At 38.5% G+C, this 144,179-nt stretch overlaps 2 protein-coding genes and 1 long non-coding RNA gene across 8 annotated transcripts in view; all 3 read right to left on the reverse strand.

Moving 5' to 3' along the window:
• Positions 1 to 4,508: 4,508 nt before the first annotated feature.
• On the reverse strand, positions 4,509 to 99,511 carry LOC311091261 (uncharacterized protein). Its single transcript, XM_084127079.1, has 13 exons — positions 99,429 to 99,511; positions 97,488 to 99,215; positions 89,151 to 89,222; positions 84,302 to 84,353; positions 83,199 to 84,038; positions 82,829 to 83,110; positions 82,178 to 82,433; positions 81,819 to 82,099; positions 78,221 to 78,384; positions 61,727 to 61,900; positions 50,538 to 50,711; positions 7,763 to 7,936; positions 4,509 to 7,214 (listed from the first exon to the last, which is right to left on the reverse strand). The coding sequence occupies exons 1-13, from the start codon at positions 99,443 to 99,445 to the stop codon at positions 7,199 to 7,201; spliced, it is 4,230 nt and encodes a 1,409-aa protein (XP_083983205.1). The 5' UTR covers positions 99,446 to 99,511; the 3' UTR covers positions 4,509 to 7,198.
• Positions 78,864 to 81,458, reverse strand: LOC311091401. Its single transcript, XR_014608064.1, has 3 exons — positions 80,776 to 81,458; positions 80,064 to 80,108; positions 78,864 to 79,937 (listed from the first exon to the last, which is right to left on the reverse strand). It is a non-coding gene; the product is annotated as an uncharacterized lncRNA (long non-coding RNA).
• A 25,231-nt stretch (positions 99,512 to 124,742) lies between the features above and the next one.
• The window catches only part of pde2a (phosphodiesterase 2A), a 168,688-nt gene continuing 149,251 nt past the window's right edge, over positions 124,743 to 144,179 (reverse strand). For all 6 annotated transcript variants that reach the window (XM_084127280.1, XM_084127285.1, XM_084127282.1 and 3 more), the window contains 11 exons: positions 143,380 to 143,580; positions 143,217 to 143,287; positions 135,735 to 135,857; positions 135,548 to 135,635; positions 135,406 to 135,453; positions 133,942 to 134,016; positions 133,657 to 133,756; positions 133,099 to 133,211; positions 132,905 to 132,943; positions 131,802 to 131,908; positions 124,743 to 130,403 (listed from right to left, as the gene is read on the reverse strand). In XM_084127280.1, coding sequence (XP_083983406.1) covers positions 130,169 to 130,403; positions 131,802 to 131,908; positions 132,905 to 132,943; positions 133,099 to 133,211; positions 133,657 to 133,756; positions 133,942 to 134,016; positions 135,406 to 135,453; positions 135,548 to 135,635; positions 135,735 to 135,857; positions 143,217 to 143,287; positions 143,380 to 143,580 — 1,200 coding nt within the window. In that variant the 3' untranslated portion in view covers positions 124,743 to 130,168. The remainder of the gene's footprint in view (positions 130,404 to 131,801; positions 131,909 to 132,904; positions 132,944 to 133,098; positions 133,212 to 133,656; positions 133,757 to 133,941; positions 134,017 to 135,405; positions 135,454 to 135,547; positions 135,636 to 135,734; positions 135,858 to 143,216; positions 143,288 to 143,379; positions 143,581 to 144,179) is intronic.

Below are 144,179 nucleotides of genomic sequence, written 5' to 3' on the forward strand. Positions count from 1 at the left end.
AAGTCAGTTCAGTGTTGATTCAGTTCAATAACTGTGTAAAGTTCATAAAATATGAAACGAGTTCAGTTCAGCTATAAAGCAGTGACGTCCTCGTCCAGCTCAGTTCAGTTCTCCTCCAATAGTGTCAGTGCCGTCAGATCAATAATAGTGCTGACTATGAAGTGTCATAAACTAAGCGAGCCGGAGGCGACAGTAGCAAGAACCCAAACTCCATCAGGAGACAGAATGGAGGAGAAACCTGACCAGTTCTCCTTTGGACAAACGAAGGAACATGGTGTGATTATGAGTCCAGGCTGCATCACAAGCCAGATTGTGGACTGATATGATTCAGAGTGTTTGAGCTCCTTCTGCTTGAAGATTGGGATCGATCACGCCAGCATTAGGTGTGAGGATCTGAAGCTGGTCGTCGGGTCTGTGTGGAGGACTTGTCTGGTTCTCCTGGTCTTTGCTGAGGATCTGTGCCGATGACTGTCGAGTCCACGAGGTCTTTACAGGCGCTTTGTCTCTAGGGCTCGTCTAGTTGTCCTGGTCTCTGCTGACCATGCTTTTATTACGTCTAGACTAGACTACTGTAACTCTTTATATGCTGGATTGGATCAGTCAGCTCTTCATCTCTTACAGTTAGTCCAGAATGCAGCAGCTCGGCTCCTAACTGGGACTGAAAGCGTGAGCACATTACCCCAGTTTTAGCCTCGCTCCACTGGCTTCTGTCCGTTTCAGGATTGATTTGAAGATTTTATTGCTTGTTTTTAAGGTTTTGAATGGGTTGGTGCCTTCTTATTTCTCAGAGCTTTTGCACGTGCGCTCTCCTGTCAAAGCACTGAGGTCGTCCAATCAGATGTTCCTCCATGTTCTGAGATCCAGGTTAACATAAAGGTGAGCGAGCCTTCTCAGTGCTGGTCCTGATCTCTGGAAGAGTCTACCGGCTCATATAAGAACAGCTCGGACTGATGACATGTTTAAGTCGTTGCTTAAGACCCTCCTGTGTTCCTTAGCTTTCATTTCCAGTGGAGTTTTGCTCCTGTGACATTCTCTACTGTGTTTATGTCTTTATTTGTGTGTATCCTGACATTGTTAAGCACTTTGGTCAACTGTGGTTGTGTTTAAATGTGCTATACAAATACATTTGAATTTTGACCTGTTGAACTTTGACATTCAGGGCTGCGTTGTGCTGGTTTTAGGGTGCAGGTCCACCATCTGATCTGGATACGGACCGGAGAACATAATCCAGATCTCGCCATATTAAAACCAGACCATATTTCTCCTGGAGGTGAAAAGCTGTCAGACATCAGACGGAGTCGAGTTTGAGCTTTTACACGCTTGCATTATATTATTCTGTCTTTTACTGCATATGATAATTCACACTCAGAAAGTAGAACTGAAGAGACATTCATTACAAGATGATTAGTAGTTAAAACATTACATAATGTTCCTGCATTGTTTTGTATTCTGTGACTTTCAGTCGAATAAAAGACTGTCATATATTTCATCACTGAAGATTTCTTAAAAATAGTGTTAAAATATGGTCTCGTCTCGTTCTCGTGAACCCAATATCGTGTCTCGTCTCGTTAGATCAGTGTATCGACACACTCCTAGAAGACACTAAATCTCATCTCAGCATTTCATCATTTACTCTCAACATCAACATTTGTGAGATTTATTCCATTGGAACAGTTTTGAGAAAGTTGGTGGTAAAATGTTCCTTCATTAATTAAAAATAATTCACAATAATAATAATTATATTAATTAATGCATTGTTATTTAATCATTAACTTGTTTTAAGTAATATTAGTAACCTATTAATATTATTTAAAAAAATGCCTTTTTTGTTAATTAATGAAGCAAAAATGTATTTATTACACATTATTGCCGCTTTATATTATACCGTAGACTCTATAAACTTCAGATGAAAGTCGGGACAAGATTCCCCTGAGAGAGTCTGAATTTAAATGTTTTTGTTAGTGACTTTATCATAACAATATTAAGGCACATTATTTAGGATCTATGACCTAATGTTTGAAAATAAAAACATTGTCTTGTAACATATTGCAATGATAACTATCAGAGAATAAGAAGCGAGGAAGAAAGAGAGAATCATGGAGAATCCTGAAGAGACGGTGGACAAAGCGAAAGAGAAGCGGAAAGGTTGAAAGAAAGACATAAAAACAGGACAACATCCCAAAAGCCTGAAATCAGCTCCACATGAAGCGCTGGTGTCGAGTCTGTCAGGGCTCTCAGTAATCTGGGCAACACGCGTTTATTCAGTGCAGTCGTGCAGGTAAAGCCTCAGAGTTTGAAGAATCACACATTCTGAAAGAGTTGCTGTTAAACGTGAAGAAGGTCTCCAGACATGAATGATGTGCTGGTCTCTTTCTGTTTGTATGTGTGTAATGTCCCGCCATGAGGAGCAAGTGCCTTGTTTATTATCAGCTGATGAACTTTAGCAATGGCCTTCTCCTGCTCTAGCACTCGTGCTTTCATTGCATGGCGAGACCCTGAACTGGTGGAGATTCTGTGATCAACCTGTGCTTTGGCAGCTTGAGCTCCTCTTGAGCGGCTGCTCGTTCTCCTTTCTTTTCCATGAGAAGGAAAAAGCACTGAGCACTTTTCTGCACACACTCATGGCTCTCTGGATCCTCTGGTCTCTCACACTTTCCTCTGATGATGAAGAAAACAGAATATAGTAGTGATGGGACGGTTGATGCCGGGGCTCTGTTGCTCCGACGCAGTTTTCAAAGCACTATTGTATCACACACTGTACCGATGCTTGTGTCGAAATGACAATACCACGTGATTGATGACGTCTGAAGCTTCGAGCGTCATGCAGGATCGGAAGGTCGGGACAGCTGGTCCTCATCTGATGCAGAAAAGAGAAATGATTATCGAAGAGGCATTATTTAAACGATTTAACACTACACTTCCCCATAACATCATTTATATATTTTTTAAACAGAACACAAAATATTTTTTCAATTGCTTCAATTACGATCACATACTTGTATATGTTATATTATTGCTCAATATGTGAATGCGTTGGCCAGGCTACACGACACGAGTTGTGTCTCATTGGCAGAAATTAATTTAGATGAGATTAGACAGAACTTTATTAATCCACACTTGTATGTCACCGACTTCCGAAGCTTTGTTTGGTCACGTGCTTTTCTGCTCTGTGTTGATTTGTTATATATAGTGGAGAAAACAAGTGTGACCACCAGATGTCACTAATGCGCATTGTGTTAAAAGCTTCGAGTAATGAACCTTTTTTCGGCACAATTTGATGAAAGCCTCATATGCTTCAGAAAGCCTCGGTTTCCCATCACTAGAATATAGGCTCATGTGTGCAAACTTTAGATGATTATAAAATAACTTCAAGTATTTTGTAATGATAAATTACAATGTTATGACATATTCAACATAATAAGAAACTACATTTAGACCACACTAGGGCTGTCTCTTTTTATCCCACAATTCTGAGTTCAATAAAGGCTAATTCACACGGCCCAAACAAACTGACATAATCCGACTTGATCACGCCATGACAACTTCAATGCTAACAGATGATGTTTTATTAAAGGACAATTCCAGTGAAAAATGAACCTAGGGGTATTTAACACATGGTTACCGAGTCGATCGTTCCCTGCGATGCGTTTTCATGAAAATCGAATGTATAGAGTTTTATCTTTAAAAACAGATTAGCTCATAGCAGTAGTATATGGGGCATAGAGTAAGTAAAATTAAATCGCTAGTTAATACCACTAACAAGGCTCAAAATAGCCTCACACTAACACGGTAACATAATGAGGGTCCTTACATACAAACCAAAGCATTGAGAACTTTGTAAGTGTACAGACAGTTTAATAAGAAGATACTTTATAAAGACAGTACATTACGCGTTTACATGCAGGATCCATCTTGGAAAACAGTCTCGACTAATCGAGCCACGAACGCCGTCGATAGGATAGCTGGTCGATAGGAGTTACGTTTGTGAAATCTAACGTAGCACGGCGTTCGTGGCTCGATTAGTCGAGACTGTTTTCCAAGATGGATCCTGCATGTAAACGCGTAATGTACTGTCTTTATAAAGTATCTTCTTATTAAACTGTCTGTACACTTACAAAGTTCTCAATGCTTCGGTTTGTATGTAAGGACCCTCATTATGTTTCCGTGTTAGTGTGAGGCTATTTTGAGCCTTGTTAGTGGTATTAACTAGCGATTTAATTTTACTTACTCTATGCCCCATATACTACTGCTATGAGCTATACTGTTTTTAAAGATAAAACTCTATACATTCGATTTTCATGAAAACGCATTGCAGGGAACGATCGACTCGGTAACCATGTGTTAAATACCCCTAGGTTAATTTTTCACTGGATTTGTCCTTTAACAATGTTCTGGAGAAGCACGTTCAGATAATTAACCTAATTAACACAGGAGGAGCACATTCAGTTAATCAACTCAATTAACCATAAAAGGTTTTGTTATAAAATATGCAATTATTCTATTATAATTATGCCTTTTTGTGTATGAAGCACTTATGTATTGTAGTAAACCATAATTGTAACCTTATATAATGAAAGTGTTTTTATAAAGCAAGACACCAGAAGTTGTTGTTAAATGATTTATTAAGGAAGTGTTATAAAGAAAGACACTTGTAATAATCATTGTAACCATATATGAAGAAAGTGGTTTATGAAGAAAAACACTGTAAATTGTTGTTGTAAAGCGATTTATTAAGAAAATGTATGGAGATAGAATTGTGTCTTTATTACATGAGAGAAAATAAATGATCTGAGAGAAAAAAAAAGTTTGAGAGAAAAAGTTATCACACTGATAGCAAAAAAAGCATTTCATGAGAGAAAAAAAGAATATTTGAGAGAAAAAGTTTTCATACCAATAACAAAAAATAATAACATTTGAGACTAAAAAAAGTTTTGAGAGAAAGTATTTTCTCATAGAACATAAAAAAATATACATTTGAAATTTTTAAAATTATTTCTGAGAAAAAAAATATCTCTCAAAATACTTTGAAAAAATTCTCAAATATATATTTTTTGCTATCAGTGTGAAAACATTATCTCTAAAAAAAAGTGTTTCTCTCAAAACGCTTTTCTTTGCTCTCGATGCAATTTCTTGCTCTCGTGTCAGGATTTTGCTTTCACTGTGAAAATTGTGTCATGGGCGGGGCCACGTTCCAATTGGCCAGTCGGGTGAGCATCTCCTTGTCTTGGGAGTCGAACCCCTAGGAGTCAAACTGAATCATTATATGTTCGGTTCACCGGCATAGATGCCGCCTCTGCCTTAGTTGAGCACGGACACTCCAATGTTTGGGTAAGATGATGAGGGCTGCAGTACTCGAGTCCGGTCTATGAACGGTGAACCGACTATTTACCTTACTTGTGAGCATCATCAAGCCACAGCAGGCTACAGCATACATGACCCTAGTCACTTGTGGTTGGCCTGGCCGTGCATCACTCAGAAAAACAACAGGCCAATCAGAAGAGAGGCTCATGAATATTAAGTAGACAGGCCAAAATCAACCTGTTCTTGGCAGAGCTCCTGAGAAAGGAGCTGTAAAAATATATTGAGATGGTTTTTGGTACTTACACTGCAAATATATATTCTTAAGGACATTAAAATAAAACTTCAGAAAGGTGTACAATATGGGACCTTTAATACAAATGTAATATAACTATTATTAAAAACATGTAAATGTACATTGTTTGTTTTCCAAAAGCGAGCTTGAACTTTTTTCCCCTCATAATTATGAAAAATGAATTTTTCATTAGTCTTTGTCTCCCTCTGCTGGTTTAAAGGGACAGTAAGTAGGAATTTCTCCCATCTAGTGGTGAAATTGTATTTTGCATTCAAACGAATATTGCTCTCCAGCGCCTCACTTTTCCAAATGCGCGTTGCATCTACGGTTGCCGTTACGTACCAAAAAGCTATGACAGGATGTCTTATAATAGCACTTCGAGTTTTTCTTCGGGGGTACAGGTTTGTTATTTCAAACAAACTGAAACTTGAAACAACGAAAAAAAAGAATGTTACAGTATAAATTACTGACTGTGAAAAACATTAACTATGGTAGTTAGTAGTAATAATGCCTTCTTTATTCGTTATATTTTTGAAGTACGTGCATTGTTGTCATCATCATCTGTGCCTTCTCTAACGTTACTTTACTCAATAGCTGCTATTCATCAAAGAGCCTGTTTAACTTACTATGAATAGAATAGATAAATAGATATAACTATAAATGTTCTACTGTCTATATAATAAAGTTCACAACAAAGCAATGAAAAAGAAGCTTGTAATTAAGACCGTAACATTGACTTACCTGACGAGAAGAAAGCAGGCAACTTTAGCATCTCTTTTGAAAGCTTTCTCCTGCATTAGCTATCCCGACATTAACCATTGTTTTTGTAATCTCCGGTCACGTTTCCTTTTACGGTCTATTTTTTGACGACGAGGACTCCTTATCCTGTGACTCATATGTATGTATGAATGAACGGTGTATAAATAACCGTGCAGTGCAGCCTTTTAAACTTGCCGAGGCAGTTTCAAGCGCCTCTCTCTGCTCTGCTCCTCCGCTTCTGTTGACTTCAGTCACGTGACGCTGGCTCTGAACGAAACGCATTGTGGAAACGCGTTGGCCTAGTACTTTTTGTCCCTCTCTGCTATTATAGTTTTTCAAGATGGCGGAACTACATGGAAGCCTCCGTGGACCTACCCGTCCCATGTATATAAAGATAATAAATTCTTCGTTTACGAGGATTAGTCTGATCATTGGCATAGGTATTTGTACACCATTGAGGGCATATTTATGAATAAAAATATTGATTTTAGATAATAAAATACCTAAAAAGCTACATATTGTCCCTTTAACAAAAACACAAACACATTCAGGCTCTATATTTTCTCTGTAACAAAACTCTAACCTTTTTGAGTTTATACTGTGTGTTTATACAAATAAAATGGTTAATATATGAATGAGAAACTGCAATTTTTCTGCTGTGAAATAAAAGGTGTTTCACTGCCGCATCATCAGGTCTGTCAGAGGATTGTTGAAATCTAAATGAAGTCTTAATTTATAACAGTGAAGTCACTGTATCTTCAGTCTCTGTTGATTCTGTTGACTGTGACTCTCTGTAGTGGATCCTTATTCACCATCAGATGATCATCAGAAGATCAGACTGTCATCCTAATCATAGTCAGTCCTAAAATAAAACACACAAACAGTCACATATGTAGTATGAGATATTACGTATGTCACATCTTTTCATAAGAAAACTAACTAGATAATCTATATTAATTCATTCTCAAACATGATAATATAGCTTATATCTGATGCTCAAAATCACTTTACAAAATCAAAAGCACATGAAAGGTCACTTTCACACAATGGACAGCTGATACAGAACCAGCAAAAATGATCATTACACTCACTACAGATTTAATATCAGTTAATAACAAACAACCCAAATATCAGATTATCTACAAATAGATACAGTTAAAGGGGAAAAGCTGGAAAAAAAAATTAATATTATTTCCCCAATCAGTCACAACACTATGAGCAGAGTTAAACTCATATTAAACACAGTTAAAAGTTCAGAGACCTGCAAAAATGAAGCTCAATTTAAGAATCTCAAACAAAATATTCACACACACACACACACACACACACACACATGGTGTTACTGAACCTGGTACAATTTCCTTTTATTTCTAGTGAGTAAAACAGCCATTTGTTCAGAACTATTCTTACCATAGTGTCTCCAGTTGATAATGTGGATCGTCCTCCAGATCCTTCAGCAGCTTCACTCCTGAGTCTCCTAGATTATTCTTAGACAGATCCAGTTGTCTCAGGTGTGAGGGGTTTGATCTCAGAGCTGAAGCCAGAGCAGCACAACCTTCATCTGTGACACCACAATCATACAACCTATAGAGAACATTGACATACATTAAGCCTATATCCAAAAATAAACATAACACTTAAAAAATAAACAGCATAATGCTGTCAATATGAAATATATACAAATACTCATTTGTTCACATTGTTAAAATATATCAGTTAGGATTAGGGGATTGAATATACAGTTTGTACAGCAACCTTCTTCCAATTCGTCTGTCTATTAAACCTTTGACAAAATCATATCGCAACATTCAAATCTGTGTTGAGTAAATCAGCTTTTGATAGAAACTTGGCACTTAAAATAACACATTTATCGATTATAATTTTTCGCCACTAGGTGGCAACAAGTGACTGTTAAAAAATGTATTTGTAATTGAATTATTTATTCAAGAGAATGTAGTACTGTATGATGCTTCTGAAATAAAACTCATTAATTCTGAAATAAAACAGAATTTTTGTAACTATGACTAATTTTATACATCATGTACAGTCTGTATAAGTGTATGATTTAACTTTTCCCCACGGTCTAGGTGTATCGTCCCAGCCCATGTGTGTGTTTGTGTGTGTGTGTGTGTGTGTGTGTGTGTGTGTGTGTGTGTGTGTGTGTGTGTGTGTGTGTGAGTGTCTGTGTGTGCGTGTATGTGTGTGTTTGTTCTTAATGTATTTGTAAACATTTTAAGGAACTCTTAATATTAATGTAAGTAATGTCTAATAAAGGCTGTATTAAAGCACTTAAAGACATTTTCTGATTTTCCGTGATCTTATCTAAAGTGATAACCATTTATCGTTAATACGTTGTGTGAGTGAGTGTGTCTCTGTGTGTGTGTGTGAGTGTGTGTCTCTGTGTGTGTGTGTGTGTGTGTGTGTGTGTGTGTGTCTCTTTGTGTGTGTGTGTGTGTGTGTGTGTGAGTGTGTGTCTCTGTGTGTGTGTGTGTGTGTGTGTGTGTGTCTGTGTGTGCGTATGTGTGACTTTGTGTGTGTGTGTGTGTGTGTGTGTGTGTGTGTGTGTGTGAGTGAGTGATTGAGTGAGTGTCTGTGTGTGTGTCTCTCTGTGTGTGTGTGTGTGTGTGTGTGAGTCAGTATGTGTGTGTGTGTGTGTGTGTCTGTGTGTGTGTGTGTTTGTTCTTAATGTATTTGTAAATATTTTAAAGAACTCTTAATTAATATTAATGTAATTAATGTCCAATAAAGGCTGTATTAAAGCACTTAATGGCATTTTCTGATTTTCCGCGACCTAATCTAAAGTGAGAACTATTTATGGTTAATATGTTGTGTGAGTGAGTATGTGTCTCTGTGTGTTTGTGTGTGTGTGTCTGTGTCTGTCAGTCAAGTCACCTTTATTTATTTAGCGCTTTTTACAATACAGATTGTATCAAAGCAGCTTCACAGTAATAACATGAAAATAATACAACAAAGTTTGTTTCTAGAAGAAAATTGCATCATCGTCCACCTTAAGTAAGGCAGATCAGTAATATTATTGAATATTAAATGTCCCCAACTAAGCAAGCCAAAAGCCAAGGCAACAGGCTGACGATGATGCAATTTTCTTCTAGAAACAAACTTTGTTGTAGAAATAAAATTTTATAGGTTTAATAGAAAATTGCGTCATCGTCCACCTTAAATAAGGCAGATCAATAATATTGTTGAATATTAAATGTCCCCATCTAAGCAAGCCAAAAGCCAAGGCAACAGTGGCAAGGAACCAAAACTCCATCAGGTGACAGAATGGAGAAAAAAACCTTGGGAGAAACCAGACTCAGTCGGGGGCCAGTTCTCCTCTGGCCAACGAACGAACAGTTTATGATTATGATCCAGGCAGCAGTACAGGTCAGAAGTCAGATTAGATCAGAACATTCCGAATATTATCCAGTTCCATCTGGTTGGAAGTCGGAGTCATCACGCCGGTATGGAGACGAGTTTGTTGAGGATCAGTGCCGATGGCTGTCGTGTCAATGAGGCCTTCACAGGGCTGATGAGGCTGGCACTTCAGGGATGCATTGTGGATGGGTCCAGGTGCAGGTCCACCATCTGATCTGGATATGGCCTGGATCAGGCTGACTTCAGTAAACCTCGGAATAAACAGAAAGACTAACATTAGCATAGATGCCATTCTTCTTATGATGTAACGAGTACATCAGGTGTTATAGGAAGTTATTTGTCCCCAGTTCTGCCTGACCTAATCTATGCAGCCTAATAATCATTTAACTGATTTGAATAATAGAAATGTATAATGTTCTATATGACTGCCAGGTAAAAGAGATGCGTTTTAGTCTAGATTTAACCCTCTGGGGTCTGAGCTGTTTTCTGGCCCTGGAGGTGTTCTGACATGCTCTGACATTTGTGCTTATTTCTGTTACTTGTGACATTTTCATGGCTAAAGTCTGATTACACTGTATTTAACACAAACTCTGCTACAATAATATATAAGCAGCATGTATGTAAAAGTTTGTAGTTTTGAGATAATGACATTTATGTGTGGTTTGTGAAAATACAAAAAAAAATTGTCACTGAAATAAGGCCATGAAACCCATACTGATTATTTATTCACAAGACTTTTGAAAATTGTATCACATATCCTATAATATTTGCTACAAAACTATGTGAAAATCATGCTGACTGCTCATTCGGATAAGACAATACATTGATTTAAAATTTGTAAGACGTGTTTTGTGTAAGAAAGCTTTATGCGAAGAGGCGTGATCACATCATTAATATGTATAGTTTTCACACCTGAGAAAGACAAAGACCCTCCCCTAATGGCCCTATTAGGAGCTATCAGGCCCTATCATTCTGAGCAACCTTGCACAAAGAATGAGGAGATTTAAAAAAGAATGGTTTGGATTTATTTACAACACAACATAATCCAAAGATACACAACAAATTACAAAAAAGCACACTATTTAAAACAATGATCCAAAGACAGAGACCTTTCTGACATTCATAAAAACATTGTACATACCTTTCATTTCCAAGGTGTTTGATTTTCACTTTACCATGTTCATGTACAGAGACTCATGTGAATGTTGAAGTCAGAAGGACTCAGTGGCATCTGGTCCCTGTATATAAAAAAATATAAAAAAATAAAAAAACTTTGAACATGCTGATATCAAACTATATAGAAACTATAGGGCTGTACGGTTAAAATGTTTTTTTTTCTGGTTAAAATTGCTTTTTAAAAATCACAGAATACACACAAATGTTTCCAACAAATATAATGAACACCAGGTTTGTTGTGCCTTGTAGGCAGGCTACGCGCAGTGCTACATAAAGTAATAATAATAATAATAATAATAATAATAACAATAACCTATAGCAGCCTATAAATCTTTCAAATGTATCACTTCAGTAACAACTACTAGAAAAAAAAAAATTGATTATCATATGTTACTTCAAATGTTTCCATTTGTTATGATGATATAATATGAAAAATTCAAACGCACAGCACGCTCCAAAATATGATACATTCAAATGCAGTGCGCTCCAAAATATGTTACATTCAAACGCAGAGCGTGCTCCAAAATATGATACATTCAAACACTGAGCGCGCTCCAAAATATGATACATTCAAACGCAGAGCGCGCTCCTAAATATGATACATTTTGGTTACTATATTATACGTTTGAGCAGATATCCACAAACAGTATTTAACAGTAAACACGGGTCTAAATATTATAATATTCACCATATATCTAGCAACAGTTCAACTGCAATGTGAAGTTTATGCAACAATAATATTCAACTAATATAATTAAGAATTTCTTACCTTACATCTTCCTTGTCTTCAAATCGCGTTCTTCTTCTTCTGAGGTAAATCCAATGTAAGCTCACGGCGTGTCTTCCAAACTCGACGAAAAGCAGAGACTTGTGAAGTTTTTTGGTGCTTTGTTTTTGAGGTAACGAGCGCGTTCGCGTTCCATGTGGAGATTTGCATGTGAATCTCTTTTGTATGCGTGGGCGTGGTCGAATTAAAAATAATGAGCAAGCGTTTGAGAAGCTGGACATCTTGTTGGTTTTATACAAATTACTTAAACAGAGAATATTTGTTTTCAGTTTGAATCCGATGATTTAAAAGTACACACTTAAATGTTTATAAAGATATATGGCTCATAAATGTGTGACAAGTATTCGCTGAGTTTTGTTTCAGTTTATAGACGTGCTCAAGAAAAAAAAGTTCACCGCGACGGAGAGGCAGAAAGCACACCCTGTTTATTTTCTTTATTTTACAAAAGCACAATGTTTTGATTTGATTTTAAGTGGACACATATAAAAGTAGACATCTCACAGATTCCTTTTACATATTTATTTTTTCTGTATGACCATAAATGACGGAGTAATTTAAGTTTATTGTGCTACAATGTGAAGAAAATCCAGCAAAACGCGCCCGCGGACAGTTTCTGGGTCCCATTGACTTCCATAGTAGGAAAAAAAAATACTATGGAAGTCAGTGGGACCCAGAAACTGTCTGGTTACTGACGTTCTTCTAAATATCTTCCTTTGTGTTCAGCAGAAGAAAGAAATTCATACAGGTTTGAAACAACATGAGTAGGGGTGCAACGGATCAAAAAACTCACGGTTCGGATCGTTTCTCGGATCAGAGTCACGGATCGGATCATTTTTCGGATGAGCAAAAAAAAAAAAATGTTTTTGTTTATTAACACTTTTAAATGATTAAAATAAAATATATAAAATCAACTTAAAGTGCACAAGGCATAATATCTTCTTTTTAACATAATTAATGAACAACAACTTAAAGTGCAACATAAAAGGCATAAACATTTAAATGTTTAAAACTTCCTTTAAACATGGACCAATGCTTGATGTGTTTCCACTGTCATATAGGGCTGTCAAAATTGCTCAAAAATGACGTTCGAATATTCCCTCTAAAAAAACACATATTCGAACTATTCGAACATCTGGTTGCGCATTTTGTCAATGACGCGCATTACGTCAATAACAGGACACATTAATACAAAGAGACATAACTACTTGTATAGGTAGTTTATTTAAGTTTAAACATATGTGACAACGTATTACATACACAAAAACAAGTAAATCAACTAATGGCCAAGACCGCAGACCTCTTTCTCTCTCTCGCCCTCACCCATGCTGTGTTCACACCAAACGCGAATAGAGCGTCTGGCGCGAGTGTTTTCAATGTTAAGTCAATGTAAAGACGCGTTTACACGCGTCTGGAGGTCTTGCGGCGCGAATGAGGCGTCACGCTCTCTGCGGTTCATAATGGTTTAACTGAACAACAAATAAGCAAATGTTGAGTGCTGATCAAGAGTTTTGTGCAAGCAATTTAAGGTCGCGACTCTTGTCCCAAATATAGCAGGCTTCATTCAGTGATTGAAACAAATATTATTAACATTAATTGAAGTTTTACAGTATATAGAACCGACACTGAACGCTCGCGAGCTGTGCTGTGGTAAACATGGAACTTTTCCTTGACGTGAAACGGTAAATAATCAAACCAGTGGAAGCCTGCAGACAGTGCATAAAAATACTGTATCTAACCATGCAATGATCATGCAATATCTATTCAGTCAGTACAGTAGCGTAACACTTTAGTAATGTTTCTGTTTAACGTTAAATAAAATGACCTGTCCCTGACCCCTCAGACAGCGCGCCCACTCGCAAAGCAGACAGCTACGCCTCTGCTACCGCGGGCGTTTTTCCACAATCCAATATTAATTTTCACCTTCGATATTCTGTTTTTTAAAACTATTCGAATATATATTCGAATTTAGAATATTCGTTGACAGCCCTACTGTCATATGGCTTTCTTGTGCCACAGTGCCTACACATCGTCACATCCACTAACCTCTTTCCTTCATCATTATATTTGACAGGGAAGCCAAAATGCTCCCATACAGGGGATTTCAATGACGCGGGGCGTTCAAGTTCCTCCGCTCGCCATGACCACGCTGTGTGTGGACTGAACATGCGCACAACTTTCTTTTTTTTCATAAATCAATCCGCGGATCACGTGTGTGCCGAACCGAAGATATTGATCCAAACGGATCACGGATCAATGATGATCCGTTGCACCACTAAACATGAGGGTGAGTATATGATGACAGAATTTTCATTTTAAAGTGAACTATTCCTTTAAGAGCTCGCTCAAGTACTGGGGAGCTAAACCATTTAATGATTTGTAAGTAGTCAGCAATATTTTAAAATGTATACAATGTTTAATAGAGAGCCAATGCAGTGTTGACAGAACGGGTAAGAACAGTAAGAACTCTAGCTGCTGCGTTTTGGACCAGCTGTAGTTTGTTTATTATGCGTGCAGGGCAACCACCCAGTAGAGCATTACAATAATCTAGCCTTGAGGTCATGAACGCATGAACTAATTGTTCCGCATTTTTCATTGAAAGCATATGGCGTAATTTAGATATATTTTTAAGATGGAAGAATGCGGTTTTACAGATGCTAGAAACGTGGCTTTCAAATGAAAGATTGGTATCAAAGAGCACACCCAGGTTCCTAACCGACGACGAAGGCTTGACAGAGCAGCCATCAAGTGTTAGACAGTATTCTGGGTTAATACGTGCAGAGTTTTTTTTTGCCCAATAATTAGGAACTCTGTTTTTTCAGAATTAAGTAGTAGGAAATTACTAGTCATCCAATTTTTTATATCAACTATACATTCCATTAATTTTGTGAATTGGTGCGTTTCGTCGGGGCGTGAAGAAATATAGAGCTGCGTATCATCAGCATAACAGTGAAAACTAATTCCATGCTTCCTAATGATATCTCCCAAGGGTAGCATGTACAGAGTGAACAGCAACGGTCCTAGTACTGAGCCTTGTGGTACGCCATACTGAACTTTTGATCGATAAGACGTCAGTAGTGATTAGAGACACCACCTGTCAAAAATGATTGATGGCTTTTTAATTAATGGGTTGACCTTTTGACCCAAGCGGTGACCTTGTGTGTAATTGAATAATAGGATAATAGGATAATAGGATAATATGTGTATGACCTCGTGAGTATAAGAGTATGTATTGTTTAATATTTGAACTTTGGCCCGATTATAAAGTCAGAGTATAAGGGGATGTATTGTTTAATATTTGAACTTTGATATAATGGAAGTGATGAAGGGTTATAGATATCAGGATGTGCGTCACATGCAAGTATCGGCATCGCGCTCCCTCCCACCCTCCACATTCCAGAGCACAGTGGAAGTGATAAAAAGAGGTTTTCTAATAATGCTGTATAAAAGTTTAAAAACATTCTATTTCTTAAAAGAATATAAATTAAATGGTTATAATATAAAATATTAAATAAAATAAATACCTTGCTAATTTAACTAAAGTTGAAAAACATTCTGTTCCTTAAAAGTGTATAAATGAAATGTTTATAATATAAAATATAAAATAAAATAAATATCTTGCTAATTTAACTAAAGTTGAAAAACATTCTATTCTTTAAAAGTATATAAATTAATTGCTTAAAATATAAAATATATAATATAAAATATATAAAATAAAATCACAGAGTGGTTCTCTCTCACAGCACCGTCTGTCGGTCTTTGAACCAGTGGGCTGTATTCAGTGATTAGAATGAGACATTTTGAATGTTGTGTTAGTGCTAAATTTATTTCAAAGTATAATCTTAAAAGTTTAAATTATATAAAGTCTTAATAAAAAAACAAAAATTCTACATCGATGGTCTGTGGAAAAACTTGACTTGAACTTAAAGTATATTTAAGTAAGTAAGATATATATATATATATATATATATATATATATATATATATATATATATATATATATATATATATATATATGTTTTAAATTAAATTCAATGAATTATTAAAAGTCTTAATAAAAACAAATATTATACAATGATGGTCTGTGGAAAAACTTGAACTTAAAGTATATTTTTTATTTATCAGGGTTATGTAAAATAATTCGAAATTTGAAGTGTCACAAGTCATCTCACACATGTGAAATGTTCAATAATTCCTTAAGTTGTATCTGTGAGAAAATTACCACATAGACCTATATTCAGGGAGAGAGAGAGAGAGAGAGAGAGAGAGAGAGAGAGAGAGAGAGAGAGAGAGCAACAATGAAAACATTTAGAAACTGTGAACCCTCAGGCTAGGCTGCTTATAAGGTACTTCCAATCAGTGCAGCGTCTTCTGAGAAAGAAGTTACTTGACAATAATGTCAGCTTCAGGATATAGGGTGACAGACCAGATGAGCCTTTGTGCATCATGTCACAGCGTATGTAATGTTAGTCTGCTAACGCCTTTCCAGAGCCAAAGTTTTGTTCATACTAAATTTATTTAAAAGCATAATCTTAAAAGTTTAAATATGATCTTTTAAAATGAAAGATTGTTTAAAATAAATCTTTAAAGTTTGAATACATACGCATCTTCTATTTATCTTTAAGAAGATTACTGTAATGATTTTGTTTAACGGTGACCTAAAGTATAATTGTTATTAAACAATGTCTGTTCAAAAACTTTAGATTGTTGAAAAACTGTACTTAGTCGTCTTAAATCTCATTTATATGAAAAGATTCAATCAGCATTTTTTTGTCCATGCAGGATTAAAATTTTTATGGTGGGGGCTTTCCATAGCCATGATGATTTTTGTACTGTAACTGCATATTCTATCCCATACACCTAAACACGACCATCACAGAAAACTACATTTGTACATTTTCAAAAATGAAATAAATAATTTAATATCATTTTGCGCACACACACACACACACACACACACACACACACACACACACACACACACACACACACACAAACACATACACACACACACACTGTAAAAAATTAAACCGTGATTTTTACGGTAAAAACCCGGCAGCTGTGGTTGCCAGTACTTTACCGTCAAAAATACGGTAGCAACGTTATTGGTTTTACAGACTTAACTTAAAATTTACAGTAATAAACCGTAATTCATTATCTGATATAATGTGAATTTAATGTCCTATTGAAGTATTAATATCTGTTTTGTACCATTGTAATACACTGATAACCAACAATCACAGCAGTGATGAGAGTCACATGATCAATCAAAGCTCATCACAAGCAGCTCTTCCACAAGAAATGTAATACTAATGTAATAGAAGCTGCACAGTGTCATTCACACAAACATTAAACACCATCACTGTAAATCATACAATGAGTTGTTCTTTTTCACTTTCAAAAACTGTAAATTTAACAGTATTTTACAGTAAAATTACATTAAATGTACCATTCGATCTATCACAGTTATTTACCGTATATAGTACGGAAACTTTCTGTTAACCAATTAACAGTTTTTCACTGTAGCATTTTAGTCTTTTACCGTTAAAATCACGATAATTTTTTACAGTGCGCACACACACGGTTCTAAAAAATTAACTAATCTCTATTTTTAAATTAAATTATTATAAATAAAATCTATAACCAATGAATAATAACATATGTTACTAAAATGTATTTAAAAAACGTAAACATGGTTTTAGCTAAATTAATATATTTATAAAAACACCTTACATTTCCAGAGGGGTGAAGAAGTTCTTTATGCAACGATAAAAAACAATCCAAAAAGCAAATAGTTTAAGTTATCATAAACAAAACAGCCCCAGATCCTTCAGGGATAAACTACAGTGTGAAATGAAGCTTCAGACCCATACAGAGACGAGAGGAGTTACAGACCAGATGAGCCGCGGGGGATAATGTCACAGTAAAGCTAGTCAGTGTTCCAGAGCATACTACATCCAGAGTTTTATACTAAATTCATTTAAAAGCATAACCTTAAAAGTTTAAATTATATATTTTAAAATTAAAAGACTGTTTAAATCAAATCTTTAAAGTTCTATTAAAATTGTATATTCTATTTATCTTCTAAGAAGACTTCTGTATGATATAAATGATTTTGCTTAAATTTAACCTAAGGTATTATTTTTACTAAACAGTGTCTGTTCAAAAACTTTAGATTTAAAAAAAGCAAAAAGTATGCTTAGGCATCTTAGATCTTATTTATACAAAAATATTTCAAACAGTATTTTTGTCCATACAACATGAAACATGTTGTCAAAGTTTGTCGCAATGTTTTGTTGTTGTTTTGTTTTTAAGAAATCCGAGGACTCCACATTGCTCTTATTTAGACTAAGTTGTATCATTTGGAAAATCACCACACATTTTTCAGAGACGCGATGTGCCTCTGTGGTCCATGGTGCGGCACAAGTAAAGTTTGTCTTGAGCGAATATTTCATTTTACTTTTCTTAATTCAAAGCATGATCTTACTTTTTCTATGGTAGCTATGATTTATTGCACGTATAAGATGTAAAAGATAATTTTTACTTTACTTGTATCTCCCGAACTATCCTTAATCAGTGTAAACACACAGGGTGAAACCCTTTACTGAGAATATACTATCGGTTATCTACTCAAAATATAGAATTTTAAAATGTTGCCATTGTTGATGCAGACTGTCTATTGGCCGCATGAACAGAAGGGAGAGCTGATGATACTACAGCAGGAAGCATGACCTCTGACCTCCTCAATTTTGGAGGCTTTTTTGTTAAAGACCCTACAAGTTAGTCCTTAAGGCGAGACACGGCAGGCAAAAACATCGTTTTTTTTTTTACTGGTCAATTTTGAGATTTTTGGATATTTGTCTTCAATAACATGTCTTCTTTCAGACTTGTGGTGAAAAAAAGTCCGAAATACACATTTAGGTCTTTATTTTACTACACTTTGTCTGTTTGCGTCTGTAGATTTCTCATAAATTCAACAAAAGTTGGCGTTCTTAATCAACATGCTGCTCCGCGATCGCTGTCTGCTCCCTGTCATCACATGCACCGTTAGGAAGCTCTCTCTCTCCTGTACAATCCTGTTGGATCCAAATATGGTCATTTTCTTTGTATCAGCAACCAATCGTGAAAGTAAAAGGGCTGAATGCGCAATCTCATTGGCTGATGATAAATCTTTAAAGCCCGTTTTCTCAAAATGACTGTTCTCTCATACTCCAAGTCCGAAATCTCATCTTCAGTATCACCTATATACACCAAACTTTCCAGTCTTGTACCTAGTTATATTATGAAGACATTTACAGAGGGATTTGTAAATATATTATTCCTAGCCTGATTTATATAACATTTTATTCCAAAAAACACGAAAATCATTTTTTTAAGGCTATTGACAGTATATTCTGATTTACAGGATAACAAAAGTAGATATCCATAAATCCCTCTGTAATTTTTTTCCCATCTAATATGTGAACACAATGAAAAAATAATTTTTAACCTGGCTTTATCCAATACTCAGATTTTGTTTTAAATATATGCAAATTAGCGCATATTTAATTAGATATTGCCTAATTTGCATATTTAAACATTAAATTACAGAAAACTTGTAATACATTTTTTTTCTCATCTTAATGTAGGTAATCTACTGGGAAAGTTTCATGGTGATATCTGCTAGTTAGAAATTTTACCCTATTCACCTGTAGTGTCTCGTCTTAAAGGTACACTGTGTACGAATTTCTCCCATCTAGCGGTGAAATGCTATTTAGCATTTAAACGAATAGTGCTCTCTAGCGCCTCGTCTTTTCAAATGCATGTTGCAACTACGGTAGCCGTTATGTGCCAAGAAGCTATGACAACATGTCTTCCAATAGCACTTCATCGAGTTTAACTATACATGTTCTACTGTTATGCTGCCTATATAATGATTTACACAACCAAGCAATGAAAAAAAGCTTGTAATTTAGACCGTAACTTTGACTTACCTGTCGAGAAGAAAGCAGGCAACGTCAGCATCCCTTTCAAAGTCTTTCTCCTTCATTAGCTCTTTCCACCTGAGTAGTTCATATGGGGGACTATGTGTCAAAAATGATTTATGACCCCTTGATTTATGACACTTCATGACATTGTTTATGACAGGAAGTCCTTATATGGGGTTTTTATGACCAACAGGTGGTATGTGAAATTTGACCCATGTGTGGATCCGGTGGGGAGGGGTTTATGGCGGTGTGTTTTATGACTGCAATAGTGCTTGGTGTGACATGTGAATGTTTTTTTGCAGGGATGTTTTTTCTTTATTGGGGATAATGTCCACAGAATGACGAAATTATGAACATGACGAAATCTGTCATGGATTTGTTTTTCAGATTTCACGGCTGCGTCCATAATGTCTGTGGGGCGAGAATGAAAACGGGTTTCAGAAATAGCATTGACAAACACATAAAATGATGACATTTATTTAAGTATATGTATTTAAAAGTAAGTTTTAACCTTTTAAACACCACATTATATGAGTTAAGAATGCAAATGTCTGTCTGATAGTCTCTCAGGAGTGTATAAATAGCCGATTGTGGAATTTTAGGAGCAGGAGAAAATATGTCAGAGTGAATTGTTTTCAGATTACACAGTCACATCCATAAATAAAACCATTTTGATTATATGAAACAAGATGTTAAATGATCAAGTACAAATATTTTAATCTAATACACAACAAAACACTGACTTACATAGATAAAACATAAAATAGTGAATAATAGTTCATATTATTTTAAATTTTAAATGATCAAGTATAAATATTTTAATCTAATATACAGCGAAATACTGCCTTACATAGATAAAACATAAAATAGTGAATAATATATTTGAAATGTTAAATTATCAAGTATAAGTATTTTAATAGTGAATATTAGTTCATATTATTTGAAATGTTAAATTATAAAGTGTAAGTATTTTAATCTAATACACAACAAAACACTGACTTGCATAGATAAAACAAAAATCGTGAATAATATTGCATAAAGTATAAGTATTTGAATCTAATACACAACAAAACACTGACTTGCATATATAAAACATAAAATAGTGAATAATATTTCATATTATTTTAAATGTTAAATTATCAAGTATAAGTATTTTAATCTAATACACAACAAAACACTGACTTACATAGATAAAACATAAAATAGTGAATATTAGTACATATTATTTTACATTTTAAATGATCAAATATAAATATTTGAATCTAATATACAGCGAAAGACTGCCTTACATAGATAAAACATAAATAGTGAATAATAGATCATATTATTTGAAATGTTAAATTATCAAGTATAAGCACTTTAGTGAATATTAGATCATATTATTTGAAATGTTAAATTATCAAGTATAAATATTTTAATCTAATACACAGCGAAAGACTGCCTTACATAGAAAAAAAATAAAATAGTGAATAATAGTTCATATTATTTGAAATGTTAAATTATCAAGTATAAGTATTTTAATCTAATATACAACAAAACACTGACTTACATAGATAAAACATAAATAGTGAATAAAGTTCATATTATTTTAAATGTAATATTATCAAGTATAAATATTTTAATCTAATACACAGCGAAACACTACCTTACATAGATAAAACATAAAATAGTGTATAATAGTTTGTTTTGTTTGAAATAAGATGTTAAATTATTAAAGTATTTTAAAGGTAGTTTTAAACATGTGTTGAAGTGAACTTACCATCGGTGAAATTAGGAGGTCTTATTGTCTCTGGATAAAATCATAGATCCTTAAATGTAGAATCCTTAAGCAGAAGAGATGTTTGCTCTCCGTTTGCTAAATTGTAAATGAGGATTGTTTTCATCATGGCAGGGGCACAGGCCCTCCCCTTCTTCTCTGCGTAGTTGCTATATTAGCATATGCAGTTTGTTTTAGAAAACATCAAGCAATTAAAAGATAGGCTGGACACCTGGTGTTTTACAATCAAAGATGCCACAGTCTCCTATCATAAAATCTCCTGATCTGAGCATTCCTGTCAGGAAGGGAGACCCCAAAATGTGCCCATTCTGACACTTCACAGGGACCAGGCTGTAAGATCAGTATAATTAGATGTATACCAGTGTCTTCAGGAAAAGTCAGGGGTCAAAACAAAAGAGCCAGGAATTTACATTTTATATAGCCTACTCTTATGGGATTTTTATGATTAGCTAAATCATCCTTCCTTCCTGGGGGTGCTGTCCCCCAACCTGTTGTTCTAGGAGAACGCGTGAAAGAAAGATAAAACCCAAAATGACACCTCAATTCTGACACCTTTTGAAGATCAGATTTCTTTTTCTAACATTTAAACTTAGAACACATTATAGAACACCCTTTGACTTTATAAATATACGCAAAAATGACAGCTTAATGATTTTTATATTTTGTGCATTTATTTAAAGACTGCATGTAGGCCTACCATTTTGACGCAATATTAAAGGTTTTATGAAATATTATTTCTATTTTTCAGCACATGCAGTCAGAGTTACAGAACATATTAGTAGTGCAACAAATAAGGAGATTATGTTTTATTTATTTTAATCAGGTATGTTAAAAGTATGCTTGAATGATGATAGTTCATCTGCGCTAACATGTATTTGCTATATCAATGAAAATATCTGAAAAACCTGTTAAAATCTAGTAATGATGCAATCCTTTAAATCTTAACTTTGAGTGCATCAGAATTAATTGGATGTAAAATTATTATCATGTGACATTTTACTTAACGTGACCGAAAACGACAGTGACACCAATGACACAATGAATCACCAATGACCCACATACGACCAAAGATCATTATTCTTTAACCATAATTAAGTAGATGAGACTAAATTGTTACATTTGGCATACAATCTAAATGAATAGCTTCAATAGAAGTTTATCTATAAATGGGAGTCACTGGTGTCACTGGGGTTCTCCCATAAGAAAAGAGACACCAGTGACAGCAACCAGAGTAACAGTTTTCATGAAAAATACCACATCTTGTCAATCATGGTATACTAACTAAATGAAGTTGTTTATGCCATAAGTATTCTAGTTTATTTTTATTATTTTTTACAACTCCCTAACAGTAAAGCAGGTCATACCAGTGAGTTCAACTAAAGCTTCATATGAAACCATGAGATAAATGAGAAGATTTTGATACCTGAAAAGAGGCCATGGGCCTCTCTTCATAGATATTCATGAATTTGGAAGAAGGAAGTTGAGTGATGTCATCAGTATGATTTTTATTTTAAAAAACATTAGATTTTTGTTTAACGGTAACACCAGTGACACAACTCCAGGGGACCACTACTTTCAAATATAAAAAATCAAATATTGCCACATAGAAGGCTCAAGACGACGTAATTGTTCAAATAACATATTGTTTTATTTTAAAATGTGAAGAAATTGTAACCCTAAAGTGTTTTTCAAGTGCGATATTTCTGTAAAGGCTAGGGACAGAAAATGGACAATGCCATAAAATGACCCAGAAATGATTTTGCATAAATTTTACCCAAGCTATTATTTTACACAACAGCATCTGTTGAAAACATTACAATTTTAAAGCAAAAACTGTGCTTAGTCGTCTTAAATCTTATTTATCCAAAGATATTCAAACAGTATTTTGTCCACCGACACATACCAGATGTATCCGTGGAGTGCGTATGTAACGTTATGTATGTATTTGTATATGTGTGCGTGTATGAAAAAGTATCCTAAATGAAAACTATGCAGCCCAGAAACTTTTCTAAACTATAGCAAAACAAAACATTAAACATTACTAAATCACCCACTTAACATTAATCTGGTACAAAACAATTTTAGCATTTACTCTCCCCCTTTAAGTGTCATGGCAAAGCATGCAGGGGAATAGAGATCCCAGCCCAGTTTCAGTTAAATTTAAGTTTGTCAAATAAAAAGAAACAAGTTCATAGAACTCAAATCAATTAAACAGTTCAACATAATTAAAATGTGTAAGTTTTGTGAACTCAAAAGAAAAGAAAGTTCTTAATACTCATAAAAGTTAATTTGATTGAACTAATGTGTACAGTACAATTTAAGTTGGCCCTACTCAACCAAGTCATTATTTTGAGTTTTTGTAATTATTACAGTGTATCTTTAGAAAATCAGCACACGTAAGCCTCTGTGGGTCATGACGTAGCATAAGTAAAGTTGTCTTGAGTGGATATTTAATTGTGCTCGTCTTAAGGTCTTCAGAAGTCATTACTTCAGGGTTCAGTGGGGATCCCGAGAATATTTAATTTCCCTTAAAACCAAAGATTAAGCTAAAAGACACTAGTTTCCAGTGTTCCCTACCAAAATCAGATAGTGTATACAATTTGTATTACACTTTTTGTTGTGTTATGACACAATGTCATTAATTGGTACTTTTTATTTTATAAAATGTACTTTTCTAACGTCTACACTGTTTCAATGTCAATTAATATCCTAGCAAGTATAAAGTAAAAATATGATAAATATGCCTGACGCAATGTTTTTAAGAAATAGCTGTTGCAATACTCCACACAGTTCCTCACACAATGACATCATTAAGAGGATGGTCAACGGCTCACGTCATTCGGTGAAAACACAGCGTGTGTAAGGTAGTTTTCCAAATATCCCCCCAAAACAAAGACTGTATGTTTTGTATTACACTTTTCAAAGAATAATCTAGCTTTAAAGTTAGAATAAAAAAGTAAATTTCCCCCTCCCCATCATGCTTTGCAGAGGTCTGGATAGGGGTGTAAATTTAAAATAAAACTTTATTTTATGTGTTTTTTCATCATCGTGATAAAAAATTGGTGACTTGTTAATGATTAATGTTCTTTAATGTTTATATTTAAAAGAGTTTCTGATATGTTAGTGTTTTTGGAGGTTACCATTGTGATGAAGTGTAGACCTTGTGCTTGGGTGAGGACGTGCTAACAACAATTAAAGTGGTTTTAATAATAATAAAAACAACTACTTCAGACATACATTGGATGCAACATAACCGTTTTCTAGCAAATGCTTAACATTAAGAGTCTTTACTACGGAGTAAAGATTTTGTAAAAGGTTTTCTTATTAGATGACATTTGCAAAAGTTGTAAAATTGTTGAACGCATTCACTAAATAAAAGAATCAATTAAACAATTGGATTATTTGTTTTAATTTTTGTTTGATATTAATTTTAGGATAATTGAACTTAATAGTTTTGGACGAAATTAAGAATGTTAACCTGAATCTACTAAATGGCACTGAATTAACCTTATGTAATAAACTTAAGTCTACTGAAATAAACAATGTTAATTAAATTCCACAAGTAAATCCACCATATATTTTTAATTTTCCAGCAGAATTTTGATTAAACATTACACGGTCAAAACATATGCCTGAATTGTTCGCAATATATCCATAACATACATTTAGATAGGATGGAATTTTCTTTTTGTGCCAACTTTAAGTTAACTTTTACCAAAGATTAAAATGTTAAAGTTCAGTCCCTGAAGCGTTTATTAAATTGTCTCTATAGTGAGATTAAAAACAATGTACCGTTTGTATATAACCCTACACGTTGACTTTTAAACAGTAGTCTAAATTCTGAAAAACACATTACGTCTGTAAGATTTGAGGTGTGAAAATTGGATCACGGTTAAACAAAAACAAAATAAACATAGAAAGAAACACTGAGATAATGTTGAGTAACAGAAAAACAGAGGCAAAAACTCGATACATTACAATATCATTCTACAAATAGTGGTTTTGCTGTAACACAATGGTCCTTTAAATACATGTTGGTGTTATGTAACACATATATGGATATAATAGACAGCATTGGAAGTTATTAAATCAAGCAAATTCATAATACTGTCGTATATGAACAAATAGAAGACGAGAAGACCTCGAGTTCACTAACATTACATAGGAAACAGATATCCAGGGGAAAGTGTAAAGAAAACACTACACAAACATTACAATCACACCCGGCATTACAACAAGAATGGTGATGTTAAGAATGAAACCGTGGTAAACAGTTTAAAACAGTCTGTTTTAGAAAAATGAGAACAAAATCAAAGAAACATAAAACTCAATCTCCATACTGCTACAACTAATTGCTGTTTTAGTTTTTTTGCTTCATAGTCAAAACTTTGGTAATAGCAAACTAATGTGACAGTGACATTCTGTAGATTATCTCTTCATTAGCATTTGGTAACAATTGAGCTGTGAGCTGATGCTAATCAATATTTATAATCGTGAAAAATTAAGATATGTTAAACAATTTTGGTATGCTGCTGATGTGGGACAAAGACTGTTTTTCTTAAAGAACCACACACTGTGAAGACAAACATGACAAATTGTCTATCTGTGACACCTTGACACTTTAATGCATAACTTAATTGATGGCTTTGTTTTAAGTGTAACAGTCGTATATGTGACAGAAAAACCATCAGGCCTCACTTTTCACATTGGGCCTGTTATGTGTCCTGTGACCGCTTCGTAGACAGACCTAAAAGAATATCACAGTTTAAATTTTAAAATTTATATAATTTTCTTATGCTGTATTTGTTCATTAATCCTATATGAACATGTTTGACAGTGCTCAAAGTGTAGTCTTCGTCTAAAAACTGTGAAAGAAACAAGATGTAAACAGTGTCATCCGCTAGTGGGGAAAAATATATAAATCACATTATTCCTCAAATGTGATTGCCTCACAATAATGTGGTACAGGCACTCTAACAAATCTGAAAACTGATCCATTTACATATTGTAAATGTTTACTACAACTATGGGAGGATCTGGGTGTGTTTTGTTTATGACAACTTAATAAAACATATAACCTTTGCATAAATTACTTCTTATTGGATGTTAAACCCACAGGGGTATTATTTAAAACGTATGATTGTCAAAAGAAAAATCATCTGTATTTTAAACACTGCTTTTCTTAAAACATTGTGTCAGATGTATTTGGTAGCATCATTCACTTGTTTCATCGTGTGTTAACTCTATATTTGTCCGATTGAAATTTGTAGAAATTAGATAAGTAGGCTACATTTATAACACAAAAATAACCAGTTAATGGCTTTGTGTCAGAACACAACAGGTATGAAGCTACAGTATGATTGTTTTTTACTTTTTTATTCTAACTTTAAAGCTAGATTATTCTTTGAAAAGTGTAATACAAAACATACAGTCTTTGTTTTGGGGGGATATTTGGAAAACTACCTTACACACGCTGTGTTTTCACCGAATGACGTGAGCCGTTGACCATCCTCTTAATGATGTCATTGTGTGAGGAACTGTGTGGAGTATTGCAACAGCTATTTCTTAAAAACATTGCGTCAGGCATATTTATCATATTTTTACTTTATACTTGCTAGGATATTAATTGACATTGAAACAGTGTAGACGTTAGAAAAGTACATTTTATAAAATAAAAAGTACCAATTAATGACATTGTGTCATAACACAACAAAAAGTGTAATACAAATTGTATACACTATCTGATTTTGGTAGGGAACACTGGAAACTAGTGTCTTTTAGCTTAATCTTTGGTTTTAAGGGAAATTAAATATTCTCGGGATCCCCACTGAACCCTGAAGTAATGACTTCTGAAGACCTTAAGACGAGCACAATTAAATATCCACTCAAGACAACTTTACTTATGCTACGTCATGACCCACAGAGGCTTACGTGTGCTGATTTTCTAAAGATACACTGTAATAATTACAAAAACTCAAAATAATGACTTGGTTGAGTAGGGCCAACTTAAATTGTACTGTACACATTAGTTCAATCAAATTAACTTTTATGAGTATTAAGAACTTTCTTTTCTTTTGAGTTCACAAAACTTACACATTTTAATTATGTTGAACTGTTTAATTGATTTGAGTTCTATGAACTTGTTTCTTTTTATTTGACAAACTTAAATTTAACTGAAACTGGGCTGGGATCTCTATTCCCCTGCATGCTTTGCCATGACACTTAAAGGGGGAGAGTAAATGCTAAAATTGTTTTGTACCAGATTAATGTTAAGTGGGTGATTTAGTAATGTTTAATGTTTTGTTTTGCTATAGTTTAGAAAAGTTTCTGGGCTGCATAGTTTTCATTTAGGATACTTTTTCATACACGCACACATATACAAATACATACATAACGTTACATACGCACTCCACGGATACATCTGGTATGTGTCGGTGGACAAAATACTGTTTGAATATCTTTGGATAAATAAGATTTAAGACGACTAAGCACAGTTTTTGCTTTAAAATTGTAATGTTTTCAACAGATGCTGTTGTGTAAAATAATAGCTTGGGTAAAATTTATGCAAAATCATTTCTGGGTCATTTTATGGCATTGTCCATTTTCTGTCCCTAGCCTTTACAGAAATATCGCACTTGAAAAACACTTTAGGGTTACAATTTCTTCACATTTTAAAATAAAACAATATGTTATTTGAACAATTACGTCGTCTTGAGCCTTCTATGTGGCAATATTTGATTTTTTATATTTGAAAGTAGTGGTCCCCTGGAGTTGTGTCACTGGTGTTACCGTTAAACAAAAATCTAATGTTTTTTAAAATAAAAATCATACTGATGACATCACTCAACTTCCTTCTTCCAAATTCATGAATATCTATGAAGAGAGGCCCATGGCCTCTTTTCAGGTATCAAAATCTTCTCATTTATCTCATGGTTTCATATGAAGCTTTAGTTGAACTCACTGGTATGACCTGCTTTACTGTTAGGGAGTTGTAAAAAATAATAAAAATAAACTAGAATACTTATGGCATAAACAACTTCATTTAGTTAGTATACCATGATTGACAAGATGTGGTATTTTTCATGAAAACTGTTACTCTGGTTGCTGTCACTTGTGTCTCTTTTCTTATGGGAGAACCCCAGTGACACCAGTGACTCCCATTTATAGATAAACTTCTATTGAAGCTATTCATTTAGATTGTATGCCAAATGTAACAATTTAGTCTCATCTACTTAATTATGGTTGAAGAATAATGATCTTTGGTCGTATGTGGGTCATTGGTGATTCATTGTGTCATTGGTGTCACTGTCGTTTTCGGTCACGTTAAGTAAAATGTCACATGATAATAATTTTACATCCAATTAATTCTGATGCACTCAAAGTTAAGATTTAAAGGATTGCATCATTACTAGATTTTAACAGGTTTTTCAGATATTTTCATTGATATAGCAAATACATGTTAGCGCAGATGAACTATCATCATTCAAGCATACTTTTAACATACCTGATTAAAATAAATAAAACATAATCTCCTTATTTGTTGCACTACTAATATGTTCTGTAACTCTGACTGCATGTGCTGAAAAATAGAAATAATATTTCATAAAACCTTTAATATTGCGTCAAAATGGTAGGCCTACATGCAGTCTTTAAATAAATGCACAAAATATAAAAATCATTAAGCTGTCATTTTTGCGTATATTTATAAAGTCAAAGGGTGTTCTATAATGTGTTCTAAGTTTAAATGTTAGAAAAAGAAATCTGATCTTCAAAAGGTGTCAGAATTGAGGTGTCATTTTGGGTTTTATCTTTCTTTCACGCGTTCTCCTAGAACAACAGGTTGGGGGACAGCACCCCCAGGAAGGAAGGATGATTTAGCTAATCATAAAAATCCCATAAGAGTAGGCTATATAAAATGTAAATTCCTGGCTCTTTTGTTTTGACCCCTGACTTTTCCTGAAGACACTGGTATACATCTAATTATACTGATCTTACAGCCTGGTCCCTGTGAAGTGTCAGAATGGGCACATTTTGGGGTCTCCCTTCCTGACAGGAATGCTCAGATCAGGAGATTTTATGATAGGAGACTGTGGCATCTTTGATTGTAAAACACCAGGTGTCCAGCCTATCTTTTAATTGCTTGATGTTTTCTAAAACAAACTGCATATGCTAATATAGCAACTACGCAGAGAAGAAGGGGAGGGCCTGTGCCCCTGCCATGATGAAAACAATCCTCATTTACAATTTAGCAAACGGAGAGCAAACATCTCTTCTGCTTAAGGATTCTACATTTAAGGATCTATGATTTTATCCAGAGACAATAAGACCTCCTAATTTCACCGATGGTAAGTTCACTTCAACACATGTTTAAAACTACCTTTAAAATACTTTAATAATTTAACATCTTATTTCAAACAAAACAAACTATTATACACTATTTTATGTTTTATCTATGTAAGGTAGTGTTTCGCTGTGTATTAGATTAAAATATTTATACTTGATAATATTACATTTAAAATAATATGAACTTTATTCACTATTTATGTTTTTTCTATGTAAGGCAGTCTTTCGCTGTGTATTAGATTAAAATATTTATACTTGATAATTTAACATTTCAAATAATATGATCTAATATTCACTAAAGTGCTTATACTTGATAATTTAACATTTCAAATAATATGATCTATTATTCACTATTTATGTTTTATCTATGTAAGGCAGTCTTTCGCTGTATATTAGATTCAAATATTTATATTTGATCATTTAAAATGTAAAATAATATGTACTAATATTCACTATTTTATGTTTTATCTATGTAAGTCAGTGTTTTGTTGTGTATTAGATTAAAATACTTATACTTGATAATTTAACATTTAAAATAATATGAAATATTATTCACTATTTTATGTTTTATCTATGCAAGTCAGTGTTTTGTTGTGTATTAGATTCAAATACTTATACTTTATAATTTAACATTTCAAATAATATGAACTAATATTCACTATTAAAATACTTATACTTGATAATTTAACATTTCAAATATATTATTCACTATTTTATGTTTTATCTATGTAAGGCAGTATTTCGCTGTATATTAGATTAAAATATTTATACTTGATCATTTAAAATTTAAAATAATATGAACTATTATTCACTATTTTATGTTTTATCTATGTAAGTCAGTGTTTTGTTGTGTATTAGATTAAAATATTTATACTTGATCATTTAACATCTTGTTTCATATAATCAAAATGGTTTTATTTATGGATGTGACTGTGTAATCTGAAAACAATTCACTCTGACATATTTTCTTCTGCTCCTAAAATTCCACAATCGGCTATTTATACACTCCTGAGAGACTATCAGACAGACATTTGCATTCTTAACTCATATAATGTGGTGTTTAAAAGGTTAAAACTTACTTTTAAATGCATATACTTAAATAAATGTCATCATTTTATGTGTTTGTCAATGCTATTTCTGAAACCCGTTTTCATTCTCGCCCCACAGACATTATGGACGCAGCCGTGAAATCTGAAAAACAAATCCATGACAGATTTCGTCATGTTCATAATTTCGTCATTCTGTGGACATTATCTCCCAATAAAGAAAAAACATCCCTGCAAAAAAACATTCACATGTCACACCAAGCACAAATTTCACATACCACCTGTTGGTCATAAAACCCCCATATAAGGACTTCCTGTCATAAACAATGTCATGAAGGGTCATAAATCAAGGGGTCATAAATCACACAGTGATAAAGACACATAGTCCCCCATATGAACTACTCACCTGGGAAAATCTATCCTGATATTTACCCTTGTTTTGAATTCACCAGTCACGTTTCCTTTTAAATAAAATTTTTGCTTTTTGGCTATGAGGATTCCTTCTCCTGTGGCTCGGCATAAGTATGATCCAGCACTATATTGTACCATGCAGTGCAGCCTTTCAAATTTGCCGGGGCAGTGACAAGCTTTTTACTTTATAAAATTAAAATTCAATGAGAACTAGAATTTTTTTTTTCTATATAGTGTTGATATGGCAACTAGTAAATACACAAAGTTTCGTCATCCAAGCATGTGCGGAAGTATTTAAAACAAGCGTGTTACAACTAACCGTGCCCCGCGCTCCCCTATCTACACATTTAATTCATGTAATAAATGAACTGGTTGAAAAGAGTAAATCTTATAGTCACTTCACATAAACATAGTAATGTTAAATAAATTTTAATCGAAAAGTATAGCGCGTTTGAATCCGCACATGCGTGTTTGGACAAGACAGTCTAACTGCCACTTTGGGTCAGACGGATTGGCGAGCTGCTGCGTGGCTGCTTTTTGTCGTGTTTAAGGTAAGTTTGTCTTTCTGTTTTACATTTAATAAAACATGGGTCTGTGTGGATTTTGATTGATGATTCTTGTTTACTTGACTCAATAAACATTAATGCTCATCTTATAACATGACCTCATATTAGTGTAACTCGTGTGGGTTATCCATAGAACATTAACGTTATAACCCTTACATTTCACTTCCTACATTAGTTAACGTATATTTAATCGAAAAAGTTTTCAATAGTTTTATAGATTCACAAAGCACTGTTTTTCGTGTAAAAATTTCAAACTGATTGGAAATTATTAGAACATATTTACCATTGTAACTGCTAGCTTGCTAACATTAGGCCTTAAAATTAACGTAATTAACATTAACCGCTTTCCTGCTGAAGTAACGTTATACTGTTGACTATGGAAAAGTTTGAATTTCCAATCGCACTAAATCATGCATAAATGAGGTCTCAAAATAAGCAGGGCTGCATTTCTAAAAGCATCGTGCGCTAAGTTGATTGTAGAGATCATTGGTGGCAATCATGGGCCTACGCAGGAGACAAGGTAATGAAATATACTTTTTTTTTATAAAATGTAAATTCGTTCCCCTAACTTTTGCAGAGACGCTGAAAACCTGAAATGAAAAGCAGACATTTTTTGCCTGATGAAACGTGAAGACAATAATAACGATTACGAAAATATATGGGTTGTGTATTTTTCAAGCAATCTCGTGGTATTTTTAAAACACTAAAGTAACGTGACATTAATAATGCAGTGCTAATTGACATAGCCTTTATTACAGTATAGAAACCGCTCCGGTTACGACTGTAACCTCGGTTCCCTGAAGAGGGAACGAGCGTTGCGTCGAGTTTGACGCTATGGGAACGCTTTGCGTGATGACGTCTTGAAGCACATGTAAAATCAGTCCAATGGTGTAGCGGGACGTCAGAGGCGGGTGACGTCACGTACCAGGAAGCTATAAAAGCCGGCCTGAAGCAGGAAACAACAGCTTAGTAAAGTCTGAAGTCGTGCTGACAGGCATGAAGGAGATATGGCAAGGTGACGCAACGCTCGTTCCCTCTTCAGGGAACCGAGGTTACAGTCGTAACCGGAGCGTTCCCTTTCAAGGGAACTCGCGTTGCGTCGAGTTTGACGCTATGGGAACGTCTATACCAACGCCTCCATAGCTACAAAAGTCTGTCCTGTGTGAAATCATGAAGAGCAGCACTAGGATGACAAAACATGAGACCCTGGAGCAGAGTCTAGATCCAGAGAGTAGAACCTGATGAAAGTGTGCGGTGAGGACCAGCCTGCCGCATCACAGACATCCTGTAGAGAAACTCCTGAAATAAGGGCCTTAGAGGCCGCCATACTCCTTGTAGAGTGTGACCGGACAGCCAAAGGAGAAGGCTGCCCAGCCGCCTCATAAGCAAGTGAGATAGCCTCGACCACCCACTTGCTCATTCTTTGCTTAGACACCGGCCCTCCCTTGTTAGGGGAGCCAAAGCAAACAAACAACTGATCACTTCTGCGCCACAGGGCAGCTCTGTGGACGTAGGCGTCTAACGCCCGAACTGGGCAAAGCAAATTATTAGCCTCCTGGTCCGCATTCTGGAAGGGAGGAGGACAGAAGGCCTGCAGAATAATAGGTCTGGCCACATTAGTGGGGACCTTGGGGACATAACCCGGTCTGGGATGGAGAAAAGCTTTCACCATACCCGGAGCAAACTCTAAGCAGGAAGGAGCAACCGACAATGCTTGAATATCCCCAATTCTCTTAAGAGAAGAAATGGCAAGAAGGAAAATAGCTTTCAAAGTCAGAAACTTTTCCGAAACCTCCTCAATGGGCTCAAAGGGGGCCAGGGACAGGCCTTGTAGAGCAATGGACAAGTCCCATGGCGGCACCCTAGAGCGGACTGCAGGCCTCAGCCTCCAAGTGCCACGAAGGAAACGAGATACCAGAGGGTCCTTCCCCACAGACATTCCACCCAAAGGAATGTGGTAAGCACCTATGGCCGCCACATAGACCTTTAAAGTGGACGGGGTCAGACCTGCAGTGAACCGGTCCTGCAGGAACTCCAGCACTGTACCAATTGGGCAGTGGACTGGGTCCAGCCGACGGTCACTACACCAAGAAGTGAATACTCTCCACTTCAGGGCATAAAGTTTCCTCGTGGAGGGAGCTCTGGACTGCAGAATGGTCTCAACAACCTCAGTTGAGAGACCTGACTCTATGAGCTGGGCCCCCTCAGAGGCCAAGCCCACAGGTTCCACAGTTCTGGGCGGGGGTGAAGTATTGAACCCCCTGCTTGGGACAGAAGGTCCCTCCTGACAGGTAGCTCCAGAGGAGGCCCGTCGAGGAGGGACACAAGGTCGGGAAACCATACTCTGCCCGGCCAGCGCGGGGCTATAAGAAGCAGGCAAACCCGGTCCCTGCGAACCCTCTCCAGAACTCCCGGGAGCAGAGCAACTGGGGGAAAGGCGTACAGACGAAGCCTCGGCCACGCCTGTACCATAGCATCCAGTCCGAGAGGAGCTGGATGCGTGAGGGAGAACCAGAGTGGACAGTGAGACGTCTCTCGAGACGCAAACAGATCCACTTGTGCTTGGCCGTACTCCCTCCATATCAGCTCCACCACCTCGGGGTGGAGCCTCCATTCCCCGGGCCTCGGCCCCTGCCTCGACAGAGTGTCTGCTCCTATATTCTGAACCCCGGGGATGTAGGCTGCTCTGAGTGACAGCAACTTCCCCTGGGACCACAAGAGGATATGGCGTGCCAGATTTGATAATGGGCGCGAGCGCAAACCCCCTTGGTGGTTGATATAGGCGACTACCGACGTGTTGTCCGTATGCACTAACACATGGTGTCCCCTGAGGTCTGTGACAAAGCTCCTCAGAGCCCGGAAGACAGCTAACATCTCTAGGCGATTGATATGCCAGGAACGATGATGGTCTTCCCACAGACCTTGAGCTGAGCGACCCTCCAGGATCGCTCCCCAACCCGTGAGGGAAGCATCCGTCGTTAGCAGTCTGCGACGACAAGAAGCTCCCAACACTGGGCCCTGGGACAGGAACCAAGGTTTCTTCCACATAACCAAGGCACGTAGGCATCGCCGCGTGACCTTGATTGTGCGAAATGGGTTGCCCCTCGGGGAAAACCCCCTGGTCCTGAGCCACCACTGCAGGGGCCTCATGTGCAGCAGTCCAAAAGGTATCACGTTGGAAGCTGCTGCCATGAGACCCAACAGTCTCTGGAACTGTTTGACAGTGAGTAGCTGGCCTAGCTTTACACTTTTCACAGCTGCAAGGATGGACTCTATACGTGGCGGTGACAGGCGCGCCTGCATCGACACTGAGTCCCAAACCACGCCTAGGAAAGTGGTTCTCTGGAATGGAGAAAGCACACTCTTCTTGGCGTTCAGCCGTAACCCCAGCTCTTTCATGTGGGCGAGAACAACATCTCGATGTTGAACCGCCAACTGATGCGACTGAGCTAAAATCAACCAATCGTCGATGTAGTTCAAGATGCGAATCCCCTGAAGGCGCAGAGGCGCCAGAGCTGCATCCATGCATTTCGTGAAAGTGCGGGGTGATAAAGCTAGGCCGAATGGAAGAACACGATATTGGTATGCTTTGCCCCCGAAAGCAAACCTCAGGAACTTCCAATGACAAGGACGGATGGAAACATGGAAATATGCGTCCTTGAGATCTATCGTGACAAACCAGTCCTCGGACCTGATCTGTGGCACGATCTGTCTCAATGTCAACATTTTGAACTTGAGCTGCATGACTGACTCGTTCAGAACTCGAAGATCCAAAATGGGACGCAATCCCCCGTCCTTTTTTGGAACTATGAAGTACCGGCTGTAAAACCCGGTTTCCCTGTCGGAGGGAGGTACATATTCTATGGCCCCTTTCTCTAACAGAGTGTTTACTTCCTGTTCCATAACCAGAACCTGCTCGGGGGCCACCACAGTGGGCAGAACCCCCATAAACCGAGGTGGGCGTTTCCCGAACTGAATCAGATACCCTTTTTCCACGGTCTGCAGGACCCAACGAGAAACATTTGACAGTAGCTTCCACGCTGTCAAAGATTCTACTAGAGGTACCAGCCTCTCGAGACTGGTTTCTGGATTTTGTTGTTGTTGAGCAGTCAATTCGACGCCCTGTAACGGCGCACCGGCAGGGAGCGACCGAACAGACTGCTCTAACACCCTCCTCGGAGGGGGCGGGCATCCCGAGGCCACTACGTTTCCGGGTGGTCCTTGAGATATGTGCTCGCCGGAGACCGCTGCGCCCTGTAACACCTGAGGCGGCAGGGTTGGCAGAACGGTCCCCTGAGGGTACCGAAGAGAGACGGGCACCGTAAAAAGAGGTGTTAACCGCTCTGCTTCGGGGGGGACTACCCTCATTAATCCTGAGCCCTCGGACGTCAGGATTTTTTCCCAGCAGCCTTCTTGGCGGTAATAACGGTCCGCAGATCCGTTCTACCCCTCGAAGACTGCTGGGTTTGAGCGCGCCCTCCGTGTCCCCGAGATTTTTGTGGGGGAGCACGAGAGGACACACTCTGTTTTTGAGTGGCACGGTGTTCAGCGCTCTTTTTAGAGGAGTGAGGCTGCTCCCGCTCAGCAGCCTCATAGAATGAACGGCGGGGGAGAAGCTTTTGCAATGCAGCTGCCTGTTTAGCAGCTTCCTGAGATTTAGCTACCGCACTGTTTACTGCATCACCAAATAAACCAACAGTGGAAACCGGAGCATCTAAGAGAACGTGCTTTTCTTTCTCTTTTATATCGCTCAGATTGAGCCACAGATGCCTCTCAGTGGCCACCAGGGCTGCCATAGACCGCCCGATTGATTTAGCGGTCTCCTTGGTGGCCCTGAGAGACAGATCTGTGGCTCTGCGAAGTTCAGCCACTGTGTCAGGACCAATTCCCCCGCCCTCCTCTAAATCCCCCAATAATTCTGCCTGATAGGCTTGCATAATAGACATTGTATGCAGACACGCTGCAGCTTGACCAGCGGCTGCATACGATTTATGAACCAGAGATGATGTGTATTTTACTGGCTTAGAGGGAAGTGAAGGAGCTTTCAGGGAAGATGCCGTTGCTGGAGAGAGATAGCTCGCAAGCGTCTCCTCCACCTTCGGCATCTCCCCATAACCATATTCTTTATATTTATGAATGGAAGAATAGTGGGATGTTTGTGGTGCATACACTCTGTATGAAACCGGTTTTCCCCACGATCTCGACACCTCGGTGTGGAGATCGGGAAAAAACGGAAGGCTTCTTCGCTGAGGCTGTGTACGAGATGGCAGGAAGCGTTCGTCGAGCTTGCTTTTCGAACGAACGTCCTGCCTATCCTCTGGCCACTCAATAGATAATCTGTGAACTGCTCTAGTGACAACATCGAGCAATTCCTCAAAAGCGTGAGACTGAGGTGGCGAATCCTCAGACTCAGCTTCAATACTAACAACGTCCAGCTCCTCAGAGCTGGACAATTGCAGTACTGGTGCCTCCACCGGGGGGGAAGAAACCGCAGCGCGTGCTTCCACACCCTGATGAGAGGCACTGGATCTATCAGAAGGATGCTGAGATAAGGCAGAGCCCGTCTCAACATCCACTGACAGATCCATCTGCGAACCCCAGGTCTGAGATCGACGCCGTGCCTCGGCAGCGGCGGGACCAAAGCCCTGGGGAACGTGGTCGGGATTGAACCGAGCCAAGCGGGATCGGAGCGTACGCAAAGGAAGCGCACAGCAATGCTCACAGTCACCACCCTCGAGTGCTGACTGGGCATGCTCCTCTCCCAAACAAACAACACAAAGAGTGTGTGTGTCACCTCCCGTTAAATAACGCGGGCAGGGATGGACACACACTCTAAACTGCTGCTTGCTCGCCATACTGAATAATATATATATATCAGACAACACCAAATAAGACAGACAGATTTCAACACAGAGCGCTACTGAAGACTCAGAAAGCTGTTGTTTCCTGCTTCAGGCCGGCTTTTATAGCTTCCTGGTACGTGACGTCACCCGCCTCTGACGTCCCGCTACACCATTGGACTGATTTTACATGTGCTTCAAGACGTCATCACGCAAAGCGTTCCCATAGCGTCAAACTCGACGCAACGCGAGTTCCCTTGAAAGGGAATCTAAAATATATTTTCTGCCTTATTCTGTTTTTGTTTTTTTTGTTTTTTTACATTGTATAAAATCAATGATGATTCAATGTACAAATGTAATAATAATATTGACTACAGTAACTGATTTAGCATATGAACAAAAAATAAACTTGAAATGTACTTATCTCAAAGTTAAAACTGAAATGCCAAATTAGTGTTTCTCTTTTTGAGTTGTAGCCTACATTACAAAAGAAAGTGCTGGATTGTTCATTCCACTATTGATATCTACAGTCCTTGTACAGAATTAACCCTTGCTCCCTGCATCAGACTATTTAACCAAATTTCTGCTGTTGTACTCTTGAATCATTTTGTCACATTAGATCAAGGAGGAATTCAGGAGAATCACTACAATTTCCCTGGAGCAGAGTTTCATGTTCAGACTTGACCAATGCACACCAAAACTTATTGCCCTGATGAAGGCCAAGGGAGGTGTTGTGGGGACCAAACTGAGGCCATTTCTGGACAAACTGAGTCAGGTGTGTTTGATCAAAATTGTACTTGTTCACATTTTTGTAAATAAGATGTACTTAATGTATTTCTCATACATGCATGCACATGTTGTGTTTATTTATATAGCTTTTTATACAATATAGATTGCTTTAAATCAGCTTTACTGTATTAAACAGTAAAAATAGTGCTAGTGTCAAAAGTTCTGCAATTACAGTAATTAGAATTTTAGTCATAAATTACAACTTAAATTTCGAATATAAAGAATCTACTGAAGATAATACAGTGTCAGCGACAGTTCTGCTTTGAACTAAATGTTCAATGACAATTATTCTAATTAAATACCAAAAACAATACTACGATAGCCTGGAAATCCAGACCTAAATCTAAAAGATTAATGGTCTGGCGTCGACTAATGAAAATCGGCCAGCTTGAGGGGCGGCACCAAAGCATGCATTTGAAAATCTCACTGCACGCAATTGGATAACACTACGACCAATCACAACAATAAACCCCATATGCTCTTAGCTACCAGCGGAGCTAACTGGTAGATTATACTCTTACCGTATCCGGTCGGCAAAACAGCAAAAACGTCCTTCATGCTAAGGAACGTTTCGAGCGGTGTCTTCTGTTCCTGTTTTAGATAAAAAGCCAAGTCTAACTCATTCATTGTAGCAGCCAAAGCCGTTTCAAACAACTGGTGTTCATCCAGAGCCATCTTGCAATATTTACTAATGACTTCGACTTCACAGCGCTGTCGTCATCTCGCCTCTGGCCCGCCTATATCAGATAACCCGATGTGATTGGTGCAGCTCAGATCGAGGGGCATATTTAATGAGCATCATTATTCGACACCAGAGTAACTCGCTGAGCAAATTCAACTTGTGCTCTCGCGAGAACTCTGGATTACCAGGCTAATACTCCGTTACAAAGCCATAGAATTGTAAAGGTGGAGAGACAATTTTATGGCTTAAAGTACATTAAAGCAATATTTAAAGGGATAGTTCAACCAAAATTAAAAATGGTAAAAACCTGTATGAGTTTCTTTGTTCTGGTCTTTGAACCTCCAAGAGAAAATATTTTGAAGAAAATTCTTTATATTGCCATTTTGAAAGTTTTGAAACACTTGACCCTCATTTACTTTGTTGACGTCCACAGGTCTCATTCTAATACTTCAGTGATAACTGGTGTTGTACCCCTGCATAATGTCTTGTAAAACATCTATGTATCGTCGGGAATTTGTAGCCGTTAAAAATCTCCACATACAACTTTTTAATGTTCTATTAAATCGTTCCACGACGCTGGCTTTCAAATCAGTAGCGGTGGCGAAATGATTAATTTTGTGCTTTTTCATCACATCTTGAAAATGTTTGTTAAAAAATTCCTTCCCCTGATCCGTCTGCAATTTCTGCGGCACACGTCCCTCTTTGAGTATAGACTCAAACGCTTTAGTAACCTCAACGCCGCTCTTATTCTTCAACACACGAGCCCATGCGTACTTGCTAAATACGTCTATGCATGTCAGCAGATATTTATTATTGTCATTATCCTTGTAATAGGCAATCATGTCGACAAGATCGGCCTGGAACTGCGTATCGACTCCGTACACAACCACTCTATTTCGTTTGTATTTTATAGGCGCTGTTTTGTGTAATGTGTAAGCATCCTCACCAGCCAGCCATTCTGAAACTTGTTTATCGCTTAGACGGACCTATCTTTTAAGACGGCGTCTTTTAATCGTTTTTTACCCCCTAAAGAACGGGTTGGATGGTGTATAATAAGCCTTTTTCATGAGCTCTGACATGTTGTCGTTTCAACCGCTGTAAAAGAATAACGCATACAAGTAGTTTGAATCAATCTTTTATTAAAAAAACGATATAATGACGTTACAGGATACACAATCTAAGTAAAAATGGATATAATGGAGTTAATATAACACAATCTAAGTAAAAATGGATATAATGGTATTAATAGAACACACTCTAAGTAAAAATGGATATAATGGTTAGTAAAAGTAAAAAGGTAATAATGACATCACTGATAGTCTAACCAGAAAAGAAAATCGTGGCAGGCCATCATGTTTTTGCCAAGGATATAATCGATAAACATTCCGACAATTTTGTCGATGGTGTTAGCCATTTCGACAATTTTGACAACGTCGTCCTCATCTTCAGAGTCATATTGTTTTGAGCTCAAGACCAACACATACATCCGCAACATGTGTACACGTACACAACACGTCTGTGATTCCGATCTCACCGCGTGATTCACACATCATATCTAGAACCTCTTTTATCATAACACATGGCGGATCGGTCCCATTAACACATTTGTCCATTAAATCATCCCATGAATTAGCCAGTCCTCTTATTAACACCATATGTTTCTTGAGTTTTGCCTCATCCGTAGTGTCATTATTACATGGAATATCGGGCTAGGATGGTTAATCGCACAACCCTCACAATCGTCCTTCAGCTTGTCGCCGATGAGATGTTACAACAACATCACGGTCGTGGCTTTTATGATTTTGAATCCAACGTCGCTGAAACATCCGTCTGTAGCGTCGAAACCGGGTTTAGCAACGGATTTGTTACCGCTACACACATCAGACAGGTAAGTCAGGTTGCGAGATCCAAGGTCTGTGCCTAATTTATTCAACCAGTCTTTGTGGGGGTCCTATGGTCCAGGGATGGCAGTCAGAATATGACCGGGTACATTGTCGTCAGGAGGGTCGAGAATGTAGTCGAAAGAGATGCCGCAGCTGCACACATGAGCGTGTTCTGAAGCGTAGTCTTCAGCCATGGTTTATAAATGAGGCTTGGGAGGGTCTGACATCCGAGCTTTATGATGACTGTAGTAAATGGGCGGGGACGGCAGAGAGCATGTACTGCTGCGTGCGCATCTCTCGGGGTGGAACAGCTGCACTTTAATCTTGTTGTATCCATCTTGCATGTCACACCACCTGAACATTTTGTTTATGGCTGCAAAAACGCTACTCAGCAGACCCACATCGCACCACTTGAACAAAAATTGTATTTCTTACAGATCGTGATACTCATTATGCAGGATGACCCCTGACCGAGTGCTGAGCTTTGTCTTGTCTTTACAGCAGAATATGTAAACAATCATTCAGCTTCTTTTTAGTATGGTCACCTACCACTCGGTACCGGACATTCGGCGTTACCCCGTCCCACTCCGCAATGTACAAAGGTTCTTCATTCAGATCCTTCCAGACACGTTTGTAAAATAAAGACCAGTCTTTATCAGGAAATACCAGACAGGTGTCTTCTCCCGGTATACAGTATACTCGCCGGCGCCGTCAATGGTGTAGAGCGTAACAACTCGAGATGGTTTATGAAATTTGTACCCGAATGCACGGTTACTACACATCAGAAATTCACCTTTAGTCCAGTCTGAATTTTCATGGAGAAAATTTGTCAAACGGACGTGTCCATACGTTTTTCTCTGAGCCATAGTAAGACTTTCCATCATCTTGCCGCTCAGCATAGCCTCTGGGGATTTAGGGGAGTATAAACCACCCATGGTAATGTGTCTCATTACTCTTTTCTGATTTTATAGAATACACTGGTCCCATTTATATAATCCCAACACTCAGGAATGCGAAGGGGTGGGAGGGAGCAGCATGTGACACACATCCTGATATCTATAACCCTCATCACTTCCATTATATCAAAGTTCAAATATTAAACAATACATCCCCTTATACTCTGACTTTATAACCGGGCCAAAGTTCAAATATTAAACAATACATACCCTTATACTCAAGAGGTCATACACATATTATCCTATTATCCTATTATTCAATTACACACAAGGTCACCGCTAGGTCAAGGGCGGGTCAAGGTCAACCCAATGGCAGGGTCAAAAGGTCAACCCATCAATCATCATTAATTAAAAAGCCATCAATCATTTTTGACAGGTGGTGTCTCTAATCACTACTGACATCTCTTCTAACGGTCAGATAAGTATGATTTAAACCATACTAATGCAATTCCACTGTAAAGTAAAGTAAAGTAAAGTAATTAAGTGTTGTTTTATACACCAATTGCTCAACTGGTAACTCTGCTCTATCAGCCTTTATATTGTGTACATATTTTGTATTCTTTTTACTAAAAGCAATTTATTTGTGTATTGTTTTTGATAGTTTCACTCTCCTTTGAAGCATACTGGAGTAAACATCAGGAGTTTTGAAAAATACACCCTGGCTCCAGTCTTTATTTGAAGGGAGTTTGGCTTGCTGCTAAATTGTGTTAAACTGCTAAACTTAGCCGCTGATTGCAAATCTGAACCAGACCAAGTAACGGATCAGAACCAGTTTACCTCTCAAACTGAACCAAATATAGTGCATGTGAATGATAACCAGTATGTCGTACTTGATGCATGTTCTTTATCTCTAAGAGTACCAAAACTGCAACAAGTAAAACTCCCAAGAAACATGAAAAAGGATTCAATAGAAACACCAGTCAGCAATAAATGGCAGCAACAGGCTAAGTGCAGTGATGTATCCAGATCTTTGCCACAACACTCAGAAACTTCAGGCATGAGGGACCTAGTGAAATATCTTGCACATCGTGAGCTGGTGAGCAGTGGTTTAACACGCTTTGATGATTGCCCTGAAAGTTGCAGAGCCTGGAGGTCCTCTTTTATCAACACAATCAAAGACTTGGGTCTTACAGCCAGTGAGAAGCTAGACTTGTTGTCAAAGTGGCTTGGTAAAGAATCTTCAGAATACGTGAGACGTCTCAGGGCAGTTCACATAGGAAACCCAGACACAGCCTTGAAAATGGTCTGGAACAGACTTGATGAATGCTACAGCTCACCTGAAGTAATCGAAAGTGCGTTGTTTAAAAAGTTAGACAGTTTTCCCAGGATTTCAGGTAAAGACAACCTCAAACTAAGAGAGCTTGGAGATCTTTTAACAGAGCTGCTCTCAGCCAAAGAAGACGGCTATCTACCAGGTTTAGCCTACTTAGACACTGCTCGCGGCATCAGGCCCATCGTTGAAAAACTGCCATATACTTTACAAGAGAAATGGATTTCTCAAGGCTCAAAGTTCAAAGAAGAATTTGGTGTCACTTACCCTCCTTTCTCATTCTTTACTCAGTTAATTTGCAATCATGCTAAAACACGTAACAATCCCAGCTTTGCCTTTTCTAGTAGTTGCCGCCCACAGTATGAAGGACTCACTGTAAACCGCTCTAACTTCAAGACGTCAGTGTTGGTACACAAAACTGAAATCTCTCATAGTGCATTTCAAGACAAAACGCCTTCTAAAGATGATCTAGCCAAATACTGTCCAATACACAACAAACCCCACCCTTTAAGGAAATGTCGAGGCTTCAGATTGAAAACAATCGTTGAGCGAAAAGCATACCTAAAAGAGCAAGGGATCTGCTTTAGGTGATGCTCATCCTCATAACACTTTGCTCGCGATTGCAAAGTCATTCTAAAGTGTGATGAGTGCAACAGTGACAGTCACAACTCAGCTCTACATCCTGGTCCACTATCATGGACACCCAAAATCCAAAGTCCTCCATTACAGCATGGCGGGGAGGATGCAGGAGAAAATCCAACAACACAAGAGGTGATCTCCCTTTGCACTGAAGTTTGTCACGGCCTTTCCACAAAATCTTGCTCCAAAATATGTCTCGTCAAGGTGTTTCCTGTGGGACATCCAGAGAATGCAGTAAAGATGTATGCTATGCTCGACGATCAGAGCAACAGATCTCTGGCCAGGTCAAGATTTTTCGACATATTCAACATCAGTAGCAAAGCATCTCCTTACAGCCTAAAGACATGTGCTGGGTTAATTGAGTGCTCAAGAAGGAAAGAAAATGGCTATCAGACTGAAGCGGCAAATGGTGGAATTAGTCTTGCGCTTCCAACACTAATTGAATGTGATGAAATACCCAACAACCGTGATAAAATTCCAACACCTGAAGCTGCTCTCCATCAACTTCACCTCAAGCATATTGCATCTGAAATCCCAGATCTGGATCCTGAAGCCCACATCCTCCTGTTGCTTGGACGAGACATACTCAGAGTTCATAAAGTGAGGAAACAAATTAATGGCCCACATAACACACCCTTTGGCCAAAAACTTGACCTAGGATGGGTTCTGGTCGGTGAAGTATGCCTAGGAGATGTGCACAAGCCCAGTGTTTCCAGTTTCAAGACAAACATCTTGGAAAATGGAAAACCCTCACTGTTTATTCCTTGTACAAGTCACGTACTCATTAAAGAAAAGATCACCAGTAGCTCTGCATACAGCTCATGACTTCGAAACCCACTGGAACATGAACAAAGACAATCTCGGCCAGACTCTATTTAAGAGATCAGAGAATGACAATAAGCCTGCACTCTCCATCGAGGATGAAGTCTTTCTAAAGATTATGGAGAAAGACGTTTTCCAGGATAATTCCAACAGTTGGGTGGCACCTCTTCCTTTTAGATCTCCACGGCCAGTTCTTTTAAACAACAGAGATCAAGCTTTGAGCCGCCTCTCTTCCTTACGACGTACCCTAGAACGGAAGCCAGATATGAAAGAACAGTTTGTAACTTTCATGCAAAAACTATTCGACAGTGACCATGCAGAACTTGCAGCTCCGCTACCAAAGGGAAATGAATGCTGGTACTTACCACTATTCGGAGTCTATCATCCCAAAAAAACAGATCAGATCAGGGTAGTATTTGACTCCAGCGCACAGCATGAAGTTATCTCTCTCAATAATGTGCTCCTCACTGGACCAGACCTTAATAACAGCCTCATTGTTGTCCTTATGCGCTTCAGGAAATGATGGCAGACATACAACAAATGTTTCACTGTTTTGTGGTGAGAGAAGATCACAGAGATTACCTACGCTTCCTATGGTACCGTGATAATGACCTTAACAAGGACATTGTTGAATACAAGATGAAAGTCCATGTGTTTGGCAACAGCTCTTCCCCGGCAGTAGTGATTTACTGCTTAAGACGAGCAGCAGAGAAGGGTGCATCGCAACATGGTCCAGGCACTTTGTGGAACGAGGATTCTATGTGGATGATGCACTAATTTCCTTGCCAACTGAAGAGGAAGCAATATACCTACTAAAGAGAACACAAGCATCCCTCTCCGAATCAAACCTGCGGCTGCACAAGATTGTATCCAACAGTCTACAAGTACTCAAAGCATTCCCAACTGAAGATCACGCGAAAGACATCAAAGACCTCGATCTCAGTGGAACAACTATGCCTACACAACGCAGCCTTGGTCTGAATTGGGAAACTGTGACTGATACATTTACATTTAAAGTATCAGTCAACGACAAACCATTCACCCGCCGTGGTGTCCTATCCATAATCAATAGTCTCTTTGATCCTCTCGGTCTTGTGGCTCCTGTCACTATACAGGGGAGGTTTCTACTTCGAGAGCTATCCATTGAAGGAACAGACTGGGATGAACCACTGCCACAAGAGAAACGTGGTGAGTGGGAATCATGGAGACATTAATTTGAAAGACTTGCAACACCTTCACATTCCTCGTCCTTACACACCCAACTCTCATTCAAAGGCAATTCACAAAGAAATCTGTATTTTCTCTGATGCGTCTACAAAAGCCATAGGAGCTGTAACATATCTAAGGGCAGTAGATGGAGATGGACAGATCAAAAAAAAAGCAAAACGTACCACAAGGCTCAGTACTAGGACCGTTGCTTTTCACTCTGTACATGCTACCCTTGGGAGATATCATTAGGAAGCATGGAATTAGTTTTCACTGTTATGCTGATGATACTCTGCTCTATATTTCTTCACTCCCTGACGAAACTTACAAATTCACAAAATTAACGGAATGTATAGGTGATATAAAAAATTGGATGACTAGTAATTTCCTACTACTTAATTCGGAAAAAACAGATTCTAATTATTGGACTAAAAACGTCCTCACACAATAATCTAGAATACTGTCTAACACTTGAAGGCTGCTCTGTCAAGTCTTCGTCGTCGGTTAGGAACCTGGGTGTGCTCTTTGATACCAATCTTTCATTTGAAAGTCACGTGTCTAGTATCTGTAAAACCGCATTTTTCCATCTAAAAAAATATATCTAAATTACGTCATATGCTCTCATTGACAAATGCAGAACAATTAGTTCATGCGTTCATGACCTCAAGGCTAGATTATTGTAATGCTCTACTGGGTGGTTGCCCTGCACGCTTAATAAACAAATTACAGCTGATCCAAAACGCAGCAGCTCGAGTTCTTACCAGAACCAGGAAGTATGACCATATTAGCCCAGTTCTGTCAACACTGCATTGGCTCCCTATTAAACATCGTATAAATTTTAAAATATTGCTGATTACTTACAAAGCACTAAATGGTTTAGCTCCGCAGTACTTGAGCGAGCTCTTAACGCATTATAGTCCTTCACATCTATTGCGATCTCAACATTCCAGCCAGTTGATAATACCTTGAATATCAAAATCAACTGCTGGGGGTCGATCTTTTTCCTATTTAGCACCAAATCTTTGGAACAGTCTTCCTAATATTGTCCGGGAAGCAGACACACTCTGTCAGTTTAAAGCTAGACTAAAAACACATCTCTTTGACCTAGCATACACATAACACATTATAGACTTTTATAATTCAATGTTAGGCTGCATAGATTAGGTCAGCCGGAAACGGGAACATTTCTCATAAATCCTGATGTACTCATTACATCATAAGAAGAATGGCATCTACGCTAATATTAGTCTCTCTGTTTATCCCGAGGTTTACCGCAGTCCGCCGGATCCAGGCTGTATCCAGATCTGATGAAGGACCAGCGCCGGCGAGGTGCATGATGCAATTCACGCACGCCAATGTGTGCATTGGCTTGTTTTAACAATGCTCGAAGATGACAGGCTCCCTAAGCGTGATCCCAATCAGTCGTTATGTCGACTATGTTTTCGTTCCCTCCTTCAGGGAACGAGGGTTACATACGTAACCGAGACGTTCTGTCCTACGACTACAGCGTCTCACGTTCACTCAGTTGCCCTGCTGCACGGGCTCTACAGCCGGAACCGAACAACGTACAGAGTTCACTGAGCTAGTCGCATCCAAAGCAGTATCTAAGTCTCTAAAGCCCTTGCATTCTTAATATCCTAGATTAAAGTTTGAATGCGTGTCTCTAGTTCTGAAATCTTCTCCGTCAGCCTGACTATATCCCTACATTTAACACATGTAAAGTCCTCGGGGCTGACAGAGAAGGCTATGCTATACATGTGACATGAAGTGCAAATGACAATAAGAGGAGAAGATGACATGACTCACCGTGTTTGTTGACTGATCCTACTCACCACAGTTGTTTGATGGACTCGAAAAGACGGCAAACAGTGATGGCAGATTAACAGGCTAGCGGAAGGCTAGCGCGTTTTGCGAGCAATAGTGATTTAGATTAAAGCTAGCGAAGTCAGATCAATGTGACAGACAAAATCAGATAATATCAGATCTCTGGTTGATGAGTACGATATGTTTAGCAATATAAACAACAAGGAATATGAAAGTAAATAAGAGATTCAAAACAGAAAACTATATGGAGCTTACACGCAAACCACACGGCACTGTGTGTGTGTGTGTGTGTGTGTGTGTGTGAGAGAGAGAGTGTGTCTGTGTGTGTGTGTGTGTGTGTGTGTGTGTGTGTGTGCGTGCGTGCGTGCGTGCGTGTGTGTGTGTGTGTGTGTGTGTGTGTGCTTGTGAGTGTGTGTCTCTGTGTGTGTGTGTGTCTGTGTGTGTTTGTTCTTAAAGGGATAGTTCACTTTGAAATTAAATTTTGGTATGTTTTAGCTTACCTCAAGGGCATCCAAGATGTAGGTGTCTTTTTTTCCGCAGTAGTTTCAATTTTGATATTTTTAGGTCAAACCGTTCTTGTCTGTCAGTCATATAATGCAGGTCTATGGTCACTGTCTCAAAGAGCATGCACAAAGTCCAAATTAAAACAATTCCCCATCGTCCAAATTAAACAATTCCCCATCGTAAGTACACATTGATGGCCTAAGACACGAAACGAGCGGTTTGTGTGAGAAAACGAACAGTATTTATATTGTTGTTACCTCTTGAACACAGCCGCGTCCAAATGATCTGACGGCGCGGGCGGGTATAGATATATACATAGATGTCGCCTTGGGTACGGTTTCGTTCCAATGAACTGCAGTAGCGAAGGCGACATCTAGTGTATATATCTATACCCGCCCGCGGGTGGGTATAGATATATACACTAGATGTCGCTTGGCTACGGTTCCGTTCCAATGAACTGCAGTAGCCAAGGCGACATCTAGTGTATATATCTATACCCGCCCGCGCCCTCAGATCATTTGGACGCGGCTGTGTTCAAGAGGTAACAACAATATAAATACTGTTCGTTTTCTCACACAAACCGCTCGTTTCGTGTCTTAGGCCATCAATGTGTACTTACGATGGGGAATTGTTTAATTTGGACAATGGGGAATTGTTTTAATTTGGACTTTGTGCATGCTCTTTGAGACAGTGACCATAGACCTGCATTATATGACTGACAGACAAGAACGGTTTGACCTAAAAATATCAAAATTGAAACTACTGCGGAAAAAAAGACACCTACATCTTGGATGCCCTTGAGGTAAGCTAAAACATACCAAAATTTTATTTCAAAGTGAACGATCCCTTTAATGTATTTGTAAACATTTTAAGGAACTCTTAATACTAATGTAATTAATGTTGAATAAAGGCGTTGATAATACGTTGATACGTTAATACGTTATTAAAGCATTATCTAACTTTTTACATAAGAGCTAATTAAACAATAACACTTTGTTAATTACAGTGACAATGAATAAATAACTCACTATTTGTATATAGTCTTTTAATATATTAACTACATTTTATATACTATTATATACTATACATTAACTATAAACTAATTGTTTGCAAATGATTTATAAGCGCTGTGTTACTGTATACTTGTGATAAAGTGTTACCATTATTTCAAACTTGTCATGTGGATGAAGGTAGATGAACCCAAAAGCAGACTGAATGCTCACACACAGTTTATTGTAGACAAAACAGAGAAAACAAAACCCACGAGGGGGCAAAACAAGACGAGAGGCAATTAGCCTTGACTAAGACTCGACTTGACCTTGACGATGACTATACAGCAACTAACTGCAAAACAATTCTCACTATATGTTAAACAGGATTCCAGACAAAGTACTCACAGAGGTATATCATAAAGATAGACAAGCAACGATAGACAGTGTTTGACAATGAACCGACAAAGGACAGAGAAACACAAGGGGGTTATAAAGGGAGGCTAAAAGTGAACACAACAGGTGAGACTAATATGGTAATAATTACAAAACGAAGATAACAAGGTGGCGGGGTTAGAAACAAGACAACGCAAGCACATGGCCCAAACAAATGGCCATGTGCTGCACACAAAAACATGGGTCTGTCATGATTCTGCCTCAAGACAAGAGAAAATCAAGAACAAGATGGCAGAATCATGACAAAACTGGTCGCATTAAGTGGGATTGTTCCTTTTGTATGTGATGGAGTGATTCTTCTTTCTCAAAAATAACACAAAATACACAAAGTAAAGACGAATTTGAATGATAGCATTATTCAATATTTAATTATTTCCATAGATATGGCGATATATTGGTATTGTGTGTTATTTTGGCCATGATAATCATATAGTGATAAATCTGATATGGTGACAGTCCTGGTTCAGGTGAAACACACACCACTTCCCTCTTTTCAGCTGCACACACACATTTTGAGGAAATGCTCATGCTTTTGCAAGGGTCGGTTTGCACAAGCATTACAAGTTGATTTACACCAAATATTTGTGATTTAAAAACCCTCTTCACTGTATCCTGCATCTGTTGTCTGGTTTGTAGTTCGTCCGGTTTATTTAACTGTTAGTTTTACTTTCTTTTGGGGGATAATAATATAGTAAGATGTAAATGTTCCTCTTCAGGGAGACTCCTCACCGCTGCCTTCTACCGCTGGCAGGATCTGATGGTTCATGCAGGAATGTGTCGCTGAACCACCGGATGGGGCTTACGCCAAAGATATATTGTATACACTATCTACATATTAATCCTTATTCACTCCGAGTATTTATGGTAGAGATGATCTTACCTCAGTATCTCCAGTTTACAGTGAGGATTCTCCAGTACAGCAAAAAACAGCTTCACTCCTGAGTCTCCTAGTTTATTACCAGACAGATACAGTTCTCTCAGGTGTGAGGGGTTTGATCTCAGAGCTGAAGCCAGAGCAGCACAACCTTCATCTGTGATACCACAATCACTCAACCTGTAGAGAACAATGACACACATTAAGCCTGTATCCAAAGATAAACAACACTTAAAAAATAAATAACATAATGCTATCAGTATGAAATATATAAAATACTATTAGTTCACATTGTTAAAATACATCAGTTAGGATTAGGGGTTGAATATACAGTTTGTATAGTATAAAAAATCATTATTTCTATGGAAAGTCCCCATAAAACATGGAAACCCAACGTGTGTGTGTGTGTGTGTGTGTGTGTGTGTGTGTGTGTGTGTGTGTGTGTGTGTGTGCTTAATGTATTTGTAAACATTTTAAGAAACGTGTGTGTGTTAGGGCTGGGAGAAAAAAATCAATTAACCTAACTATCGCAATTTTTTTTGTTTACGGTTTTAAAATAGATTTTTCTTGTTCCATAATCAATATACTGATCCAGATTAAATTGTTTTATTTTTGTCCTTGCTTATAGACGAGGTTGACACAAGTTAGCCACTCTTGTTCCAACAGAGGATGAAATGTGTCGTTATCTATGAGTGTTGAGTGACGTAATATCACTTTCAAGTGGACGTGTGGAAGCGATGTGAAACTGAACCAGTGTTGCCAACTTAGAGCCTTTACAGACCACTTTAGCGACAATTTTTCAAAAAAGCCACTAGCGACAGATCTAGCGACTTTTTGGACAAACCTCAGTAACCTTCAAATGTTCAAGGTCTTGCTTTCTCCCTGCCGTCACTCCAGTGGCGAAGCTACAGGTGGGCCCAGGTGGGCCTGGTCCCACCCACTTAAAGTTGTGGCCCACCCACTGGGCCCACCTGTCTGACCTGGATGAGCCCCCCATGCAACCTATATTGCAACGATTTCCATTCACAGTAATATCGGGAAAACCGCGATGTTTTTCATCCTGATGGTATGAGAGATTCGGCTGGTTGGAATACAGTACATCCAGTGATGCGGTTTTCTGTAAGCCCTGCAGGCACTTTCCTGAGCAAAGTGAAGCAAAATTTACGGAAGATGGATTCAAATATTGGAAACACCTGAGCCAAGCCTGTTTGAAGCATCAGGACAGCAAAGGACACCTGCATTCATAAGCTAAACTGGCCGCTTACAGACAAAGTCAACAGCCCAATGGCAGAGGTACAGTGCTCAATCAGCTAAACAGAGACGCATCAGAGGAATTTTTTTGGAATTGTTCCGTTTACTTTCAAACTATGATCAGGAAATTCAAAAGCGCCTTGACCAGCTGCCTAAAAATGAAACGATGACGAGCTCAGATATTCAGAATGATTTATTTGAGTCTGCCGCTTCCTTGCTGCTGCGCAAGATAAGAACAGAGTTGCATGCGACACCGAACACATATTATGCCATTATGGCAGACGAGTGTAAAGATCTCTCGAAAAGAGAGCTTGTTGCAGTTTGCATTCGATACTTGCATGGAGGACTTGTGAAGGAAAGGGCCATTGGATTTTTGGATACATGTGACATTTTCATTTTTTTTCATTTTACTTTATTTATAAAGCACAATTAAAACAATGTGATATTGACCAATGTGCTGTACAGTCACACAATAAAATTACATAATAAAATGTTTCTTTTTCAGACAGAACAATGACTAACAAACATATGAAAAGAGCCTCTTACTAGTTAACCTACTGAACCAAACGCTAATTCTAGCAAATGCAGTTTCAGATTTCGTTTAAAATAACCTAAGGAAGGAGCCAGTCTGAGATGTAGAGGCAGGTTATTCCAGCGCTTTGGAGCTGCCACAGCAAATGCCCGATCACCACTCAATTTGAATCTAGTCCTTGGAATGTCTAGGATCGTCTGATTTGCTGATCTGAGAGACCTAGAAGGTTTGTGTATATGAAGAAGATGCACAAGGTATGATGGGGCCAAATTATGCAAGGTTTTGTACACAAATATCAATAATTTATAATCAATTCTGAACTCCACCGGCAACTATTGAAGTGAGGCTAAAATCGGTGTTACATGCTGCTTTTTACGAGTCCCTGTTAAAAGTCTAGCAGACGCATTTATAACCAATTGAAGACGATTCAAAAGTGCTTGGCTGACACCAACATATAGCGAGTTACAATAATCTAGTCATACAGAAATAAAAGCATGAATAATCCTTTCAAAATCACTGGAGGACAAAAACAGTTTTACCTTTGCTATTGATCTTAAATGGAAAAAAACAAGATTTCACCACAGAATTAATCTGTTTGTCAAACTTCAAAAAACTATCAAATTGGACGCCAAGGTTTTTCACTACAGATTTACAAAAAGGAGCTAACTCACCCAGATCAAAATAATTTTTAGTGTCAGGGGCCCCAAACCAGATTATTTCAGTTTTACTTTCATTCAGATGCAGAAAATTTTCGGACATCCAATATTGAACTACTTGTAAACATCTCAATAGTGACTCAAAATATTTTTTGTCCTGTTTCCGCAATGGTAGATACACCTGAGTGTCATCTTGCATAACAATGAAAGGATACTCCATGCTTGTGAAAAATAGAACCTAGAGGTAACATATATAATGAAAACAAAATTGGACCAAGAATGGATCCTTGTGGAACCCCACTAGACAATGGGACCACTTTTGAATGTTGTTGACCAAAATGAACTGAAAACGACCTATTAGAAAGGAATGATTTAAACCAATCGAGTGCCATACCCCGAATTCCCACTGTCTTTTCTAGGTGGGAGACTAGAACATTGTGATCAATGGTATCAAACGCTGCACTAATATCTAGCAAAACTAAAACCTCTGAGCTACCAGAATCAATCGCAAGCAAGATATCATTTAAAACTTTCAACAAAGCCGTTTCTGTACTATGTTTTGATCTAAATCCTGACTGAAAATTTTCAAAAATCTCATTTTGTACTAGAAAAGTCTGTAGTTGGTTTAATGCAACTTTTTCAAGAAGTTTAGATAAAAATGGCAATTTTGAAATAGGCCTGTAATTAGATAAAACATTTGGATCCAAATTCGTTTTTTTCAAAAGAGGCTGTACTAAAGCATGCTTAAATTCCATTGGAACTACTGCTGTTTCAAAGCTTCTATTAATTAAAGTCAATATACTAGGACCAATAATATCAAAAGTCTGCTTAACTAATCTAGATGGAATAACATCACGGCTACAATTTGTAAGTTTTAACTGCCCGACCACCTCAACTAAAGAATGAAAAGAAATAGGTGAAAATCTATCAAACACAGCAGAGGTGAGACAAGTAACCGTGGGATCATATGAACCAGGTACAACTTGTGTCCTACTATCATCAATTTTCTGCACAAAAAAATTCAGCAGATCCTCACATGTGATGGTGGACAAAACAGGACATGTAGTAGAGGGATTTAACACTGAATTGATAGTACTGAATAAAATATTCGGAGTACTTTGGTACCTTAAGATTAGATCAGCAAAATATTTTCTCTTAGATGACTTAACTGCATTTTGATAAGCAGTTAAAGACTCACGTCGTATATCATAGGACACTTGTAATTTATCCTTCTTCCACCCACGCTCTGCCTTTCTACAAGCACGCCTCAAGCCCCGAGTAACCTCATTTAGCCATGGTTCTGGTTTGGCCTTAACACTCTTAACCCTCAAAGGAGCAATTGAATCCAGAATAGAAGAACATACATAATTAAAATGATCAAGTGACACATTCACATCTGAATACAAAGGGCTCTCCAAATTAAAATTAATATCAGATTCAATGTTTCCAATTTTAAACCGCTCAATAGTGGCTGCATTTAAGTTCCGAACCTGGTGAATTGGTAATGAAGTATTACGAATGACACAAGGCAGAGTTACAGTACAAGTAACGGGCATATGGTCAGAGAGGGCTAAATTATGAATTTTAACATTCCCAACAGAGAGACCATAAGTTAATGTTAAGTCCAAGGTATGTCCATGAACATGAGTGGATCCAGAAACATGTTGTGTGAGGTTAAAAGAGTCAATCATATCCAAAAAATCTTTTGCTAGCGCATTGGAAGGACAGCAAACATGCACATTGAAATCTCCCACAATTAAAAAAGAATCATATTTTAAACAAATCTCACCTACAAAGTCTGAAAACTCCTGTATAAAATCCTTGTTACATTTAGGGGGCCAATATATAATTGCACAAACAATTGGTTCTGTAGTGTTTAGTTGAAACAATTGCAGTTCAAAACTGGTAAACACTCTGGTGTGAAGAAAACGACAATTAAAAGATTTCTTAAAAATAGATGCCACACCACCTCCACGACCAGAGGCCCGAGGGGAATTCAGAAAACCACAATTTGGAGGGAGTAATTCCGAAAACGGGGTTAAGTCACCAGTATTTAGCCAATAAAATAAAAGACATAAAATATCCAGGCTCTGAGTATTAAAAAAGTCGCTTAAAATAAATGTTTTGTTTGCTAAAGATCGCACATTTATTAGAGCAAATCTTAGTTCAGTAGAGGCCTCCGTTACATCCAATTCGCGACGCAGAGATCGTAGATTTTGCGAAGTCATTCTCCGTCTACGAATCACAGGGGGCCGACGCAGCGGGGGCTGATCAACGAAGTCTGGGACAGGTGTAATCCACTGGAACGGCGTCTCCATAGAACGGACGGCGATAAAATAGTCATTCTTCTTAATTAGATCACATAAGGGTGAATATGGTAAAACCATCTGGGTGGATAGGCTTGCCTTCAGTTTTACTAAAAGGCCGCCTCGATTTCCGCGTCTTCTACGACGCTTTCTCTGGCAAGGTAAGCAGTACAGTCGACAAAGATACTTCGGGAACGGACAGCGGGTAGGAAGGCGATGAGTGTCGCATCCTGGTATGATGGTATGCAATCCTTCCGTCGAAGATTTAATGTCGAATAGAGTTTGACGATCATAGGTTAACACAGCTGGTAGACTCATAACAGTAGGACGTACATCAGCAAACAAAACGAAGACAAATACGCCAAGCAACAGACGGCAAGCCACATACACTGGCGCCATCTTGGTCTCCCCAATGACAGCTGATGCGATTTCAGAGAAAATACTTAAAGTGTTAGCACCACTTAACCTGGACCCTGAATTGTGCGTGGGATTTTGTTTTGACGGCGCCTCTGTGATGTCAGGTGCAAAAGGCGGAGTGCAGCTCATCCTTAAACTTACTTTTCCTTATGGCATTTATGTACATTGTTGTTCACATCACCTCACAACACATCACATCTAGACACGTGAATACGTTCTTTGAAACACTGAATTCTGTTCATGGCTTCATGACTGGAAGCAGTTGTCATGCTCGATTTATGGAAATTCAAAAGGAGTTGAATCCAGAGCGGCAGTGCTTGGAGTTAGAACGGTCCGTGGACACTAGATGGGGCTCTAAGTCGGGCTCAGTCCCCAAGATCTTGACACTACTCGATGTGATCCTAGAAACATTTGCTGAGTATTCCGAAACTAGCCATGGTCTAACTAAACTAGAAGCTGACTCTCTTTTGCAACAGATGCAAACAAAGAAGTTCTTGTTTCTTCTAGTAACATTTGGAAAAAAATTTGAGATGAGTGATTTTGCAACAAAAGGTTTACAATCACCAGCTGTATCAGAATGCTGTAGCTCGTCTTGTCTTCAACAAGCCCAAAATGGCCCACGTCACTCCTCTGTTCATCTCTCTGCACTGGCTACCTCTCGCTGCTCGCATCAAGTTCAAGGCACTGACGCTTGCTTACAGATCTGTCACAGGCTCAGCTCCCTCCTACTTTCACTCACTCCAACAAGTCTACATCCCCACCAGAAGCCTACGATTGGTCAACGAGCGACATCTCGTGGTTCCATCACAGAAAGCCACAAAATCACTTTCCAGAACATTCTCATTCACAGTTCCATACTGGTGGAATGCTCTCCCCACCCTCATCCGGAATGCAGAATCCCTGACAACTTTCAAAAGACAGCTGAAAACTCATCTCTTCCGTGAGCACTTAACCTCATAAAAAATAAAAAAAATCTTTCCTTTTCCTTTAATCCTCACTTATCGGGCTTATGCTACTCTGACCAATGCCTGAACTTCGTATTTTGAGCAATTCTTGCGTTGTATTTGCCTCTTCACGATGACTTGCTTTAATTTAGTCCTAATTTGTAAGTCGCTTTGGACAAAAGCGTCTGCTAAATGACTAAATGTAAATGTAAATGTATCGGTCACAAAGTGCATTCATTTAATTGAGGGACTGAAATCAAATTTAAAAGTGTTCAGGGACAACACAAAGCACAATTTTGAAAAAGTGCTGAAATGAACACAAGATATGATGGAAAAACAAGACATACACAAATGGGACATCACTGCCTTGTGAGAAAGGAAACTTCCTGCTAAACTGTCTGGCTCCGTAGTCACAAGCTCTCTTGGAAAAGGTGGCAACATTAAAAGTGATGAAGAGCTGAGGCATCTGTGGAATGAGGTGTTGGATCGACAAATCATGGAGCTAAACAGTGGTTTCCATGACGACACCTATGGTTTCATGCGTGCTGCTGTTGGCTGTTTACCTGGTGCAAACACTTTTGGAGACATTGACTCACTAACAGTTGCATGTGTAAGCTCGTCTACGATCGTCCCAAAGTCCGGCATCCGACCAGCGCGGAAGGTCTCTACGTGTTACTGTCTTTTCTCGTGGCAAAGTATTTTTGATTAAATGCAATACATTTTCTCATATGGATTTTCTCGTTATTTCATCTGACTCCTTAAATGAAAAGGTTTTAAAGATATTTGTGCATCATTAAATGTGAGCGAATGTTTGACTATTCTTTTTAACTCTTTAATGAAAATAATGTCAAAGTTAGTTAGATTAATCAAATGTAACAATTTATTATGTCAGGTAAATGTATCATGCCAATTACATAATCAATTCAAAGATAATCAATACAATAACATTGAATGCTCTAGAATAAAGAGAAAAGATGCAGACCTAACATTAAAATACATGATGCTAAGAGTTTTGGTAACTCTTAGCATCATGGGCCAACTTGAGTTACAAAAAGGCCCAGAGCCCTTTGCTGCATTCCATTATATAGACAGAAACTTCTTTCACATGGAAACATGTGCTAACAATGGGAATTTACATTCAGAGGTTACACCTTTTGGGGGTATGAGACCATTTGCCAGGAGACCACCTTCCTTTGTGTGCCAGTTATCTCTAAACTCTTAAAGGACAAGTTCGGTATTTTACACTTAAAGCCCTGTTTACAGATCGTTTCTGATGAAATAGAACGGTTAAGATTAAAATTTGGACAGATGCTGCTGTCCCGAGAATTTTAGGTTTATTTCGCTTTCCCAAAAACCTCTAGAATGGGTGTATAGGTGCACTCAAACAATCCTTCATAAAACGCATTAAACTTTCGTTTACAAAGACGTGAAACTCACCGAGTGGTCAGGGGTGTTCACTGATATGCTCACACAAAAATCGCTGCAAAAGATGCTTTCCAACAGGTTTTATCGTAGTTTTTGACCAACTCCATTGACTTGTATTGAAAGAGCTGTGTGAGGTACGGTATTACTCCGCCGCTTCTTCTTCTGCTTCTTCTGTGTATTCAATGAAATGCCAGCGGTTTGCTTGCAATTGGCAAAGGTGCATTATCGCCACCAACTGGGCTGGAGTGTCTATTATTCAAGCTCTCAACGGAAGAATCTACGGGTGTGAGACGTTTGGAAAAATAGATCCACAGTTTTACAACGAATGGTAAAACACCTGTTGGAAAGCATCTTTTGCAGCGATTTTTGTGTGAGCATATCAGTGGACACCCCTGACCACTCGGTGAGTTTCACTTACCCTTTAAAAACCTTATTACCTTTTGTTTTACTTATTTGGAAATGAGACATTTGTACCAGTCACACTGAGACATTTCAAATGATACTAAACATGTATAATACTCGATGATAATCATTCACATTAAACTATATATATTCTTGGGTGAATTCAGGTGATCTTAGCATGAGGGAGAGAGGGTGAGGGATGAGGGAATGAAATGTAGATTAGGATGACTCAGATGTGAGACTTTCGTCTTGATAGTGCACAAGCGGGAGTTCAAATATTAATTTCCAGCAAGGTCCTTTGTCCTCTCAGGGAGTGGTCGTTCCTCAAGTAGACTGCCAGTTTTTCCAGTCTTACACATGCAAACATTAAAGCATAGACATTGGTGATGCTGAGCTTGCAGTGTTCATGCAGCAACTAAAACGGAAGGCGGATGCTGGACAGGGCTTCACATCACTCATGGACGTATTGGATAACAGTCCTGAGGACATCTTTCCAAATGTTAACAAAATTATACGAGCACTGATTATTCTGCCATTACAAACTGCATAAAAACATGTCTACGGTCCTCAATGCTTACTGGATGCCTAAACAATTTATCTCCTTTGAGCGTGAACTGACAGAGACACTTGATTATGATGAGATCATCTGCGTTTTTAATCAAAAACCCCGTCGTCTCAGACTAATATTGTAGGAGCTGGAGTGGAGGACATGTAAAGGAAGGTAGATATAAATGTATGTAAATACAAAAAAATTCTCAAAATTATTAGTAAAGAAAATCTAACAATAATTCATATAGGCTAATATTTATAGGCCTACTTGACAGAAAATATGACTGTTATTGTGTTTGTTACAGTGTATATGTGCATATGGTGAGTATATATGTTGTTATTCGCTATATATGTTGTTATACGCTACACTGCCCACCCTGTTTTATGAAGGCCCACTCACTTTAACATTTCTGGCCTTGCTCCTGCCGTCACTCTCTCGCTGCGTCTCCCCTGTTCAGTGAATGGCTGAGAGGAGCAGCGGCTCATTCTTCTGTTGAGTGCACGGCAGCTGACAGACGTGACTGAGCAGTGTTTTACACTGACTTATGACTTATCGGCTTCTCTTTAGTTTTATATTTAAAAAATTTAGTTTGACCATTTTGATTTCCTTTCTTTTCTTGTGCTACTTTTGTGCTACTTTTTCATTACTTGTAATATTCACTATCATAGAGCTTTAGTTCGTCCAGTTCCCAAACTCAATTCAGATAATTTTACACTTATAAAAAATTTAGTCATTCATTATATCATAGCTACTCATTCTATTGTCTGACAAAATAAAATAGGAAATGAGAACATCTTTATTGGACATTCAGCTCTTTTATATTATATTAAAATACAGTATGTGAGCATGAATTTAGAGAGAAAACATTAGGCAGGCAGAACGCAAGTACGACACGATGACGTCATGAGTATGTAATTGACGTATGACGCCATCTAGCGACATTTAGCGACTTTTAGGGAAGGCGTTAGCTACTTTCCTTTAAAAATAGTTGGCAACACTGGACTGAATGCACTGAAAAGCCCTTGCACTACTCATATGCTGAGAGAGAGATAAGACAGTAGAGCTGCACGATTCATCTTTAAAATACTGTGATCTCCATTCAAACACTCACACAATCTTCTTGCAATTCCTCTGCCTATTAACCTTTGATAAAATCATATCGCAGCATTCAAATCTGTGTTGGCGCTGCCACTGACCCAGAGAGAGCTGTCATGAAACTTTTCAACTTCATAATAGTCTCATTATTTCTGTGTTACAATAGTTCACATTATCATTGAAGTACTGGGATAAAAGTTTAAAGGTCCCATATTGTACACCTTTCTTGAGTTTTATATTAGGTTTTGATGTCCTTAAGAGTATATATTTGCGTTATAAGTACCAAAAAACATCTCAATATATTTGTACAGCTCCTTAGGAGCTGCCAAGAACAGGTCGACACAGATAGAGTAAATCAGCTTTTATCAAATTACATTATTTCGCCACTAGGTGGCGACAAGTGACTGTTAAAAAATGTATTTGTTACTGAATTATTTATTCAAGAGAATGTAGTACTGTATGATGTTTCTGAAATAAAACTCAGAAAGATGTGATGAATTGTTTTTGTAACTATGACTCATCTTATACATAATGTACAGTCTGTATAAGTGTGTGTGTGTGTGTGTGTGTATGTGTGTGTGTGTGTGTGTGTGTGTGTGTGTGTGTGTGTGTGTGTGTGTGTGTGTGTGATTGAGTGTGTGTGTGTGTGTGTGTGTGTTTGTTCTTAATGTTTTTGTAAACATTTTAAAGAACTCTAAATACTAATGTAATTAACATAGAATAAAGGCTGTATTAAAGCACTTAATGACATTTTCTGATTTTCCGTGACCTAATCTAAAGTGAGAACAATTTATGGTTAATATGTTGTTAAAGCATTATCTAACTTTTTACATAAGAGCTAATTAAACAGTGACAATTTATTAATTACAGTGACAATGAATGAATAACTCACTATTTGTATATAGTCTCTTAATATATTAACTACAGCTTATATACTATTATATACTATTCATTAACTATAAACTAAGAGTTTGCAAATGATTTATAAGCGCTGTGTTACTGTATACTTCTGATAAAGTGTTACCATTATTTCAAACTGGTCTCCATTAAGTGTAATTGTTCCTTTTGTATGTGATGGAGTGATTCTTCTTTTTCAAAAATAACACAAAATAAACAAAGTAAAGATGAATTTGACTGATAGCATTATTATTATTTTTTCAAGACTTCCATAGATATGGCGATATATTGTTATCATGTGTTATTTTGGCCATGATAATCATGTAGTGATAAATCTGATATGGTGACAGTCCTGGTTCAGGTGAAACACACACCACTTCCCTCTTTTCAGCTGCACACACACATTTTGAGGAAATGCTCACGCTTTTACAAGGGTCTGTTTGCACAAGCATTAGTAGTGCAGTAGTGTAGTATTCCCATTTTTTTAGCTGTTAGGTTTACTTTCTTTTGGGGGTAATAATATATGAAGATAAATGTAAAAGTAAATGTTCCTCTTCAGGGAGACTCCTCACCGCTGCCTTCTACTGCCGGCAGGATCTGGTTCAAGCAGGAATCTGTCGCTGAACCACCGGATGGGGCTTACGCCAAAGATATATTGTATGCATTATCTACATATTAACCCTAATTCACTTTGAGTCTTTATAGTAGAGATGATCTTACCAGAGTATCTCCAATTTACAGAGAGGATTCTCCAGTACAGCAGAAAACAGCTTCACTCCTGAGTCTCCTGGTTTATTATCAGACAGACTCAGTTCTCTCAAATGTGAGGGGTTTGATCTCAGAGCTGAAGCCAGAGCAGCACAACCTTCATCTGTGACACCACAATCCCTCAACCTGTAGAGAACAATGACACACTCTTTACTCTCTTAGATCAGACACACAGATGGAATCAACAGACATCATTATTAAAAAAAAAAATATACAAATCACCATGTTAAATTTAAGTGAAATTCACCGTGACATTTGAGTGTGTTTGTGTGAGAGGGAAAGCTTATATAAAAAAGTTATAGAAATTATTTATATCACATTAAATAATGGGTAAAGATGATCACTGAAAAAGATGGATGTGATGGTCATTAACCCCCTGGGGGTTGGTGGGTGCGACGAGTTCGCTTTTTTTCTTATCAGTGCAAAAGAGACTCAAAATACTCTTTTGATTTTGATCTTACATATAAGTGTTGTACATCATTCGATCCTGTTAAGTGTCTATTTTTTTGTGTATACTCACAATAAAAACAAAGTGTTGTGCTTTTCGCCAAATAAAGAAAAATAAACATGATGCGAGTTCTGCCTTCTCTCTGTCAGTGAAGTCAGTATAGATGTTATTAAAGTGTTTGTTCCAATATACAAACTAATGAATCCTTAACTTTGAAAAACGTATGATAAAATGCATACTTTTTAAAAAGAAAGATTACACTTGAAATATTGTTAAAATTGTAATTGTTGTTGATTTACATGTGAAAACTGTTTAATAAAATAGCAAAACATATATTTACAAGGTAGATGTAAGCAAAATCTTAATTGGTCAGTATAAACCTTCTATTAAATTATTTATTATTGTTTTTAATTAATGACACATTTGGGGAGAGGATATATTCCAAAACTTTCTGAAAATACAGTATGAGAATTAACTGCATATAGTTACTAGAAATGTTTACCTTGGATATTATACAATTTACATACATTCAAAATAAATCCTCACATTCTTTACTTGTGGTACTCTCAGTGAAACACCTGAATGAAAGTCTCATTATGCAGCTCATTATGCAGCTCATTTTGCGGGTAATTGTCTTCTCAGGTGTGAATGAGAGCATTATTCATGATCGTTCACGCCCCCACGCATATTGCCTTTCCAAACTAAAAGTGTCTTACAAAATGTAAATCAATGTATTGTTTTATGTGAATGATTAGGCAGGAAGATTTTCAGATCATTTTGAGGCAAAAACTATAGGCGACAACATCCATTAGTCAAAAGTCTTGTGGACACATATTTAGTATGTGTTTTGTGGCCTTATTTCAGAAACTTTAATTTTTGCATTGCATAATTCATGCATAAACATTATTCTCTCAGAAATACAACCTTTTCCATTAATATGTTTATAAGCAACTGAAAAAAGCACAAATGTCAGGGCATGTCAAAACATCTCAAGGACCCCAAAAACACCTTAGACCCCAGAGGGTTAACCCCCTGGGGTCGGCGGTATCGCCGGCGATACCAGCTCACTTTTTTTCTTATCAGTGCAAAAGAGACTCAAAATGCTCTGTTGATTTTGATCTTACATGTAAGTGTTATACATCATTCAAAACTGTTAAATGTCTTCTTTTATTTGTGTACACTCATAATAAAAACAAAATGTTGTGTTTTTCGTAAAAAATAAAGAAAATAAACATGATGCGCGTTCTGCCGTCTCTCTCAATGTGAAACTCATTCTGAAACACGACCGAAAATGACGCAAAAGCGAATGTTTGTCACACAGACTTGAAACGCATGTCTATACAACGCTTGGAGTCTCTATTTTTAAAGTATGTAAATTATATAAAAAACAAATATTCTCTGTTTAAGTAATCCGTATGAAAGCAGCGGCATGTACAGTTTCTCAAACGTGTCCTAATTAACTCTAATGTGACCACGCGCGCACGAGCGATTGACATGCAAATGATCTACGCGGAGGAACACAGACCTGTAAACGCCCCATCGCCTCAAAACAAAGAATCAGAGACTTCGGTAACTTACTCCTCTGCTTTTCATCGAGTTTGGAAGACTGTGTTTGTGCTGTGCTGTGCTGTTTACCTTGGATACCTCAGAAGAATTAGAAGAACGCGATTTGAAGATGAGAAGATTTTTAAGGTAAGACATGTTAAACTGGTGGTGCCAGATTAAAATCTATGTTATGAAATGCGATTGGAGAAAAAACATGAAGCCTAATATCGTACATGTATATGTATCTATATATAGAAACATGTTGAAATGTGACCTAGACTGGTAGGCAACCTTTCAATGCTAAATGTATATACATGTCTGACACGAGGATGTTTTTATATTCTATAATAAAACACAGCATGATAAAAGTAGGCTAGTATGAGTGTATACTATGGTGAATATTATAATGTTTAGAACCGTGTTTACTGTTAAATACTGTGTTTGTGTATATCTGCTCAAACGTAGATGTATAAAATGGTAACAATAATTTAATAGTTTGGAGCGGCTTGATGCTTCCGTAACGCGTTTGTGTTTGAAAAGCAAAACGCTCCAAACAATATAGGCTTAATTTTTTTTTTTACTCCAAATGTTTATTTTCGTTATGACATTATGAAATGAGATTGAAGTAACATATGATAATCAATATATTTTTCTCTAGTGCAGTGTTACTGAAGTGTTCCTTTTAAATGATTTATAGGCTATTGTTATTATTATTTTATGCAGCACAGCACATAGCTTATGCCTACAAGGTACAACAAACCTGGTGTTCATTTTATATATATATATGCACTCACCTAAAGGATTATTAAGAACACCATACTAATACTGTGTTTGACCCCCTTTCGCCTTCAGAACTGCCTTAATTCTACGTGGCATTGATTCAACAAGGTGCTGAAAGCATTCTTTAGAAATGTTGGCACATATTGATAGGATAGCATCTTGCAGTTGATGGAGATTTGTGGGATGCACATCCAGGGCACGAAGCTCCCGTTCCACCACATCCCAAAGATGTTTTATTGGGTTGAGATCTGGTGACTGTGGGGGCCATTTTAGTACAGTGAACTCATTGTCATGTTCAAGAAACCAATTTGACATGGTGCATTATCCTGCTGGAAGTAGCCATCAGAGGATGGGTACATGGTGGTCATAAAGGGATGGACATGGTCAGAAACAATGCTCAGGTAGGCCGTGGCATTTAAACGATGCCCAATTGGCACTAAGGGGCCTAAAGTGTGCCAAGAAAACATCCCCCACACCATTACACCACCACCAGCCTGCACAGTGTTAACAAGGCATGATGGATCCATGTTCTCATTCTGTTTACGCCAAATTCTGACTCTACCATCTGGATGTTTCAACAGAAATCGAGACTCATAAGACCAGGCAACATTTTTCCAGTCTTCAACTGTCCAATTTTGGTGAGCTTGTGCAAATTGTAGCCTCTTTTTCCTATTTGTAGTGGAGATGAGTGGTACCCGGTGGGGTCTTGTGCTGTTGTAGTCCATCCGCCTCAAGGTTGTGCGTGTTGTGGCTTCACAAATGCTTTGCTGCATACCTCGGTTGTACAAGTGGTTATATCAGTCAAAGTTGCTCTTCTATCAGCTTGGATCAGTCGGCCCATTCTCCTCTGACCTCTAGCATCAACAAGGCATTTTCGCTCACAGGGTTGCCGCATACTGGATGTTTTTCCCTTTTCACACCATTCTTTGTAAACCCTAGAAATGGTTGTGCGTGAAAATCCCAGTAACTGAGCAGATTGTGAAATACTCAGACCGGCCCGTCTGGCACCAACAACCATGCCACGCTCAAAATTGCTTAAATCACCTTTCTTTCCCATTCTGACATTCAGTTTGGAGTTCAGGAGATTGTCTTGACCAGGACCACACCCCTAAATGCATTGAAGCAACTGCCATGTGATTGGTTGATTAGATAATTGCATTAATGAGAAATTGAACAGGTGTTCCTAATAATCCTTTGGGTGAGTGTATATATATATATATATATATATATATATATATATATATATATATTGTAACGAATACGACTTTGGGTTAATTTGAATTAGCTCAAGAATATAGAGAATTTTGGAAATATTAATAATTATGACTCATGGTCATAATTCATAAGTCGCATGTACATATATTTGATCAATTATCGAGATTACCTTGTTCTGTAACTGGTCTGATCATCAGTTATTCGTCCAGCGAATAAATGTAAGATCATCACAGTTAAGAAGGGGTATTTACAAACTCCGAGAAAGTTTTATGTTCTGGCCACGAACATCAAACTTTCTGAGTTTATTAATTAAAACTACTGAATGTAGTCTGTAATATCGAGCTTGTAGCTAGATCTTTTGTTTCATTGACTTTATAAAAGCGGGCTTTCAAACACAGAGACAGTTAAAAGTATATATGGATTTTAATAAATGTAACACTAGAGATTATATGAGCTACAAATACAAACGTACGTAAAAATACAAACAATAAAACAAACACACATTTAACCAAACAAGAAAATACGTGATCAGAATAAAATGAAATGAAAGAAAGAAAGAAAGAAATAGAGAGAAGGGAAAAGCTAGTAATTATTACATACAGAAACCTAAGTTCACGAGACACCTGGAACAGCTTTTATCAGATAATGTACTTGCCAGTTTCTGTGCTCTTTCTGGTGAGGCTGAGGCTGAGGCAGGACAGCGTGAACGGTGTCGATCCTGTTTCTGCTGCGTCTTCCGGTGCCGCGGGAAGCTTGAAAGGCTCACTGAATGTAACGTTACCGAGAAAGTTCAGATTCGTCTTCCGGGAGGGAAGAGGCAAAGATATCTTAGTTGCAGAAGAACGGCAGCTACGACTCGAACATGTGTTCGTCCGAGGAGAAGGCCGGAGAGCCTTTCCAGAAGTTCCTGGAGAAGCGTTGCTGGGGAGGAGAGGAGGAGGTCAGAGCGATCGATGAGAGAAGAAGAAGAGAGCAGGGATCAGAGAGGGATCAGAGAGCGAGATGAGGGGGTTTCTGCCTTTTAACAGACCTCTGTTTACGCCTTCTCTTTGGAACGACAGCGAATCAGATTGTCTTTTCTGAAGCGGCAAAAATTCTCTTTGTGTGAAGAAAAACACGCCTCCTTTGACCATGTGTTTTATAAGGGAAAGGATCATATTTAGAAATATGATATTTCCTGGAACAAATGCATATTATTGTACTTTGCAGTCAAGATTCGACTCCGTTAGATGGAGAGGATTACAGAGATATCAAAAATAGTATATAGACGTTGTAGCAATGCACAGATACATTATTATGCATTAGTATAGGCATTTTAGTTCTATTAATGTTACACTAGGACATATATGCTTTCCTATGGTTTACACACACCTCTTAACACAAAAAGGGATATATTTAGTACATTTAAGACTTTATTGGTGAAAAGTCTTTTCCTGTGGTGGGTTTCTGTTTGAAAGTCCACGAGTGTGTGTGTGTGTGTGTGTGTGTGTGTGTGTGTGTGTGTGTGTGTGTGTGTGTGTGTGGAATGTCACGAGGCTGTGAGGTTGGGGGGAATACCAGCCAAACTGGCGCTGGCAAATTGATGTCATTGTTGCTACAATTAGCCAGCAGCCATATCACCCTGTAGCCCAAGACTGGTTGCCCACTGAAGCTAAGCAGGGCTGAGCCTGGTTAGTACCTGGATGGGAGACCTCCTGAGAAAAACCAGGTTGCTGCTGGAAGAGGTGTTAGTGAGGCCAGCAGGGGGTGCTCACACCCTGTGGTCTGTGTGGGTCCTAACGCCCCAGTGTAGTGACGGGGACACTATACTGCCAAAAGAGCACCGTCCTTCGGATGAGACGTTAAACCGAGGTCCTGACTCTCTGTGGTCATTAAAAATCCCAGGATGTCCTTCGAAAAGAGTAGGGGTGTAACCCCGGCATCCTGGCCAAATTTGCCCCTTGGCCTCTGTCCATCATGGCCTCCTAATCATCCCCATGTACTGATATACTGATTGGCTTCATCACTGTCTCCTCTCCACCAGTAAGCTGGTGTGTGGTGGGCGTTCTGGCGCAATATGGCTGCCGTCGCATCATCCAAGTGGATGCTGCACATTGGTGGTAGTTGAGGAGATTCCCCCTTCTATGTAAAGCGCTTTGAGTGCCTAGAAAAGCGCTATATAAATGTAACGAATTATTATTAATTATTATTATTATTATATATATATATATATATATACAGTGAGGAAAATAAGTATTTGAACACCCTGCTATTTTGCAAGTTCTCCCACTTAGAAATCATGGAGGGGTCTGAAATTGTCATCGTAGGTGCATGTCCACTGTGAGAGACATAATCTAAAAAAAAAAAATCCAGAAATCACAATGTATGATTTTTTAACTATTTATTTGTATGATACAGCTGCAAATAAGTATTTGAACACCTGATAAAATCAATGTTAATATTTGGTACAGTAGTCTTTGTTTGCAATTACAGAGGTCAAACGTTTCCTGTAGTCTTTCACCAGGTTTGCACACACTGCAGGAGGGATTTTGGCCCACTCCTCCACACAGATCTTCTCTAGATCAGTCAGGTTTCTGGGCTGTCGCTGAGAAACACGGAGTTTGAGCTCCCTCCAAAGATTCTCTATTGGGTTTAGGTCTGGAGACTGGCTAGGCCACGCCAGAACCTTGATATGCTTCTTACAAAGCCACTCCTTGGTTATGCTGGCTGTGTGCTTCGGGTCATTGTCATGTTGGAAGACCCAGCCTCGACCCATCTTCAATGCTCTAACTGAGGGAAGGAGGTTGTTTCCCAAAATCTCGCAATACATGGCCCCGGTCATCCTCTCCTTAATACAGTGCAGTCGCCCTGTCCCATGTGCAGAAAAACACCCCCAAAGCATGATGCTACCACCCCCATGCTTCACAGTAGGGATGGTGTTCTTGGGATGGTACTCATCATTCTTCTTCCTCCAAACACGTTTAGTGGAATTATGACCAAAAAGTTCTATTTTGGTCTCATCTGACCACATGACTTTCTCCCATGACTCCTCTGGATCATCCAAATGGTCATTGGCAAACTTAAGACGGGCCTTGACATGTGTTGGTTTAAGCAGGGGAACCTTCCGTGCCATGCATGATTTCAAACCATGGCGTCTCAGTGTATTACCAACAGTAACCTTGGAAACGGTGGTCCCAGCTCTTTTCAGGTCATTGACCAGCTCCTCCCGTGTAGTTCTGGGCTGATTTCTCACCTTTCTTAGGATCATTGAGACTCCACGAGGTGAGATCTTGCATGGAGCCCCAGTCCGAGGGAGATTGACAGTCATGTTTAGCTTCTTCCATTTTCTAATGATTGCTCCAACAGTGGACCTTTTTTCACCAAGCTGCTTGGCAATTTCCCCGTAGCCCTTTCCAGCCTTGTGGAGGTGTACAATTTTGTCTCTAGTGACAGCTCTTTGGTCTTGGCCATGTTAGTAGTTGAATTCTTACTGATTGTATGGGGTGGACAGGTGTCTTTATGCAGCTAACGACCTCAAACAGGTGCATCTAATTTAGGATAATAAATGGAGTTGAGGTGGACATTTTAAAGGCAGACTAACAGGTCTTTGAGGGTCAGAATTCTAGCTGATAGACAGGTGTTCAAATACTTATTTGCAGCTGTATCATACAAATAAATAGTTAAAAAATCATACATTGTGATTTCTGGATTTTTTTTTTAGATTATGTCTCTCACAGTGGACATGCACCTACGATGACAATTTCAGACCCCTCTATGATTTCCAAGTGGGAGAACTTGCAAAATAGCAGGGTGTTCAAATAATTATTTTCCTCACTGTATATATGTGTGTGTGTGTGTGTGCGTGCATTTTGTACATTTTAAAAAAGCACTTTTAATCTGAAAAATCTAAAATGTATTCCCCAAATCATGCAGCCCTATAGTTTCTCTTGATATCAGTATGTTCACAGCGTTTGTTTTTTTCAGGGACCAGATGCCCCAGTGATGAGTCCTGCTGACTTCAACATTCATTTTGAGCACATCATTTTGAAAGAACAAAGTGTTTTTTGCGAAGAATCAACTTAAAAAAAATACACAGTGTAGCTTTAATGAATGTAATTAGGACTGTCACGATTCCTCAATAAAATTCAAGTAATCAATTTTTTAAAAATTATTTGATTGCAATTTATGTCGAGTAACCGACAAAATACCGGAAGTTACTCATTCCACAGACAAGAATCCATGAACCGCATTATTAGACCGTTTACTTAGGCTGCACGATATATTAAAAACATTTAAAAACCACAATACCATGGTGCTACTGCGAATTCACAAAGGCTGAGATTCAATTCAATAAATACAGTATATGCCCTGCGGGTTTAACCCTCTGAGGTCGGCCATCACGCCGGCGTGATCTGCTCGCTTTTTTCCTTATCAGTGCAAAGGAGACTCTAAATAGTCTTTTAACTTTGATGTTACAAACCAGTTTCATACATCAATCGATCCTGTTAAGTGTGTATTATTTTTGTGTATACTCACAATAAAAACAAAGTGTTGTGTTTTTTGCCAAATAAAGAAAAATAAACATGATGCGAGTTCTGCTTTCTCTCTGTCAGTGAAGTCAATTCTGAAACGCGTCCGAAAATGAACCATAACTCAGCGAATACTCAGTCAAACAGGCATACAGACACACAGGCATGAAGCTTGAATTCTCTTCTTTTGAATGAAGTTATTTATATAAAAAAACAAATATTCTCAGTTTATGTAATCTGTATGAAAAGAGAGAGATGTCAGTCGTTCTCATCTCAGCTCATTATTTTTAATTTGACCCCGCCCACGGAGAGCGCGCGCTATTCAAACGCAAATTATCTGAGGCAATCCATGCAAACGCCCCCATATCAGCTCGAGAAAACACAATGTACTTGTTTACACCGTCTCGCAGCGCTGTGAGGAATAATACTATCGTAATAATAATAATGGAAAATGTACCTCAGAAGTGCGGGTATTTCAAGGAGCAACGGATGCCGCTGAGCTGAGGAATACTGTAGTAATTTTTTTTCATTCTCAAGTGAATCGCATTTCTGTGTGTGAATGAATGAACGGCAGAGATGCGCACCGTTTACCACAACTCGCAAAAAGACGGTTTAAATTTGAATCGCGTTTCTGTGTGTGAATAAATGATCCGCTTTTATATTCCTTATAATAAAAACGAAAGACCTATGTTACAGACATATGAAAGACAACATTTCGTTGACTAGTTTTGGATAGATGACAAATTTGGGGAGAGGATACATATTATAAAACTGAAAATACAGTATGAGAATTAACTGCACAATTACTAGACATGTTTTCCTTGGATATTTTGCAAGCACAATTTGTGAAAAAAAAAAAAAAAATTGAGATGCTTCTAACTCTGAACCAATTTGGTAGAATATATATATCATTCTGATATGATTTTTTTTTTTAAATCAATGTTGGAAACCGTTGTGCTGCTTAATATATTTTTAAAACCAATGATACGTTTTGTTCAGGATTCTTTGAATACAATTTTGATTGCAATCTACAATTTTGATTATTTATTTTGCTCACATTTGATTTGCTTAGAGCCCGCATCAACGGGGCATAAGCATTTACTGTGAGATACCTGCCTTTACTTTTGTTTATTTATCGCTCACAATTGCTTTGTTTATAGCTGACTGATTATTTTTTTTATTTTGCTCACATTTGATTTGCTTAGAGCAAATTTAGAACATTTAGTTCCTCCACATAGAGGAATTACAATAAAACAGTTTGAAAAACAAAACCTTTGAATATCCTCTCATTCTTTGTTGTTTGTTCAGGCTGCCTCACTTGATGGCCCATTAGCCATTGGGGGAGTATCTATGTCACACCCCTGGTCTGAATCTCATTAATATTGATAGGCCATTACCACTCCCACGCATAAACCTCTTCTGACAAAAAAACTGACTTACAAAGTTTAAATCAATGTATTGTTTTTATGTGAACGATTAGGCAGGATGATTTTCAGATCATTTTGAAGAAAAAACTCTAGGCGACAACATCCATTAGTCAAAAGTCTTATTGACACATATTTAGTATGTGTTTTGTGGCCTTATTTCAGAAACTTTAGTTTTTAGTTTTTTCAATAACCATGCATAAACATTATTCTCTCAAAAATACAAACATGAACATATATGTTGCTCACATATTATGGTAGCCCTGTTTGTGCTAAATAGAGTGTAATTACACCTTTGCCATTAATATGTTTATAAGCAACTGAAAAAAGCACAAATGTCAGGGCATGTCAAAACATCTCAAGGACCCCAAAAACACCTCAGACCCCAGAGGATTAATCTTTCTCAGAGCTGCTATATTTCTCATCATCTCAGAGCGGCTCTGTTCACAGTAAATGCTGCTCGACATGAACTGTTATCATTTACATGAGTGGAGCGTCTCAAACTCCATCTCACCATGTGCTGTGAGTTTAGGTTGCTTATAACTGTCATCTGGGAACACAATGTGTGCCAGTTCCTCAGATTTGTAAGGTCAATCTTTTATAAACCTATGCCAACACAGGAGAATACACCAATATCTTTTGAAATATGCAAACAGCGATTTCTTTTTTAAAACAATTATTTCAATAGGTCAGTGAGTTTAACTGTTATTCTTAGAGATTATGACTATGTATGAGAGAGAAAGATCACTGAAAAAAGTGTAAATGCCTCAATATTACCATGAACATACTCTGAGTCGGATGAGTACCTCATACCTTGAGTAAGCAAGGTTTTGGTTTAATCAACCAAGAGTTCAGGGTATGTTTGACGGTAAGATAAGCTTGCTTTCTGGAATACACCCCAGGACATAGGCAGATATCAAAACCAGGAATAGCAGAAAACAAGGAAAACACTCAGTAATGTCGTGGAACTCTAGACAAGACTTTGCAATGAGACAAATAACTGAACTGGGTAAATAGGCAGAGAGACTTATGTGTGAACATAATGTAATTAACATAATAATGGGGCGGGATAAATGGTTGTCTTTCAAAATTCCTCTGCATGCAATAGGATAGCGCTACAACCAACCAGACCAACAAAGAAGGTGACGTAGTCAGAGCGACGGAAATGAGTCCATGGGGGAGTGTTCCACGTATGGTGTGTTGTGGAAAAGTTTGATGGAGAGATTCCTGTAAGCCAACAAATGTTATGGTAATGGAGCCCAACGACTGTTGCCGTTTTTGCGAAAAGAATATGAGAATTGCGGGCGTGCTTGTTCATTCATCAAGCATCTCCGAAAAACAGAAGAAACCCCAAAGTATTGCCGAGAGACTACTGCATGTTGTAGTGGTGGTAGTTAAAACACCGGCAAAGTCGAACAGAATTTGTCAGCGGTATCTCACCCTTTTATCGAGACTTGAACGTGACTTGCCGGTGTACTGGAGATGGGTGGAGGATGAAAAGAACGAGGAAGCCTCCGCAGTAGAAACCATGACAGGTCGTTCAGATAAACGAGACCGTGAGCCTACTCCGTTGAAGACACCCAGGGCCTTTAAAAAGTTCTGCCATAACCCTGCAAGTCCTGGAAGAGCTAATATTCGACGCAGCATCACAGAGGTATTTTAATTGTATTGTTACATATGTTTTAACATTCACGCAAAATCGTCTCAACTCTGCCGTCATTATGTTAAGCCTGCCCACCGACTCTATACACGATGTGATTAACCTGACAAGAGTTAGGTTTTTCCAGCTCGCAAGCCAACGGAAAGTTTCTAGACGACCCTGGCTGCAAATTACATTTGATGCCGCTAGGGTGCGTCTAGATTTCTAGGCTATAATGAATGTGTCATCAGTGTGAACTCGGCATAAGGGATCATGAGGTGATGTGAAACAGCTGCACATGATTACACAGATGACAGACAAAGCATTGTGGGAAACTGAGTCCATGATGAGTGTAAAGTGAATGGTAAGAGTGCCCTTTGCTGGCGTAAAAGGGCACTCGCAGCTGTGACAATATGAGGTTAGTTTCTTTAATATATTACAAATGCATAAGTGAAAATTATGCTAAAGATATTGATAACAGACATTCATGTATTATATGTTGTACTACAGCTAATCACTATTCTTTTTCTCAAAATCTATTAACCATGGCGAGAAAAACAGACAGAAAACTAATATTTTTAATAATTATAAACACTCACTTCCAGCCAATGGTCATACACGGGTTAATGATATCATCATGAAGCGACACAAGTGCGTTCTGAAGCTCACATGAGAAGTGATGCGGAAGCACAGATGAGCGGCATTCGTGTGAGTTTCACAATTTGCTTATATCACACTTCAAAACGTGCTGACGTTTAAGTCAAACATGAAATCATGAATGTGTGTATGCTGGCCGGAAGCAAAGGTTTATATTGTAAAAAGTTTTAAGTATTTGTATTTCTTACACCTATTATTTCACTTCAGAAGCATTGATTCATTAACCAGGCAGAATGTTCTCTCATGACCAAAGATATCATCGGAAACCCTTGCACTGAAAGACAGGGTATAGGAACAGCACATTTCCAGCAGTGGTCAAAGTCCACCCCTAAGGAAAAGAGAACCATGATCTAGGATGAAGTCCGAAACTTTGAGGAAGAAAGGAGAAGAGCTCCATCGAGCTCGCAACCCAAGGCGCCTGGATGAGGTGGAACCTCCCCAAGAAAACAATCACATGGAGTGAACTGTGGCGGCTGGAGCCCTTCCGAATATCCTTTCTACTCCGAGTAGTGTATGACACCTTTCCAACCCCAGTCAATTAGCACAGGTGGGGGATGAGGGAGGACCCACTGTGCAGGTTGTGTGGTGGGAAAGGAACAATGGCGCACATTCTGTCAGGGTGTAAGATCGTATTGACACAGGGTAGAGATACAGGTGGTGCCATGACAAGGTGTTGGCAGTGCTCGCAGACATCCAGGAGAAAGAAAGGAGGAAGAAACAACCTGCCAAAGCAAGACCACTGCTGAGCACCATCGCCTTTGTGAAAGAGGGCCAAAGACCTGTCATCCACAGCCAAGCCAGGCAGAATCTCCTGCAGTCAGCCCAGGGATGGGAAATGGAGGTTGATCTTGGGAGGAAACTCCACTTCCCCGAGGTGGTATTGTCCACAACTCTAAGGCCCGACATCATCATATGGTCTCCAGAGGGAAAGAAGATCATTCTGGTGGAGATGACGGTGCTGTGGGAGAAGGGCTGTGAGGAAGCTGCAGAGAGGAAAAAAGCCAAATACCAGCAACTTGTCCAAGACTGCCGGGACAAGGGGTGGACAACATGGCTGATGACGGTGGAAGTCGGATGTCGAGGATTCCCAGCTCAATCTGTGTGGAATCTATTGACAAAGGTTGGATTGAGAGGCCACTTGAGGAAAGCAGCCGTTCGTAGGCTGGGAGAAGTGTCAGAGAGAGTCTCCTGTTGGCTCTGGCACAAGAGAAAGGACACAAGCTGGAAGACTGGAGGAGAGGGGCAGTGACCTGGCCAGTCACTGCTGACCCGCCAACTGGAGGGTGTTGTGGTTAAGGGTCGAAACACCCAGTGAAGGTTGGGGACCACCTGATGACCTTTCTCCCAGGCCAAGGCTTCATCCATTAGAAATGGGTGTATGGTAGCATCGCAGATGTATTATACAACATCAGCTGGGGTTTATGGATTACCGTCGTGTTCACTTTGTGTGGTTTTTGAATCCACTTGCATTACATGGACTCACAGAGATGGATTATTTGCTAACACTACAATACGGTTTCATTTGTTACACATTAGTTAACTACATTAGTTAACATCAACGAACCATGAAAAATTCTTCTACAATGTTTATTAATCTTAGCTGATGTTCATTTCAATATTTATTAATACATTTTTTAAATCAAATGTTGTACAGATGTGGCCATTAAGGCAAGATTTGGCCCGTAGTGAAGATCTCTGGCACATGACGTACATTACCAGTAGGGGGCAGTCCTGTTTCTTTCTCAGTTATAGCGTGTACTGAACCCAATAATATGCAACAATGTGTTAACCTCTCTCTGGCGCATATTGACTGCAAGCGACCGAGCTCATAAACGTGTGAGAACCACATTTTTAAGTAGGCTTTGTTTATGTACAGCTAAAACAGAAATAAAATATAATTCTCACATTGTTTTTACATGCTTGTTATGGGAGTTTGTAGCATAAAAGAGTGTTACAATAACTTTTTAGTGAACTTATAAGTGCAAATATCCTATCCCATTTTAGCAACCCTAATTCTCACATTGTGGAATTATTTACACTGTGAATTTAACGCAATTCTTTGACATTTAAATAACCTATAAAAGGTATTTTGCAAGGACACAATGATGAAAATTGTACTTATGCAAGTCTAACATAAAATTATATTGCATTTTAATGTCTGTCTTTACCACAGACATGACCTGTTCAGACATGTTATGCTTTTTATCCTAAATCACTCACTAATTTATTTTATACAGCCAAATAATGTTGATATTTTAATAATATTGTTAGTTTATTGGCCACTTAAAGGGATGGTTCGGAGTAAATTCAACCTAGGGTCCGCACCATGACCTCAGACCAAACACCCCCCCACAAGCCTTTTTTCCCTTGGTCAAACATTATTAAAGTTAGAGCTTATAGAGATATCAGCCGAATGGTTCAGTGCAGGCGCTAATGGATCCAAGTTTGTATCTCGTAAATTATCCAACTAATAATGCCCGGAATGGTACCAAACTTCTACAGTAGTACAAATAGATTCTGTACTCATAAAACGAGGCATTGGAAAGTACATTGGGAGTTTATTTAAATAACACTTGCCTGATGGCTTGTGCTACCGCTAACCCAGACGTCAAGGTCACTTCCGTGATTTGGGAAAAGCCTGTACACTTTGGGAAAACCAACACTCATGGTTACTATCATTGAGTTCATTTGTCCCAGCTGTGTATGATTAATTATCTCATTTCTGTTTGCTATATAAGATGCACCCTTTCTTTCAGTCTTTGTCTGATCTCCGTTGCGTTTATGTGTGTTTTCCTTGTCAGCATATTCCAGAGTACTATTATTTGAGTTTGTACCTATAATCGGAGTCTTCAGTCTGTTCCTGAGGAAACCACAGTGTGACAACATTGTTTGTAGTTATTTGGATTTTTGATATAAAATATGTAAAAAAAAAAAAATAATTAAGTTAATCCAAAAAGATTGTGATAATTTGTGATTTAATCATGTAAAAAACATCTTTGGTTCAAAGAGTATTTTTAGTTTCAACTGACCATAGAAATTTGATTAAGTATATCGATTACTTGTAATAAGTTGAAGTATTTTTTTTACTTTCATCTGACACATTTTTTTCAGTGATTATATAAAAGCTGATATAACAAATTAAAACTATATATCACATACAAATATAGAAGGGGGAAACTGTAGGATTTTTATAGCTGACAGTTAAATTCCAACGAAATCATTGAACACAATCTGTATTTTCCCTTTAACAGTATAAATGTTTATATACATTCACTCTAAATGCATATTTGATGATCATTTTCTCATACAAATGTCATAAAAACCAGTTGCGTAGATCACAAATATGTGTACCTTCAGGACACTGACAATAAAGATGGATAGTGACAGAGAAGATAGAAATTCTCGTAGCTCTCCTCAGAAAAACACTTGTTACACACACAGTTTGATTGTGTCGGTAGTTTCTGGCCAACCAAACGCCCGCAGCGAGTCTCGCCCTGACAGCATCACGGGGGAAGCCTGCAACACCCTCAACTCTTGCACCATGGACACACACACTTGCGACCCATGAACGCATGAACGCCTCTCTAAACTACTGCGTGATTTTACAGTTTGAAGCGTCTGTCATAGAAAAACACCATGTGCTGTCATGAATAAGAGAAATGTCTTCTCATAGGATAAGAAAACACAGTCTCATTAATAATACAGACACTGACGTGTCATTGATGTACTATAGTGTTTCTCCATGTCATAATCTGTGACATTGACATGATATAGATTTTAAACCTGGTGGAAAATCTCTACAGTATCCAGTTTTCTCCTAAAATTAAAATGAATGGACTGTGTTAATCCTGACTGTGCTGAGATTGAGTGTGTTTAAAGTAAGGGTGTTAAACGTATATCATAATGTCAAAGTGTGTTTTTCAGTGTGACTATCAGTACTGCAGTTTCACCTTAATGAGGAGCAGCTCATGTGTCCAATCATTTACAGATCAAACACATGAACTCACAGCAGCAGGAGAAATAGACCAAACGCTTCAAACAGAAAAAGATGAATCCTCTTACATCATATGAACAGATGTGAAATTAATTTGATGAATTTGATCATGTTGTTTCAATAGCTTTGCTTGTAATTAATGTAATAAAAGTTATTTCCCTGCATTTTATTCCATTTTGATTATACTTTATGAATTCACAGTGACAGTTTCATGTGAGAGTCACGTATGATCTTACCACAGTTTCTCCAGTTTACAGTGAGGATTCTCCAGTACAGCAGAATACAGCTTCACTGAGTCTCCTAGATTATTATATGACAGATCCAGATATCTCAGGTGTGAGGGGTTTGATCTCAGAGCTGAAGCCAGAGCAGCACAACCTTCATCTGTGACACCACAATCCCTCAACCTGTAGAGAACAATGACACACTCTTCACTCTCTCAGATCAAAACAGAAATCTTTGTTTTTCTTAATTGTGTTTATAAATTGTGCAATATCTCTTTTTAATTAATTCAATATATCAGTAAGTTTAACTGTTATTCTAAGAGATTATGTCTCTATGTTATGGAGAAAGATTATATAAAACTGATAAAATGACATTGAATACATTTGTTTTCACTAAATATAAATGTATTAACATTTGAATTAAATTAAAATTAATATAAAAAAGTCTAAATATAAATGTTTATATACATACATTACAAATGCATATATTTGAAAATAAATTTTTCACACAAATATCATAAAAAAATGTTTAAGTAGATCACAAATCAGGTCAGATAGGTGGAGGATTTAAAAGCTGAAGTGTGACTCATTTTTTTTTAAACCATTAATTTATAATGTTTAAATAAGAAATGTTATAATGTTTTAACCCTCTGGAGTCTGAGGTGTTTTTGGGGCCCTTGAGATGTTTTGACATGACCTGACATTTGTGCTTATTTCAGCTACTTACAACATACTATTGGCCAACATGTAATTTTGTTGTATTCAGCACAAACTCTGCTACAATAATATGTGAGCAAAATGGATGTACATGTTTGCATTTTATAGAAAAAAAATATTATGCGTGGTTAGTATGTTTTGGGAAAAACATTGTCACTGCAATAAGGCCATTTAACACATACTGAATAGTTTTCCATAAGACTTTGGAATTACTATTCTTGTAGGCTAGAATTTTTTCTACAAAATGAGGTGAAAATCATTCTGACCACTCTTTCACAAACAACAATATAACGATTTTAATTTTGCATGTCAGTTTTTGTGTCAGCACTGCTGTATGCGTGGGCCATGAATATTAATGTGATTCACACCAGGGGTGTGACTAAAGACACTCCCCCCATGGCTAATGGGCCATCAAGGTGCTGTGAGGCAGCCTGAACAAAGAATGATGACCTAAGAATGATTCACTGATGAATAAAAAGTTAAAAAGAACAGCATTTATTCAAAATAGAAATCTTTTCTAACAATGGAAAGACTTAAAGTTATTACTATCACTTACATCCTTTCCAAAAAAGAAAGAAAAAAAGACCAAACTTTTGTTTTTTTATAAAAAAATATTTTTATTCAAAGAATCCTGAAAAAACTATTACAGGTTATAAAAAATATATATTAAGCAGCACAACGGTTTCCAACACTGATTTAAAACTCATTGCCGTTTTCTGTGACACACCACAGAGCTCTGTAATAAGTTGCTCCATAAACTCTTTATGTGACAAGTTACCATGTAGCTCTTTGTGCACAATGAAAGAGTTGGTGGAAGCAATGTCCAAGAAGTGTAGAAAAATCTTACTGTACCACTTCATGGTTATGTGCTGTGTTGTGTAGTACTGTATCAGCTGATCAGACAGGTCAACACCCCCCATGAGTTTGTTGTATGCAGTCACAGGTGCAGGACATGGAAATGTCTTTGTCCTCCATGTATCTTGTGTTTTCACCCTCATCTGCGCAGTGTCTCCTGTATAAGCAGAATGGATGGTTTTTGTCATTTCACACAAGAATAGGTAGGCTACTTTTATATTATGACGATGTAAACACAATTAGGCTACATTTCATCTGTAAAATATTACGTCTATGCACTTACTCTGTATGATTTCTCGATCGCACTGAGAACTGAAGGTTCACATTCCTAAAAAACAACATCAAAATAAAACTTTTAGCATACATTATACAAAGTAAACTGCTGAGCAAGTGATGGTTATGGACAAACAATGTATAGTTGATGGGCCATAGAACGGAGAAATATCTATTTATGGGCCATAGACCGCGTCACCGCGAGTATCTGTTGATGGGTATCCGCACGCATTTAGTGACACACGCAATGAACGGATCGTTCGCGAACGACACACATCACTACATTTCAAACATTTACACCTGTATTCACAAACATCTGTGCATAAGGCAGTATTGAAGCGTGTCTTAGGCTAACCAAAATCGAGCATTTATATAAAAATATAATGTAGACAGTAGGCTATATCACATATTTTACCGGAGGCTGAAACATATTTGCACTAAATCACATTAGTAGATATTCGCAAACAAGCTACATTACGCATAAAGAAGTATTTTAGCATTATTTCAGTGTCATAAGCTAATCAAAACTGAGTGAAATATATATGAAGTATATAAATTTAGCACTGAAAGGTTGCCTACCAGTCTAGTTCACATTTTAACATGTTTCTGTCTATTTATAGATGCATATACATGTACGATATTAGGCTTAGTTCATGTTTTTACTCCAAACTCATTTCATAACATACATTTTAATCTGGCATGACCAGTTTAACATGTCTTACCTTAAAAATCTTCTCATCTTCAAATCGCGTTCTTCTGAGGTAAATCCCAAGGTAAACAGCACAGCACAGCACAAGGTAAACAGCACAGCACAGCACATCTTCAAACTCGATGAAAAGCAGAGAGGAGTAAGTTACCGAAGTCTCTTATTCTTTGTTTTGAGGTGATGAGGGCGTTTACAGGTCTGCGTTCTGCCGCGTGGATCATTTGCATGTCAATCGCTCGTGCGCGCGTGGGTGTGGTCACATTATAGTTAATTAGGATGTGTTTGAGAAACTGTACATGTCGCTGCTTTCTTACGGATTACTTAAACAGAGAATATTTGTTTTTTATATAATTTACATATTTTAAAAATAGAGACTCCAAGCGTTGTATAGACATGTGTTTTAAGTCTGTGTGACAAACATTCGCTGAGTTACAGGTCATTTTCTGTCGCGTTTCAGAATGAGTTTCACATTGAGAGAGACGGCAGAACGCGCATCATGTTTATTTTTCTTTATTTGGCGAAAAGCACAATACTTTGTTTATATTATGAGTATGCACAAAAAAAATACACACTTAACAGGATCGATTGATGTACAACACAAGCATATAAGATAAAAATTAATATTAGAATTTTGATTTTGTTTGCACTGATAAGGAAAAAAAACGAGCCTATCGCGCCGGCGCGACAGCCGACCTCAGGGGGTTAACAGTGATCTGTCATGAAACAGAAGGATTCACACAGGTATAGTAATCAACAGGTTTATTTGCAGAACTATGTGATCGCAATGATGGAAGCAGGTGAGTAACTGATGAATATAGTGTTCAGGATGGATATCTGGATGAGTAATGGTCTTATCTGTTGCAGGTTCTGAAAAGTAGATCAAGGCAGATGACTGAAGACGAATGAAGGAAGCAGATGACTGAAGACACGTTCTGGTAGGTATCGTGCAGGTAAGGAGTCAGGTAAGTGTTCTTTGAGGGAACGAAGAGACCGGACAATGGTGAACTGCAGTGGGAAGAGTTATATAGTGCTGTATGATGATCAGTGAAGATTGGTGACAGGTGAAGGTGATTGGTACTCTGGTGACTGGGAACGAGTGGGTGGAGTGTAGAGGTCTGGTGCTGTCGATGTTGTTGACTCTGTGACAGTACCCCCTCCTCCATAGCCAGCTTCTGATGGCCGAAGTGGGTTGCGATGGGGACGGCCTCTGCCTCTCGGGGCTGGACGGTTGGGATGAGCATTATGAGCGACCCATGACCTCTCCTCTGGGCCAAATCCCTCCCAATCAACGAGGTCAGGGCAGTCGAAGACGGATATCCCTGGTTGAGAGCCAGACCTTTCTGGAAGGCAACGGGGAACCTTGGATATGGCGCAGACTGAGCATCCCTTAACATATCAGGAGACTTCCTGGGTCATACTGGGCCACCAGTAGCGATTGCTGATGAGCGAGAGGGTTTGCTGGCTGCCTGGGTGTTCAGAGCCCGGTGATGTGTGGACTATGAGGGACAGACGGAGATGAGTGGGGACATAGGTCCATCCCTCAGGACCTCCCGGCGGAGCAGGCTCTGACTGTGTGGCTTCAGCGATTTGGTCGTCGAGGGACCACTGGATCGGGCTAACGATGATGGCTGGAGGGAGAATGGGTTCAGGAGGTGCGGTGATGGATTCAGGATGCTATAACCGGGAGAGTGCATCCGCTTTCTGGTTCTAGTTACCAGCTCGGTACGTCACGGTGAAGTTAAATCTGGTGAAGAAGAGGGACCAGCGTGCCTGGCGGGTGTTCAATCTTTTGGCGTTGCGAAGGTATTCAAGATTGCAGTGGTCAGTGATTACTTCGAAGGGGTGTTGAGCTCCCTCCAGCCAATGTCGCCACTCTTCAAGAGCCAGTTTGATCACAAGTAGCTCCTGGTTACCAATATCATAATTTTGCTCCTCCAGGTACAGTTTTTTAGAATAGAAGGCGCATGGATGGAGTTTGGGAGGCTCACCCTGCCCCCCATTGGTGGAGGCGTCCACCTCGACGATGAAGGGGAGATCCGGATTGGGATGAACTAGGGTAGGAGCTATACTGAAGGCTTTCTTAAGTTGGTTGAAGGCAGTCTTAGCTTAGCTTCGGAGTTCCAGGACAGAGACTTGGCCCCATTGCTCAGTAAGAAGGTCAGTGATGAGCTGAGTTTACTGCAGCCATTGATGAATCGACGGTAGAAGTTGGCGAACCCCAGGAAGCGTTGGAGTTCCTTGATGGAAGTGGGTTGTGGCCAGTTCTCCACCGTCTCTACATTCCTCTGGTACATCTTTATGCCGTGTTGATCGATGATGTACCTGAGGAAGTGGACTGTGTCACGGTGGAACTACAGAGGTGAAGCTTCTGTAGGACCTGCGTTACGTGGTGGCGGTGGTTGGCCAGATTCCGGGAATAGATGAGAATATCTTCTATACAATGACAAAGCGGTGAAGGAATTCCCGGAACACCTCATTCATGAGCCCTTGGAAGACGGATGGTGCGTTGGAAAGCCCGTACGGCATAACCCGGTACTCATAGTGCCCTGATGGAGTGACGAACGCCGTCTTCATCTCGTCACCTTTGCGGATTCGAACAAGGTTATATGCGCTCCGCAGGTCCAACTTTGTGAAAATACGAGCACCACGTAACTGCTCTAGGGCAGCTGGAACCAGAGGAAGAGGGTAGCAAAATTTGACGGTTTGAGAGTTGAGAGCACGATAATCAATGTAGGGGCGCGAGCCTCCGTCCTTTTTACCCACAAAGAAGAAACTCGAAGCAGCAGGGGAAGTAGATGAACGGATGAACTCCTGCTGAAGAGCCTCCTCTATGTACTCCTCCATGGAAGGACAGTGGGGGAAGGACAGTTCCGGGAAGGACAGTGGATAGATCTTACCACGTGGTAGGGTGGACCCAGGCAGCAGCTCGATCACACAGTACCATGGTCGATGAGGTGGTAGTGTGGTCACCAACTGCTTGCTGAAGACATCCTGGAACACCCGATATGCAAGGGGGATTTCGTGCTGCGTTGTGGTGGTCGGACTCTCGATGGAAGTGGAACAAAGATTCACTTTGGGTGAAGATGAAGGTTGATGGCAGGTTGAGCGCTGGTAGGTGACTTTCTTAATGGATTGCAGACAGTGGTTAAAGCAGTTTTCGCCCCACTGTTGGATCTCACCAGCGCTCCAGCAGACAAGAGGCGAATGTTGTTGTAACCACAGGTGTCCCAGGATGATGTCAGCCATTGAGCCCTCCAGCACCAAGAACGATAACTTCTCCTAATGGAGACATCCGATGCGCAGAGTCAGTGATGGGGTACAGTGCCGAATGTGCCCACGGCCCAGTGGTTTTCCCAGGATCGAATGCACATGAAGTACTTGAGAAAAGGGTTTCTGACGGAGATGAAGGTTTCGAAGAAAGTTGAGTGACATGAAGTTACCAGTCTATGAGGGCTTTCGCTGAGAGATTGTTGATGGAAGATTAACATAACATCAGTGCTTTTTAGCGAAGATATGGGAGGTGGTAATTGGAGGGCACTCACCGCTGGACGTGGAGGTCGCACCGGACAGGTGGGCAGAAGATGTCCTTCCGCTCTGCAGTATAAGCAGAGACAATTTACTATGCGACGTTGACGCTCAGCATTAGACAGGTGAGTGGAGTCAAGTTGCATAGGCTCTGGTGCTGGACGGGTGACAGATGTTGAAGTGGGCAGAGGATGCAGCACGGTTTAATCCAAGGCACAGGCAGTGTGCCGTTGGGATATCCTGATGACACGCTGAATGAAGTTCTCTGGGCCAATGACGTCATCATACATAGCCATCTGTTGACGGATGATGCATGTCCCTGGCGAAATGCCGTGATCAATGCGGTCTCATTCCACTCGCTGACGGCAGTGCGGAATTGAAGAGCATATTCGTTCACTGAAGACTTCCCTTAATGAAGACGGAACAGCTGGTCATGAACAGAAATGGAACTGGCGGTTTTGTCAAATACCTCTTTAAAATGCATGGTTAATGCCACCAGCGAGTGAATGACCAGTCCATTAGCGTCCCACATGGCACATGCCCACTGAAGTGCGTTTCCTGTCAGCAATGAAATGATGTAGGCGTTCTTCGCACGATCATTGGCAAACTGCTGTGGCTGCATTTCAAAGAAGAGAGAGCATTGTAACATGAACCTGCTGCATTCCTCCGCCTCACCTGAGTATGTTGCTGGTTGGGCCATGGGACTGACAGAGGCAGATGGTGAAGGACTGATGACTAGTGGGTGAAAGGTATGGGTCGGTGTCAAAGGGCTTGAACAAAATCGGAAAAGGGATCCGGTGGAGGAGTGCTTGCATCGCTGGGATCGGTAGTACTTTGCATGTTGGTCTGGTCTTCTGTCATGAAACAGAAGGATTCACTCAGGTAAAGTAATCAACAGGTTTATTTGCAGAAGTATGTGATCGCAACGATGGAAGCAGGTGAGTAACTGATGAATATAGTGTTCAGGATGGATATCTGGATGAGTAATGGTCTTATCTGTTGCAGGTTCTGAAATGGAGATCGAGGCAGATGACTGAAGATGAATGAAGGAAGCAGATGACTGAAGACAAATCGTTCTGGTAGGTATCGTGCAGGTAAGGAGTCAGCACTGCTTGTGTGTTTTTTGTAACTTGGAACTTGTAAAATTGTCACAGTGTCTGGTTTATGTTCTTTGGGTCACCACTAGATGTCCTCCTTCCTCACGGTGTCCAGCACACTCTTGAACTACATTCCCCATGATCCTTGTCTTTTCATTGCACTCAGCTGTCCCTTATCACTGATCATTGCACTCAGCCTGTTTCCTATTATCATTGTCATTTCCCTGTGTATAAATACCCTGCCTGTTTAGTGTTTGTTACGGAGTCCTTGTTGTATATCACGCCACTTTGGAGTTCTGTTTTGCCCGTTTGTATTCTTGTTTTTGTTGGATTGCTACATTGGTTTTGACCCCTGCCCGGACTGTTTGATGATTTCGGATTGCCCTTTAATAAACATACTGCTTTTTTGGATCTTACCTTTCCTGTGTGTGTGGATCGTGACAGAAGGACTCCGTCACAACAAGGATCCAGCAGTATGTTTTCGGGTTTCTCTTCCCCGGCCGCCGAGCGGGAGAGGAGAGTCTTGTTTAGGGGAACCCGCCTGGTAGTTTTCCGTGGGACCCGTGGAGGTCGCGGAGGACTGGTGGGTCGAGGGGGAGTCCAGCACTGCTCTCCACCATGGCCCACCTTCGACTCTGGGATGGTGGAGGATCAAGTGGTGCCACCGTCTCGCCGTCGCGGACGGAGAGGGGACAAGATGGCCGCCGCCGAGCCTGTGTCTTCGGACAAGATGGCCGCCGTCGAGTCTGTGTCTGTTCCTGAGCCGGAGCCAGTGTCTGTTCCTGAGCCGGAGCCAGTGTCTGCTCCTGAGCCGGAGCCAGTGTCTGTTCCTGAGCCGGAGCCAGTGTCTGTTCCTGAGCCGGAGCCAGTGTCTGTTCCTGAGCCGGAGCCAGTGTCTGTTCCTGAGCCGGAGCCAGTGTCTGTGTCTGTGTTTGTGTCTGTGTCTGTGTCTGTTCCTGAACCTGAGCCAGTGGTGCCAGTTCCCGAGCCGGTGGTGCCAGTTCCAGTGCCCGAGCCGGTGGTGCCAGTTCCAGTGCCCGAGCCGGTGGTGCCTGTTCCTGAGCCTGAGCCGGTGGTGTCTGTTTCTGAGCCGGTGGTGTCTGTTCCAGTGCCTGAGCCGGTGGTGTCTGTTCCAGTGCCTGAGCCAGTGGTGTCTGTTCCAGTGCCTGAGCCGGTGGTGCCAGTTCCAGTGCCCGAGCCGGTGGTGCCAGTTCCAGTGCCTGAGCCGGTGGTGCCTGTTCCTGAGCCTGAGCCGGTGGTGTCTGTTTCTGAGCCGGTGGTGTCTGTTCCTGTTCCTGAGCCGGTGGTGTCTGTTCCAGTGCCTGAGCCGGTGGTGTCTGTTCCAGTGCCTGAGCCGGTGGTGTCGGTTCCAGTGCCTGAGCCGGTGTCTGTTCCAGTGCCGTGGCCGCCCGAGGGGTCGTCTCCGCCCTGGCCGCCTGATGGACTGTCGTCTCCGCCGTGGCCGCCCGAGGGGTCGTCTCCACCCTGGCCGCCCGATGGACTGTCGTCTCCGCCGTGGCCGCCCCAGGGGGCGTCTCCGCCCTGGTCGCCCGAGGGAAAGTCTCCGCCCTGGCCGCCCGATAGACTGTTGATTCCGCCCTGGCCGCCCGAGGGAAAGTCTCCGCCCTGGCCGCCCGATGGAAAGTCTCCGCCCTGGCCGCCCGAGGGAAAGTCTCCGCCCTGGCCGCCCGAGGGAAAGTCTCCACCCTGGCCGCCAGATGGACTGTTGTCTCCGCCCTGGCCGCCCGATGGGTCGTCTTCGCCATGGCCGCCCGAGGGGCCGTCTGCTTTGCCCTGGCCCCCGGCTAAGTCGTCACCTCCTGTTTCTGTTCCCCTTCATCGACCTGGCCCCCCGTCCCTCCCCCTGATCCTCCACCGTGCCACCTCCCTCCTGAACTCTTGTTTTGTTCCGTGTCCTGTCTTGGAGTGTCTGGGAGCCACTCCGTAGAGGGGGGGTTATGTCACAGTGTCTGGTTTATGTTCTTTGGGTCACCACTAGATGTCCTCCTTCCTCACGGTGTCCAGCACACTCTTGAACTACATTCCCCATGATCCTTGTCTTTTCATTGCACTCAGCTGTCCCTTATCACTGATCATTGCACTCAGCCTGTTTCCTATTATCATTGTCATTTCCCTGTGTATAAATACCCTGCCTGTTTAGTGTTTGTTACGGAGTCCTTGTTGTATATCACGCCACTTTGGAGTTCTGTTTTGCCCGTTTGTATTCTTGTTTTTGTTCCGTGTCCTGTCTTGGAGTGTCTGGGAGCCACTCCGTAGAGGGGGGTTATGTCACAGTGTCTGGTTTATGTTCTTTGGGTCACCACTAGATGTCCTCCTTCCTCACGGTGTCTAGCACACTCTTGAACTACATTCCCCATGATCCTTGTCTTTTCATTGCACTCAGCTGTCCCTTATCACTGATCATTGCACTCAGCCTGTTTCCTATTATCATTGTCATTTCCCTGTGTATAAATACCCTGCCTGTTTAGTGTTTGTTACGGAGTCCTTGTTGTATATCACGCCACTTTGGAGTTCTGTTTTGCCCGTTTGTATTCTTGTTTTTGCTGGATTGCTACATTGGTTTTGACCCCTGCCCGGACTGTTTGATGATTTCGGATTGCCCTTTAATAAACATACTGCTTTTTTGGATCTTACCTTTCCTGTGTGTGTGGATCGTGACAAAAATAAGGATAAGAAAAGTGTGAGCCAGGAAATAAGGTTTGAAAAAAACACAAATTGCGCTAAAAAGCTCTTCAGGTTGCTCCAGGCAGCTAACACAAATGTGCAGTCTCAAGCGCGTTATGTTTCTATGACATCCATAGTGGGACTTATTCCGCCAAGCCGCGCTTTACACTTCTCCAAACACTTCCTTACTACTCTCCCATTTTTATAATAATATGAATGAACCGTCTTGTTTAATCTTAAAGTTTTGGTGGTCAGACTCGGCGCAGAGAGCACAAAGATGATAGCAAATAAATAATGTTAACGTCAGCGGCCATGGCACTGAACGAGCAATCGTTATTATACTTCAAAAGGGCAAACAGTCAAAGTTATTTTGCGAGTACACTCGAGTCGAAATGCAAATCTGCAAAGTCACATTTGTCATCCGTCACCCTGACATCAAGTGGACTTTTGAAGCTGAAATAATGAGTGGATTAAGCTTGGAATAACGAGAGGAATAACATGGATAGAACTTTCTTGTTGGAGGATTGTAATGCATCACAGTCAGTCAGGTAACTTACAAGGAAGGGAGACAACGGCTAACGTTACTAAAATTAGGTAAGACAAAAAGTTTTATTTTTCGCAACTTGTGTGGAATATGTGACAATCGGGTCCAGTCGGGTCTGTGTCTTCCCGTCGGGTTCGGGTCTAGCTTTTAAATAATAGACGGGTCCAGGTCGGGTCCTGGTAGTACATTTATGGCATTTCTCGAATCTACACGGGTCTGGGTCCAGCATTTGAGATAATAGACGGGTCCGGGTCGGTTCGGTGTAGCACATTACGGGTCTCTTTGGGTTCGGGTACAATTTTTGGACCTGTGTAGACCTCAAGAGTCAGGTAAGTGTTCTTTGAGGGAATAACGAGACCGGACAATGGTGAACTGCAGTGGGAAGAGTTATATAGTGCTGGATGATGATCAGTGAAGATTGGTGACAGGTTAAGGTGATTGGTACTCTGGTGACTGGGAACGAGTGGGTGGAGTGTAGAGGTCTGGTGCTGTCGATGTTGTTGACTCTGTGACATGATGATTGTTCTCAGTGTTACTTACTGAGCTGATCTAGTTGCTGTAACCACAGGCAGCAGCTTCTGAAGAACTTCATCTCCGGTGTTTTGTGTGACACTAATTGAAAATAAAAAAATAAGTTAATTATTAATGCTTATGATAATAATAATTCATTATTATTTGGGGGGGGGGGGGTACTTACATTACACATGTATGTATTATACACATATATAAATATATGTGTGTGCATATATATATAAATATATATATATATATATTAAGGGACAAGACACAGAGAATATTACTTGCCTGACCTGATTAGAACAATGAAAAAAATAAACTAAAATTAATAACTAGGGAATCACTAAAACGAGAGAATTATTCTGATTTTATGATACACTCAAAATATTCCACAACAAAAGTGACACACTTTCAGTTGCCAGTTGGTGGCGCTAAAACTTTGACTCACAATAGTTATATCCACCTGATCGGCCTCTTTCATCAAGATCAGTTAATGTATGCAGAAGTTATACCCCTTCGTGTTTCTCTTTTCTCGCCATAAATTCGTTTACTCACCACGGCCAAACCGTTCGAGATATCAAAAATCCGTCTGCAATTTAGCATCCTCAATGTCTTGACTTTATGCACACCGAGTTTGGTGGGGATTGGATGAATTCTCTAGGAGGAGTATTTCAAATTCCACAGCAAGAGTTTTCCAAAGAACCCATAATAGCCGACTTCCTGTTGGGCTGGCGTAAAACTTGACCAAGGGAAAGTTGTTCTGCCCGATGAGATCTATATGTGTACCGAGTTTTATATTAATTCATGCAAGCGTGTTTGATATATGGACCAAGTTTTCAGACCCTGTTCAAGGGGGCGCTGTTGAGCCCCCCTGCCACGCCCGTTTCTGAAACTTTTCGCATGTCTACTGGCTAATAAGTGTGATGTGTCTTGTCGAGTTTCATCCAATTTCAAGCATGCTAAGAGTCTCAAAAGCATCCAAAAATAATATTAAAGTTTGATGCGTTGCCGCGGCAACAGTATCTAAGATATCAATAATCCTTTCACAGGTCTACATCTGCCATGTGTTTACAGTATACACATAAAGTTTGAAGCAAATCGGGTAAAAATAAGAGGGTGATTTCAAAGCATTTTGAAAATGACACACTTCCTGCTGCCAGTTGGTGGCGCTATAACTTTGACTCACAATAGTTACATCCATGTGATCGGCCTCTGACTACGAACACACTGCTGAAGTTTCATCAAGATCAGTTAATGTATGCTGAAATTATAACACACTTCCTGTTTCTCTTTTCTCGCCATAAATTTGTTTCCTCGCCACGGCCAAACCGTTCGAGATATCAAAAATCCGCTGGCAATTTAGAATCCTCAATGTCTTGACTTCATGCTGACCAAGTTTGGTGGCGATTGGATTAATTCTCTAGGAGGAGTTTTTCAAATTCCATTGCATATGTTTTTTAAACAACCCATAATAGCTGACTTCCTGTTGGGCAGAGCTAATAACATAGAGTGCGGAAGTTGTTCGGCCCGATGAGATCTATATGTGTACCGAGTTTCATACAAATATGTTCTTGTATGTGTCCAAGATTTCAGATTGCATTCTAGGGGGCGCTGTTGAGCCCCCCTGCCACGCCCGGGTACCAGCTTCAGCCCGGCCCTGATGGCCGCGGGTTCTGACCTGTGTGCAAAGTGTCAAGAGTTTTTGAGCATGTTAAGGGCCCCAAAAGTGCCAGAATAGTCGTAGGAAAAATAATAATAATAATAATTAAAGCTGCAAGCAGCGATGAAAGGGCCCTCGCACCCATGCCATCAACACTCGGTGGCTTTAGGAAGACAGAGCATGGTTGGGAAATGTACATTTAAGGAGGTATATATAGTAAGAGTATGTCAAAGTCAGTTACAAAATGTTTTGTATAATGGTGATAATAGCATGCTTCATGACTCAGCTAAGTGTTGCTAGCATGTTTAGTCTGTTTCTAGCATGCTTAGTACACAATAATTATGTGGTTAGTACTGCATTACTGTGTTAACCATGTCAGTTTCTGTTGCCAGTAGGTGGCGTTATGACTATAACTGAATATGACCATGGATGTGTGTTCAGGACAGAACTCTTATCAAACGTGTGAAGTTTGGTGCAAATTGGACATTGCCTTCTTGAGTAACAACAAAGTCATGTTTCATTGAATTAGCATTCTTTAGCACTTAGCTAAGCATTGTTAGCATGTTTTAACATGTTTCTAGCATGTTTAGAACTCAATGGCATTTTTAACATGTTGCTAGAACGGCATCAAAGTGTTAAACATGTCACTTCCTGTTGCCAGTAGGTGGCGCTATTACTATAACTGAATTTGAGCATAGACATGTGTTCAGGCCATGATTCTTATCAAATGTGTGAAGTTTGGGGCAGATTGGACATTCCATGCCTGAGTTACAGCAAATTCCTATTTAATTGCAATAATAGCATGCTTTAGCACTTAGCTAAGAGTTTGCTAGCATGTTTTAGCATGTTTGTAGTATGTTGTTAGCATGTTTAGCACTTGCTGGCACTTTTTTATATGTTATTAGGAGTCCATAACAGTGTTAAACATGTCACTTCCTGTTGCCAGCAGGTGGCGCTATGACTGTAACTGAATATAAGCATGGTCATGTGTTCAGGACAGAACGCTTATCAAAAGTGTGAAGTTTGGGGCAGATTGGACATTCCATGCCTGAGTTACAGCAAATTCATATTTAATTGCAGTAATATCATTCTTTAGCACTTAGCTAAGTGTTTGCTAGTATGTTTTAGCATGTCTCTAGTATGTTGGTAGGATGTTTAGCACCTACTGGCATTTTTTTATATGTTATTAGGAGTCAAGAACAGTGTTAAACGTCAATTCCTGTTGCCAGCAGGTGGCGCTATGACTATAACTAAATATGAGCATGGACATGTGTTCAAGAGATAACTCTTATCAAACGTGTGAAGTTTGGGGTAGATTGTACATTGCCTTCTTGAGTAACAACAAAGTCCTGTTTCATTGAATTAGCATGCTTTAGCACTTAGCTAAGTATTGCTAGCATGTTTTAACATGTTTCTAGCATGTATAGAACTCAATGGCATTTTTAACATGTTGCTAGAACGGCATCAAAGTGTTAAACATGTCACTTCCTGTTGCCAGTAGGTGGTGCTATTACTATAACTGAATTTGAGCATAGACATGTGTTCAGGCCATGATTCTTATCAAATGTGTGAAGTTTGGGGCAGATTGGACATTCCATGCCTGAGTTACAGCAAATTCCTATTTAATTGCAGTAATAGCATGCTTTAGCACTTAGCTAAGTGTTTGCTAGCATGTTTCTAGTATGTTGCTAACCTGTTTAGCACTTGCTGGCTCTTTTTTATATGTTATTAGGAGACCACAAGAGTGTTAAACATGTCACTTCCTGTTGAAAGCAGGTGGCGCTATTACTATAACTGAATATTCTCATGTAGATGTGTTCAGGCCATGACTCTTATCAAACGTGTGAAGTTTGGGGCAGATTGGACATTCCATGCCTGTGTTACAGCAAATTCCTATTTAATTGCAGCAATAGCATGCTTTAGCACTTAGCTAAGTGTTTGCTAGCATGTTTTAGCATGTTTCTAGTATGTTGTTAGCATGTTTAGCACTTGCTGTCACTTTTTTTATATGTTTTTATATGTCCACAACAGTGTTTAACATGTCACTTCCTGTTGCCAGCAGGTGGCGCTATGACTGTAACTGAATATGAGCATGGTCATGTGTTTAGGACAGAACGTTTATTAAAAGTGTGAAGTTTGGGGCAGATTGGACATTGCCTTCTTGAGTAACAACAACATCCTGTTTCATTGAATTAGCATGCTTTAGCACTTAGCTAAGTATTGCTAGCATGTTTTAACATGTTTCTAGCATGTTTAGAAGTCAATGGCATTTTTAACATGTTGCTAGAATGGCATCAACGTGTTAAACATGACACTTCCTGTTACCAGTAGGTGGCGCTATTACTATAACTGAATATTCTCATGTAGATGTGTTCAGGACAGAACGCTTATCAAAAGTGTGAAGTTTGGGGCAGATTGGACATTCCATGCCTGAGTTACAGCAAATTCCTATTTAATTGCAATAATAGCATGCTTTAGCACTTAGCTAAGAGTTTGCTAGCATGTTTTAGCATGCTTCTAGTATGTTGTTAGCATGTTTAGCACTTGCTGGCACTTTTTTATATGTTATTAGGAGTCCATAACAGTGTTAAACATGTCACTTCCTGTTGCCAGCAGGTGGCGCTATGACTATAACTGAATATGAGCATGGTCATGTGTTCAGGACAGAACTCTTATCAAAAGTGTGAAGTTTGGGGCAGATTGGACATTCCATGCCTGAGTTACAGCAACTTCCTGTTTCATGGCGAAACATCGAAATTTGTCAGGCCGCCGAGGACCCGCACTTCGACGAAAACTCAAGATCTTCGCAATTTAACGTCGCAAAGGCCTGAAGATTACACTCACCAAATTTGAAGATGATCAGATTAAAACTGTAGGAGGAGTTCGTTAAAGTACGAGGCCTGAAAATGGCAAAAACTGCACAAAAATCTGAGAGGAAGTTCAAAATGGCTGACTTCCTGTTGTGTTTAGGGCTACGCTCCAAGAGACTTTTTTGTAGGTATTAGGTAATTACATGTATGTACCGAATTTCGTGCACGTACGTGGAACGATGCGGGAGGCGCACTCCGTTGAACTTTTATAGGTGGCGCTATTGAGCCATTTTGCCCCGTCCAATTCTGAAACCTATATCAGATGTAAATTTTCGCCAGTTCTGACGTGTGTGCAAAGTTTCGTGAGTTTTCGAGCATGTTTAGGCCCTCAAAAATGCAATTCAATGCGGAGAAGAATAATAATAATAATAATAATAATAATAAACAGAGCAATTCCAAGAGGGTCCTCACACCATCGGTGCTCGGGCCCTAAATATAGCTGCGAGCAGCGATTACGGGCCCAAGCCGGTGGCACTGCAACCCCGGTGCCTTTAGGCGGTGCCGCCAGCTTTGGCCCTTCATCGCTGCTCGCAGCTATATTTATATATATATATATATATATATATATATATATATATATATATATATATATACATACATAAAAGACAGAAAATATTACTTGACTTGCCTTATTCTGATATTATGACACACTCAAAATATTCCACAACAAATCCTTTAAATTAATGTAAAAATAAAAACGAAAGTAAGCAATGTTGGGCTCACGTAACCCTCTCATTAGAATCAAAATGTTTCAACATTTGCGATGTATTTGGATGCTAAACTATTCTTTATCATAGGCTTTGTACTTCACTCACGTTCCAATATCGACTGAAAAAAATCATCCTCTTCACACGCACAAAAATGTGCTTGGAAACATCACAGTGGAGCGTTGCTTACCGTGAATGATACGAATTGTACTAATTACAATTTAAACAGAGCAGTGTAATTTTTATATGTTAGGTTGACTATTTTATTATTATTTTTTATTAGGGCTATAATGAAGGCTGTGATGTCAAGATTGCAATGCTGGAATGTGTGTGTGTGTGTGTGTGTGTGTGTGTGTGTGTGTGTGTGTGTGTGTGTGTGTGTGTGTATGTGTGTGTGTGAGTGTGTTTGTGGTGCGGGTGCGATTGAACAGTGGACACATAAAAATATACTCCGTCATAATTTTCATACAGGACATCATTCAAACTGCAAACTGTTAACTTATATTTGTGTACACTCGCAATAAAACACAACATTGTACTTTTGTAAAATAAATTCAAGCAATCCGTCCCCTGAAAGGCGCTAATTTTAACATTAAACTAAAATGCTCACGGCTGCACGGGCATTCATAACGGTGCGTGTCCACGGCGAGGAACGAGCAGAACAGAGTCAACGTTTTTTAGTTCATTCCTACTTCCATAGGAATTCATTGAAAACGCTCGCTCTGCTCCACACCATTATCAATGTCTGTACAGACGAACATATTTTACTTTCGTTTTTAAGTTAGCGATTCAAAAGCCCGCTGCGGTGTCACACGCCGATTAACCGGTGGTAATATATTCTCAGTCACATACCTAGTATATTTTTATCTAGATACAATAGGCCTACCTGATTTTGAACACAAGAGGGCAGTATAGCACTATGAATGACTTGATTTTTTTTTACTTTACTGTTTTTAAACTTAGAATAAAATTAGAATAAAATTATTTTTAAAAAAAGAATAAAATGGGTTTAGTTGTGATATTTGTATACTTTTATATAGAAATAAATGGTGTATAATTACATTTTTAGAAGATATGAGGCTTTTAGTGTTTTCTTTTTTGGACATTAATTTAATCCCTCACTATAGCAAAACCGTTTGAGATGTTTATTATCCGTTCACAATTTAGCATCTTTAATGTATTTTCATTATGTTGAAAAAGTTTGGTGGGAATAAAATAAACCACTTAAGAGGAGTGGGTAAAAATTCAGAGGCTGATTTTGCAAAGAAATCCACATTCAAACCAAAATATCTGACTTCCTGTTGCTCGGAGCTAATGACTGTAAATTAGAAAGTTGGCTCGATGAGACCAATGTACGTACTGATTTTTTTAACTGTAGGTAAAACTAACCCCGCCACTTTTGTCAAAAGCATTTTGAAAGTGACACACTTCCTGCTGCCAGTTGGTGGCGCTATAACTTTGACTCACAATAGTTACATCCATCTGATCGGCCTCTTACCACGAACACACTGCTGAAGTTTCATCAAGATCAGTTAATGTGTGCAGAAGTTATAACACTTTGTGTTTCTCTTTTCTCGCCATAACTTCGTTTCCTCACCACGGCCAAACCGCTGGAGATATCAAAAATCCGTCCGCAATTTAGCATCCTCAATGTCTTGACTTTATGCACACCGAGTTTGGTGGGGATTGGATGAATTTTCTAGGAGGAGTATTACAAATTCCACAGCAAGCGTTTTCCAAACAACCCATAATAGCCGACTTCCTGTTGGGCTGGCGTAAAACTTGACCAGGGAAAGTTGTTCGGCCCGATGAGATCTATATGTGTACCGAGTTTCATATTAATCCATGCAAGCGTATTTGATATATGAACCAAGTTTTCAGACCTGTTCAAGGGGGCGCTGTTGAGCCCCCCTGCCACGCCCGGGTACCAGCTTCAGCCCGGCCCTGATGGCCGCGGGTTCTGACCTGTGTGCAAAGTTTCAAGAGTTTTCGAGCACGTTAAAGGCCCCAAAACACCCCGAAACCTTGAAAAACAAGAATTTAAAACAAATCTCACTCAAAAGACAAATCCCATGCACCCATTTTTGACTAAAGGTGGCGCTACTGAGCCCCTTACCACAACTGTTTCTGAAACTATACACATATCTACTGGCTAATAATTGCGATGTGTCTGTCGAGTTTCATGCAATTTCAAGTATGTTAAGTGTCTCAAAAGCATCAAAAAAGAATGTTAACGTTTGAAGCGTTGCCACAGCAACAGTATCTAAGATATCAATAATCCTTTCACAGGTCTACATCTGCCGTGTGTCTACATTATACACATAAAGTTTAAAGCAAATCGGGTAAAAATAAGAGGGTGATTTCAAAGCATTTTGAAAGTGACAAACTTCCTGCTGCCAGTTGGTGGCGCTATAACTTTGACTCACAATAGTCACATCCATGTGATAAATAATCCTTAGAAGAACAATAGGGCTCTGCGCCCTTTCAGGGCTTGGGCCCTAATAATCCTTACGAAAAAAATAGGAGTCCTCAGAGTCCTCAGCATTAAACACTAGAATGAGACGCTCTAGTAAGTGTGCATGGATACGTCACACATGTACCACGGTCACGGCACAAACATACCATTAAAACTTCATTTAGGAAAAATACTTTCTATTAAATATCTTTATATAATAACTGGCTTTTAAAAGATAACATGTATGCCTTCATCTCCAAATACATTTTTTGTGTCTAACATTTCATAATGATCTCATAATGAACTCATAATTAACTTTCCATCAATTCTTTTACATGAATCGGAATGTGTGCAAAGGATTGTGGGAGATTGAAGAACACGAAGGATACACTTGATGCATCCTTCAAAATTAGCTGAATTAAAGACACAAAATGAAGTCTGTCTTCAAAACATCCTTCAAACTGAGACGGCCTTCAGAGGCGCTTGATGACGTGGCAGTCGAGATATGCAGCCTTACTAGGACACAGCCACGGTTTGAGAAACACCCGCAAATTATGTACAATATCCCAGAAATCAATCTGTGCCCCGTGATTTAAACACCTCTGATCTCTGAGTTTCTCTTCGTTCATAATGTTTTAGACTGTAATGATTGCACTCAGTGTTACTTACCGCTCATTTCTGCCTCCAATTAAGCTCTTCAGTTTAAACTCCTGCAGTGTCTTCTCTGAGGACAACAACACAAACACTAAAGCTGACCACTGAGACGAGGAGAGTTTCACATCACGTAATCCTCCATACGTATGAGTTTTAGCTTCGTTCACTAGTGAAAGATCACCCAGTTCATTCAGACAGTGAAACAGATTGATGTATTTATCTGGAGAGGGATTCTCACTGATCTTCTCTTTAATATAGTCAACTGTTTTCTCACTGTTGTGAGAGCTGTTTGCTGTCTGTGTCTTTAGTTCTTGTAAGAGACTCTGATTAGACTTCACTGACAGACCCAGAAGGAAACGAAGGAAAAGGTCCAGATGCCCATTTTTACTGTCTAAAGCCTCATCCACAGCTCTCTGATGGAGATCAGATAGGGAAACTTTGTCTTCATTAGTTGGTTTGGTAATCTGGTCAAACACATTGATGTTATTGTTGATAAAGGAGAGATGCACATATAGAGCTGCTAGATGCTCCTGAATGCTCAGATGAACAAAACAGAAGACTTTCCCCTGATACAAGCCCAACTCCTCTCTGAAGATCTGAGTGCACAATCCTGAGTAAACTGATGCTTCTGTCTCATCAATGCCACACTCTCTCAGGTCTTCCTCATAGAAGATCAGGTTGCCTTTCACAAGCTGCCGATAAGCCAGTTTCCCCAGTTTGACAATCATGTCTTCATCTTTCACTTTCTTCTCATAGTCCTTCTCATGTTTGATGTTGGTCTGAATGAGCAGGAAGTGTGTGTACATTTGAGTGAGAGTCTTGGGAATCTCTCCTCTCTCTGCTTCACTCAACATCTTCTCTAGAACAGTGGCTGAGATCCAGCAGAACACTGGGATGTGGCACATAATAAAGAGGCTCCTTGAGGACTTCAGGTGTGAGATGATCCTGTCTGCCAGATGCTGATCACTGATTCTCTTCCTGAAGTATTCCTCTTTCTGTGTGTCACTGAAGCCTCGTACCTCTGTCACTCGATGGACACACTCAGAGGGGACGAGATCCGCTGCTGCTGGTCTGGAGGTGATCCAGATGAGAGCAGAGGGAAGCAGATTCCCCACAATGAGGTTCGTCAGCAGCTCGTCCACTGAGGCTGATTCAGTCACATCACACAACCTCACATCACTCTGGGAATCCAGAGACAGACGACACTCATCCAGACCATCAAAGATGAACAACACTTTATACTCATCACTGGATATGTCCTCTGTTTCTTTGCTTTCAGGGAAAAAGACATGAAGAAGATCTGAAAGACTGAGTGTTTTGTCCTTCATCAAGTTGAGCTCTCTGAAAGCAAGTGGAAATATGAGCTGGACGTCCTGATTCTCTTTCCCTTCAGCCCAGTCCAGGATGAACTTCTGCACAGAGACTGTTTTCCCAATGCCAGCGACTCCCTTTGTCAGCACAGTTCTGATGGGTTTGTCTTGTCCAGGTAAAGCTCTAAAGATGTTATTGCATTTGATCGGTGTGTCCTCTGTTTCTGCTCTCCTGGACTGTGTCTCAATCTGTCTCACCTCATGCTCATTATTGATCTCTCCACTTCCACTCTCTGTGATGTAGAGCTCTGTGTAGATCTCGTTCAGGAGTGTTGGGTTTCCCTGCTTTGATATTCCCTCATACAAACACTCAAACTTCTGTCTCAGATTTGATCTCAATGTGTTGAGGACTTCAGCAGGTTTAGAGTCACGGCTGTAAGATTAAAATACCACATTATTACACAAGTTAGAGAAGTACATTGCCATAGATTACAAAATATTTTTTTTGTTTGCTGTATTATGGGACACTGAACATCATTAGGTTTCTGAAATGTTTCAATCATTAATCATGTGTTTGAGTGATGTGTGATGTGAATTGCAGCACCTAAAATTAAACAACATCAACATCAAAAGTCCTGCATTTTACCTGAAACCAGGATACATGCTTTCATTAAAGTCTTGTGGTTGAATCACAGGCTTTTTGTTTTTAACTGGTCTGGATAGAAGATTTGACCTTAAAGGGATAGTTCAGGATTTTAGACATGAATCTCTATAGCTTCCCCATAAGCAGTGTGGTGCATTGACCATGACTTACCCCCGACAGCGTCCTGTGAGCCGAGCTCCGGTCCAGTTTTGGTCAAGATGAAATTAGTCCGGCAAGATTGCTGGGGTCACGGCAATAAAGCTTTTTTCTTCTCAAATCAATATGTGTTCAAAAGAGTGATATATTTGCGTCACTAAAACGTTGTCTATGGAGAGGTCAGACCTCGTAATGGCTTGGCACTATTTTCTCCCCTGTCATATCACTGCGCGCTGCCGCTACCTACAGCCAGCTGCGAGCTGCGCAGGCGCACACCACTTTTTCAGTTGTTCGGCAGTGTTTGGGTCAATGACGTGACGCCTAAATTTTCTGTCCGATTGCATTTTTTCAGGCAAAAATGGGTTTAAATGCATAAAAAGATACTGTATATTTGTAGTACCTATCCCATGTATGTACTCACTTTAACTTTTCAAAAACCTTTACTTATTTGTTACTTTTTTTGTTATTTAAAGTGTCAAAACATCATGTGGGCTGTTTTGAAAACGTCTTTGAAATTACTCAACATTTATTCAAATTTATTTTCTGCACTATTTGGCATGATTTCCAAAATGTTTTGTAATCCTTTAAAAAAATTCAAAGCATTTGTATTTATATTTCCATCATAATATACAAACAAACTTTGTCCGATGATGTCCATTTTATGAAATGTCATGTGGTGCGACCATCAAAGAACTACCATTTTGGGACTTTTATGTTGAAAACTATTCAAACACAGGAAGTTACATCATAAACCAATTTACCAAGGACCCATGGAAGCAGCAAGCAGGTTTGTAATTCTCTCAAATTGGAAAAAAAAATAAACCTTTGTAATGGTTGGTATGTAGTTGCCACATTTGGATGTCATGTGGTGTGACCTCAAAAAAATTGTAATATTAAAGTTATTTCTACAAATATATATTTTTATTATAAATTTCATGGTGACCTTTTTTTGGCAAGCTAGCTTGTTTTGTTTAGGTGGCCAATTCTGTGCCTGTAAATTTTGACTGAATTTGAAAATATCATGTGGTGCGACCAAATATCATGTGGTGCGACCACTGCAGATTTTTTTCCATGATAGATATATGTCCTAGATTGGCAGTTTTATGCTTTTATATTCAATTGATGGTTTATATAAAAAAGTAGTTTACTTTAGTATCATTTGGAATAGATTTTTATGCAATTTGGGATATTTTTTTTATATATTTCCCAGTTTATGTTTACTCTTTGTACAATATGAGAAAAATGCAACCAAAAAAAAATTTGAGCATGTCATTTCAGTTTAGTAATAATGCATTTATTAGTAGTGTATTTATTATTGCCTATTTATTTATTTAAAACTATTTTAATCTATTTTACCAGATGCCACTGCCAAGCGAAAAAATTCTGACCCTGCAGCAAGAGCAGAGTACCTTGATAGGAGAAGAGTGAAATATTATTACAGTTTAAAATATCTGTTTCCTATGTGAATATATAGTAAACTGTAATTTATTTGTATGATCAAAGCTGAATTTTCAGCATCGTTAATCCAGTCTTCAGTGTCACATGATCCTTCAGAAATCACTCTAATATGTAACCCTAGACCACAAAACCACTCAATGGGTCAATGTCACATGGGTCAATTTTTTTAAATTGAGATTTATACATCATATGAAAGCTGAATAAATAAGCTTTCTATTGATGTATGATTTGTTAAGATAGAACAATATTTGGCCGATACAACTGAAAATCTGGAATCTGAGGGTGCTACAAAATCGAAACATTGAGAAAATCGCCTTTAAAGTTGTCCATTTATGTTTGCGATATTGCTATATTCACTCATAAAAATAAATGTTTATAAATTTATGGTAGGAAATTTACAAAATATAAAACATGATCTTTATTTAATATCCTAATGATTTTTGGAATAAAAGAAAAATCTATAATTTTGACCCATACAATGTATTGTTGGCTATTGCCACAAATACCCTTTACGACTTGTGACTGGTTTTGTGATCCAGGGTCACTAATGATTTGCTGCTCAAGAAACATTTCTGATTATTATCAATGTTCATATTTTTGTGGAAACTGTGATACATTTTATGTCAGGATTATTTGATGAATAGAAAGTTCAAAAGAACAGCATTTATTTGAAATAGAATCTTTCGTAACATTATAGCCTGCGCCTGAATGTGACACTGAATGTGTCCTTGATTAATAAAAGTATTAATTACTTAAAAAAGAAACTATTGACCCCAAATGTTACCTGTATATAATACTTTTATGAAATAATTTATATTTATAACATTATTTTTTGTTAGAAAGAAATTCTAAGTCAAGTTAAATTAAATGGTGCACTTGTGTTTGTGATGTGATTTTTATAAAAAAAAAGTTTATAAAATGTTTATGTTCAGGAAAATTCTGTGAAATTTGTATAAAATCTGGTTTAAATCTATTTTTTTTTGTATAAAATGTATTGTTCATTGATCTCTTTAAAAAGATTTTTAACTATATAAGGTCTTCGTGTCATTTGGAGCGACCACTTATCATGTGGTGCGACCAATAAAAGCAATCACTGTATTAAATTTAAAATAAAATATCTTATTTCTGTGGCTGAAATATGAATCACTGATACAGTATGCTTTAGTAAATTATATTTTTAAAACATTTCTATCAGTTTTATGTGATTTACAGGAAAAATAAGTCTGTTAACTAGATTTAAGAAGGCAACTCAGAAATTATAGAACAAAAAATGAGATCATTATTTACAAAAACTCAAAAGAAATGCAAATACTTGGTTTCTAAACACTTTAATTACCAAGAACTTGTAAAAAAAAATTAAGCATGTTAAGGAAATGAATTAATTTTAAGATAAATCATGGTCGCACCACATGACATTTTTTAAGGCTACAGACAATTCATCTAGATGAAAAAACACTAAAATCACTTAAATTAAATTTTTAAAATAAATTTAGGTGTACACAACATCCTTAATGTTTGAACAATTGCAACAGGTATTATTATTTTTTGTATTTTAAAATTGGCCTGTCGAAAATCCTTATACGTCATTGACCCGTTTACAGCAGTGTTTACGTGCTCAGAACAGCTACACGAACGAGCTAACATAGCTACTCACCAAGAGCGATCAGTTTGTACAAGCTTTGTAGAAAATGGTGCGGACTTGTGACTATCCGGACTGTACAAACAAACAAAGATGTGGCGCTTTCTTTTGTAAACAAAGTGACACGTGCGCGGCTCCCAGCTGGCTATAGGTAGCGGCAGCGCGCAGTGATATGACGGGGAAGAAAATAGTGCCAAGCCATTACGAGGTCTGACCTCTCCATAGACAGCGGTTTTGTGCTGCAAATATATCACTCTTTTGAACACATATTGATTTGAGAAGAAAAAAGCTTTATTGCCGTGACCCCAGCAATCTTGCCGGACTAATTTCATCTTGACCAAAACTGGACCGGAGCTCGGCTCACAGGACACTGTCGGGGGTAAGTCATGGTCAATGCACCACACTGCTTATGGGGAAGCTATAGAGATTCATGTCTAAAATCCTGAACTATCCCTTTAAATCAGAATGAAGAGGCTAAAGAATCAGACACACTGATATTGATGTAATTGTGTCATTAACTGAGTAACAGACCAACAGCTTTTACAGTGTGTGAATGTATTAACAATACAATACAGAGAGCTTTACACAAGAGCACAATGATGATCATTATTGACTGAAACTTACAGGATTTGAACTTAGAATTATTGGGGTTTAAATTCAGATTATTAAACTGCTGTATATTAATTAATAATAATTTAATAAAAATCAAATACTATAAGTATAACTTTTGATATACCTGAGATCAGACTGTGTGTTTCCACTCTTAAACACTGGTGGTGGACCCATAGAGCAGTTACTCTTCATAGACACACAGCTGGACTCTGGTTTTGATCTCTTCTGCTGGACTGAACTGGTTTTCAAACTAAGTAAAATAAAAAGCAGAAAGATTTAGAAATGTTGTGCACTTTTACAGGAAACTTCTGTCTTAGGAAAGACCAGGGAGTGTTGTAATACTTTTGCTTTAGTGTCTGTAACAGAGTGTGTTTTGCACTGTGTCTTAAACTTCGAGAAAAATGAAAATTTCTACTTTTTGACAAATTACCTTACTGGTTTGCAAATGTTAAGCATGATTAAAAATATGTAACAAAGTAATATTAGGAATTATGAATTCAAAAGAAACAAATTGCAAACAACTATAGAACTATAGAATGATTGAACATCAACCACGATCACATGACTCTTTCAACGGCACAATGGAGGACGAAGGCTCAACCGACTAAAGATACCAATGTTTTGCTGACCTTTAAAGATAAACCACATTACTGTACTCGTGTAACGATGCTCTTGGTGTGAAACATCACTGTTCTGACCAGACACTGTGAAGCTTTCAACAAATCTGAACCAGTGGTTACAAAAATCCACTTAATTTGACACCAATTTTACATTATATAAAGTAGGGGTGTGCGATATCATGATTTTTGATCGTGGACAATTAAATCCGCTATGTAGTAGTGATGTGTCGTTCGCGAACGATCCGTTCATTGTGTGACACATGACAAATGAACCAAACACTCGGAAGGTAAATTACATATTTATGTCCCCTGTAAATTATCTTTGGCTGCGTTATAATGATTTCTTAATTCTTGATTTCATAAAAATATGATCGAGATTGTGTAAGTGGATGTTTTCGTGGAATTTTGCTGTTAAAAGTATAACATTTAAAGCCACTTAAATGAACGATATGACTCAAATAAAGATTTGTTCATTTTGATGAACGAGAATGTTAGTAAAATGATCCGAACTTCCCATCAGTACTATGTAGTTGTCACGAATCTGGTCCATGCACTTCCGGTTGGTCACCACCAGAGGTCGCCCACGCCCACTCACAGCATGGACTCTTGCACTTCACTACAATCCCCATGATTCATTGCATTGACGACACACACAGCTGATTCCACAAATCACGCTCACACCTGAGAACTATCACACACTATCTCACACTCTTTATAAGCCTTGGACTTTCTCTCCCTGTTGCCGAGTATTGCATAGCGTTTAGCACTCACCTAGTGTTAGCTTCTCTACAGAGCCCATCCAGTGATCTTAGTCTTGCCTTGTCCTTTGTGTTTTCCTGTGTTCTGATTCTTGCCTGTGTTTCCTGGATTAACCCTTAACCTAACCCCTTTGGACTCTGTTTGAACCTTGTTTGGACTATTGCTGTTTACCTGGATTATCTCTCTTTGCCTTACCCCTGTTGGATATTGTTTGCCGGTCATCTACCCACGCTTGCCCTAAGGATTACTCTGTGTCATGCCTCTGCCATTCCTGTTTGCTGTTTATTGACCCTGCCTGTATGATGACCATGTTTTGGAATAAAGCCTTGCCGATGGATTCGCACGTCTCACGTCTTGTTCGCCCTGTTACAGAATACACGGCCACACAAGGATCCAGCGGCTTTCCCTGTGGATTTTGGCCAGGTATGGACACTGCACGAATGTTATTAAACCTCGAGCAGGGCTCGCGATTGCTCGAGGATTATATACAAGAGTATTTAGATCTCGCCTATTTTTCCGATATGCCGGACTGTGTGCTCATAGATTTCTTTTGTGAGGGCATTAATCAGCCGCTCAAATCATGTTTAATCTGTGAGGGTCCCCGTTCATCTCTCAGTCAGTTTATGGATTATGCTTTGTTGACTGTTGGTCCAGCGTTCACTGTGGGTGTCACAGAGGAACACGACTCATGTAATGGCGGCTGCACCAGAGCACGCTCACAAAATGGCGGACACAACAACATTCTGTTCCGTCATGGCTACCAATTCTGAATCAAGCCAAGTCACAGTTGATCGTCATGAGTCAAGTCACAGTTGATCGTCATGAGACAAGCCAAGTCACAGTTGATCATCATGAGTCAAGCCAAGTCACAGTTGATCGTCATGAGACAAGCCTAGTCACAGTTGATCGTCATGAGACAAGCCTAGTCACAGTTGATCGTCATGAGACAAGCCTAGTCACAGTTGATCGTCATGAGACAAGCCAAGTCACAGTTGATCATCATGAGACAAGCCAAGTCACAGTTGATCGTCATGAGTCAAGCCAAGTCACAGTTGATCGTCATGAGTCAAGCCCAGTCATGGTTAATCTTCACAAGTTAAGTCATGTTTCAACTGATCGTCACAAGTCTCTTCACATTTCAGCAGATTTTCCAGAGTCTCGTCATGTAACCGCTGACCAGCCAGAGTCTACTCGCGTCCTGTCTGCCACACCCAGATATTCAAGGTCAGTGCTTCGATTTCCCAGTCTGGTTTCCAGTGTGAGGGATGCACCGCTGGTGTCTGCACACGCAGCTGGTATCCCCAAACCTACTCACTTTAATCCTCCTGTTCCTGCACTAATTACCCTGTCTGAAGCACTTCCCATGATGGAGATCGCTTTATGTTGCATTTGGGCTGTGTACACCACCTTAGAACTGCCCCAGGCGATGGCACCCGCTGCAATTTCTCCAGAGGTGGCAGCATGTGCTGCAGAACCTCTCGAAGCGGCGGTGCTCGCTTCAGCCCCTTGTATGGTGGTAGTGCCCAGCAATGTCCTCTCAGCCTGTCATGTCACTGTCAAAGGAACCGTAGATGAGCATTGTACCTGTCCTGTTAATGAACTCTACCTGTTTCTTGATGCTACCACTGTAGAACCTCCAGAGGTGACGGCATCTGCTGCAGAACCTTCGGAGGTGTCAGTGGTAACCATTTATGAATCCTCACCCTGCCCTGTCACGGCTATGGAGGCCGTCTGTAAATCCTCGTCTTGCCCTGTTACGGATCCAGAGACTGTTCACATCACGCCCGCCAATCCAGAGACTGTTCACGTCACACCTGCTGAGCCAGTGTCTCCAGACAAGATGGTCGCCGCTGAGCCAGTGTCTCCGGACAAGATGGCCACTGTCGATCCAGTGTCTCCAGACAAGATGGCCTCCGCTGAGCCAGTGTCTCCGGACAAGTCACAGTTTACAAAGAAAATATTGAGAGGGGGCAGTTGGTACCCTGAACTGTCGTCTCCGCCCTGGCCAGCCGAAGGGTCGTCTCCACCCTGGCTGCCCAAACTGTCTGGTCCTCCCTGGTCACTTGAACTGTCTGCCATGGAAACTTTAAATGAACCTTCTATATGCCCTGTTAACCCTGTCATAGCCAAAGACAACATCAGAGAACAGTCTGCCTGTCCAGTTCCAGTCAATGTGTCTAATCCTGAGCTATCTGTTTCAGCCAATGGATCTGAATTTGCCTGTTCAGTTGTCGCTAATGCTCCTGATTTTGAATTGCCTGTCTGTCCAGTCACTGTCAATGAGTCCGCTCTTAGGCTGTCTTCCTGTCCAGTTCCAGTCAATGCTGAACTATCACTGTGTTCTGAACTAGCCAAGGTGACTGATTTTGAACTGTCTGTCCTGCCTGATTCCATCAAGGAATCTAAACTTAAGTTGTCTCTCTGTCCTAGTGCTGCTGTTGAGTCTGAATTTAAACTACCTGTTGGTCCTGATTTAAGCATTGTGTTTGAACCATGTGTTGGTCCCATTTCAATCTGTGAATCTGTTTTTTTCCCCACTAGTCCAGTCACGACCCCAGAAACCTTACCCGAGCTCTCTTTAGGCTCTAGTAGCCCTGTCACAGCCCAAAGACCTGTCGTTGAACTCTAAACCCTTTCTGTCATGAACTTTGAACTTGATTTTTGAAATGTTTGTCAGTCCAGTTCCCCTCAATGAGTCTGTTTTTGAATTGTCTGTTTTACCAGTTTCTGGCACGAAACGGTCCACTTCAGTCTCTGACAATGCACCAGATTTTGAACTATCTGTCAGTCCAGTTACAGTCAATAAGCCTGATTATGAACTGTCACGAATCTGGTCCATGCACTTCCAGTTGGTCACCACCAGAGGTCGCCCACTCACAGCATGGACTCTTGCACTTCACTACAATCCCCATCATTCATTGCATTGACGACACACACAGCTGATTCCACTAATCACGCTCACACCTGAGAACTATCACACACTATCTCACACTCTTTATAAGCCTTGGACTTTCTCTCCCTGTTGCCGAGTATTGCATAGTGTTTAGCACTCACCTAGTGTTAGCTTCTCTACAGAGCCCATCCAGTGATCTTAGTCTTGCCTTGTCCTTTGTGTTTTCCTGTGTTCTGATTCTTGCCCTTGTTTCCTGGATTAACCCTTAACCTAGCCCTTTGGACTCTGTTTGAACCTTGTTTGGACTATTGCGGTTTACCTGGATTATCTCTCTTTGCCTTACCCCTGTTGGATATTGTTCACCGATCATCTACCCACTCTTGCCCTAAGGATTACTCTGTGTCATGCCTCTGCCATTCCTGTTTGCTGTTTATTGACCCTGCCTGTATGATGACCATTTTTTGGAATAAAGCCTTGCAGATGGATTCGCACGTCTCACGTCTTGATCACCCCGTTACAGTAGTGTTTTATGTTTATATTTGTTCATTTAATTTCTTTCTTGTTACTGTTTAACCCTTTAAGACCGAGCGCCGGCGCTCCCGTTTGCGTGTGTCTGTTTAAGAGCCTATAGAAACTGATACCAAATCGCTAGCTCAATAACTCTTTTTGCATACAAAACCAGAGATGTAACATGTTCAGATGAAGCCTCCAACATGCTCCTGTTGCGTTGTTTTCACCCTCTAATGAGTCTGTACAAATTGCGTAATATGCGTTTACAAAAAAAAAAACACAAAAATGCATTGCACGTCTTTGCACACATGTTCTGTAGATCTGCGATTGATAGTTACATCTTCCGATGCTCATTGACGTATCACGTTCTGTGCACTATGACCCCAAAGGTTGTCACATGTTGTGACGTCACAAGCTGCGTCATTTGACCATGCGTTTGACTCCCATTTGCTGTACTAGTATGTATTTCTTTTCGTTATTGTCTTTTTATCATTGCTTCATTTTATCATTTATTTCTCCTTTACACACTCACAAATACACTTTTACAAATGCAAGCACATTCACGCACACACACGCGCGCGCGCACGTAACATAGTCTAAACGAAAGTACACGGACGCAGATTTTTGGCAATACTAATTGCGTCCGATGAAGATGAACTCTCCGTCTGCTCATCGGCTCCAGATTCCGTTTCAAGGACGAAACCGACTTTCTTGAAGGACTAGATCCATCCCAGGAAGAAAGCCAGGTGTGCAGCCAAAGAAAGAAATGACGTGCAGTGCATTTTTGTGTTTTTTTTTTTTGTTTGTTTGTTTTTCTTTTGTATTTATAAACGCATATTACGCAATTTGTACAGACCTATAAATGAGTGTATCTTAGAAACTAATTTATGTAAACAGTTCAAATCAATTCTGTATAGTTTTAAATTGTTTTATCAAGAAGAAAGCCAGGTATGCAGCCAAAGAAAGAAATGATGTGCAATGCATTTTTGTGTTTTTTGTTTGTTTGTTTTTCTTTTGTATTTGTAAACTCATATTATGCAATTTGTACAGACCTATAAATGAGTGTATCTTAGAAACTAATTTATGTAAACAGTTCAAATCAATTCTGTATAGTTTAAAATCGTTTTATGCACGTTTTTCACATTGACAAGTTTGAGGTTGGCATTTATCAAATTTCTGTATTGAATAAAATATGTAGAAAAAAAATATGATTTTTTTTCTTCCTTTTGTTTATTGCACTTTTGAGATATTTATCTAGTTACTATTGATTTATTACAAATATAGCCTATAAATTTGGAGAGTAAGGATTATTTTGATGTATGGCATATGAAAATGCTCAAAAGAATGACAGCACAGCATGTAAAAATACAAATATATACTCTGGCAGAACTGTTCTATGGTAGGTCATAAAGGGTTAATACATCTACTGTAGCTGAAAAAATAAAGCACTTGTTTATTTCATTTGTATATTATGTTGTGTATATAATGTGTACCTTTGTTCTTATTTTTTAATAACAAAAAAAAGACAACGATTTTATCTTCGCCACTTTGGCCTAAATGTTTGCCATTCTTTTTATTTTATATTTTGTTACATTGTAAGGCTCTGTTTTTAAAATAAGAACATTAGTTTGGCTGTAATGCTCAGTCACTTGCAAAATAGTAAAACCAACATAAAAAAAAATCGTGAAAAAATCTTGATTTTCCTGAAACAAATCGTGATATATTTTTGCCACATCTCAGCTTACATTTACTTGATGTCAAGTCACCATTTATATAGCGCTTTTAACAATATAGGTTGTTTCAAAGGAGCTTTACAGTGATAATAGGAAATTACAGTAACAGAGATTGTTTTAGCTTTATAGCAGCTCTAGTATAAAGTTATTCTCCAGCTAAAGTTAGTTTTGATTAATTCACTTTCGTTGCAAAGATCATTAGTTATTAACTTAGGGGCCTCTAACAGAAAACCCTTAATGCGCTCCGGCCGCTCATTCACACAACAACAGCGTTTGACGCTCGAGAACGCAAACCCAGAAATAGGTTCCAATGTGCAAGCGTTGAAATATTTAGAAAAACGTCATCTCCGTGTGAACTTCAAAAAGGTGAATCTGTGAAAGCGCTGATGGTGTGCACATGCGTATTACGTGTTTAGTCTATAGGTTTGCGCGTTTGAATATATATGTGCGCAGGTGTGTAGTCCTTAAATTGAACTCACCAAATGACTTGTCATTGATGTCATTGCTAGTATTAGACTGACTGACTTTGAAAAATTATGCTTCTAATTCAAAAGTGTCATACTTTAAGCATAACTTTTATAGAAATTATATACCTGAGATTAGGTCGTTTGTCTCCACTCTTAATATATATTGGCGGATCCATAGAGCAGTTACTCTTCATAGACACACAGCTGGACTCTGAGTTTGAGCTCTTCTGCTGGACTGAACTGGAACAGAGAACAGATTCAGTTTAATCCTTTAGATTACTGGGTAACACTTTATAATAACGTTCAGTTGTAAGGCATTTATAAGTGGTTGGTTAATGATGAACTAATCATTTACAGAACATTCATAAATGATTAGCAAGTGATATACTAATATTTTATGTATGTTTTGTAAATTCCGTTACAAGTCATTTACAATTGATTAGTTAATGATTAACTAATCATTTACAAAACATGACTATGCGTTCATAAATGATTAATAAGTGATATGCTCATTATTTTATGTATGGTTTGTAGATTCAGTTAGAAGTCATTTACAATTGATTAGTTAATAATTAACTGATCATTTACAAAACATGACTATGCGTTTCATAAATGTTTAATAAATTATGTTACTTTTTTTTTAATGTTTTGCTCACATCAGGTGCACAGTGGTTAAAGACTCCATGTGTTTCAGAGAAGACAGCTGTCTATACCCTCACCAGTCAGCACTGTAGTACACACTACACTACACTACACACTACACACTACACTACACTACACACTACAGAAGACAGCTGTCTATACCCTCACCAGTCAGCACTTACACTGCAGTGCACACTACACTACACACTACAGTACACTACACTACAGAAGACAGCTGTCTATACCCTCACCAGTCAGCACTTACACTGCAGTGCACACTACACACTACACTACAGAAGACAGCTGTTTATACCCTCACCAGTCAGCACTTACACTGCAGTGCACACTACACACTACACTACAGAAGACAGCTGTTTATACCCTCACCAGTCAGCACTTACACTGCAGTGCACACTACACACTACACTACAGAAGACAGCTGTTTATACCCTCACCAGTCAGCACTTACACTGCAGTGCACACTACACACTACACTACAGAAGACAGCTGTTTATACCCTCACCAGTCAGCACTTACACTGCAGTGCACACTACACACTACACTACAGAAGACAGCTGTTTATACCCTCACCAGTCAGCACTTACACTGCAGTGCACACTACACACTATACTACAGAAGACAGCTGTTTATACCCTCACCAGTCAGCACTTACACTGCAGTGCACACTACACACTACACTACAGAAGACAGCTGTCTATACCCTCACCAGTCAGCACTTACACTGCAGTGCACACTACACACTACACTACAGAAGACAGCTGTCTATACCCTCAGCAGTCAGCACTTACACTGCAGTGCACACTACACACTACACTACAGAAGACAGCTGTCTATACCCTCAGCAGTCAGCACTTACACTGCAGTGCACACTACACACTACACTACACACTACACTACAGAAGACAGCTGTTTATACCCTCACCAGTCAGCACTTACACTGCAGTGCACACTACACACTACACTACACACTACACTACAGAAGACAGCTGTCTATACTCTCACCAGTCAGCACTTACACTGCAGTACACACTACACTACACTACACTACACACTACAGTGTTCAACACCTGTTATAGATGTGTAAACGCATTAATAAATCATTTACAACTTTTTCTACATCCCCTAATCTAAAGTGTAAACTATTCATCACTTGTAAATGTGTTACACATCATTCGTAGATTACCACTTCAAGAATCAAAAAGGAATAAGATCAACGAATCGAATCTATGAATGTATATGTAAAACATTTACAAGTGATGAATAGTTTACACTTTAGATTAGGGGATGCAGAATGTGTTGTAAATCATTTACAACACTTTCTGCATCCCCTAATCTAAAGTGTAAACTATTCATCACTCGTAAATATGTTACTAATGATCTGTACATGTATTCAAGGCATTTACAGCACTTTCTGCACCATCTAATTGCTACATACATACATACAAAAAATACATTATTTATTAAACATTTGTATATGATTAGTTAATCATTTACTAATCAATTGTAAATGACTTCTAACTGGATCTACAAAATATACATACAATAATTAATATATCACTTATTAATCATTTATGAATGCATAGTCATGTTTCGTAAACAATTAATTAATCATTTACTAATCACTTGTAAATGACTTGTAACAGAATTTACAAAACATACATAAAATGTTAGTATATCACTTGCTAATCATTTATGAATGTTCTGTAAATGATTAGTTCATCATTAACTAACCACTTATAAATGCCTTACAACTGAACGTTATTATAAAGTGTTACTGATTACTGTTCATTCTTTATGAGAGGAACCATATTAATATAAACATTCATCTTTCATTATTTTATTTCTTCATGTTAGTTTTAAAACAAAAACAGGCAAAATAGGCACACTTCTTTTTTTTTTAAACTGATCTTTTTCTGTGATGTAATACAATATTTAACAGTGTTTGTTGAAAGTACCTGCATCCTGGAGAAAAATCTCCATCTCTGGATCCTTGTGAATCAGCCATGATGAAGATACAGAAGAATCTAATGAGTTTGATCTCCTCCACTGTCTCTGGATGAAGAAACATGCAGACACTAAATTAAATGATTAAACGAATTAAACAACCTTCTTAATTTAGCTGAACATATCTGGAGTGTGTGAGCAAAAGGATCATGTGACTGTGTTAACTCAAGCTCATGTTTACACATATGCTGTTAAACTCCTGAAGAATCACAGACATCATGAAACACAAAAGAAACATTGAAGTGAAAGAAACCCTTTATTAAAAGATTTCATATAAAACAATCACGTAAAATGTCCTCCAGAGATTCATATTAATATGAGGAAGTCACACATGAACACTCACCTTGATCAAACTTTCACAAGATACAGGATCTCAAATCCTCCAGCTTTAACATCATAAAGATACATGTAAAAATACAAGCAGGCTCAGGAAGGAAAATGCAATTAACGTGAAACTTCGCGCATCGCGTTCATATAGGCTCTTGTCTGTAGGCTATATAGTTTTCCTCCCATAGAGCCTATTATTATAAACAAAAGGCTTAACGTTAATGCAGTAAGACGGTGATATTAAAACTGTCACAAATCAAGCCACTGTGGTTCCTCCCACTCGCCACCAGAGGGCTCCATCTCCCGAATATTAACATTACACATTTTCACTCCATTTCCCATAACCCTGTGTCTGGTACTGATTATCTGCACACCTGCCACTCATCACCCAGACTATTTATACAGCCCTTCTCTACTGCTTCAGTGCGAAGTCTTGTTTTAACCTGGTTGACATTTCTGAGCGGTTTCCCTGTTTATACTGATTCCTCGTTTACTGATCCTGGACTGTTCTACTCGTTTCGACCCTCTGCTTAATGCCATTGTGACCCTGCTTTGTTTGACTGGATTTATGCTTTACTGTTTGCTGCCTGCCCTGATTATCTGCCTGCCCATCGACTACGATTGTGGACTGCCTCAGATATATCCTTTGCTGGTGATTGACCCCTGCCTGATTGTGTTACGTTTACCATTAAAGATACTGCAAATGGATTTCAACGACACTGCCTCATCATTACAAAAACTCAGCCTATACACCTTATTGAACATGCAATGCGCTATTGCACGTTAAGCATTATATAATGGTTTTCTATAGGTGTTGTTCATAATCTGATTTAATCTGTTTGCCTCTACAAAGTATGCTTTATTAATGAGGTAGGGCCTATATTGTGTACTAAATTTGGTGCTTCAATATCACTCACATAAAGCGTCTTAAATGGGGAAGAACGCTCGTTTACGGTTCCGTTGTGTGTTTTAGCAGCTACTGCCATCTAGTGGTAGCAGGTTTTCTCACACAACTGTGTGTGGATCATGCAAGGCTAAACCGGAGAAATGAAAGTCTCAAAATCCAAATGAATTATATAGGATCGACTCAGAAACGAGTAAAAGAATGCACACGTATCACCTGATCCACAAATACACATCTTACTTGTTGCATGCACAAATTATGACACTAATACAAAAGAAAACATTTGTATTCACAAAAATGTCTCTATTAAACAAATTGCTACACATTCATTCAATTTTGAATTTTGCACACACAAGTTGAAAAGCATTTAGTTGTGGATAGCAAAACATATCTGCAACATTAATCAAGTTCATTGATAATTGTGCTTGCACGTGTTAATCATTTTGATATTATATTCGTCCCATATAAGTAGATCCTGCTACAATGTTTTTCCGCTAGAGCACCAAAAGTTACATAGTTTAATTAATGCCTTTAAAAAGATCTTCATTTGTATTCCGGAGATAAACAAATGTCTTACGGGTTTGGAACGATATGTGGATGGATGATTAACGACATGTATGTCATTTTTGGGTGAACTAACCCTTTAAACCAGTTAACTTTCCTGTCCTGTGTAATTACATCATGGAGTAGATTACTTCACTGGAAGAACGTTTGATCAGAACTTTGCAAGCCAAAGTTTTTTGTTTAAAAGGTTTTTTTTTGTTTTTTTTTTGCTCTTTTTGTTCTTTCATATTTTTCTATCATATATTTTTATTTTGTTTATTATTTTATTTTTTTATACCCACTGCATTACACTCACACAGTCACGTGTAAATGGATTTATAATGTCCGTATTACTAAATGTATGTCCATTATTATTTTTTATTAATATTTTATCGCGGATATTTTGTTTTCTCAAAATCACAACATTAAACAGGCATATAACAAATGATAGACACTCTTGGAGAATGATGTTAAGTCTATATTTAATGTAATAATCTAAAAGCCAAGTCATATTTAATTTCACTCATTCACTTCACCTTGAAAGCAAATGATCCATGTGTCCCAGTGCACTGAAATATTTAATGAAAGTACTTACTATTTAGACGTTGGTTCTACGTTAATATATCATGTTTTCTTCTTCACGGCACAGCCTGAAAAACACCTTCAGTTGAACTGAACGTTGTGTTCAGAAAAGAGTATGTAGTCTAACAGGTTTTCCTGCATTCGGAGTAGCACAGTTATGGGAGTAAATTGATGCCAAAACCATTGAAAATGGACAGACTAAAATTCACAAATAGATATTACAACTTGTAAACACAAAATACAATCTACAAATAGATTAAAAATCCGCAAACAAAGTCCTCATGATCCGCAAATGTAAAACAAGATCTACAAATAGATACAAAGTCCTCAAACAAACTCTTTGTGATCCACAAATATAAAGCATGATCTACAAAAAGATTAAAAATCCACAAATAAACACATCCTGATTCACAAATAAAAATCAGTGACTTCTACTTGAAAACCAGAATTTGAATGAATGTAAAGTGACTTGTTTGCAGGTGAAGATCATGTTCTGTTTGTAGATTGTGTCACATTTGTTTTCAGAATTCTGACACTATTGTTTCGCTGTTGTGACAAAATAATGCCATAATCATTGTCATTAAAAATAATAATTTTTAACCTTTTTTCACGAAGATAGGCTTTAAGAGCTCATCAAACACATATTGTATATATATGAGGCAAATACTTGTTTTTGCTTAATTTCGTCTTAAAAATAGAAATAAAACAAATTATTAGTGATAATCGACACTTAAAGCTAAGAATGTAAAGAAACCTAAGACATTTTTTTTTAATTAATAGTTATTTTCCAGCACATTAGGGCCCCAAAAAGCATTATTTATTTCATTCATTCTTTCAATTTTACATCTTACATAGCTTATGGATATACAATTAAAATAGCTGGAGCAATTGCTTTGTGGTCAGGTGCCCTTTTAAAAAAAAAAAAAAAAAAACTACTAACAAACAAGATTGGTTTAGCAGGAAGAGTGGGATTTTCACAGCATTAAAATACGGACTGGTGAAATCACACTCCCCTCACCAGCACAGGTGTATAAGGGCATAGACTCACTCACCACACTACTGCCGCTGTCACATCTTGGTTTAGAGATTGTGTGGTGACAAAAGCATTTGATTTTAACTTCATTAAGATGGGTTTAGCAGGGGGAGTGGGATTTTCACAGCATTAAAATACGGACTGGTGAAATCAGTTGATTGTAACTCATTTTGTGTGAGTGTATACTGTACATGTTACTACATCCAAATAAAATGTATTTAATAATTTTATGATTATATATTTTTTTAATATCGATATTTTTTTATTTTAAAATATTTTAATAATAATTAATATACTAATTTAATAAGTAAAATATATGTATATAGTTTTACTTAGAAATTAGTTTTATGATATATTATATTAATATTATTATATTAATATAATAAATATAATAATTTAATAATAATTAAAAAATATGGTTTACTTGGAAATTGGTTTTATGAAAATATTATTTTTATTATATTAGTATTATGATAGATATTTTTATTTTGAAAATATATTTTAATAATAATTAATATAATATACTCTTATATATTAATTTACGAATAATAAAAAAAATATACATAATCGAATTCATCTACGGGCGGATGTGCACTTTGAAAATGTGAAAATTGAAAATGTGAAAATTGTGCACGCTAATTTATTCATAGCTAACGGTACCTTGTTTGCACACTTAATTATCACGTTGTTTTTCCAATGGATCCTGGGATTTACGAAGAATTTTTTTCCTACAAGTCCCATGGGACATACCCTGATGGGTTGAGCAAGACAGAAAAAAACACACTGCGAAAAAAGCGCAAAACTTTGAGATTGAAGGTAACATATATTTTTTTTTAATTGAAATTTTAACTTGTAATGTGATGTGATTTGTATGTATATATATATATATATATATATATATATATATATATATATATATATATATATATATATATATATATATAGTAATTGATATATTGTAAAATGTTTCATATAAATTTACATTGGCTTCACCCATTCAATATAGGCCTACCGTACACTTTATAGCCTACAGCTCATACACACCGCGTTATCAGGATTTAGTTCAATTATTTAATAGAACAGAATAACCGAATTGAGCTATAATAAAGAATACATCATTTTTACTACTTTTACTTCTAATACACACAACAAAATATTTTTAAATTATATTTTGTTTAAAATTCAGTAGGCTACTGCAGTTGTGTTAAAAGTTCCAAGTTTCCCAATTTATGTGAATATGTTATGTACAGATATGCATATGCAGGGGCGGATTATGGTGGTCAGGGGCCCATAGGCTGCTCTTTGTGCAAAAAAAAACAAACCCTTTTAATATATTCTAATTTTGTCAAGAATTATAAAATATCGGCAATAAGCTCATAATTTGTGCTAAAATAGTCTAAATGTTTAGTTTTAAAAACAATTTTAAAAAGCTGGTTATGTCTATTTTGATGTTTCTGCCCAAGTTCAGCAGACAGTGAGGTTCGGGTTTGTTCCGATCAGAGCATGTGAGCGGAGAGCGCATTTCTGAATATTCCGCTCCGCTCGCTCATTCCGCATGGTCGCTTGCTCAACCCAGAATGGCCTGCTGGTTCGAAAATATGTGGAATAAGGACTGCCTCCGACTAATTTTTTTCTAGTCGACTAGTAGTTGTTCATTTAAGCCATTCGTGGACAAATCGCCCCTTTATTTTAATGTAATTGCTTAGGCTATATACCCTACTATAGGATAATGAGTGTTTACCGCACGCATAAAGCTTGCCACAAAGAACCGGTAAAGTAATGATTATGAATGTGTCTAAAATAGCAAGGAGACATTTAACCCTCTACTGCATGCATTTTGATGGCACATGATAAAAATGAGTCCACATCATTTCTTTTGGCTCATTTGGGAACATTTTATTGATTTATTGAAAAATGTCCCTCCCCCAGCCCCCCCACCCCAAAATATTGAGGGCAACATTGTGCAACAATGGTAAAGAATCATAGAGAAAATTATCATTATACAATTCTCATAGAGCAATACAAAAATAAAAAAATAAATAAAAAATGTCAAGAAATCATTTAAGTAAAAAGGGAAAAACACTTGAAACACATCAATATATTTGATTTGATACAGACATTGGTGTGTATCATGTAGTGCGTCATGTCATATCATGTACTTCATGTATCCTAATCATCCCCATATACACTACTGTATATTGACAAAAGTATTGGGACACACCTCCAAATCATTGAATTCAGGTGTTCCAATCACTTCCATGGCCACAGTTGTATAAAATCAAGAACCTAGGCATACAGACGCTTCAACAAACACTCTCAGGAGCTCAGTGAATTCAAGCGCGGTGATAGGTTGCCACCTGTGCAATAAGTCCATTCATGAAATTTCCTCACTACAAAATATTCCACGGTCAACTGTTAGTGGTATTATAACAAAGTGGAAGCAATTGGGAACAACAGCAATTAGGCCACAGTGTGGGGTCAGAACATGCTGAGGCGCACAGAAGTCGCCAACTTTCTGCAGAGTCAATAGCTACAGACCTCCAAACTTTGTAGAGAGCTTCATGGAATGAGTTTCCATGGCTGAGCAGCTGCTTCCAAACCTTACATCACCAAGTGCAATGCAAAGCGTGGGATGCAGTGGTCTAAAGCACGCCGCCACTGGACTCTGGAGTGACCAATCACGCTTCCCTGACTGGCAATCCAATGGACGATTCTGGGTTTGGCGGTTGCCAGGAAAACGGTACTTGCCTGACTGCATTGTGCCAAGTGTAAAGTTTTGTAGAGGGGGGATTATGGTGTGGGGTTTTTTGGTGGAGGGGGGGTTATGGTGTGGGGTTGTTTTTCAGGGGTTGGGCTTTGCCCCTTAGGTCCAGTGAAAGGAACTCCTAATGCTTTAGCATACCAAGACAATTTGGACAATTTCATGCTCCCAACTTTGTGGGAACAGTTTGTAGATGGCCCCTTTCTGTTCTAACATGACTGTGCACCAGTCCTGACCTCAACCTGATAGAACACCTTTGGGATGAATTAGAGCAGAGACTGAGAGCCATCTATCACTCTGTCTCCTCTCCACCAATAAGCTGGTGTGTGGTGGGCGATCTGGCGCAATATGGCTGCCTTTGCATCATCCAGGTGGATGCACTTTCCTGAAGCACTTGAAGATGCTTTCCTGTGTAATCATGGAGTAGATGACGACACTGGAATAACGTTTGATCAGAACTTTTAAAGTTTTTTTTTTTCTTGCTCGTTTTTATTTGTTTGTTCATATTTTTATACCATATATTTTTGTTATTTAGTTTTTTCAGTTTTTTTTTTTTTAGATCCACTGTCTGCATTACACTCACAGTCACGTGCAAATAGATTTATAATGTCCGTATTACTAAATTTATGTCCATTATGATTTGTTTATTCATATTTTATCGCAGATGTTTGGTTTTCTCAAAATTACATCATTAAACAGGCAGTTAACAAATGATAGACACTCACAGAGAATGATGTTAAGTCTATGTCAAGTGTAATGTAATAATCTTAAAGCCAAGTCATATTTAATTTCACTCATTCACTTCACCTTGAAAGCAAATATGATCCATGTGTCCCAGTGCACTGAAATATTTCATGAAAGTACTTACTATTTTGACGTTGGTTCTCCGTTAATATATCATGTTTTCTCCTTCACGGCACAGCCTGAAAAACACCTTCAGTTGAACTGAACGTTGTGTTCAGAAAAGAGTATGTAGTCTAACAGGGTTTTCTGGATTCGGCACATGATCTACTCTGACTGGAGAGAGGAAATAAACCACAGAACAGCATCAGTCCCTGAAAATCACATGAATCCTGCGGAAAAAATTGTATTCATGTTCTCAAATCAAAACATACACATACTCTGTAAAATACAGGATAATATTAAGTGAGATCCCCTGGAGTAAGATGATTTTTAATGCTTGAAGAAACAAACAAAATACCAAACAAACCTCAAAAAGACAAATATTAATACAATTCCAAGAAGTCCAAATAGCAGCAAACAGAATAAATAAACAACACAAACCTAAAGAAACGTAAAGAACAAAAAATAAATTAAATTAAAATAAAATATTATCATCAAAAAATACCCTAAGATTACATAGTTTAAGGGATTTTTTGTTACACATGAGTCTTAAAAATTTAAAGAAGATCTTTATGGAAAAGTAAGAATGTGGGAGAGTTCTTAAAGAATCTGAATTTGTGTATGAAGTAATTGGCCAAAAGCACAATATTGTTAACCAAAAATTCATCATCATAAATCAAAGAAAAAGAAACATATTTTATAGTTTTAACATCAAAGTCAGGTATTACACATTTCAAACTTAACCAAACATAATGGTCATCCCAGAATTTCTTTGAGAATTTGCATAAATAAAATAAATGTTCCAACGACTCCGTGTTTCACTAAAAGTGCACTCATTACAATCCAAATTGAATCTGTCTGAGAAACGCATTAAAATGGTAAATATCATTAATGATTTTAAACTGAACCTCTTTGACCTTTGGTAGAAGTGGGAAAGTGAGAAATCTTGTACTAATTTGAACCAATTTATCTTTAGGAAAATCAAAAACAATATGTCTCATTCTAAATTTCGAAGGGAAAGTCTCTGTATTTACAAATGTTCATAAAACTTAAATCTTACAGCTCTCCTCTGTAAAATTAAGACCAGAAATGATTAAACTACTCAGTCTTGGAATCACAGGTGAATAACACAATGCAACTTTAACCAACTGAACCAAATCATAAGGAACAGCTTTTAACAAAAACATATAAATTCAGAGTACAAGTAATATTGTATTTTTCACAAAAAAAATGTCATAACTAAGGAAATTTCCTTCCCCATCCATAATGTGTACAAAGAACACAGATTTCCTATTAATAAGGATACACTTAATATTTCACAAAGAACATGTATGTGGGGAAAAATGTGTTTGTATATGAGTTTTCAATATAATAGTAGCCTACCTAAATTTACATTTATTCATTTAGCAGACGCTTTTATCCAAAGCGACTTACAAATGAGAACAATAGAAGCAGTTAAAGGGTTAGTTCACCCAAAAGTGAAAATTCTGTCAGTAATTACTCACCCTCATGTTGTTCCAACCCCGTAAGACCTTCGTTCATCTTCGGAACACAAATTAAGATATTTTTGATTAAATCTGAGAGCTGGATCACTCCTCCATAGGCTTCTAAGACATTATAACTTGCTGGCCCAGAAAATGTATTAAAGACATCGCTAATATAGTCCAAGTGACTACAGTGGCTCAATCTTAAGTTTATAAAGCAACGAGAATACTTTTTGTGCGCAAAACCCCCCCAAAAATAACGACTTTATTCCACTTTTCATTTCCTTCTCTCTGGGCCTCGAGTTTTTTCGCGTAGTGTTTTAGCGCAGCGCATCTGTGTTGTACGTCACACGTAGGCTCACTATTGGCCGACGCTTGTCATGTGTGTGATGGGAAACGCAAAGGGGGAGGTGTGGCTGTAATTTATAGTAATATTTCCAAACCACTAAGAAATCAAGTTTCAAATATAATTCTTTTGAAGTGTTGGTGCTTATTATAGCAATATATAGTGTAAATGATAAATCACGTTTGAGATTTGTGCTGGCTACTGTATACAGGCCACCAGGGCACCATACAGACTTTATCAAAGAATTTGCGGACTTTCTATCAGAGTTAGTACTGGCTGCAGATAAAGTACTAATTGTTGGTGATTTTAATATACATGTATAACGAAAAAGATGCATTGGGATTGGCATTTAAAGACATTCTGAACTCTATTGGAGTTAGACAACATGTGTCAGGACCTACTTCTTGTCATAATAATACTTTTAATAATAATACATAATAATATTGTCACATGGAATAGATGTTGATGCCGTTGAAATTCTGCAGCAGAGCGATGACATCTCAGATCATTATTTAATCTTGTGTAAACTTAATTTAGCCAAGGCTGCAAAGCCGACTCCGTGTTACAAATATGTTAGACCTATCACTTCTGCCACTAAAGATTGCTTTATTAATAATCTTCCTGATCAGTTTCATCATCTCAGCATCTAGATATTAGAACTAGATATTGCAACAGAAACTTTTAACTCTTTCTTTTCCAGCACTTTAGACACAGTTGCTCCGTTGCGCTTAAAGAATATTAAAGAAAATAGTCCAACGCCGTGGTACAACGAGCACACTCAGGCCCTTAAGAGAGCAGCCAGAAAAATGGAACGCAACTGGAAGAAAACAAAACTAGAGGTATTTCGCATTTCATGGAAAGAGAGCTCGATTGCTTACAGAGAGGCTTTTAAAGCTGCTAGATCTGCTTATTTTTCAACCCTATTAGAAGAAAATAAACATAATCCTAGGTATTTATTTGAAACAGTGGCTAAACTAACGAAAAAGAAAGCTTCAAGCACCGAAGTTTCCAAGCAGCACAGCAGTAATGACTTTATGAACTTCTTCACTTATAAGATTGATTATATTAGAGAGAAAATTATAACTATGCAACCGTCTACTACAGTATCGCATCAGGCAGTGCATTGTAGTCTCCCTGAGGAAAAATTCGATTCATTCATTACTATAGGAGAGGAAGAATTTACTGAACTCGTTAAATCATCTAAATCTACAACATGTATGTCAGACCCTATACCGACTAAGCTGCTGAAAGAAATACTTCCAGAGGTCATAGATCCTCTTCTTAATATCATTAATTCATCTTTGTCTCTAGGATACGTACCAAAAACTTCAAGCTGGCTATGATTAAACCGCTAAAAACCGTTAAAAAAACATTGTCCGGGAAGCAGACACACTCTGTCAGTTTAAAGCTAGACTAAAAACACATCTCTTTGACCTAGCATTCACATAACACATTATAGACTTCTATAATTCAATGTTAGGCTGCATAGATTAGAAATCGGGAACACTTCCCATAAATCCTGATGTACTCGTTACATCATAAGAAGGATGGCGTCTACGCTATTATTAGTCTCTCTGTTTATCCCGAGGTTTACTGCAGTCTGCCGGATCCAGGCTGTATCCAGATCTGATGAAGGACCTTCACCTGGACACGATGACAGCGCAGTCCTGAAGCGTCAATTAGGCTCTTCCCTCCTTCCCCTCCCTTTACCTCTGTACAGATAAAGCATTGTCAGGATAATTCCAGTTCGCATGGCTACATGGAAGCGATAAAAAATTCTGTATTATAATTTTTTAAGGCCAGACAAGTAGTTTGTTGAGGGTTGATTTGTAAAAAGGGACTACTCGCCTGCGCATATATTCAAACACGCATACCTATAGACTAAACACATAATACGCATGTGCACGCCATCAGCATTCTAACAGGTTAGTGTTTTTGAAATTTGCACAGAGATAAAAACAATTTTTATTTTTATTTCAAGGCTTGTACCTTGGAACCTATTTCAAGGTTTGCGTTCTCGAGCCGCCAAACACTGTTTTGTGCAAATGAACGGCCGAAGCGCATTAAGGGTTTTCTGTTAGAATGGTGTCGTGTAAGTGGCCACTAAGTTTATAACTAATGATCTTTGCGACGGAAGTGAATCAATCAAAACTAACTTTAGCTGGACAATAACTTTATTCTAGAGCTGCTGTAAAGCCAAAACAATTCCCTACGTTAATTTCCTATTATCACTGTAAAACTGCTTTGAAACCATCTATATTGTTAAAAGCGCTATATGAATGAAGGTGACTTGACTTGACTTTAAGACAAACCATGTGTAAATTCATAAGTCTACACCATTGCTGAATATTTCCTCCTTAAAACTGCAGTGAACCAAAGACAGTCTCAAAAACACGCTTTGAAATCGCTGGTGTTTCTGATGTCACAAACTACCTTGTAACCAATCAGATCAACGTGTGATCATCAACCAGTGGATCTCTGAGCTGAGTGAGTGAGTGGAGGCGGGGCTAATTTACATATTCATAGAACCACGCATACTAAATGAGGCAAGGGTGTCGGGTTACATTCAAGATATTTTAAGGCATGAAGACATTTTTTTCAAGGAAAAAAAACATTTAAATGTAATTTTGGTGATCGAAGATGAGTTTTAAGGGATAAAATTAATGAGCAATTAATTTCTGACCGTGTTTATTAATCTTTAGTTAATACAAATACAACTGTTCAGTGTTCGTTCATGGCGGCTCACTGCCATTTAAATAACATTCATTTCCGTAAAGTTGAATTAGAAAATGTTCAAATGAATAAATGCTGTAGACGTATTGATCATTTGTAGTTCATGTTAACTAACAAACTTAACTTTATTGTAAAGCATAAGAAATATGCCTTTCATCAGAAAATAAGAACTAATTCTATTTTTCAAATATTAATCTGATGAAGGGAACCCGAGTTCATTAATAAAAACCATCAGAAGAGCCGAGTATGAATGACACGAGAGGTTTTTATTCCAAACAAAAGAAAAACAATGTTATTTACCGTCACCTACAGTACAAACGTGTACAAATACCAGAAAATAGAATCAAAGTGTGTGTAAAAAGTAATCCTGTAGAAACGGATGTTATGTACACGAGGCGACGCAAAAACCACTTATTGCACAAGAAAACAATAGCATCATATCTGTAATAATAATGATCAACTTAAAATACAATGGAGAAATAAGAAACTCTATAAGAAAACGTTTAAATTATTTAAAGTTGACTGCCAGCATGTTTTTTTTTTAAAACATATGTATTTTTTTTCCTTTGAAATACAGCAGAAATCATTAGAAAAATTAAATGTTCAAAAGCCAGAAATCCATAACATTTCCTTACATTGAACGTTCACCTTTAACTTTAATAGCAGACTGACGGTTTATCATAAATATCTAAAACACAGATGTCCAGTTTTTTCCTCTCAGACTAGTGTAATGTTGAAGCAGAAGGTGTGTGAAGGATCTCTGGCTCTCTGAAACAGTAGTTTTACTCTCGTGTTTTGGGTTAAAGAGTCAGACTCGCAGTCATTTTACTGTCAAACATCAGTACAATTTCCCCAGAACGGACATATTATATCTAAAATCAAGACAAAAACTGAAGTTTTGCATGAAGATGTTTTCAAGACCATTCATATTTTTGCACTATGACATTAATTTTATGACAATTAAACTTTTAAGACCCATATTATGGAGGCTTGTTTCCACCACAGAATGAAAAACAAAAAAGGTATTATAGCATTATAACACGCAGAAGTCTGAATTGCTTGATATAAAGTCGCAATTGCGTGTTATTATAAAGTAATTTTATCAGAACTTGAAATTCCGATTTTTTTCTCACAATTGCTTCTTCATATTACGCAATTCTGAATTTATAACACACAATTGGGGGTTATAAAGTCAGAATTGCATGATAAAGTCGCAATTGCGTGTTATACAGTCAGAACTGTGAGATATAAACTCGCAATTCTGAGAAAAAAAGTCAGTCTTTTTCCCTTAGGATTTATATCACGTAATTGCGAGTTTATATCTTATAATTCTGAGAAAAAAATGTCGAAACGAGATATAAAGTCGCAATTGCGAGTGTTATAAAGTCAGAATTGTGTGATATGAAGTCACAATTGCGAGAAAAGTTTATATCACGCAAATCTGACTTCATAACGCAATTCTAACTTTCTGACTTTATATCACGCAATTCTGACTTTATAACACACAATTCTGACTTTATATCACACAATTCTGACTTTATATCACGCAATTCTGACTTTATATCACGCAATTCTGACTTTATATCACGCAATTCTGACTTTATAACACAAAATTCTGACTTTATATCACGCAATTCTGACTTTATAACACACAATTCTGACTTTATATCACGCAATTCTGACTTTATAACACAAAATTCTGACTTTATATCACGCAATTCTGACTTTATAACACACAATTCTGACTTTATATCTCGCAATTCTGACTTTATAACACAAAATTCTGACTTTATATCACGCAATTCTGACTTTATAACACACAATTCTGACTTTATATCACGCAATTCTGACTTTATATCACGCAATTCTGACTTTATATCTCGCAATTCTGACTTTATAACACACAATTCTGACTTTATATCACGCAATTCTGACTTTATATCACGCAATTCTGACTTTATATCACGCAATTCTGACTTTATAACACACAATTCTGACTTTATATCACGCAATTCTGACTTTATATCTCGCAATTCTGACTTTATAACACAAAATTCTGACTTTATATCACGCAATTCTGACTTTATAACACACAATTCTGACTTTATAACACACAATTCTGACTTTATATCACGCAATTCTGACTTTATATCTCGCAATTCTGACTTTATATCTCGCAATTCTGACTTTATATCACGCAATTCTGACTTTATATCTCGCAATTCTGACTTTATAACACACAATTCTGACTTTATATCACGCAATTCTGACTTTATATCACGCAATTCTGACTTTATATCACGCAATTCTGACTTTATAACACACAATTCTGACTTTATATCACGCAATTCTGACTTTATATCTCGCAATTCTGACTTTATATCACGCAATTCTGACTTTATATCTCGCAATTCTGACTTTATAACACACAATTCTGACTTTATATCACGCAATTCTGACTTTATATCTCGCAATTCTGACTTTATATCACGCAATTCTGACTTTATATCTCGCAATTCTGACATTATAACACGCAATTGCGACTTTAAATCACGCAATTCTGACTTTATAACGCAATTCTAACCTTCTGACTTTATATCACGCAATTCTGAGATTGAAAGTCGCAATTATCTTTTAAAATGTTTTATTCTGTGGCGAAAACAAGATTCCATACCCATATATATAAACATACATACATACACAAGGGTTATTATTGTTACTAAAACTATAATCATAAAAAATAAAAATAAAAAAATAGACAAAAATGATGTCAGGACAGGATGATTGGTCCTAATAACAGGCTTCATCCCAGACAGCAACATAGTGTCAGCCCAGATCCGGCTCACATCGGGTACGCGTGGAATCCACATGAGGCCCGGATCTGGGCCGACACTATGTTGCTGTCTGGGATTTCTCTAATGCAAAATATCATGTATTTTATTCTGATTTTAGGGTGACATATGGTGGAGTTTTTGTGAAATTCACACTCCATTGCAGGTTAAAATCGGCGACCCACGAGAGAGAAAGTAGTTCAAGCAAAGTCACATTTTTCATAAAACAGACATCATCACCCTCTTCATTTTCCGTTCCTTTGCAGGTTTTGGCAAATGCACATACAGTCACACCTGTGCAAACACACATTTACACACTGCGAACAGATATTCCCATATATCCATGTAGCTTCAGAACTGTACACAGACAGGCTGAATGTTTTTATACATCTGGTTTACAGTCCCTCAGGAAGGCAACGCAAACATTTGTAAGGCAAGATCCATTTGACGCACACATTCTGCCATCCTGAGAAAGAAAAGTGTGAGGGCCGTGTAGCCCTTTAACCTGTTAAGCTGTAACCCCACTTTTGAAAAATCCCAAGAAATGACATACCCAAACTGAAACAGATACAGTTCATGAACCCTTTGTACTAAAAGCACAAGTATGATCTCATTTGAAAGCTGACACCTGGCAGTTTATTGTAAATGTAGAATTAATTATTGTCATAATGACAAAAATTGTTATAAATAGCTTCAAAGTTTTGTAAAGTTATTAGAAATTATTTTTTATGAAACATCCTCATGAAAAAAAAATTGAAGTTGGCACTGGAGCAATCTAGAAATGCACTACAGCTAATGCCACATGTCTAAACATTTTATGTTTAAAATCTTAAGATAATAAGTCCAAAACTCTGTATTTAGTGAAATGTTTTTCAAGACCATGTCATGTGACTTTATTTTGATTTGACGCTAAAATGCTACTGATGTTTATTGTCATCTTCTAACCATCTATCCAGTATATTGTCTTTATTGTTTTGTGGTGCAAACGAGCCCCATTCAGTCTCAGTCTCCCCCTGCACACATTCACACCTCTCCAGCCTAGTTATGGCTCTAAATATGCATTTCTTTTGTCTGCATTATAGTTACTAACGACTGGCTATTCACAGGCTATTCATAGGGTTTCAGTCACTAATTTCTTTTCTTAAAGTTCACCCTTACATTTTAAACTGTATCAAATGCATTTCTTGAATAAAGAAACATTTCAGTAAGCATTCAAAAAATAATAAAAATATAACTTCTAGGTGGCAGGTGCACCTAGGGCTAGCTAGCATGTTAGCTTAGCACACCATCAATACACGACAATTTATGAGATTAAAACCATGTTTGTGCTTATAAACTTACTTTATAAAGCAAATCGAGTATTTTAAATAATTTTTTGTGATCTAATTTGGCTTCAGATAAAAAATCAGACAGAAAATATACTATTGAATAGTGTTCTGCACAACGATTCTATATAGATTAGCATTACATTATAAATATAATCTATTATTATGGAAATACCTGGCATGGATTGAAAAACACAGGTAACTCAAATATCATAGCAAACATGTTTATTGTCTTCAAAACTGCATGTTACAGCCATAGTTACAGCGCGATCTCGTTAGCTTTGTGTGTGTTCGAGGCTTCCTGGATTGTCACATGATTATGGCACTTCTTCATGTTCTAATACTGTGCACAGGGCGGCGAGGGCGCCCTCAGGCTATTGGTATGAATTCAAAACACAGTATCAGAGTTATGCAAACGCTCATAATGATTACATCGACGCATTTGGGTATAAATTCAATAAATATTATTCCTGTCTATAGAAATCTGATGTAAACCTATGAGAATATATCAATATTTCTCCAAATCTGCACATTTTTGAGCTAAAGCCCTGAGGCACGTTGTTTTGTGTATCGCTGTCATGACGACGGCACGGGAGTTTTTTTATGAATGAAAGCGGCTGACGCGCATAATTCATATCAAAGGTATCGACTAATTTTTTCATTTCATAACTCCTGAAACAAATTAAGAAATAACTGTCGCTATAAGTTTCTCAGAATACAATAGTGGTCAAATTCTGAAACTTGAGTCTTATATCTTTTTAATGATGTATAGTTTGTCAAGGTATAACATTAAATCTGATAGTAACTTTGAACTATATATAAATAAAACCGCTTCAGTGCGTCCGCGCTCTGGCAACGGTTAACAGGTTAAAACACACGAGTGTATGTACAGAGTTTCAGAAGGCCGATCCCAGCAGATCCGTGTGTTTCAGTCCCGTCGCTCTCCGTTCGCCTCACATTTCAGAGGATTTGGGATTTCAAGAATGGAGAAATCTGACGCCTGAGAGACGAAATCAGTTTAAAGCAAAAAATCAATTTCCGTGTGGCTTAGTTTTCCTTCAGCTTCTCCTGGTACGTGTAAACAGTGGGAAAACTTGTTGACTTTTCAGTCTTGTTAGAGCTAATTTGTCTCATATTTGATGAAGTTTGCATTAGTGATTCTGTTATTTCCTGTTTGTTACTGTGAAGCTGCTTTGAAACAATAAGTTCTAAAAAATGTAACATTGTAACACTGTAACTGTTCTCTTTAGAACTCTCAGCTGACACTTTAGAACTCTCAGCTGACACAATGTTTCACTTCGGTTTGGACACGTTTTTGAGCATCTAAGTATTCAATCAATCAAAATAAGTTCGGGGCCACTGAGAATGTAACTTTTTTTAGGCATATTCGCACTATTTTTCTGTCCAAACGTTCGACGCTCCGCTGACCGTGCAACGCCATCTGTCGCATGGCGACGAACCTTTCCTCGTAACTGTCAGCAAGACGTAACTCCGTGGATGACCTTTGACCTGTGATGTCACTGGTGGAGTTTGTCGCAGTCGTCGTCCAGGCATCCGTTCATGCGATGCGATTCGTCCCCGAAGGCGCCCTGCGACTGCAGAAGCTCGAACTCCTCGTCCAGAAAGTCCAGCGAGTTGTTGCTCGGGAGCCCGCGGATGGTGAACTTGTTGGAGACTTTGGCCCATTGCTCGCGGTTGGCGGCCACACGCTCGTAAAGCTCAGCTGAGCGCGGGAACAGTTCCTGCAGGAGCCTGAGACAAATCATCCGAGATGTTAACTTCTCATGTACTTCTTTTTTATCATTTCAGAGGAAAAATACATACACTGTAAAAAATTATCGTGATTTTAACAGTAAAAAAGCTACAGTGAAAAACTGTTAATTGGTTAACAGAGTTTCCGTACTATATTCGGTGAATAATTGTGACAGATCTATCCGTACATTTAATGTAATTTTACAGTAAAATACCGTTTAAATTTAAATACCAGAACAAGAACAAGTCATTGTGAAAAAACGTAAATTGACATTCCCACAATTCCCTGCGTGACACTTCACATTTGATGTATTTTTTGTTGAAATAACTTTGTTTCTTCATAGTTTTTCTTAGTTTTTTCTAATCAGTTGTTATGTATATTAGGGTTTTATGTTACATTTAATGTTGTTAAATTAATGTTTACTGCATTTTTAAATTTCATGCGTGTTACCATGATGGTGTTTAGTGTTTGTGTGAATGACACTGTGCAGCTTCTATATATTACTATTAAGCTTGTGAAAAAGCTGCTTGTGATGAGCTTTGATTGATCATGTGACTTAAAAAGGTCGATAAATTAACATTATATCAGATAATGAAATATGTTTTTTTACTGTAAATTTAAGTTAAGTCTGTAAAACCTATGTTGCAACTGTATTTTTTACGGTAGATTTCTGGCAACAGCTGTCAGTTTTTTACCGTAAATTTAACGGGATTTACTTGCTTCTTTACAATAAAAAAAACATACATGTCAATACAAAGACAGCATTACAAACCATCATGGAAATCAAGTACTCAAGATGTACTGTATTTTCCTCATTTTGACAGCAACTATGTACAAGAACGAGGGGAGCTACTTGTAGTTCTTAAAAACATTACCTTATATTATTTATGTTTTAAGAAAAGTCTGGGCGAATTGGTTTTATATAATCAGTCCATATTGATCAAAAATCTTCTATCTGGGTTCTTAAGGAGAAGGATCTCAGTCTGGATTCAGGCCCCATCATAGCACAGAAACTGGGCTAGTTAAAATTACAAGTGACTTACCAAGGCTGTTTCTCAATACTAGTTTTACTTGATCTTAGTGCTGCGTTCGACACTATAGATCATAAAATACTCTTAGATTGACCTGTGTGAGATTGACATTACACTGGTGTTCAGGGACAGGCATTAAGGCGGTTTAGATCGTGCCTATCAGACCGTTTCCATTTGGTCTTTTTAAACGGGGAAAAATCTAAGATAATGTCAGTAAATGATGGAGTGCAGCAAGGCTCTGTATTAGGCCCTCTGCTATTTTCAATATATATGCTTGGTATTATTATAAGACAAAATGGAATTAGTTATAGAAGGATGTAAACAGTGTCAGGTAACGGGTTAAAGTGAATAAGCATCGACACTGACTTGTATATGGGCATGGCGATGTGCTCCATGAAGCTGATCTGGAGTTCAGGGATGTAGGCTTTCTCTCGGTCCATCATCTCACTGGGTCTGTTTCCCATCGCCTTCTCCTACAAACACACAATCATTTAACCCTAGAAAACACACAACTGCTTTCATTCTGTGTGCTCTTGCATCATTTACCCTATAAATCCATATTTGATATGCCTCTAAATGATCAACATGATCTGATAAACCTGTCCACACGATCTCCTCCAGTCCTTCTGTGCTTTTATCAAGTAAAAGTTTTTATATAACTCTACAAACGTCCTCCATCTCGAGCTTCACATGTCTTTATTCTGTCAAATCTGCACTGATTTTATTAAGTAACTGATATTGTTAGTAATATTTGAACTGGACTGAAGCAACTGAGATCTACTTGATTTACCATTATCATTTATTAGAAAAATCTTAAATATGTCCATCAGGTTTTTGAGGAAGGTTTATTATGTCAGTATCTGCTGTAATGATATAAAGATCTTAAGTCTAAGCATCATAAGTTCATATTAATATCAGCATCTGCAACAAATTTCATATTTTTGCTCAGTTTGAGTCTCTGAATTACATTTTCCTCCATATTCTCAGCCATAAAAGCCTGATGGATAATATTTAAACATAAAAACACATACACTAACTTTTTATATTTTATTTAAATATTCCATTAACTGTTTTGTTTAAATAAAATGTCATATGTCAGGCTTTACAGGGTTAAACCTGGAAATTAAGTCAATAAAGTAATTTAAAAAAATGCTATGATGTAAAATGCATAATACATTTGTGATTAATGAAACCCGGACAGCATTTTAACATTTATTCAGTGAATCAAGTTGATATTGCAACACTGTATAACATCTTTTCAACATCTTATTGAAATGTCAACAGTGATTTATCAGTATTTTGTTGACCTTTTTAACATTACATGTTGTTTAAATGTTTCTTTTGAAGCAAGAACATTATTTTAAACCATATCTCAATGCTGAAGGTTGGTCACATGACCGCTGTGATTGTAAATAAATGACATGTGATTTGGTCAAGTTCAAGAAAACATAAGCTAAAGTTTAACTCACCAAATCACCCTGAGAGAAAAACTCCTTATAGATCAACTCCTGCAACACAACAACAGAAGCGTGAGAAACACTGAGTGCTGTGTGTGTGTGTGTGTGTGTGTGTGTGTGTGTGTGTGTGTGTGTGTGTGTGTGTGTGAGAGTGAGTGAGTGTGTGTGTGTGAGTGAGAGTGTGTGTGTGTGTGTGTGTGTGTTACCGCAATCTTCCTGGTGGTTTTCCAGCCCTTGGTCTGGTCTGAGAGGTCACAGGAGGTCATCAGGAGACACAGCAACAGACTGCGATGCGTGTGATTCTTCTGGTTATAACCAACTACACACACACACACACACACACACACACACACACACACACACACACACACAAATGATGAAGAGATGGGGATTTAGTCTCGTACTTCTTTAGCTTATTCTGAAGTACTGATATTATATTTCATTAGTTAATATTGTTTATTTGCATTATTGTTTTATTTTACAACATGAACTTTAACTTTTATTTAATTTAATTATTTTAACTTTTTTCAACTTTTATTTTTTTATAATGTATTTAATGACTTGTAAAATATTTTTTTATTATTAAAAAATGAATGTTCAATTCACTTCACATTTATTTGTATAGCGCATTATTTTACTTCCATAAGAGCTTTTCACAACACACATCATTTAAAAAATGATCAACATTTCAAAGCACACACACACACACACACACACACACACACACACACACACACACACACACACACACACTGGCATCTCACCGTCGGCCATCTTCTGCAGGTCCTTGAAGATCCTCAGGTGATGAGCCAGATCTGTGGCCAGGATTATATCTCTGATCAGATCCAGCATCCGCTGATAATCCTGGAACACCGAGAGCAAAGCATCATGGGGCAGCAAAGCATCATGGGGCAGCAAAGCATCATGGGTCCGCAAAGCATCATGGGTCCGCAAAGCATCATGGGCCAGCAAAGCATCATGGTCAGGGAACGGACCACAAAATGATTTATTTTTCATTTCTTAACCAAAAGAAGATGCAGAAGGTTCACCTTTCTAGAGAACTTCTCAAAGATGTTGCAGCCGTGTGTGTTGAGGATCGCGATGGCCTGAGCAAAGTGATGTCTCTGAAACACACACACACACACTGAATCATTGAGTGTGTTTGAGTCAGTTGAGCAGCAGAGGGCAGCAGATAATCACAAGTGTGATGAAAAAGATCCAAACTGTTCTGTGATCTGTCAGACACACACACACACGCATACACACACACACACACACACGCATACACACACACACACACACACACACACACACACACACACACACACACACACACACACACACACACACATACACACACACACACACACACACACACGCACACACGCACACACACACACACACACAACCGCCCACTCATCTGTCAATCTACCACACCAACAGCTTCTGTGTGGCTTTAAAGGATTAATTCACTTCCGAATAAAAATGTCCTGATAATTTCCTGTCCCCCACATTATCCTAGATGTTCATTTCATGATCAGGTTTTTGAGGAAAACGTTCCAGGATGTTCCTCCATATAGTGTCTTCAATGGGGTCCAACGGGTCGAAGGTCCAGATGTGAGTTTCAGTGCAGCTTCAAAGTCTCGACACGATCCAGCCGAGGAATAAGAGTCTCATCTAGACAAACCAGCGGACATTTATAACAACATAAAAATTTATATACTTTTAACCACAAAAGCTGCTCTTCGACTCGCTGTGATGCGACACACGTTACGTCATCAGAAACTCCATCTCATTTTCTCATTTTCTGGGATCGTGTCGAGACTTTGAAGCTGCACTGAAACTCACATCTGGACCTTTGACCCGTTGGACTCCATTAAAGTCACTATATGGAGAAACATCCTGGAACGTTTTCCTCAAAAACCTTCATTTCTTTTCCACTGAAGAGAGAAAGTCATGAAATGAACATCTTGGATGACGAGGAGGAGGAGAGTAAAATACCAGGACATTTTACTTCTGAAGTGAACTAATGCTTTAACACTATAAAACAACTGCTCAGACCCCTGGCTTAATCTGAGACAAACAGGGTTATTAGACTCATTAACTGAAACAGAACCAGTTAAAATATAAATGAAACGAAATATAAAATAAAAAAACTGAAGTACTAAAATAACTAGAACTAAATAAACATAAGTAGATACATACAAAACTAATACAAAATACAAAATCTCAAAAGTACTAAAACTTACTAAAATTAAAAGAAAAACAGAAGAAAAAAGAACTAATTGAAAATATTAATAAATACTTTAATAGCATCTCAATCATACTAAAATAATCCTGGTCATTATGAGTAAATATAAGCATGTTAACAGTGTGTGTGTGTGTGTGTGTGTGTGTGAGTGTGAGTCAGTGTGTGTGTGCGCGCGTGTGTGAGTGAGTGAGTGTGTGAGTGAGTGAGTGTGTGTGAGTCAGTGTGTGTGTGTGTGCGTGTGTGTGTGTGCGTGTGTGTGTACCTCCATCACAGATCCCTCTGAACTGTACAGAGCCGCCAGGACGGATTGCTGGAGAAAACAATAAATGCAGAAAACACTTTTAATTTATTACACTTCATGCTCTGTTGCACAGAGTTCCACAGCTGCAGTGTTTCTGACGTACCGAGTCGACCTGGAAGGAGTTGTTGGTTCCTCGATGGTCCAGATCGTGACACATGCAGGACACAAACAGCGCCAGGATCTCTATATCTCTGCCAGAAACACACATACACTCAACAACACAAACAGCAGCGACTTCTTCAGTAATTCAGTGTGTGTGTGTGTGAGTGAGTGTGTGTGTGTGTTCTTACTCGAGGTAGTTGGCTAGTTCCAGGTTCTTGTAAAGCAGGTAGCAGAAGTGTGAGACGGAGAACGCGTGCATCCAGTTGTGATACGGAGGGTCTCTATAGCCCTTCTTCACCATCAGACAAAACCTAAACAACAGGAAAACCACCATAACACGTTTATTTCGACATGAATCTCATTATGGATCCTCTCAGTTGATTGACACTCCATCAGTCTGAAGTGTGACATCCCTCTATGATGTCAGACATGACTTATAGATGAGGAGCTCCGTTGCCTGGCAACAGCATCAGTGAGGTGAGGTGAGGCACTGATCAAATATACATGAGGTCAACACAAGATTGACAAGACTGTCAAAGGAATCAAAGTCAGTGTGTGTAACCAACATGTCATGTGACAAGAAAAGCATAAGACAGGAAATGACATCACAGACATGATTATGCGTCACGGTCAGTACATCTCAAGAGTATTCAGATGAGTTAGAGCTGTCCACAGAAATGTATTTCATTTTTTTTGTATCATCAAAAATATGTTTTAAAAACATAAAAAATTATAATAATAAATATATATATATATACATATATTTTAAACATATTTTTGATGGTAAAAAATGTCATACAAATTAAATCTAATTATTTTGAAAACTTGAAAACCTAACCATATATATATATATTATATATATGATTGAGAGGTGTAGGGAGAATATTAAACTACTTGTACCTGAAATTGAGTCATTATATCAAAAGATTAGTTCATTTTTTTTATAAATTAGTAGTAAAAAAATAAATGAAGTATAAATTGTTGTTCAAAACCAAATTAAATGCAAATCTGACATTTCTAAGAGCACACCACATGCATTTCCTCTCAGTGGAACTCGTGCTGCGTCTGAGAATTGTACGCTGTGGGAACGCCTCTCTGTGATTGGGTCGTGAAGCATGTGTGAAATCCGTCCAATGGCGTGACGGAACCTCATGTGACATCATGACCGGGAAACTATAAAGCATAACCTGAACCAAACAGCGTTAGCCTTTGTATCGTCTGTCTATGTGATGTTTGTCTGTCACAAGCATATACATTTCAATGCATTCGGAGTTATTTATAAAAGTGCAAGATGGCGAGCAAACAGCAGATTAAATCACGTGTTCCTCCTTGCCCTCGCGACATCACAGGTGGGGATACACACGATTTGTGTGTTGTTTGTTTGAGGCGGCTGATTGTGTGCATTGAGAACAGAGGGTTTAGAGATGAGCTCTGGCTGTTCTCTGCTCCTCACCTGCCAGATCTAGTGCCTTATCTCAGGGTTAGGAAGCATATGCTCAGCGGCTTCATCAGCCCGAGTGATGCTCTTCAGCTCTGAGGACTTGGATGCTGTCAGGAGATGTTGAGGACTCGCCACCTCACACTTCTGCTTATGAGGAGCTTGTGGAGGTTATAACTCGTGTCTTGGCCAGATTAAACATCGACTGGCCGGCCGAGAAACAGTAAGATCATCATTAAAGTAAGCAAGACGAACGTTTCCTGCCCTCTAGATCAGGACTTCTCAAACCTTTCAGTCCACGAGCCCCCAAATAAACTCCTACTATCCTAGGAGGTGATTAAAGTATACAAACGTTGTGTGAAACTGTGCACACGCACTACCAGGCCTATCCAAACACGAGCATAATTACAACACAAAAGAACACAACAGTCAAAACATCCATTATATTATTTTATAGTAATTTACTCATTACTGTCATTTAAATATTAACATCACCTTATGAGATGGGTCATGGGCGTCCGTAGATTAGTGGTCTTCCCGAAGCCAAACACCTTATCTAAAATCTCTATGCAAATAAAACAAGCGCAAATTCCTCTATGCGCGCATCTTTCAGAAATCAGAGCTTGGCAAGAGTAATATCAACTCAAATAGGCTACTACATCATAGAAATGTTCTACGATATGATATCGTACATAATTGTATGTATATTTAAATGATTTAAGCCTTGTACAATATATACCTGAATGAATGGAATTAGCACAGCACGATCACAAATCAAACAGTGTTAATTGCCGTCTCTGCGCGTCTCCATCTCTCAGCAACCAAACCAGCTCTAATAGCCTATAATCAACTAAGATTCATATACATTAATTACTACATGATATGTCTATTTAAATGTTTTAAACTTCGTATGATGTGATAAGCTACATGATAGATTTCTTTGTCTCGGTCTCTCTTGAAGCTGATCCTCGCTGTCCTCGTGTGTATTTGGGGCTCGAACTGTGAGGTTTTTTAATAAACCTTTTTTTCATCAAGGCAACGTCTTTTTAAGAGACATCCCTGCTTATTTCAGCAACACAATGCCAAGATTCATTCTGCACATGTTACAACAGTGTGGCTTCATAGTAAAAGAGTTCAGGTACTAGACTGGCCTGCCTACATTCACTTAAAATACCAGCTTGTTACCACGGCCAGACCCACCTGAGCTAGATATCAAAGACTAGAAAGACAGTTCACTCCTATTACTTATGAACGGGAGAAACTGTCCCGCCTTCTAAGTAAAAGAGCCAATCGCTGATTGGTAAAGTCCTTGCGTCACTGCATCGATCTATTAGAAGCTCCGGTTCCCATAGGAACCCGAGACTCGCGCTTGGGTGCTTCTCCTCCGCTGGCCTTCATTTGTTGTCTTTGGTCGATATTAACCAACGTTTCATTTCGTTGTTTCATTTTGATAAAAATATTATCCTAAGCTTAAAGCCTAAAAAATTACCTACGTGTCAGAATGTTTAACTTGGTGCTGTAAATTGACCGTTAATTGTCGTTAATCTGTCGTCATCACCTCAGGAGTAACGGTCAAGGAAAATCTGATAAGGCTGATTTTTACAAAAAAAATTATTTAACAACTATTTTAGTATTTTGTTACATTTAAGGATAAACTATGCTATTTATAATCGTTATAAAAATGTAAAAAATGTATATATTTTTATTTTATATAAATATTATATATATATCTAAATAAAAATCATCTCGCGACCCCCCCTCCCTGTCTCGGTCGCGACCCCTACTTTGGGAACCACTGCTCTAGATCACAACCTCTTCGTCAGGGCCTGACGTTTTTTCCTGATCTCCACCCTGAGGTGTCGAGCCGTTGGAAGAAGCCGGTTTTATATTGAGTCTTTAGTTCTCAGACTTTGAACTTTTCCTCCATCCTGGAGCTGAAGGAACACGGCCATGGGGCGAAGCCTAAGGTGGAAGAGACGCTAGCTAGATATCTCTCAGATAAAGTGTATTCGGTGGCAGGCCAGGCTGCAGCATGTCTGCACACCTTGTCCATTCTACAGGAATACCCGGCTGACCTGCTAGGAGACCTCGATGAGGGCGAGGGTGTGAGTCCGGGCGCAATAAGAGAGCTGTGCCGGGCCACAGATATACAGTCAAACCAAAAATTATTCAGACACCAGATATCATTTGTGATATTTTTTTTACTAGTGGGTCCAGGAGTGAGGAGAGCAAAATAAAGTAAACTGTGACATATTATACCCAAAAATTCTTCATACAGTGACTACAAGTAAAATGTATAATAATTTGGGACCAAAAATTATTCAGACACTTTGACCTGATTTTTGTTTTTTCTTTAATTGCTAATGCTCTTTTTACACACAGACTGAACAAAATGAAGCATTGCTTGGTGATTGGTTGAGCTAAACTGGTATTATCTAATTGTGTAGTTTAATTTAACAGCTGACAGATATTCAACATAATTCATTTGTGAGACAGTCTAACAGAAGGACGGACAAAACCAGTGAAATATCAACTGAGTTCTTGTCATATTTTATTACTATTTTCTAAACTATAGCGAATAAACTGTGATGATGTGAGAAATGTTGAAGGAGTCTGAGTAAGTTTTGGTTTGACTGTATCTCGCCAGGCCACCAAGGAGACGACCAAGTCAATCGGCCGGTCTATGGAAGCCCTGGCGTCTATGGAGAGACATCTATGGCTAAACTTGCCAGGAATAAAAGAGAAATGGACGCCCTGCTTTCCCTTCCTGGCCTCTTCAGCGACGCTGTCACCTCAGTCGTCGAGAGGTTTCAGGAGGCAAAAAAGCAAGCAGAGGCGTTCCAGTTTTGCCACTTCAGGGCACCAAATTGGCTCGAGAGACTGGTTCCCTTTGTATATTTTTTGGCAGAGTGGAAGCTTCTGCCAAATATATCTCAATGGGTCTTGCACTCCATAGAAAAGGTTACCTAATTCAGTTTGGGTCTCGCCCACCTAGGTTCAGGCTCTGGTTATGAAACAGGAGGTAAAAGCTCAGTTGGGGATGGAGGCCATAGAACATGTTCCTCCGTTCAGGTTTTACAGCTGGTATTTTATTGTTCTGGAAGATGGAACAAAAATGTTATCCAATTTTAGATCTGCACCAACTAAATCATTCGGTAAAGAAGCTCAAGTTCAAAATGCTGACTTTGAAGCAAATCATGACACAAATCAGATCCTAGGATTGGTTTGTCACGATAGATCTCAAGGACGTATACTTCCATTTATCCATCCTTCCACTGCAAGTCAAGTCACCTTCATTTATATAGCACTTTTAACAATATAGATTGTTTCAAAGCAGCTTTACAGTGATTATAGGAAATTAAAGTAACAGAGATTGTTTTAGGCTTTACAGCAGATCTAGAATAAAGTTATTGACCAGCTAAAGTTAGTTTTGATTGATTCACTTCCGTTGCAAAGGTCAATAGTTATTAACTTAGTGGCCGCTTACACGACACCGTTTTAACTGAAAACCGGAACTTTTAATGTGTTCTGGCCGTTCTTTTGCACAACAACAGTGTTTGTTGAATTCTCAGACGCAGTGCAAGTTCCCTGGAGAGGGAATGGTTCTCTGAAAAGGGAACGATATGCTGCGTCACCCTGCCATTAGGGGTGGGAGAAAATCAATCCATCGATGCATCGTGATTCTCTCTCCAACGATTCTGAGCTTAGTTTTTAACCAGATGTGCGATGACGCTGAGTTTGCTTTAGAAACACCCGTATTCTGCTTGCTTCCAATTCTTCACACACATACTATACACCACTCAAACCTTCCGTAAAATAATCTTTCATAAAGATCGGAAAGGTTGAAGCGAATTACAAGGACATTCACAGGCTTCAATTCACAGGATGTGCTGTGAGAGACGCGAGCTTTGTTTGATGTTACACTTGAAGTGTGCTGTCTCGCCCGTCTGTATTTTCCTTACAAATGCTCTACAAAGTCATAATTTATGTGGTTTGGAATGCAGTGGACTTATATATTTAAAATATGAACCTCACTAACAGAAGGCTGCTTTCAATTTCAAATGCTGACACACGCTTTGTTTGTGTAGACTGCTCGCGCATGCGGCTGTGCGACTCCGTGTAAGTGGTTTAATGTACTTGTGCAAAATTAACGTAAACACAGCCAGTTATGTCTTAAGGGATTAAACGGACAGGACAAACCACATTACTTCTTAAATTTCAAAAGAGATCCGTGCGTGAATGCAGCTTAATAGACCTCCCGCAGTCTGATGTCATAATAAAAAACAACAGTAAAGATGAAAAAAAATCACTCACAGTTCTTGAATGGAAAACGTTCAGATAATCTTAAATACTGAAAGCACTCTTTGTTTGTTATATGTTATATGCTTGCTTGTAAGTTTTGAAGTTATATTAGTTTAAAATTCTTAACATACAACTGTTTTAATTATTTTTTTAAAATTTGTAATTATTTAAAAAAAGTTCTTAATTACTTATGTAAACTAATGAATTAATAAGGGGGGGGGGGGGGGGATAGATAAAGAATCGTTCTGGAATCGTATCGTGACTCCCAGAATCGGAATCGAATCGGATCGTGAGGTGACTAAAGATTCCCACCCCTACCTGCCATACTTACTGCACGCCTGTGATTGGCTTGCTTCAGCTTATCGGAAGCTAACTATCCAGCGTAGCGTCAGTTCTGGCAGGTAACGTTAGTTAAGCTCGTGTCAGCTGACTCTCATCTGATCCACGTCTACTTATAGAAATACAACACCTGTCACTGTATTCAGATATAAGCTGCTTCAGTCGCGTTTCTCAGGAGCTAATTACCCTCCTCCCATTAGGGAAGTACCCTTACTGATGGGTGTCCAAACAGCCTAAATTATGCACGTTGGACGGTGGTTCGTGGACGCTGTGCAGCGCCCCCTAAATCATTTTTTAGGGTTCACCCGTCACAAGAGGCTGCCCCCCCTCCCCGGGGGAGGAGATCCCACGCCTCTAGCGTAGCGGGGGCAACGTGGGGCCCGAAGTTCCCTTGGTGGAACTGCCGCCCCCGATGCAGTTTGGCCTGCGGCCACATGGTGGCAGGGTGCCGTCCCATGCCCTATTCGAGCTATGCCCGGTCAAAATTCCACAGGAAATGAACATTGGCTCCAGACTCCAGGTGTGGGGGACCCACAGGGAGACTCCCCCCCAAGCCGGGAATCTGGAGCCTTAAGTCGGAAATAAAACCACTGTGATTATGAAATATGACCCTTTAATGGATAGTCCACAAACAGCCTACAGGGGCTCTGTCAAATAAGTTACAGACGGGACCTCAACACATGTGGTGAGAACTTAACGAAAATTTTCTGTGAATTCAACAGCTGAAAATTTCAAAGTCGAAAACAGCATCCCACGTATAACCTATTGGAGTTACGCCCGGTCAAATTTCCACAGGAAGTGACAATATCTCGGAAAGAAAGCCGATTTGGGGCTCCAGGTTCCTGGGGTACATAGCTTGCCTGAAGTCGTCAATAAAACCACTGTAATTATGAAATATGACCCTTTAATGGATAGTTCACAGACATCCTAGAGGGGCTCTGTCAAATAAGTTACAGATGGGACTTCACCACATGTGGTGGTAACTCAACTAAACTTTTCCCTGAATTCAACGGCTGAAAATGTCTATGTCGAAAACAGCATCCCATCTGTAACTTATCTGACACGGCCCCTGTAAGCAGTCTTTGGACAGGAAGTGTCCCCGGCCCCCCTTTGTCCTTCGGGGGTCTGAGCGGCCCCAAACTTCACAGAAAGTAACGTCGCGAAAGTAACATTGCGTGTGCCTGTGTGACATACCGTGAGCTTATTGCTTATCCATGGATGCGCAGGGAGTTCTTGCCCAGAACAGAACCATACTGAACCATACTGAACCGACTGCTAATTGTCAGTCGTATTTGACGATATGGTCCTGACAGAACTGTTTGGTCTGGGAATGCTTTATAGTTTCCCGGTCATGACGTCACCCCCCCATGAAGTTCCATCATGCTATTTGACTGATTTCACAAGTGCTTCGCGATGCAAAGACGCAGAGAGGTTCCCACAGCGTACAATTCCCAGACGCACTGTCTTGATCCCTTTTTCAGGGAACCATGGTTACAGTCATTATAACCTGAGACAATTTCTGAATCGTCAATCTTTGTTATTGACCTATTAAAGGGGCAATCAGACAGAAAAGACAGGTGTGTGTTTGTACCTGGCTAACGTGTGCAGGTCGATCTTATAGGTGTTTATGAAGCCCATGTCTTCAAACATGCTCAGAACGCCCTGCGAGAGACAGACAGACAGACAGACATCATCAGTGTTTCTCTTCAGTCGGTCCATGTGAATCTCGTTGTTGGTTCGGTGTGTGTCAGTACCATAGGCGTGCTGTCGTCCGACAGAGATCGCGGCGTGTAAGTGAACTCTGCAAAGTTGGGGTGGATTATCTGGACCGGCTCAATGCCGGTGTCCAGAAGTTTAGTGACCTCTTCCTCCGACACCTTCATATGGTACATCATCATTTCATTAGCCAGATGACTGCGGAACTGAGCCTCGTGGACCTTCTTATACAGGAGAGACTGACACACACACACACACAGAGATATAAATAAACAACTAAGATATTACACATATCACATATATAAACACAAATGCATTATATATATATATATATATATATATATATGTATAGCACAATAATAATAATACATAAAATAAATAAATAATACATAAAAAGTCATATTAAATAATAACACATTAATAGAACAAAATCATATAAATTGTATGAATTAGTAGCACAAAATAACATAAAATGTATAGATTAGCAGCACAAAATAGTATAAATTGTTGTTCAAAACCATATGAAACCTATATATATATATATATATATATATATATATATATATATATTTATATAGTGTATACATTTATATTTTATTTATTTTTGTAATATATATATATATATATATATATATTACACACACACAGTAAAATAAAAATATAAATAATTTTTTATTGTATATACAATATATTTTTTTGATTATACATATATATATATATATACATATACACAGTCAAACCAAAATTTATTCAGACACCTTCAGCATTTCTCACATTATCTCAGTTTATTCACTATAGTTTAGAAAATGGTAATAAAACATGAGCAGAACTCAGAGTT

The sequence above is a fragment of the Abramis brama genome (genome assembly GCF_963993115.1).
Source record: "Abramis brama genome assembly, chromosome: 10".
NCBI lineage: Eukaryota > Metazoa > Chordata > Actinopteri > Cypriniformes > Leuciscidae > Abramis > Abramis brama.

Excerpts from the sequence above, each read along its gene's own strand:
- LOC311091261 (XM_084127079.1), bottom strand. Across the intron at positions 84,039-84,301 it reads TGCGACCTCCACGTCCAGCG|GAGAAGTTATCGTTCTTGGT; the intron begins GTGAGTGCCCTC and ends TGTCTCCATTAG. Across the intron at positions 78,385-81,818 it reads AGTACCAATCACCTTCACCT|GATTGTGGTGTCACAGATGA; the intron begins GTCACCAATCTT and ends TACAGGTTGAGG.